Source organism: Camellia sinensis, chromosome 11 (genome assembly GCF_055761805.1).
Source record: "Camellia sinensis isolate YWXY chromosome 11, ASM5576180v1, whole genome shotgun sequence".
Lineage (NCBI taxonomy): Eukaryota > Viridiplantae > Streptophyta > Magnoliopsida > Ericales > Theaceae > Camellia > Camellia sinensis.
Window position 1 is genome coordinate 71,793,417 of NC_138971.1, and position 144,179 is coordinate 71,937,595.

Consider the following 144,179-nt stretch of genomic DNA (forward strand, 5'->3'; position numbering starts at 1 on the left):
TGTGTCAAAGGCTTGTGTTACATGTTCCATGTTTTGGTCATTGTGCATGCTTTTGAATTCAAGTCATTTAGATGCCATCTAAGTGATCTTTTGGGCTTTGTTTTATGTGCTAAAACTCTGTTTTGGGTCATTGAATTCATGCCATGTTTGGTCTTGTTAAGTGTGGTTCAATACCCCTTTAGCTTGCTTTGAATCTTGGACTTTGCTTGCATACCTTGATTGCATTGTTTGGGTGGGTTTGGCACCATGTTCTTGCATGATTTTCAAAGCTTAATTTACATGCTAATTGCCCATGTTGTGCCTCTTTCAAGTGTGCTTGAGAGTTGCCCTTTTGTGCTTAAGTATTAGCCCTTTAACATGTGCATGTGTGTGCGTGTGTTGGCCTCCATGTTTGAGCACTTTGGCCACTGATTTAGGCTTGTTTGAGAATTGCCTAATCATGTTTAAGTCCATCTCTTTGCTTGTTTGCATGCTCACCTCGCATGGTTGCTTGCATACTTGCATGTACACATTGCATTGCCATGTTGCATCCTTAGCTCGCATGCCTAGGTTGCATTGCATTGTGCATGCATTGCCTCACCTCTTGATGTGAGTCATGATAGAGGTAGAAGCCCCTTGGTTTGACTATGTGCATTGCATTACATTTGAAATGAAAAATGCACAACTTGGTCTCTTGGGCTATCACGCATTGAAATGCGCGCTTGATGGTCCGAGAATCGAGGATCATGTCCCTTTGAGTCATAAACATGATAAGGGATATGGTTGGTGCATACATTGCTTGAATTGCATTGCCATGCATAGCTCTGTCTTCTGCTGCTGTCAAAAAGATTCTGCAGGAACTTTTTGCCGATCGACTTCACAGAGTGCCGACCGGCAATCAATCTGTTGCCGATGGATTCATTTTTAGCTGATCGACACCAAATCACTGCCGATGATGATTCTCCTCAGCCGGTGGTGTCGCCCAATGTCCAGGGAAGCAATTCTGAGACTTTGGCAGTTTTCAGAGGGGCAGAGCAGGGAAAACAGAGGCAGCCTACGCATGGCAGTGGATTTCTGAGCAAGACCCGAGCACGTGTGCATTGAGCCCTCTTCCCGAGGCCCTTTTTCTTGCTTTCTTAAATTAATTAATTTGTTCAATTAATTTAGTTGGTCTGTAATAATTAATTAGCTAGGATAGTTAATTCATTATTCGAATTGTATTATTCTTTTGGTCCCTCCGAGCGAGGGCGAATTTGTAATAAGTGTGGGTGAGTGTGTGCATGTCTTCCAACCCCCACTTCTTTCTCCCTTTTACTTACCTGCTTTGATGGTTAGTAATAGGTCATGTTTAATTTAGCATACCTTATGCTATGCATGCGTGCATCATTCATCAGTATTGCATGCATCGGGCTTGGCGCATCATGCTAACTGCATTAGTATTTCAAATCTAACTTGAATACATGCTACTTGTGCATTTTCACATGTCATTCATAGACTAGCCAAGCCTACTCTAGTGACATTCCGTATGCGTTGCATTAGACATTTAAACATGGACTTGGATCATGCATTGATTGCTAACGAGTTCTTTGTTTTGGCACGGAGTACTATGTGAGTATTTATGCTTTAGCATCCTTGCATGCGTGTGAGTGTTGCCATGATAGCATGATTACCATGAGGCTAGCTGCTTATGTGATATAACTGCTTGAATGCCTGTGGGTGAAGGTTGGATTGTCTGAGTTGGAATAGCTCATTGAAATCCGTGTTTTAGCCTACTTGCGAGTAGCAAATTCCAAAACGTTTTTCCAAAACAAAATGGATATGCAATGCTTATTCCCAAATTAGGCAATCTAGTCTATACTTTTGTGCTATGCGCATAACATAGTAATTCTAGGCTAATAATCGGGATAAGAACACATAACGTTTTCAAAACTGGATATCATGGTTAGTAGAGGCCGATCTTCGGATCGGGCGAGAGGGGGTGCTCATAGCTGACCTTCCCCAATCGTACCCAAGTTCCCGAGCCGAGGCAACTTTGGTGATGACGGACACGTGGCCTTTGTCACCGAGTTAGGGTTTCCTAAATTTCTCAAAACAAAATATTTAGGTGGCGACTCTGTATCTGGCAAAGCAGTCCATGTTTGGCACTTCTTTTCTAAAAATCTTTTTTTCTCAAAACGATTTGCCGGATTTGGACTCTTTGGTTCAGATTAAGAACCGTGACGATTTGAGAGTCCGAACTGTAGTGAACCCAATATGAACAGAACGGGACCTCGTCCTCCTGGGGAGTTTAGGGACGTCTACAGAGGCCAGTCGAACAGCGGTGGTCTCTCTGAGTTCTTCAATTAGGTCGAGGTCAGCCCGACGGAGTTCTTCGGTTAGTGCTGGATCCGGATGTGAAACCCTGGGAGTAGGCAAACCGACTTCTACTGGGATAATCGCCTCAACGCCGTATGTTAAGCGGAAAGGGGTTTCCCCAGTGGGAGTCCGAGCTGTAGTTCGACAAGCCCAGAGTACATTCGGTAGCTCCTCAGCCCAAAGTCCCTTAGCATCTTCTAGCTTAGTTTTGATGATCTTTAGGAGAGAGTGGTTGGTGACCACAACTTGGCCATTGGCCTGGGGATGGCCAGGGGATGAGAAACAAGGTTGAATCTGGAGGTCGGCACAGAACTTCCTGTACTTGGCGTTGTCAAATTGTTTACCGTTGTCGGAGATGATGGCCTGAGGAATGCCAAACTTGCAAACGATCGACTGCCAGATGAACTTGGTTGTGTTCCGCTCGGTGATGGTGGCAAGGGGTTCTGCCTCTACCCACTTGGTGAAGTAATCAATGGCGACGATCGCGAACTTGGTCAGGCCTCGGCCAGTAGGGAGTGGACCGACCAAGTCGATCCCTCATTTGGCGAACGGATAAGGGCTGCAAAGTGTGATCAACTCTGTGGGGGTGCATGGGGGATGTTGGCAAAACATTGACACTTATCACATTTGAGCACGAAATCAGTCGCATCACGATTAAGAGTGGGCCAGAAATAACCAGTATGGAGTATCTTGTGGGCCAGGGACTTGTCGCCCGAGTGATTGCCGTAGATCCCCTCATGAATTTCTTGCATCACATAAGTTGCTTGAGTCGGATTGAGGCACCGCAGATAGGGGCGTGAGAAACCATGTTTGTACAAGATGCCGTCGACAAGGATGTAATTGGATGAGCGTGCCCTGACTTTGGCGGCTTGCTGGTGGTCATTTGGAAGTTCCCCCGCTGTCAGAAATCGAAAGATGTCCGACGCCCAAGGGATGGGCTCATTTTGGAGGAATTGTACTTCATGCTGGTCGGGGGAAATGGCGGGATGGGATAGGTATTCGAGGCGGACACCACTGCTGAGGGCGGACTGGTCTGCGGAAGCCAACTGGGCCATCTCATCTACCTTAGAGTTCTCCGCCCGAGGAATGTGCTTGATGTGGAAGGTATTGAAGAGGCGAACAAAGGGAAGTGCAAGATCCCTGTAAGTCCGCATTGTGCCCTCCTTGGCGTCGAATTTGCCTGTGATCTGTCCGACGATGTGCTGAGAGTCGCTGAGCACTCGGATGTGGCTGACACCAATGTCCCTGGCTAGGTGAAGGCCTGCTATCAGTGCCTCATATTTGGCCTCATTGTTACTGGCCTCAAACAAGAAGCGGAGCGCACATTTGAAATAACCACCCTCAGGGCTGGTGAGAATGAGGCCAGCCCCACTACCTTGCCTGCGGGATGATCCGTCGACGTTGAGAGTCCAAGAGTGAGGGTCTTCTGGCTCGATGGGAGCTGGCAGGGGTGGAGAGGCAGTGGTTGGGGTAGGATTAGTGAATTCCAAGATGAAGTCGGCGATAGCATGTCCCTTAATTGCTGTTCGAGGCCGGTAAGAGATGTCAAACTGGCTGAGTTCCACTGATCACTGCATAAGTCTGTTTGAAAGTTCTGGTTGCTGCATGAACTTCTTCAAGGGTTGGTCGGTGAGGACCACTATGGAATGGGCTTGGAAGTAAGAACGGAGTCGTCTAGAGGCAGTGACCAAGGCCAAGGATAATTTTTCTAACATGGGGTAATTCTGCTCTGCTCCCCTGAGAGCCCGACTGATGTAGTAGACCGGTCGTTGGACAGAGTTGTCTTCCCTGATAAGAGCTGCACTGACTGCGGTGCTTGAGACGGCTAAATAGAGGAAGAGGGACTCGCCCGTAATCACTTGTGAAAGGAGGGGTGGATTGGCTATGCACTGCTTTAACTGCTGAAAAGCCTCTTCAGATTCAGTTGTCCATTCAAAAGTTTGCCGAAGAACTTTGAAGAACGGTAGGCACTTATCCGTTGCGCGGGAAATGAAACAGTTGAGGGCTGCAACTCGGCCAGTGAGTCTTTGAACCTCCTTGACCGTCCTGGGAGACTGCATCTCAATCAAGGCCTTGATCTTTTCAGGGTTAGCTTCAATGCCCCGCTAACTGACCATAAAACCCAGAAACTTCCCAGATCCTACTCCGAAGGCGCATTTTTCTAGGTTGAGCTTCATTTGGTACTTGCGTAGCATGGCGAAGGTCTCCCGCAGGTCGATCAGGTGATCAGTGGAGAGTTTGCTCTTGACTAGCATGTCGTCGACGTATACTTCCATATTCCGACCTATTTGGTGGTGGAAGACGGCATTGACCAACCGTTGGTAGGTGGCCCCAACGTTCTTCAATCCGAATGGCATTACTTGGTAATGGTAGGTACCTCGGTCGGTGATGAAGGATGTATGTTCCTGATCGGACGGGTGCATCAGGATTTGGTTGTAGCCAGAGAAAGCATCCATGAAGCTGAGCATTTGATGACCGGCCGTGGCATCGACCAGCAGATCTATGCGGGGCAGAGGATAGCTGTCTTTGGGGCAAGCTCGGTTCAGGTCAAAGTAATCGACACAGAGTCGCCATTTGCCATTGTTCTTGCGGACGAGGACCACGTTTGACAACCATTTAGGGTAGTCAACATTTTTGATGAATTGGCCCTCAAGGAGTTTGTCGACCTCTGCGGCTATAAGAGTATTGCGCTCTGGATGAAAGACGCGTTGCTTCTGGCGGTAAGGTCGGAAATGAGGTTCAATGCTGAGGCGATGAGTTATGAAAGAAGGGTCGATGCCTAGCATATCTGAGTGAGTCCAGGCGAATACATCATTGTGCTCGGTCAGAAGGGCAGTAAGGTTGGCTTTAGCTTGAGGGGATAGCTGGCTGTCGATCTTAGCAGTTTTCATTGGGTTGGTGGGATCGATGGGAATCTCAACGAGGTCCTCCACCGGTTCGCCTCTGACCAGCTCGTCCTCATCTCGGGCGTCAAGTCCTTCAATGATCACGGCCTCCTTCAGCTTGACTTCCTTGAGTGAGGTGACATAACATTCCCTGGCTATGGTCTGCTCCCCCCGTGCTGTCCCGACCCCCTGGTCGGTGGGAAATTTTATGGCGAGGTGGTAGGTTGAAGTGACAGCTTGAAAGGCGTTGAGGGCGGTGCGACCAAGGATGATGTTGTAGGCAGAGGGACAGTCGACCACAAGGAAAGTGAGCAACTTGGTAGTCTGCCGTGGGTATTTGCCGATGGTGATGGGGAGGTCGATGGAGCCGATGGAGGTCACCCGGTCTCCAGTGAAACCGACCAAAGGGGTTTGGAGGGGGGACAGGCTTTCCTCCTCAATTTTGAGCTGGCAGAAGCAGCTGAGGAATATGATGTCTGAAGAACTGCCGTTGTCGATGAGGACCCGTCTGACCTTATAGTTGGAAAGAAGGGCAGAAATGATGAGAGGGTCATCATGAGGATAACGGATGCTAGTACAGTCGGCGTTTATGAAGGTGATGGGTTCTGTCCACTGCTTGGGCAGTTTGGAAGGTCGGTCTACCGTGTCCACTGGTCTGTTCGAGCCTTGCCTTATCTTCTTGAGCTCTGCCCTCTGAGCGGAGCGGGATCGTTCGCCACAAGCAAGGCCACCAGAAATGACTCGGATTTCACCAACTGGCGGAGGGGGATTACCTGGGGGCCGAGGCTGTTGTGGGGGGCAGTTACGGCCTTGGTTAGGTTGGGCTGGCTGCCGGGGTGGGGTACGTCGGCGGTTGTTTCTAAAGAGCTCGGTTCTTTGCCTCTGTTGTGGGCGGGTGTCCGTGAATTGGCTGAGACGCCCTTGGCGAATGAGGGTCTCGACCTGATCCTTGAGGTTGATGCAGTCATCAGTGTTGTGGCCATGATCTTGGTGGAAACGACAATATTTGGACTGGTCTTTTCGGTTGGAAGGGGTTCGTGAGGGTAGGGGCCATTTGAGGGGGTAATCCCGTTGGATCTGGTGGAGGACTTGTTCCATGGGAGAATTAAGGGGCGTATACCGCTCGAACCGACCGGGAGGTCGGGCTGGTGCCGACCTTTCAGTGCGAGGAGGTCGGTCGGTATATTGGAGTGTTCGGCTGTTATACTGGGTGTTTCTGGGTTCCGAGTCTTTTCTCTTTTCTCTGGGGGTCGGGTTTTTGGATATTGGATCCTGCCAAGCGGCTAGTGAATCTTCGACATTCATATACTTCTGGGCCTTGGATAATAGGGCTGCCATGGAGGTCGGGGGTTTTTGGAGAGGGAGAAAAGGAAATCGGACGATCGTAGCCCAGCCATGAAAGCCGCGAGGATGACCTTATCGTTATTCTCCGCTATTTGTAGGGCTTCGGTGTTGAAGCGAGTAACGAAGCTGCGCAGCGACTCCCCCTCGGTCTGACGGATATTGAGGAGTTGGGTTGCAGGGCGGTGTTGGCACTGGGCTCCAATGAAATGGCTGAGGAAGGAGTCGCTGAGATGCTGGAAAGTGGAGACAGAGTCCGCTGGTAACTGACTGAACCACAGTCGAGCTGACCCCTTCAGTGTCATGGGGAAAGCCCGACACATGATCTCGTCAGGGAAGGCATGGAGGATCATGAGGGTACGGGAGGTCTCCAGATGGTCGACTGGGTCCGTCGTACAGTCAAAGGAGTCAATGGTGGGCATCTTAAACTTGGCGGGCAAGGGTTTGTCCCGGATAGAGGCAACAAATGGTGAATTTGCCGTGGTAGAGGGTTTATGCTGAATGTTCTGCATGACCCCTTAGAGTTGGAGCTTCATTGCTCGGAGCTCAGCATCCCATAGGGAAACGTGGTCCCCATGATCAGTCAATAGAGGTTGGACGCTACAGGCCTCCCCTTCAGGGGCTGGTGCTACGACCGACGAGTGTGGGGGTGGTGGTGGTGGATTTATGTGTGGGTGGGGAGGTTGCAAACCTTCCAGGTTGGGTGGATGGAGTTGTGGAGCAGTATGGCTCGGGGTTCTTTCTTGGTTGGGGGGAATATCTGGAGGTAGGGGAGGAGGCATTGGAAGGTTCCTTTGGAGTAAAGCATTTATCAAGGCCTGGTTTTGCTCGGCCATTAATGCTGTTGGTAAGCTCGATAAAATACTGTGGTGGGTTGTTTGGATTGGGGGGGTCGGCTTGATGGTCGGCGGCATTATTGTGAGAAGCCATGGATCTAGTTGTGACCATGCACTTTGACGGGTAGGAGAAAAAGGTTGTTGGAACGGGGCCTCCGGCGACAGTGAACACAACTGGCGCGAGGAGCAAAGCGTTCCCACAGACGGCGCCAACTGTTGATACAGTTTATCCCTAGTGAATGGAGCGAACTGGTCCAAGCTCCTCAAGCCCAAGCCCAAATGATCGAGCCCACCGGGTACCCTGCAAACAAGTTCAACGGGGAACGGGGTAGTCCCCCAAGTGAACCCTCCAACGATCAAGTTAGGAAGAGAAGTAGAGTATATGGGAGAAAATTAGAGATAGAAAGCTTAACCTTTTTCTTGTCTACAACGTTCGTTTATATCCTTTGGCAATCATTTCGCTGTCCCTTCCGACCTGCTCTCCTTGCCGAAAGCCTATGCTGTAGCTTACCTTGCTCAGGGTAAGGGGGTCCTGTTCCGGTGGAGAGGTGTTGTCGTAATAAATGCTGTGATGGGCTGCATTAATGGTGATGTACAGTGGCAATAACTTTGTAGATCTTTGTCTGCTGATGTGGTTCGTCCTTCTCTTGCCGTGTGTCTGAATGTCATTGGCTCTTTATGCCATGTTGGACTCCAGCTGTCCTGGACCTCGTCAGCTGGGTTATGCACTGGGCTTCAAGTGATGGGCCATAGGTGATTCATGGCCTTTATGGGCTTATACATATCACAAAATATTTTTATTTGACTTAATTTTTAGTTGTATTTTGAATTTATTTTTAAAAAAATTATAAACTAATTTGACCAAAAAAAAAAAAATATATAAATAAATATTTGAATTAAAAAATGTTATTTATGTTCCAAAAAAAACATATGAAAATAATTAGTGTTTTTATTTTTATTTTTATTTTTTTTATTATAAAAAACACCAAATTAAATTTTAATTTTTTAGAAAAATATATTCAAAAAACTCAATCAATATATGTATATATACAGTTTGATAAAAATACACTTGATGTATAAGTTAGTACTAATGAGGAACACGTCCAAATTGAAATTAATAAAAAATAATAAATTTAATTGAAAATGAAGAGGTATACAAAAATAAGGGAGGTCAAGGGTGGCAATAACTTTGCAGATCTTTGTCTGCTGATGTGGTTCGTCCTTCTCTTGCCGTGTGTCTGAATGTCATTTGCTCTTTATGCCATGTTGGACTCCAGCTGTCCTGGACCTCGTCAGCTGGGTTATGCACTGGGCTTCAAGTGATGGGCCATAGGTGATTCACGGCCTTTATGGGCTTATACATATCACAAAATATTTTTATTTGACTTAATTTTTAGTTGTATTTTGAATTTATTTTTAAAAAAATTATAAACTAATTTGACCAAAAAAAAAATAAAAATAAATATTTGAATTAAAAAATGTTATTTATGTTCCAAAAAAAAATATGAAAATAATTAGTGTTTTTATTTTTATTTTTATTTTTTTTTATTATAAAAAACACCAAATTAAATTTTAATTTTTTAGAAAAATATATTCAAAAAACTCAATCAATATATGTATATATACAGTTTGATAAAAATACACTTGATGTATAAGTTAGTACTAATGAGGAACACGTCCAAATTGAAATTAATAAAAAATAATAAATTTAATTGAAAATGAAGAGGTATACAAAAATAAGGGAGGTCAAGGGTGCAAAATAAAAAGGACATTTTAATCTTATTATAAATATAAAACAATTTAATAAAGACAATTTTTAAAATTGTGTTTTTTTTTTACAAAAATTAATATAAATATATTTATTTAATATTTCTTATTATATATCTTAGGACAGAAAAAAGAAGAAGAAGGAAACCTAGGAGGAGCTATATCGATACGGGCTTAGACCCGACCCATTTATTGCTTTTAAATTTGGGAAATCATATCCGTAGCGGTCATACTTTCCTCTCTTCTAGTTGGGTTTTGGCTTTGAGAGTTTCACCACTCACGCCTTGTGGTGCACCTTGGAGGCATAAAGATGTATCATGATTTTAGTCACCAGTTTTGATGGAGGGGTAAGAAAAGAGATGTAGCTTTATTCGTTTCGAAGTGCCTTACTTGTCGACAAGTAAAGACTGAACATCAGAGGCCAACGGGTTTGTTACAACCCTTGCCTATATTTGAGTAGAAGTGAGAGCATGTCACTATAGCGACCCTGGTTTTGACCCGTCTCTTGTGGTATTCCGGACTCAGGTTTGTATGGTTTGGATAGTGGTTCATGTCTTGCTTCCCTTGTCTTGCCCTTAATGTTGGTTATTGGGTTGTAGTTGTGTGTTGGGAACAACTTGGTTGCTTGTTTTTCCAAGCCTTTGTTGCCCAGAATTTGGCTTTTCCGCTCAAGCAGGAATTCTTGCGCTCGAGCGGGCTTCTGAAATTTTTCTCTACGTTCGAGCGGGCATTCGGGCACTCGAGCGGGGACTGTGTCTGCAAAAATACTGGGAGAGCATATTTCATGCTCGAGCGCAGGGTTTCACGCTCGAGTGGGAGTCTGTGTCTTATGCTCAAGCGGGGCTTTCCACGCTCGAGCGGACCGCGCTTTATCAGCCTGCGAAAGTTACATTTCAGATCACTTTTTGCAATCCTCTTTCTCTCTCTAAAAGTCTTCAAGAAATAGATCTAGAGCCTCTCTCTCTAGAAACCATCTTCTCTCTTTGATTTCTTCAAATCCATTGGGATTTTGGCCATAGTTCCTTCGTCAAAGTTGTGTAACTCCTCGAGGGCTTCGTTGTGTGTGGTGGAGATCGAGTTTCATCGTCGTTGATTTTGGGGGTTTTAACTCTTTTCTTCTTTAAACTTGAGGTAGGGGTTTTCTACACTTTAATATGGTTTTTAGCTTAGTTATTTGTTATTGTGTATAGATGATGAGATTTAGTTATGGTTTGGACAAATCTAGGATTTGGGTGTGAGATGAAAAGAAAGGTTTTTGATGAAATTGGCATAAGTGGGTTTGAGGTTTGGATACAAGGTTGTGTTGTGCCAAAATAGTTGATTTTGGTGTTTGGGTTGATATTTGGAAAGAGGGAGATTTTGCTCTAATTTTGATTAAATTATTATTTTGTATAAATAATTGCGATTAACATTGAAAATGTGAAATTGGAAGGTTGTGGTTATAATTGGTGATATTGGATATATATTATTTCACCTATGTAAGTTTTGAATAAAATATTTATTTTGAGGTTGAACATCTCTTTAGAAATAATTGTATTGGGCTATCGGTGGAGGATCGCTATGATTGTTGTAGAAATTGCATGAGGATTAGGCAATTTAATGTTAATCCATTGTTGGTGTCATTGAACATGACTATTGTATAAATACATTGTACATGTATATTTATTGGGAGGAGAAAGGGGATGTACTCCATATGTGATTATGTTTATAAATACATTGCATATGTATATTTGTTTGGGAGGAGAAAGGGGATGGACTCCATTTAAAGCAAGTTGGCCAGAGTGTCTTGGGTGAAAGGCCCGAAATTTCATATATAAATGGGTGCCGATTCCTTTGGACGAAATATCTGTAAAATGGCAAGTTTGAAGTGTTTATGTGTATTTTGCATAGTTGGAAAACAATTGAGTTGTAGTCTCATTTTGGTTGTTGAAAGATAATAAATTTAACTCATGAATTGGGTAGCATATATGAACTGGAAATGAATTGAAGGAAAATGGGATGAGGTTAGGTCTTAGTGGCATATGAATATGCGGATGTTTTAGTATTGGTATTGTTTATGCCTGTAATATTTATACCTTTTCTAAACCTCATATATTGTGTTAGATTATCTCTACTAGGCTGTTGGTTCACTCTATATGGGAATATTATTTTCAGGTGCAGGTGAAATGTTTCCTCCAAGGCAATAACGTGGATAGACTTTCGAGAAGCAAGAGCTTCTTAATTATGCCTTATGTGTGTATGTTTGTTATTTGTAAAGCCAAGGACTTAAGTTGTAATGAGCGAGACTCAATTTGTGTAACCAAGTAATGACTTGGAAAGATGTAAGCCTACATGGAATTTAACCGGTTGTTAAATAGTGAACTCTGACATATGAAAGTATGTTGTTTCTCATATTTATTCCGCATATGAGTTATCTTTATTGTATTATTTTAGGGGTGTTACAGTCACGATGGACTTTGTTGTGGTCTTCGTTATCTTTTTATTGAAAAAACTCCATTTACTATCTTTATTCATTTAATTTCATTACATAAAATAAAATGTCAATCAATTTCCTAACTAATTTAAAATGTCAGATTAGCTCGAAAATGTGTCATTTATTGAAACTCGAATAAAATGTCAAAATTAGAGATTTGACGGTCATGTCCCAAATTTAAAAAAATTAATTAGTTAAATTTTAATTAATGTAAACACATTTTAAAAAAATATTCATTTAATACTTAATCATTAATCTCAAAATTTTCATACTTTGTTATTTCCTTAAGTTTGCCAAAATTCTAGTTCGCCTGATAAAACATGTCCAAAATAATTATTTTATTAAACCAAAAAATATGCCCCATTTCCCTTTTATTGACACGTACTACACCATTTTCTTAGTTTAGTGACATTTGAAAGTGTCACAAACCTATTCTTCTAATAACATTTTTTAAACTTGTGGCATTTGGAAAAAGTGTCATTTATACCTGTGCCACGGTAGATACTAGTGCCGTTGGAACTTATTTTAGTGACACTTTGCAAAGCTACTACCACTACTTTGAAATGCCACTTATATGTTCTTTTTAATGACACTTTTAAAAGCCACAACTAAGCATACTTAAATTCTTGTAAAAGTTGTCCCTTATTTTATAAAAAAATAAATATTAATTGCCACATCCTATATTAATTTGGCATGTAGCGATCTGGTTTTGACCCATTGCTTATTGTATTCCGGACTTGGGTTGGTATGGCTTTGGATAGTTTTTCATATCTCTTTCTCCTTGTCTTCTCTTTTATTTTGGTTACCGGGTTGCGATTGTGTGTTTGGAATAGGTTGGTTGCTTGTATTTCAAAACTGGTGTTGCTTAGATTTTTGCTTTTCTGCTTGAGCGGGCATTATCACGCTCGAGCGGGCTTCACAATTTTGCTCCTCCGCTCGAGTGACCATTTTTGCACTTAAGCGGTAATTGTCAACTCTCAGTATTTTTGTAGAGTGCATTGGACGCTCGAGCGTCCAGTCCCACGCTCGAGCGGGGACCTTCGTCTGCAAAACTTCTGGAACTGTGCATTCCATGCTCGAGCGCCACTTTTCACGCTCGAGCGGAATCTTGTGTCTGACGCTCGAGCGGGCTTTCCACTTTCGAGCGGACTGCGTGTATTTTAGTAAGAAAATATGACATTTGGAACCACTTTTTCTTCTCTCTCTCTTTCTCTCTAAAACTTTCCAAAAAGCTTATTCTTGAGCTTCTCTCTCTACATTTCACTTTCTCTCTTCGATTTCATCTAGATCCATTGGGATTTCCACCCTAGTGCCTTTGAGAAAAAGGTAAAACTCGTCAAGATCTTCGTTTTGATCCGATTGAAAGTGGGTTTCGTCGTTCTTGGAGTTTTTCTCTCGTTGGACTCATCTTCTTCCTTTGAGGTAGGGATCTTTTCTACACCTTAATATGTTATTTAGCTTAGTTATTGTCTTTTGTGTAACAATGGTGTAACTTGGAGATGTTTTAAACAAACCTAGGGTTTGGGCATAAAATGGAAAGAGGGGTTTTGAGTGTAGATGAAATTAATGTTTGTGGGGTTTGAAAATGATGATGTGCTATGTCTAATTTGATGATTTTGGCAGTTGACTAATATTTGGGAAAAAGGAGAAATTGTCCTAATTGGGTCAAACTGTTATTTCGTACAAAAATTGGAATTGGCATTGGAAATGTGAAATTGAGAGGGTTTTGATATAAATGGTGGAATTGGTTATGTATTAACTTATTATTTTGGAAGTTTTGAACGAACTATCTGTTGAGATTGAATATCTGTTTAGAGATAACTGTATTGGGCTATCGGTGGAGAATAGCTTTGATTGTTGTAGAAATTGCATGTGGATTAGGTAAATTGAAACTAATTTTTTGATGGTTGTCATTGAATATGACCGTAGTTATATACATTGTATATGTATGTTTGTTTGGAAGTGGAAAGCGGATGTGCTTCACGTTTGATTGTCTGTTTAAATGCATTGCATATGTATGGATATTTGTTTGGGAGGAAAAAGGGGATGGATTCCATTATAATTAAGTTGGCCGGAGTGTCCTGGGTGAAAGTCCCGAAATTATACATGGGTGCTTAGCCCATGGACGAAATATCCATAAAATGGCAATTGTAGTGCTTGTATAGCCTACGTTTACATGGGTCCCGTTTGATGGCTGCCCGAGATGAAATTTTCGTGAAATAGAAATTTGAAGTGTTTATGCATACGTGCCTGTTAATGTGAAATTTATTAAGTTGTAGCCTCAATTCGGTTGTTGACAAATAATGATATTGACTAATGAATGGAGAACAGATAAGTTAACGAAATGTGAATTGAAAGGAAGTGGATTAAAACTTGAAATCGATGTCTTATGAGTATATATTTATAGTTGTGAAACATTTCATCACATGCATTGTTTGTGCACTTGTACTTATATCTTTGCTAAATTTCATATACCGTGTTAGATGATTTCTACTGGGCTATGGCTCATTGTAGACACCTCATTTTTTACCGCCCTTAAGACTTGGGCACTACTGATGGTTTACTTGGTGATGAAAGATATGCAGGCTATGCTATGCAAAGGTTAGATTTCTTCAGCAAGAGGAGAGTCAAATCCTAACCTCACACCCCATTTTGGACCAAAGCTATTTTGGATGATTTTTAGACCTTAAAACCCTCTCTTTCAAAATATTTTTTAAATAAAGTTCCTACGACGTTCCGACGCTCGCATTTTGTTAAATATCACGCTTTTCAGTAAACCAAGCAAGGACAAAGTGGAAATGAATGAAAAAGAGATGAAATATTTGAAAAATCCTTCAAAACACCTTGTTTAGGGGTTTGGAGTTGAAGAAAATTGGAGGAGAGGGAAGAAACTAAGTTGGAGAGGAAGGTGGGTATGAATCGCTAAGAGAGAGTCGAGCAGCCCTTGCTAAATCAAGCCTATTTGTCTATACACTTGGATTTAAGCTATGAGGCTACCACTGTTGGAAAGAAGACTTCTGGGGCTTCATTTTACACTCAAGAATCTCCTAAAGCCGAGTTTGGATGGGGGAGATATGATTGGTTGAAGTTGGGCATCAATCCGGTTAGGATCAAAACTGAGTGGCTTCACCAAAACAGGCATAATTTTTTTCACATTTAGAATTTTGATGCAATGATGCTTCCATTGGAACGCTTACGTCCAGGGCTTCAATTTGGACATAAGAATGACCTGAAAAGGAGTTCATATGAAGGAGTTATGCCCATTTGAAGTTGGACCTACATAGCAAAATTTGCTATCAGCCACAAATGTGTGCAGTCGGCCAAAAAAGTAGCAGATCGGCCATCACAAGTAGCAGATCGGCACAAAAGATGGCCGGTTGGCCAAGAGTGACCCAAAATTCATTTTTTTTGGAGATATTTCTCCTCCAGCTGTTTCCAGCTTCCTCCAGCTGTCCCAATTCAGATATTTTCGACCTTGAGCTCATTTTTGCTATATATGAAAGCCTTATATCTCATATTCAAGGGTTAGAAACTTATTGAACAAGTTTGAGAGCTTCTCTCACTAAACTCCCTCTCTCTCTACAAAACTTCCAGAGCAAGATCTCTGCCTCTCTCTCTAGAGCCTCTCTCTCTTGCCCTTTTGTGCATAGAAGTGCATAGAAGTAGAGAAGTACTTCTAGTTTGCCTAGGCATCCTTCACCAAAGTTGCATATCTATGGGCTGAGGTCCCTTGGAGCTTATTTTTGGGCTGTTGGAAGGTCATTTGAGCCAACACAGAGGCTGTTTTGCAGCTGTGCATCAAGAGTAAGAACTCTCTCCCTTTTAGCTTATTTTGCATGCTTGCTTGGCCATCTTTTCACACTACTTTGGGACTTTTTTTGGGGTGGTGTTGAACTACCAAAAACCTCTGTTTTTCCTCTGTTTTTCAGTCCTAAAAGTGTTAGTTTGTGCCTTGTTTGGCTAGGGGGTGTTTCCTCCTTTTTGCTCCTTGGCTTGCAAGGCCTTTTGAGCTAACTTTCAAGCTTTTCAAACAACTTCTTTTTGGCCTTGAAACCACTAAATTCCAGAGGAATTTTAGTGGTAGAAAACTTGTTTTAAGGCTCAAAATAGGAGGGGGTGGTCCGCCCTCCTCGTCTTGTTAGCATGTCTTGTTGGCCTATCAAATGAGCATGTATTTCTATCCTCTTAAGGCTTAGTTTGAGCAAGTTTTTATGAGTTTTTGGTCCTGATATAACTCTGATTTTGGCTGGTTTGGTCACTTCTTGCTTGCATTTTGTACTTGTAGTGCAAATTGTGTTTACTAGCTTAACATGCTTGATGTTGTAGCCTATTATTTTAGCATGCATTGGCTCCATTCTAGCACATTTTTGGTATTATTTTGACATGCCATAACTCTGTTTTTGGTTGGTGGACTCACCTCTTGCATGCTTTATACACTTGTAGTGCAATTCCACTCACTAGCCTAACATGCATCATGCTTTAGACCATCATTCTAGTGTGATTTTGGCTCAAATCCAAGAAGATTTTACTCATGTTTTACCATGTTTAAGCTCTGATTCATGTTTTTTTTGGCCATGCATGCCTTTCTTTGTATAGCCATAGTTCATTCTTGCTCACTAGCTTTGAGTTTCCAAGTCACTAGCATGCATTGCTTGGGCCATTTGCATGATTTGGCATCATTTAGTATGTGATTTTAGTGTGTGTAGTGTGGTTATGCCCTCATATGTGTCACTCTTTCAATGCCTTTGGAAGGTTGTTCTTTATGCCTTAAACATGAGCCTATATGCATGCCTTTTTGCCTAAGCTTCCGGGCTGCCATATCAGTGCATTTTTGGTGTTATTTTGACATACCATAACTCTAATTTTAGTTGGTGAAGTCATCTCATGCTTGGTTTTGGTGGGTGTAGTGTAATCCTCCTTATTGACCTTGCATGCGTCATGTTTTGTGCCTTCCATTCTAGCATGAGTTAGCCCTATTCAAGCATGTTTCTAGCCTTGTTTTGGCCTGCCTTGGGACTATTTTGAGTCACCTTGGCCCTTTGGGGCTTGCTTGTTATGGCCATGGTGTGAGTCCCTTGGCTAGCTTGAAACTTTGAGCCCACTAGCATGCTTTATTTGTCATATGTGCATGATTTAGCCTCATTTGGAATGTAATTTCAGAGTTCACTTCATTGCTACACTCTCACATTTGTCACTTCTTGATTGTGTTTAAGAGTTGTGCTCTTATGCCTAGTTGATGAGCCATCACATAAGCGTGTGTTCTTGGCCCTTTTGTGCCTAAGTTTTGGTGTGTTGGCCACTGTTTTGGACCCTCTTAGGTCTATCCATATGTGGTTTGGTCCATCGAGTGTTGCATTAAATAGCCCTTGCCATTGCATTGTTGTTCGCATGTTGTTGCATGACATTGTTGTTTGCATATTGTCACATTTGCATGTTGCTAGTATGTTTTTGCATGCTCATGTCATTTGCATATTGCATGTTGCCTTATGTTTGCATGTTTGATTGCATTGCATTGTGTTTGGATCGGATATTGATCCAAATGCAAGGAATGAGGGACATTTCGTACTCAAAGTGATGAAACGTGCCTCATTCCTTAGGTACCGACACCTTTGATCATGCATGATAAGGTGGAGGTTCATGGAGTCATATGTGGTATTTGCGTGCATTCATTGACATTGATTTGTGCAACTCGGCCTCTTTGGCCATCATGCATTGAGATGCGTGATTGATGGCTCGAGAGCCGAACACTGCACTCCTTTGAGCTTTGGACATGATAAGGAGTGTGGTTGCACGCACATTTTCTTGTAGATACACTGCCATGCCTCTATTAGTGCTCTATTGCAGCAAAAGGAGAATTTGCAGGAAGCAGTGGCCGACCGGCCATCAGAGCTTCCAATCGACCACTTAGTCTACCGATCGGCTATCAAAATTGGTCGATAGCCATAGACACTGGCCGATGGCCATTCCTCTTGGCCGACCACCTGTCAGCATGATCCTAAGTTGGGTCAGAATCATCTTGGAAGTTGGAACAATTTTCAGAAGTACAAAAGAGTGCAAATAGAGGCAACACGAGGCACTGTAGTAGATTTCCGAGCGAAGCCGACAGAGCATGCATACATCCCTCCCCGCAAGGCCATTTTTACCGCTTTAGTAGCTAGTTGTAGTTAATTACTTGTCTTGTAATTAATTAGTTTAATCTGTGTTGTAATATTCTAATTAGCTTAGTATAGCTAGTTTCAATTCGGTTTGTAATTAATTAGCTTAGCATAGCTAGTTAGTTGATTCATTCGGACCCTCCGTCGAGAGGGCATAACTGTTGTAATAAGTGTGCGTGTGTGTGATTCATGTCTTCCAACCCCCATTTCTTTCTCCCTTTTATTTACTAGCTTTCGATGGTTAGTTTTAGGGCATGTTTCAATTAGCATCCTTATGCTCGCATGCTTGCATCATTCATCTATCTTGCATGCACCGGGCTCAGCGTATCATACTAACTGCATTGTATTTCAATACCAATTTGAATACATGTTATATAGTTGCATTCACATGACATCTTAGAATAGCCGAGCCTATCTTAGTTACATTTTTGCATGTGTTGCATTAGGCATTGTTAACATAGCTAGGATCATGCATTTGATTACTAACTAGTTTCTATTTTGGCTCGGAGTACTAGGTAAGCTTTTATGCTTTAGCATCCTTGCATGCGTGTAAGTGTTGCCATGTTTAGCATGCTTGCCATAAGGCTATGTGTTTAACTGCTCTAACTGCTTGAATGCCTGTGGGTGGAGGTTTGTTTGCCTAGATTGGAACAACTCGATGATTGTGAGTTTTAAACCCACTTGAAGTGGCAAAATCATGTTTTCTAAGCCCACTTGAGGGTGGCAAATCTGTGTCTTAGCCTACTTGAGAGTAGCACCTTCAAACCACTTTAAAAAACAAACATGAGTTGTTTTGTTCCAATCTGTGTGATTGAGTTTATACTTATATGCTGTGCGCATCACATAGTAAGCTAGCTAATAAACTGGAACAAGAACGAATGTGTTTTCAAAAACAACATATCTTGTTAGTAGAGGCCGATCTTTGATCAGGCGAGCGGGGGTGCTCATTGCATGACCTTCCCCTCTCGTACCCAAGTTCCCGAGCCGAGGTAACTTTGGTGATGACAGACACGTGGCTTTAGGCATAAGTCAGGGTTTCCTAAATTTTTCAAAATAAAATATTTAGGTGGCAACTCTGAAATCTAGTAAAGCAGACCATGTTTGGCACTTTTTGATTCAAAATCGATTTTCTAAAATGATTTGCCGGATTTGGACTCTTTGGTGATTTATCAGTCTTACATTGCACTTTGTGAGATTAGATTCAGAACCGTGACAGGAGTCTGAACTGTAGTAGCTATGAACTACAATTTGTGCCCTCGCGTGTGGAGCGGAGTTTCGGGCGGTCAACAGTTTTTGGCGACTCTGCTGGGGATTTAGAGAACTTGACTCGAACTCATGATATATTGTTTTGTTTACACTTATGTGCTTCTTTGCATTGCATTGCATTGGTGCGCCTAGGACACCGTGTTTGTCGACTACTATTCCTGAACGGTTTGTCGGAGGCTTGCTTGGAAAAGCGTGCCATAAGGCTGACCGGTTACGGGCTCTGTCACAATGGGAACACAAACCTTGATTTTTATCGAGGCACCCTTTGTGACCATTCGACCTAGTGCATATCGGAAGCCATAGTGACTATTCCAAGCTAGGGCAGGTTGCTTACCCGAATATAGGTTGTTTAAAACCACTGTGCGCGTAGTGAAACCCTAGCTCCTGGCAAAATAGGACAGGGAAACCTTACCCCACCATAGGGGTGTTTTGGCTCTTACTTACTTGATACGTGTTATCAGAGTGTGTCTCTACAGGTTGTATGTATCAGTTGCAAGTCTGAGTATCGGCCTGAGGGTATCAGTTTACAGGCAGAATTTTGGGTAGAATTCAGTAAAGAGCGCAATCATTCAGTTGTGATCATGTCCGTTCTAGTGAAATCAGGCTGAGATGCTGTCTGTTTTCTCTTTTGCAAGGTAGTCTGGGAACCATAGCTTTAGAAGGCTCCAATATCCCCTAGGTGCATTGGACTTGGGTTGATAGACTTTGTCAGGTCAGAGATTTAGCGCAAGGGCAACCAGTGTTACCTTCGCCGAAGGCAAGGCAAAGAAAGGCCAGTCAGGGCTCACTGATTCAACTGATCCGACAGTCACCAGCCACATCACCTTTGTTCTAACTCAGTAGACCGTGATGGCACAGAGTCCGGAAGAAGTTATGGCCATGACAACGGTATTAAATCAGGGAATTGCTATGCAGGATGAGACCAATGCTGAAATGCAATGCCTATCTGGGGCATTTGCCTCACATCCAGCTTCGGGACACCAGCCGAACTTTGACCCACTACCACCAGGTAAAGATTTGCAGGGTCCGAATCCCCGAGAAAGGTTGACTCAAGCTCAGGTGTTCAGACCCCTAGTGCAGCCTAATGAGAGGCTTTATCCCCTTGATGTTAATGAGCTCAATCCAATTGTAGTGAAAATTGCGAACCTTGAGAAGCAATTCAAAAAGGCACAAGGCCTTAACTCTATTCCCGACATTGAAGATAGGTACACCGAGGCTGCCGTACAGCTCCCAGACAGATTTAAAATGCCACATATTGACCGTTTCGACGGATCTGGAGATCCTATGGTACGTATCCGGCTTTTCTTGGATGTCCTGAAGCCAATGGGTCTGACTAAGCCACATAAACTCTCTCTGTATGGAAGAACCCTATCGGGTGTAGCAGCCGCTTGGTATGCCAAGTTAGAGAATACAGTGAAGCAGAACTAGGAAGAATTGGCTGAGGCCTTTGTTGATCAGTATTCTTACAATACCCAAGTTGAAATGACCACTCAAGAGCTAGAAGCTACCCACCAGAATCCTACAGAGCCTTTTGTGGAATTTGTTGCAAGGTGGAGAGCAAAGACAGCATAGATGACAGTTCGACCTTCTGAGAGGGACCAAGTGCAGATAATGGTGCGTAACCTTGAGCCTGATATGTTGCAAAAGTTGATAGTCGTTCCGCTATCCACTTTCAAAAGTTTGCATGAACTGCGGGTTCAGATCGAGAATACGTTCAACAGTGGGATCATTCCTAGAACAAGTGAACCGACAAGGAGGGTGTTTGCAGGGAGTACCAATGCTGGTAGTAGCACTATTCTCGAACCCACCGAAATCAATAAAGTCACCACAGCCGACCCTTTTGCCAAACCAAGCCTATAAACAGCCGACCTAACCCGAACTCAGGGTAGAACTTTCACCCCTCTTTATATGAGCCTAACTAGCGCACTAAAAGTCTTGATGGAAAGAGGGTATCTCAAACCCCTTGATCCTTAACCTCTGCCTGACCCACTCCCTGCCAGGCATAACCCCTCCAAATACTGCGTATATCATCAACAGCGCGGTCATGGCACCGATCGTTACTATCGCCTTCGTCATGAGGTCCATAATCTCATCGACAATCGGACGATAGCTCCATCTCTAGACCCCAATGACCAAATATCTCTTGCCTACCTCAACCTCATCCATATATTGCCATCTGCCTATAACCCGAGCATATACATCACCCTGGCCCATCTACCCAAGCCTGAGGTGTTTATCCCGGAAAGCATGGACTTATGCTTGACGAATGCAGTTGAACCCCAATTATCTCAAACTAGTGAACCCACTACTTCTGAGCTGATGAGAATGATTGAAGATCTTCAGAGAACTATGGCAGATCTGGCCTTTGGGATATTGGCTCCATCATCGACCACATCACATGCTAGAAGTTTCACGCCAAAAGGCTCCCCAATCTTGAGACATGTTGCATTGGAAGAAGGCCAATCCCTTGACAAAGTGGAGACGAGTGGTAAGAACAAGGTAGGGGCAGACAGGTCCCCATGAACACCTTCAGCAGGCTGTTGAGGCTTTGAAAGCCGAAGGGCTGAACAAACAACAAGTGCTGGCAGTTGTTGCAAAGACTGTGGATGACACTTTTGCCACTCAGAATGAGAGCCGTTTGAATCAAGGGGCAAGCCGGGAGAAGGGCCGTCGTGCCAGGAATGTTCCTTTCAGCTCTAATCCCGTGCTTAGAAGAGATCAACAAACCCAGTCAACGCCTACCAATCCCTTTGCCGGTGCATCCAGCAAAACTCCACAAATCTCTAAGTACGCACCCCGAGGTCAGAGGGTCTTCCATGCCCTCTACATGACTTTGTTTAAAGCTTTCCAAATCCTCATTGGACAAGGCCATCTCAAATCCCTTGAGCCGTGGCCATTACCGAATAACCTCCCTCCCTCCCATGATCCGGCCAAGTACTGTGCCTTCCATCGACAAGCCAGCCATGACACTGACATGTGTTTTCATCTTCGCCATGAAATACAAGATCTGATTGATAGAGAGGTCATCGTCGCGCTAGGTCCTACAAAGTCTATCAGCACTGGGTCAGTGAACTTGGGGGATAATGTGATTATCTGATCGGGGGATGAACCACCTGCGGGTGGTGCTCAGTTTACTCCAGATTTGGGGATGGCACACACTGTTTTGAGCATGTACAAACGCTGGTTATTGTACTTTCTGACTTGGGTGTTAGGCTAGTCTTGTTGTGTTGCATTGAGTTAGTCTTTTTGTACTGAGTCAGTTGGGTCTGTCTTGTTGTATCGAGTCAGTCTTGTTGTGTTAGAGTCGGGTGATTTCGGGAGTGTTACCTCGGACATCACTGTCTTGTTTTGTGTTTGTCTTTTGCACTCTTTCTTTTGAGTCTGTTTCTTCCTTTGAGCCAGTTATGCCAAACGATTTGAATGAAATAGCAGTGATTTTCGCCCTTTTGTGTCTGTTTCTACCTTGGAGCCAGTTGTGCAAGATGTTCTAAATGAGATGGCAGTATTTGACCAAAATTGTGTCTTTTCTGTGCCCTGAAATTATTGCATTGACCTAAGTTTTTCAAAACTTTTTGAACATTGTGATGAAAACAAAGAGGAAGGAATTCCTTGGGATTTACAAAAATTTGATCAATGGAGAGAAAGAGAGGCATGCTAAGCCCTTAATGAATGAGATCATGCTTGTTAATATGAGTACTGAGAAGGATCCTGGCTTGATCCAGATTGGTTCTACATTGTCTTCGCGAGCGATTAGTTGCTTTCTTAAAAGATTTCAAAAAATGTTTTGCGTGGTCCTACGAAGACCTGTGTAGAATCGCTCTTGAGATTGTGCAGCATAGGATCACTCTCAGCCTCAAGACTCGACCTCTTGTGCTTTCAAACCAAGAACTTGGACTCAGAATGTTCAACGGTCAACCACAATGTGAGGCCTGTATGGCCTGATCAGAAGAAACCCTTGAACTAGGGGCAAGAAAGTCAGATCAAGAAGGTCAAACGTCGTCAAAAAAAGCTTGCGAAGCTAGATCAAAAGCAACCCTTGAACTAGGGGCAACAAAATGTCAGATGTGCTTGAAGAGTAAAAAATTGGGACATTTCTCAAGCTAATGAAGACTGGCAAGAATGCCAAATCCCAGAAGGGAGGAAAGAAGAAAGTATTGCTAAAGGGCAACTGAGTTCCTATCCACAACACTAGGGGCAAATTCAGCCCCCATTGGATGGACTTTTACACCACCAGTGAATAGCAACCATTCTCTTGGATACAGGTGGCTTTGAGATCTCAAACTGATCAACATGGACCAAGTTATAACTTTTACCCTTGAGAGGCTCGCTGGGCCAAAAACCCGGAAGGGCGACCCAGGCAAAAGTTAGAGCATGAAAAAGAAAAAAAAAATGCAAAGAATGAAGAAAAGATGAAAAGAAAAGAAAAGAATTGAAAAGAAATGAAAAGAGAAGAAAAGAAATGAAAAGATAAAAAAAACAGAGCTCGCAAGGTTGAAAACTCGGAAGGGCGGCCTTGGCAAAAGTTAGAGCGTAAAAGGAGAGGTTAATACCCGAGTGTACCTTAACCCGAAACTACGTCAGGCTTGATTCCCATCTTTGAGATACGTAGGCAACTTCAATCTGAAGTTTAGCCGTAAACACTTCAAATTCAACTGTCCTGTCTATGAGCTTGAATGGGGCATCTTTGTCATTTATGTATCCAAGAGTTCAGTTGTGATCTTCATTATGAGAACTGGTTACAGTGTCCTGCGGTGCTATTCAAACAAGGGGCAACTTTATGTTGCCATACAGTGCGTTGTGGTGCCATTCAGACAATGGGCAACTTTCCGTTGCTGTGCAGTGCCCTTTAGACAAGGGGTAATTTTCCATTGTTTTAGATCTGAGGTTGTGCATCTCAAGAGTAAAGTCTGTGTTGGTCGAGCCGTGGCCATTTGCAAAAACATTTTTTGAGAATTTTTACTGAAGTTGACTAATTTTCTCAAAAATTTATTCCATTTTTCCAAAACTGGACCATTTCTTGGACCCGAAAAAGGAAATTTTTCAGTGCTCATAGCCTAGCTTGCATGATTTCAAATCAAAAAGTTGAACAAGTATGTTAATCTAACTCTCATATTGGTCAAAATTGTTTTAGTAGAAAGCCAAAACAAAAATGGTCAAAATGATGAATTAAGCGGCACAATTGAGTCAAGTGTTCTGTCTTTTCCCCATTGTCAACATACTTGCCAGAAATGACACTCTATTTGCTAGAAAGGACACTCTACCTGCCAGAAAAGGGCATAACTGAAGCTAACAACAAAGGGCTAAAAGCTTTCTCATCCTCCAAGCAGCGAGGTATCAAGCCAAGTGCGAAGCACGAACTAGAATGGATCAAGATATTCCACTCCCTCATCTGGACAGGTCTGATCACATCCGAGCTGGCCAAGCGCATTGTTAATTGATGTCAGTTGCTAAAAAATACAGGGACCAAATTGACACATTGTTTGACTTTCCGTTAAATTAACTTAGCAACCGTCATTTATTGGACTAAAATGACACAATCCGTTATATTAAGGGGCAAAATCGAGCAAATTGAAATTACAGGGACCAAATTCACACATCGTGTAAACTACAGGGACTATTTGCATAATTTTCCCAATTGTTAATGAAATTAGAATTTATGGAAGAAATATACCACAAATGGAGCAGGCCAAGCAACATGAGCTTCAATAGCTTATCCAATTGTTTTGACAAGTCCATATGTTCGGATCAAGGTCTCATTAGGTTTGAATGGCACTTGAACATGTACCTCCCAATAGTCAAGTCCTAGGTCTTGATCCATTTCTACTTCTTTAGATGGATTGGTGTTTTTAAGTGCTCAAATTGCAACTGTTTCTGTTGGCCTAATGATACTTTTTAAAACAACTATATCTTCAACCTGTAAACACTACAAGAAATTGCACTTTTGGCGACTAAATTTTTAGTCGCCAAAAGTAAGGTTTTTAGTCCCCGAAATATTTTCCTGACTAAATATTTTGGTCGCTGGATTTTTCGCGGGAAGATTGTCGGGGAAGGTATTGGCGACTAAAAAATGTTTAGTCGCCAAAAGTCCTATAAATGGAGACTAATGTTTTAGTAGGCAAACAAGTAAAAGGTATTGGTGACAAAATAACCTTTAGTTGCTGATGAGGCTAAATTGGCGACTAATCTGTTAGTCGCCCAAAGCTACTAATTTAATTTAAATCACATTTTCAGCTACTAAAATTTTTGTCGCCAAAACTTCAAGTATCTAGGGCGACCAAAGTTTTAGTCGCCAATATTTTTTCTTGTGCATCTACATTGTTTTAGCTACTAAATGTTTAGTTGCCTAAAGTTCGATTTGTTGTTTAGCTACTACACAGGTTAGTCGGCTAAAGTCTAAATTTTTTTAGCTACCAAATGTTTTGTCGCCTATAATATAATTGTTATGTTTCGGCGACTAAATATTTAGTTGCCAAAAGTGTTTTTCTTTTTTTGGCTACTAAATAATTAGTTGCCTAAACTGTTTTTAATTCTTTTTGGGCTACTAAATATTTAGTCGCCAAAAGAATTAATTATTTTTTCGCTACTAACTATTTAGTCACTAAAAATATTTAACTCCATTTTTGGCTACCAATTGTTTAGTCGCCAAAAACATCATTTTATGTTTTTATTTTATTTTTTCATTTTAATTAATTTGTCCACAACATGTATGCATCCACCGCAACCTGTAATAGGTATACAAACAAAACAATATGTATATATTATCACCCATTCCATAACGCATATTTCACTTACAACCATCAAACAAAAAAGAATACCTTTTAATGTAAACTTATATACAAACCGACTATATATATTCCAATTAGAAATAAAAATGTCATACATAACAAATAAGCTTACCAAAACAATGTCCTCTGTACAAAAAAATATTTTTAATGCTATGCATTGTAATGACCATGACAATAAATACAAGTTCCATGTCAAAAGTATTATGTACCTCGCCAAAAATTATATGTACGATGCATCCAAATTCCACACAAAAAGCAGAGGACGACAAAAAAACGGGAATGTTCAAATGTTTAAATTATCCTCCATTCACAAAAATGGAAGATCCATATGTCAATGCCAAAAGCCATCTACAAAACAAAAATTACACCCATTAGTTCCATATAGCAATTGAACATAAGACCACAAAAAAAAAAGTTATTAGATCTGTAAAGGGATTTTTTTCGTTTTATTTTTTGGTTGAGTTGGTTTCATCCCTCAATCATACTATTTTAAAAATGAAATTAACATTATTGAAATGTTAGGAACCAAAACAACGCAAGTGCACATGATTAAAAGTCCATTGGCATCTAAAAAATGAAAATCAATGTAAGGTTGTGTAGCATATATATTCAACAGTTATAAGAAAAAATGTAGCCGTAAAAAATGTCAATTAATTTAAGGTTGTGCAGCATATTCAGCAGTGATGAGAAAACATGTAGCCCCTAAAAAATGACAATTAATGTAAGGTTGTGCAACATATTCAGCCCCGAAACGCCTTTTTCAGCTAAGTTTATGGCGTTTTTCACGCCAACTCCCAACCTACGTGTGCTAATTACATCCCGTCTGTCCCCACAGGTCCTATTTGTTATGAGGAAGCTACCCGTGGCATCTATAGAGTGGTTCGGGGGCTGCTTTGAATTTTTGGCTCCGAAAGGCCTTTTTTGGCTATGTTTATGGCATTTTTCACGCCAACTCCCAACCTACATGTGATAATTACATCCCATCTGTCCCCACAGGTCCTATTTGACACGAGAAAGCTACCCATGGCATCCATAGAGTGGTTCGGGGGATGCTTTGAATTTTTGGCCCTGAAAGGCCTTTTTCGGCAAAGTTTATGTCGTTTTTCACGCCAACTCCCAACCTATGTGTGCTAATTACATCCCGTCTGTCCCCATAGGTCCCATTTGTCATGAGAAAGCTACTCGTGACATCTATAGAGTGGTTCAGGGGTTGCGTTGAATTTTCAGCCCCGAAAGGCCTTTTTTTGCTAAGTTTATGACGTTTTTCATGCCAACTCCCAACCTACGTGTGCTAATAACATCCAGTCTATCCCCACAAGTCCTTGTAGACACCCCATTTTTGACCGACCTTATGACTCAGACGTCACCGATTGAGCGCTTGGTGATGTTGCATAATGTGCTCGTTCAGAAGTTTTAGAGTCGCGGCCGTGAGCCCTGCCTCTGGACTTCCGAACCCTCTTCTGTGCCTTGACTCGGTTTGCAAACCAGACTTGGTTTTCTCTATCTCTTTTCCTGAGGGAAGGGAGAGGTCCCGTAGACCATCTCTCAATGTCCGTAGGCTACATTTGGTGGCCGTAGGCCATTTTGCCCATTTCGGAGTCCGGTTCCCGGTTTTCGGGACCGCAGGCCATGTGCCTCAGTTCGGGACCGCTTAATCATCTCCTATTGCTCTAATTTTTGGCATACATCTTATTTAATCCCTTTTGAGGGACACTGGGGTCTGAGAAACCCACTTCGTGGCCGAACGCCACTTTCGGTGCTTAACAGCCCATTTTCGGGACCTCGAACTGCGTGTTTTGGTCCCCGAGCATTCGTTTTGCAACGGTTTTCGTTCATTTTTGGCAGGTGCCTCTATTTTATCACTGGAGAGGTCACTAAAGGGTGGGAAGCCAGCAATTGTTGCAGCAGCCAGTTATACATCCTCCGACGCCCTCTGGCGCCCGTTTTTCCAACTCCCGGGCTAATGTTGAACACCCTAGGGTTAGTGTTGCCAACTTTCAACCACATATTCGTGATGTACACACATGAGAGGCCCCTAAAAGTTGGTGGCCGGCCATTAAGGTTACCTGACCCTTTTGACCCCTTTCTTCCGGGCTAATGTTGAACCCCTTGGACCTTTTTTCTTGAACTTTGAACCACATATCTGTGATCTACACACATGAGAGGCCCCTAAAAGTTCATGGCCGGCCAGTAATTCAAATTGACCCTTTTGAACCCCTCTTTCCGAGCTAAAGTTGAACCCCTTGGACCCACTTTCTTGGACTTTTAACCACATGGTTGTGTTGTACACACATAGGAGTACCTCCCCAGTTGCTGGCCGGCCAGAAAATATGATTGAACCTTTTGACCCCTAGCCGGCCGGCTAGGGGGTGTGGCCGGCCGGCCACCTGCAACAAAAGTGATAGGCCGGCCGTGTTCCTTGCACTGTGCACTTTACAGCTGTGGGGCAATATCCCCCAGACAAGATATTTATCCGGGGGATATTTTGTGGGGGAATTTTGCTCTCCTTTTCCCCCACCTTTACACCCCCTTTTGAACCCTTATAACCAGCTGGTGGCCTCCTTTGTTGGGGTTGGAAAAACTCTTCTTCAAGCTCCCATATAGAACTCCATCTCCATAGCTCTCATTTCTTCAAAAAACCCTAAGTCCCTAACCATCATTCCTTCTACACCACCAAGCTCTACCACCACCATCTCATTTCCAGCAACAAGGAAGGTTTCTCAAAGGTCAAAGAAGCTTCAAATCCATCCAAGAAGCAACAAAAGCTTGAGTCTTCAAGGGTTAGTAATACTTTTACCCTTTTGACCCTTTTTCTTAATCTATTTCTAAGCCCCACTTTATTTTTGTTTCAAGCTCCGGCCCTAACTGAAAAGGGCCATCGTTTGAGCTCATCTTCACTTTTCATCAAGGGCTCAACCCTGTTTGAGCCCTCCATGACATACTTGCTTCTTTGATCTTCTTATATGTCATGATTTTGCATGCTATTTTTGGCCCATGAGAAATCTGTTTTTGAGCATGTTGTAAACTGATATAAGGCTTATTTTGAGCTCCTCTTCAACATTGGAGAAGGGCTCAACATTTTTTGGTGCTTCCATGTGTCACTTGTAGTTATATCCCTTATTTGGCCCCATTTTTGCATAAATTGGCAGCCCTCTTTGCTTCTGTTTTTGGACCTTGGTCCGAACTGAAAGTGGCCTTATTTTTGCCTATACTTCATGTTTCATTAACATTTTTTTTCTGTTTGGTGATTATTTTGTATACTTCATGTTATAGCACCTTTTGAGCCTTGTTTTGCATCACATTTTTAACATATTTGTATACTGATTTTGAGGCTGCCATATACTGTAAATGTTCATATTTTTGGTCCATCTTCAGTGTTGTAGAAGGAAAATTTTCATTTTGGGTTTTGCTTATGCCACTTGCTTCATTACCCCTCTTTTGGCCCCTATTCTTGCATGCCATTTTTACCATACCTATGCTTGTTGTTTGGCCATGTTTATAACTGTGAAAGTGCATCTTTTGGGACTGTCTAGCTTCTGTCTTTGCATTGCATGTCCATATTGTGCATGTTTGGCATAGCTATAGGCCATTTCGGGTGCCTAATGTTGCATTTCGGGACATTTCCTTGCATTTCATGTCATTTCGCTTCATTTCGGGACTGTTTTCCCCCATATTTTAGTGCTGAAATTCCATTAGCATGCTTGCATATCATTTTTGCCACATTTCATCATATTTTGTCATCGCCTCGGTTTGCGTGCCCGTGTGCACGCATTTCGAGGCACTCCATTTTTATCCGCCGGCATCCTATGTGAGTGTGGCTGAGGCTCACTCATGTTGGTATAAGCCCATTTTGTCATTTCCATGTCATTTCATCATATTTTGTCATCGCCTCGGTTTGCGTGCCCGTGTGCATGTATTTCGAGGCACTCCATTTTTATCCGCCGGCATCCTATGTGAGTGTGGCTGAGGCTCACTCATGTTGGTATAAGCCCATTTTGTCATTTCCATGTCATTTCATCATATTTTGTCATCGCCTCGGTTTGCGTGCCATGTGCACGCATTTCGAGGCACTCCATTTTTATCCGCCGGCATCCTATGTGAGTGTGGCTGAGGCTCACTCATGTTGGTATAAGCCCATTTTGTCATTTCCATGTCATTTCATCATATTTTGTCATCGCCTCGGTTTGCGTGCCCGTGTGCACGTATTTCGAGGCACTTCATTTTTATCCGCCGGCATCCTATGTGAGTGTGGCTGAGGCTCACTCATGTTGGTATAAGCCCATTTTGTCATTTCCATGTCATTTCATCATATTTTGTCATCGCCTCGGTTTGCGTGCCTATGTGCACGCATTTCGAGGCACCTCATTTTCATAGCATTTTACCATCGCCTCAGTTTGCGTGCCCGTGTGCACGCATTTCGAGGCATCTCATTTTCATAGCATTTTACCATCGCCTCGGTATGCGTGCCCGTGTGCACGCATTTCGAGGCACCTCATTTTCATAATTTTCTGCCATTTTCTCGGTTTGCACGCCCGTATGCACGTATTTCGAGGCATGTCATTCCATAGCATTGAGCATGTTAGGATTTTATCTTAGTTGCATTTCATGCATATCATGCATACTGCATCATGTTCGGAATAGGAGTTAGCCCGGGCACGGGAAACGAGGTACATTTCGTACTCCGAGTGACGGAATGTGTCTCGGTTCCCCCAGTCGCCGACACTCCGGATTATCCATGATGGAGTTAGGTTTTAGCTGTAGCTTCATGTGCATTCATCCTATATTGAGTTGTGCATTTCGACTCCTCGGCCATCATGCCTCGGTATGCGTGATTGGTGGCACGAGGATGAGACATGCATATATCTGTGCAAATACATTGCTATGCCCCTTTCCTGCTCTCTGTTGCAGCAAAACGAAGAATCAGCAACTTTTTGGGGCTTGGCACGCATTTCGAGAACAGGTGTAAACAGAGGCTAATTGGGGCATTCCGGTGGATTTCCGCGCAAGACAATCCGGACATGCATCATCCATCAGAAGCAAGGCAGTCCCTGGCTTGCACGCCAGTTTTATTTGCTTTCTTAGTTAATTTGTTAATTAATTAGGATTCTGTAATATTTTGGACTGTAACATTCTTTTATTCGGGACTGTAATATTGGGACTGTATATTTATTCGGATCCTCTGCGCGAGGGCACAACTGTAATAAGTGTGCGTGAGTGTGATGTATGTCTTCCAACCCCACGTCTTTCTCCCTTTTATTTATCCGCTTATGATGGTTAGATTAGGGCATATTTAAATTAGCATACAGTATGACAGCATGTTTGCATTCATTCATCTGTATTACATGCACCGGGCTCGGCGCATCATACTAACTGCATTGTACTTTCAATTTCAAAGTTGAATACATGATAGTTGTAACATTTCATATGCCATCTTAGAATAGCCGAGCCTGCTATAATTGCATTTTGCATGTGTTGCATTAGGCATTTCTGTATAGTTAGGATCATACATAATTTCTAATGAATTTCTATTTTGGCTTGGAGTACTCGGTGAGTTTTATGCTTTAGCATCCTTGCATGCGTGTGAGTGCTGCCATGAATAGCATGCTTACCATGAGGCTATGTGCTTATCTGATATAACTGCCTGAATGCCTGTGGGTGAAGGTTGGGTTATCTGAATTGGAATAAATCATCAAGTGTTTCAAGCTTACCTGCGGGTAGCAAACCATTTTCAAAAACAAGCATGAAATGTTTTGTTCCAAATCAGGCGATCCAGTCTATACTTGTATGCTGTGCGCATCACATAGTAACCTAGGCTAATAACCGGAATAAGAACTCACAATGTTTTCAAAAATTGATATCATGGTTAGTAGAGGCCGGTCTATGACCGGGCGAGCGGGGGTGCTCACGAAGTGACCTTCCCCAATCGTACCCAAGCTCCCGAGCCGAGGCAACTTTGGTGACGACGGACACGTGGCCTTCTGGCACCGAGTCAGGGTTTCCTAAATTTCCCAAAATAAAATATTTAGGTGGCGACTCTGTATCTGGCAAAGCAGTCCATATTTGGCACTACTTTTTTCAAAAATCAGTTTCTCAAAACAATTTGCCGGATTTGGACTCTTTGGTTCAGATTAGGAACCGTGACATTTCAAGAGTCCGAGCTGTAGTGACCCCAAATGAACAGAACGGGAGCTAACCCTCCCGGGGCGTTCGGGGGACGTCTACAGTTTCTGGCGACTCTGCTGGGGATTTAGAGAGCTTGACTCGAACTCATGATATCTGTTTTTAACTACACTTGTGTGTTTCTTTGCATTGCATTTGCATTGGTGCGCCTAGGACACCGTGTTTGCCATCTGCTATTCCTGAACGGTTTGCCGGAGGCTTGTCTTGTCAAGGCATGACCATAAGGCTGACCGGTTGTGGGCTCTGCCAGTATGGGAACACAAACCCCGGTTTTACCGGGGCACCCTCTTTGACCATTCGACCTAGTGCATATTCGGATCCATAGTGACCATTCCAAACTAGGACAGGTTGCTTACCCGTTTATAGGTTGTTTGAAACCGCTGTGTGCGTAATGAAACCCTAGCTCCTGACACAATAGGACAGGGAAATCCTACCCCAACATAGGGGTGTTTTGGCTCTCACTTATCTGTTATGTGCTTTAGAGTGCGTCTCTACAGGAATGCATGTATCAGTATATGAGTTCAGTATCAAGCCTGCGGGCATCAGTTCAGTATTGTCAGTATCAAGCCTGCGGGCATCAGATCAGTATATGAGTTTGAACATCAAGCCTGCGGGCATCAGTTCGGTATTGTCAGCATCAGGCCTGCGGGCATCAGTTCAGTATTATGGGTATCAGGCCTGCGGGCATCAGCCAGTATTTGAGAATCAGCTATCTGCGGGTATCAGATTCTGTTTTAGGGGACAGTGATACAGGGATAATAATCAGTGTTTGAGGACAGTGTGTTATTCAGCTTATTGACTGTGTGTTAATTATGCCCGACTGTGTGTCTTGCATTTTATTTTAAGCTGTTATGCTGTCCGTTTATCTGTTTATTTATTTCCTTTTCGCTTTATTTATCTTTTGCTAGGTCAGTTTTAGCACAATTGCTTCCAACCCAGCAGGCATTCCCCAAGCACCTTGGACACAAGGTCGTCGACTCCATCGATCTGAGGATCTAATCGACGGACAGCCAGTGTTCCATTCTCTACCCCCTGTTACAAGAAGGAAACAAAAAAAGCGCAGTGCATCTGAACAGAGAGCACCGGAACAGTGGTATCCCCCATCAGTGGACAATTGGATTGAGATCCCCATTGAGACAGATCTGCCAGTAGTTCAGACAAATCAAAACAGTATGACGGCACCAACAGGAGTTGAGGAAATGATGCGCCAAATGCAGGAAACCATGTGGGCCATGCAACAGGATGCCGTTCGTCGGGATGAACTCGCTAAGCAACAAGCTGAGATTATGACCCAGCAGGCTGAGCTGATTACCAGACTGCAACAACAGAATACAGCGTCTGCTTCACACCAAATTCCTCCTCCGGCAGGAGCCCCATTACCTGAGCAGGCACCTGCTGTTCAGAACGCTCCTCCAAACACCCAGAATACTGTACCGACTATCCAAAATCTGCAAGAAGACACAAATCTTCCAACGGGGCCAGCTCCGCCCCCGCTTCCACCACAACTGTCCAAGGTCCATACATCCAATCACCCGGACTCTCCATTCGAGGTCGAGGTTGATCATACAGCTCTGAAATTGAGCAAACTGGAGAAACTCTTCAAGAAATCCCAATGGGTCAAGGCTATGCCGGATATCGGAGATGGATATACCGAGGAGGCCGTAACACTCCCCGATAGGTTCAAAATGCCACAAATCGACCGCTTTGACGGAACCGGCGACCCCATGGTCCATATCCGACTGTTTGCAGATGTCTTGCGGCCAATGGGCCTAACACGACCACAGAAGCTCTCACTATTCGGCCGAACCCTGTCGGGTGTGGCCTCCCATTGGTACGCAAGATTACAAGATGAAGTGAAGAAGAATTGGGACAAAATGGCTGAGGCCTTTGTCACGCAATATTCGTACAACACTCAGATCGAGATCACAACCCGTGATCTTGAAACGACAAGGCAAGAGCCCAAGGAATCTTTCTCGGACTTTGTGATCCGATGGAGGGCAAAGGCATCAACAATGACTTTAAGGCCCACAGACAAAGATCAAATCCGGATGATTGTGCGCAATCTCCACCCAAAACTGATGCTGAGAATGATTGTAGTCCCCTTCCCTACTTTCGCAGATTTACATGATATGGGGGTGCAAATCGAAGACGCAATGAAACAAGGTCTATTTGACCACGACAGAGAACAACCGAGGAGGACCTTTAACCGTAACAACAATGCGGGCCCGAGTGGCGCTGCAAATACGAGAGCCTCGGAAGTTGGTATGGTCACCACCACTCCCCCTCCCCCTCCAAGGCCCATGACTGCCACACCCTTCTCCGGCGCGTCCGGAAGCAACACACAAGCCACCAACAGATTTCAACCACGAGGCCAAAGAACCTTTACCCCACTATATATGCCTCTGACCAAGGTTCTGGGAATATTGATCAGAAAAAATCATTTAAAACCCCTGGAACCAAAGCCATTACCGAATCCACTCCCCCCCTCTTACGACCCGTCAAAATACTGTGCATACCACCAACAACACGGTCATGACACCGACCGTTGTTACAGATTGCGTCATGAGATCCAAGATCTTATTGACAAACAGGTGATCGCACCTCCTGATAAACCCAATGTCACAACCAACCCTCTCCCATCACATAACCAAGCTCCTCCTCCCAAAAGAATTAACTTTATCCAGACTGGGGTCGCATCTTACGATCCTAGCATCTATATTACACCCACCCACCTACCCAAGCTGGAGGTGTTCCTCCCCGATTGCACTGATTTCTTGTGCATGGTGGACATCTCCAAAACCCGACCAGAACCGGTGGTGGTGACCGTCGAAGACAGAGCAGGGCAGATTTTGGGAGAGAACGAGATTGTTGAATCAGGGACTGGGCAGAATTTTGCTGAGGGAGCCTATGATCCAAGCAAGTACATCCTATCAACGAGCCGAATTGGGCTAAGTGTAGAATTGCCAGAGACAGGAGAACTATGCATGATCCGGGGGGATGGACCTGGGCTATGGGCAGATGATTTGACAGCCGCATGGGAGGACTTTGCCAACCTGCAACTTCTTGATGACCAGGAACTGGGGGAGGCGTCAATTAATTGGTACGATTATGAGGGATCAGAAGAGGCCACCGGATGGCTCGAAGATCAACCGGATGCAGTGGGGGAAGCCCAATCAGAACAGAGCCCGGCAGGGGCAGAAATATCAGTTGTGGCCGGAACGGCCGAAAGTCAAGCTGTACCGCCGGAGAGCGCCGGTGTTAAGAATTCCGCTCGGGATATGGGCATTATGGATATGGGAACTGTTGAACAAACAGCTGTACTGACGCAGCTGGAACAAGGAAAGTTTGAGGAGGCTGAGAGAATTAGAAAAGCTAAAGGCCCTGAGGGAACCGAAAGTGCTGCGTGCACGAAAACAGACAATGCTGCGAGCATATGGACAGAGAGCACTGAGAGTGCGAGTGGACCAGAGCCAGACAGGTGTCTGTTGGCTGCCAGCGGAATGTGGTGGGAAGATGACGACTTGTGTCTTGCCCACACCGATGAAGACTGGGGAAGTGGCCAGCCGGATGATACTTGGTACCTCGATGAGGTTGACCATATGACAAGAAGTGGGCGGCACTTCAAGCCCCCACACCTGGACCAACCCGAGGCATCCGGGAAGGATAGAGAAGCGGAGAGACAGAAGGAGAAGCAGATTGAAGATGAGGCTGTGCTGAAACAGTTAAAAAAGATACAAGCAGACATCTCCATCTGGGGACTGCTAATGGCATCATGAGTACACAGAGAAGCTGTTCTATCTGCTATGGACAAGTCCAAACTCTCCATAGACACCACGCCTGAACAGTTGGTTGGGCTGGTTTTTCCGGGGGGAGGTTCCCCGGCATTAACCTTTTCGGACAAGGAGCTACCGCCTGAAGGCACAAACCATAACAAACCTCTCTATATTTCTGTCGAATGTAGAGATAAGTGGATACCGGTGGTACTTGTTGATACCGGGTCTGCAATTAATGTCTGCCCGACCAGAACGGCATATGCGATCGGGTTAAAACCCGCGGACTTCGTCCCAACTACCCAAGTGATCAGAGCATACGACAATACCAGCAGAGAAGTGATGGGGACTGTTAAAATTCAAACCAAGGTTGGTCCAGGACAACACAGCATTGAATTTCATATCTTGGACGTTCCCGCAACCTTTAACCTACTTTTGGGGCGACCGTGGTTGCACCAGGTCAAAGCAGTCTCTTCCACTCTACATCAGATGCTAAAGTACCCCCACGGGAAAGGGGTAGCGATAGTTTTTGGGAATTCATCAATCCATCCGCCGCCGGAGGTGTCTACACCTGTCTTGGAGATTGAGCACGGCACGGAGGATGTGTTTTTGTCGGGGTTCACTTTGGCCGAGGCTCAAGTGGTTCAGAATGTCATGGCTGTGAATGAGGGCATGTATGTTAGTGCACAATCCATATACCTCATGAACAAGCTAAAGCATACCCCTGGGATGGGATTAGGGAGAAGCGGCCGGAAGGGCGTCTCAGTGTTGGCCGAAGTGCCACACAACCCTCACGCCTTTGGACTGGGTTATCTGCCCACCAAAGAAGACTGGGTAAGGAAAGGAAAGGAAATGGCCGGCAGGGCCAGAGCGAAGAAGGCCGGGAAGCCATTTGATTTAATGCACAGGCCCATCTGGGGTACCCTAAACGGACGTTTCGTCCGGGAGGGGGAAGATTTTCCATTCTGCGGCTTCCCGGAGCCATGGCTAAACGCGGAGGGGACGCGCGTGCCTGGTTTTGAAATATTCTTCGACATACAATTATCTGGGGATGACGTCGCCGAAGCGCAGACAGACCCACCAACTGAGGTTGAGCAATGTGAAGCAGTAGATCCTGAGAGCACAGAGCTTGAAATGGGGGTAGCACTGGCGAGTCTACTATCAGATCCTCCGATCGGCCAAGAGTGCTTGAGGGATAACTCTTCGGTTTCTGTGATTGGAGATGAAATAGCTGCAGGCTTTCCAGCGCCGATCTTGGATGCATCTATTGCACCTTCTCTCATCTGGCAGTACGAAGAAGGCTTTTTATCTAGTAGTTCCGGGTCAGGTAGTGAGCCGGAATCTGATTTTACCGAATCTTGTACGTCGGAATCAGATTCCAGCTCGACTGAGTCTGAGTCCGGTATTCCTGGGGGTGATAACCCGGATGCCACAGTCCTGTCTTGGTCGTCTTTTTCATTTTCTTTTGAGTCTGTTGTAACAGAGGAATCTGACGGCTTGGAAGTATTTAATGAGAATGATGTGGATGTGGTTTCCGAGTATTTTTCTGTGCCTTTGATTTATTGCTTAAATCAGGATTTTCAAAATTTTGATGAAAACAGCGAGGAAGAAATTCCCCCAGTTTTGCAACGATTAATTGATCAAGAGCAGGAAAGATTTGTTAAACCTTTAATGGATGAAATCGCTACTGTGAATGTTGGTACTGAGAAGGACCCGCGGCTGGTCCAGATCGGGTCCACGTTGTCTTCAGAGGAGCGCGAGCGCTTAGTCGCTTTATTAAAAGATTTCAAAGATGTTTTCGCGTGGTCCTACGAAGACATGCCTGGAATCGATCCTGAGATTGTACAGCACCGGATCCCTCTTGACCCCGAGGCCCGTCCTGTCAAGCAGAAACTCAGAAGGATTCGCCCGGACTGGGCTCTCAAAATTAAGGAAGAGGTCACCAAGCAAATTGACGCAGGGTTCCTGTTGGTATCTGAATATCCAACTTGGTTGGCCAACATAGTTCCGGTGCCAAAGAAGGACGGCAGAATTCGGGTCTGTGTAGACTTCAGAGATTTGAACAGGGCCAGTCTGAAGGACGACTTCCCCTTGCCGCACATCGATGAATTGGTGGATTTCACGGCAGGACACGCCTTGCTTTCATTTATGGATGGTTTCTCAGGCTATAACCAGATAGTAATGGCGCCCGAAGACCGGGAGAAGACTGCGTTCACTACCCCGTGGGGTACATATTGTTATAGAGTGATGCCATTCGGGTTGAAAAATGCTGGAGCTACGTATCAACGGGCAGCAACTACAATATTGCATGATATGATCCATAAAGAGGTCGAGGTGTACGTGGACGACATGATTGTCAAGTCCAAAGATAGAGAGGGCCACTACACCGCCTTACAAAAATTCTTTCAGAGGATCAAAGAGTTTCGGCTGCGACTGAATCCCCAGAAATGCACGTTTGGTGTTACAGCAGGGAAGATGCTAGGGTTTCTGATTACACAAAGGGGCATCGAGGTCGACCCTTCCAAAATCAAGGCCATCTTAGAAATGCCACCACCAAGGACTGAAAAGGAGGTGCGAGGCTTTCTGGGTAAAGTGCAATTCATAAGACGGTTTATTTCTAAATTAACCTTGACTTGTGAACCACTTTTTGGTCTCCTGAAGAAAGGAATGAAATTCCAGTGGGACGGCCGATGTCAAGCAGCTTTTGAGCAGATCAAAGAGTATCTACAGAACCCACCCGTGTTGTCACCGCCAGAGCCGGGGAGGCCGTTGATATTGTACCTTTCGGTGATTGAGACTACCATGGGCTGCATGCTCGCGCAGGAGTTAGGAGACAAAGTGGAAAGGGCCATATACTATCTGAGCAAAAAGATGCTGGATTACGAGACCCGCTATACACCGCTGGAGAAGGCTTGTTTGGCCTTGGTATGGGCGACCAGGAAGCTGCAGCACTACCTGTTAGCCCACTCTGTAATGTTGGTTTCGCGTTTGGATCCCATCAAATATCTCTTCGAGAAACCAGCACTTACGGGTAGGCTAGCTCGATGGCTGCTGTTGCTCTCCGAATTTGATTTGAAGTATATAACGCGCAAGTCAGTAAAAGGGAGAGCGGTAGCGGAGTTCCTTGCCGACCACCCGGTTGAGGGGGATGAAGCGATTGAGTATCTATTCCCAGATGAAGCCATTCTGCATGTCGAAGATGAAACCTGGACAATGTACTTTGACGGAGCGTCAAACCAGTATGGGTATGGGATAGGGGTGTTGCTGATAACGCCTGATGATTCCCGTATTCCTTTAGCATTCAAGCTCCGGTTCAAAGTTTCCAACAATGAAGCAGAGTATGAGGCATGTATTGCTGGCCTGGAAGCAGCCCTGGAACTAGGGGCGAGACGAGTGGACGTCATTGGGGACTCGAACCTTGTTGTGTCTCAAGCAAAAGGAGATTGGAAAGTCAAGGAGGAAAGGATGATAATCTACCACCAAACCTTGGATCTGCTAATTCCTCGGTTTGAGAAGCTAAATTTCACCCACCTCGTAAGAGAGAACAACAGGTTTGCAGATTCATTAGCAACTCTATCTTCTATGATAGACATTCCGTCCGGAGTCCGGATGCGTCCAGTCATTATTGATCAAACGTTTACGCCAGCATACGAGTCAATTTCCGCCATAGACGAGGTTCAAGACGGTAACCCCTGGTACTACGACATCTGGAACTTCTTGGAAAAGGAGACATATCCACTAGGGGCAAATGCCAAAGATAAGAGGGCTGTCAGGAGAATGGCTGCTCAGTTTATCATCTGCGGGGGTAAGCTGTACAAAAGGGGTCATCTGGGAATACATAAGCTCTGTGTAGAAGCTGAAGAGTCAAGACGCCTGATGGAAGCCATCCATGGGGGGGAGTGCGGTGCACACATGAATGGAGTAATGCTGGCCAGAAAAATCCTCAGACAGGGCTACTACTGGTCAACCATGGAGGAGGATTGTATTAGCTTTGTTCGGCGATGCCACAAGTGTCAAATTCATGCAAACCGCATGAACATCCTGCCGTCAAAACTGTACAACATGACTTCACCATGGCCTTTTTCGGTCTGGGGAATTGATGTGATCGGAGCTGTTACCCCGAAGGGGTCAAACGGGCATGAGTTTATCCTGGTAGCGATAGATTATTTCACAAAGTGGGTCGAGGCCCAATCATACGCGGTGTTGAAAGCGTCGCATGTCGCAAAGTTCATCAGGAACAACATCATCTGTCGCTACGGGGTGCCACACGAGATAATTTCAGATAATGGTTCCCACTTCAAGAAAGAAGTGATAGACTTGTTGGAGAAATACAATGTGACTTTCCATAAGTCATCTACATATCAGCCGCAGACCAATGGAGCAGTTGAGGCCGCCAACAAGAATATCAAGCATATACTACAGAAGATGGTGGAAACCTATCGAGATTGGCCAGACAAGCTGCCATTTGCTCTGTGGGGCTACAGGACGTCAATCAGAACTTCTACTGGAGCAACTCCATATTCATTGGTCTATGGAATGGAGGCTGTTCTACCCATTGAGATTGAGGTTCCGTCGTTACGAGTATTGGCTGAATGCCAGATAGCCGAAGCAGATTGGCAGCAAAGCAGATTCGAAGAACTCATGCTCTTTGATGAAAGAAGACTGAAAGCACTGTACCACATCCAAGGCTATCAACGCAGAATTGCCCGGGCTTTCAACAAGAAGGTTAAGTCCCGGAATCTGAAAGAAGGAGATTTGGTGCTCAAAGACAACCGAGCTCCCATCCACGACCCAAGGGGCAAGTTCAAACCAAATTGGACTGGTCCTTACATCATCAAAGCTATCTGGTCAGGTGGGGCTGTGGTTCTGATGGATCTAGATGGCTTGGAGTTCTCATAACCAATCAATATGGTAAAGTTGAAGAAATACTATCCTTGAGAGGCTCGCTAGGCCGAAAACCCGAAAGGGCGACCTAGGCAAAATTCAAAGCACAAAAAAATAGAAAATATAAAAACTGAGCTCGCAAGGTTGAAAACCCGCAAAGGGCGGCCTTGGCAAAAGTTAGAGCGCAAAAGGAGAGTGAAAATACTCGAGTGAACCTTAGCCTGAACTACGTAAGGCTTGATTCCCATCTTTGGGATACGTAGGCAACTTCATCTTGAAGTTCAGCCATAAACTTTTCCCCGATCAGCTCTGCCCATTTTTATCATCTCAGTCATCTTTATCCATCAGCATTTATCGTGATCTCCGGTATAGTGCTGTTCAGACTAGGGGCAACTTTCCGTTGCCACGACGGTGCAAAGTTACTCAGACAAGGGACAACTTTCCGTTGCTTTGCAGTGCCGCATTGTTCTTCAGACTTGGGGCAACTTTCCAGTTGCAGGGATCTGGGGTTGCGCATTTCAGTGACAGATCTCCGGTATGTCCAATTTTGATCCACATCGAAAATAGTTTTGAAAAGTTTTAATAGAAGTTGACTTTGCTCAAATTAATCTTTTTACGACTAAGACCATTTTTGGACCAAAAACGGAAAATTTTCAGTACCATAACTTTCAATTTCATTGATTTCAAAACTGAGTTCTCCTGCTCTTGCTTTACAATCGAGGTTGCTTTTTAGTACATTCATAAAGAAAACTTGAAAATGCTAAATAAGCAATAAATTTGGGGCATAGTTGAATCAAGTATCTCTGCGTCCCCTCCCAGAGCTGGACGGAGCATCTGATGCCAAGCTGGGCCCAATCTGTGCCTCCTCATTGAGCCAATCCACGCACTCATCGGACAAAGTACAACTGAAAGTGGAAGTAGGGGCCAGGAGCTCTCTAGTCCTCCATGCCGTGGCATATCGGGCAAGCTGTGCCCCCCGGATCGGGAAAGCGGCTGGGTACTCAATCCCCTCCGGTGGACAAGTCTGATCATGACCAAACTGACGCAAGAACCGGAACGGAAAATAGAATACGCAGTGGGTCAGACCAACCAATTGGATCCCAATCAGCCGGGACATACTATAGCTCATTGCCGGGAGGTTGAGCCAAGGACAACGCCAAGCAATGCCGTCTGCGGGCAAATTGCACATCCAATCAAACCACCACCTTTCGTCAAGAGCATTGACTAGGCGCTGCCGGAAGAAGTAGCCTCGAGCTGAATAGGCCGGGCAAGAGTCCACAACCTGCAACTTGTCCATTAACCATACCTAGGGGAGGGATGGAAAATGAGAGAATAAAGAACAGAGAGATGTACGATGAGAGAAAAGTAAGACAAGGGTTTTGTGAGAAAAACCGAGCCTGAGGGTCGAGTGATGTGAGCAAATATATATGTGAGGTCGGGTGGGAAACATTACCTGCAGCAGCAGTGGACTCCCAGCAAACCTAGTCGCCTCCCGGCGATAGACAGAATCTAAGCCCATCAGTGTCTCGGCCAAGGTCATGGCAATACAGCTCTTTCCTTCTCTCAAACCTTGGGCGACTTCAATCAGGCGAATGCTAGCCCCGCCGAAGCCCGAGGAAAGCAGAAAGTGAGACAACAAACACAAAAGAGGGCGTGTTGCCGGAAACCCTGCCAATAATGGTTGCTGCGGTCACCGGCGTCGGAAAAACGATGGATCAAGCCGAGGATGTCCAGTTCCCCACTGCAGATCAAAGACCGAGCGTCATGCGCCGTGAGCCCACACATCCGCCCTAAAGCCTGAGCGTGACCAAAACGGAGCTGGGGCAAGATCGCTTCAGAGCATTCAGACTCCATCAAAACCTGAAAATCTTCGAAAGTGGGACATACCTCTTGGCCGCCAAAGCTAAAAACGTGTGTCACTGGATTCCAGAACCTTGCCGCGGCATGGAGAAAAGGAAGTTGTAGCGGAGTACGGCTCAGCGTGAATAGCGCATTCAAACTGAAACCCCAGAAATTCAGCTTTTCCGAGCCATCTAGAGAAGAGATCCAAGATGTGACATTTTCTGCGAGAAACGCCTCCATCTTTGTCTAAAACTAAGATGAAATGAATGTTCCCGAAGTTGAGGCTTTTATAGAAGGAAAAACACTATTCACGGGGACACGTGTCAAAAATCTGGTGGCTGCAGGACTGAATGGCCGGCCAGCCACTTTTTCTGGCTGGCCAGCCATTTACTTTTTCAGAAATGGCCGGCCAGCTGTCTCTCTCCACCAAAAATGGCCGGCCGGCTCCCAGGAATGGTTGGCAACGCTGCAGTGTATCTCTTTGGCCCTGTTTTACTCTTCGAAGGAAAGTTCCAAGCATTTCCATGCAACGGGAAAGTCAAAGGCCTTTGTCTCCCTCCGTTTCGGATGCGTTCTGATGCCCAGATCGTCAGAAGTACACTTTGTTGTTGTTGAGTTTTGTTTATCGAGTTGTTGTTTTGCTTATCGAGTTGTTTGTCGAGCGGACGTGTTTTGTGTTTTTGAGTCATTGCTCTCTGTTTAAGCAATCTTTGTTAAAGTCTTGTTTATTTGCGTTGTTGCATTTTGCTTGTCGAGTTGTAAACTTGCTAAAGATTCTGTTATATCTTAATAGGTTGAGTCGTTTAGTTTGTTGCGTCGGTTCACTAACTGACTTGGTGATTACACAATACGCATTACCATTCAATTTCATTTTTGTGCAAAATAAAATGATGCGATACGATGCTAAAGTTTAAAATACAAACATCTCTTCAAAAGCTATTTCATTCCATCATGCTTTACAACAAACAAAGGTACAAGTTTTACAAAAAATAAAACTACCTAACAATGTGCAAAGTGCTATAAACTACTAGCAAAAAGAAAAATAAAGCAGGAAATAGCAGCATTAAAGTCCTCGGGAGCGGGAACGAGAAGAACTCCTCATCCTCTTCTGCGGGACAATCTCCGCAACATCATCATCATCTGAGTCGGAGCCTCCCTCCTCAGCAGATGTCTCTAACTGACGATCGGTAGCCTCCTCCTCCTCAGCATCCTCCTCCTCCTCATCAGGCTCCACCTCCACAACGTGAGCCCTGCGCCTGCGGACGGGCCCTCCTCGAGCTCCTCGAAAAGGCCTAGATGGCCCGGCTCCTCGGGAAGGCCGAGATGGCCCCGCCCCCTGAAAAGGCCCAGATGGCCCATCTCCCTAATGAGGCCCAGGTGGCCTGGTTGCGGCTGACCGGACCATGAACGCATCTGAAAACAAAGAGTTCAATTCAAATACATCAGTCCAAATATATACATCAGATGCAGATACAAGCAAAGGATACGTAAAGTGGGTGCATGTTAATACAGTGTACAAGTGGGGTGTGTGTCAGATGTGCTCTACACAAATAGTCTATCGATGCAGTAGAAATCAGCATGTCATCAGAAGTATGATAAATGCCAGAAAACTGAAGGGTACCTGAATGCCCGCGATAGACAACTGTGCCTCCCTCCGTAGGACCATGCCCTCGAGTGTGGCCACCAGTCCAACCACCTCCTCCACGTACCCTCGCGATGGCTGCAAAATGAGCTCATAATCATCAGTGAACAGAAAAGTGTCTAAACATCTGAATGATGAATGAAAACAAGTGGAGCATACCGGCGGTGAGTCCGGATCAATGGCGTATCGATCACTGGGCATCGGAGGCTCTAGTGGAATCGGAGTCGGAGAGCTAGCCCCATACTGCCACGCCATCAACTCAGTAGGCATATCTGGCCATCCGGGATGGGGATGAACCGACGGAGCCGGAGGAACCGGTCTACTCCCACCTCTAGAGGTACCAGCCCTGCTAGTGGAAGGGGCATCTGTAGCCCGAGCCCGAGCCTGGTCCGAGGATGACATACCGGCAGGCCTCATCATCGGAATACGAGCTTCCGTCAATGGAGGCATCAAATATATGTGACGGTAAGTGGCGTAGTCCCCCTCCTCAATGTATAGTAAAGCATCAGTACCCAGCATGGCGCCGACTACCTCTGAGTACGAGAGCCTGTCAGCGGTCCGCATACTGGCTGGAGGTACTGCGGGAATATCCTGAGAAAGATACCCCCATACCTGGCGCAGAAAGCGCTCCCCCAGGAACCATACCCTGCCAACCGGCCCTTCGAGCAGGACCTTATACTGGGAGATGTCCGATGCTCCGGTATACTAAAGTCGGAGACCATCACCCAGGGACACCCAGGGCTGCCATGTAATCTGCGGATGATGAATGCATAAACCAATCAGAAATCGAGAATATACAGAGCAAATCAAAGATGAGAATGAAAGGAACTGAAAGTCTTGAGGTACCTCTGAATGTCGCACAGTGTCGAAATATTGTCGCAGGCGAAGGAGGGTCTCTCGAGGTCTCGGTCGGTGCGGGCCCTCGAATATCAATGAATATGGGGTCACGGGAATCCCTACCACCTCCAGCTCTGGGGCTAATGATGGGAAGTATACATAGACCCATAACTGAGAAAAGCAATGCAGAATGCAAGTACGAAATGCTGAGAGCAAAATACAGACTGTAAAAGTGCGCTGTCTGTGCAATGTACAAGTAATGAGAAGCAGAAATGTAAATCAAGGGGACAGAAAGTACCTCCCAGGCTCTCCAGTAGCCGCCAAGCAAATCGCCCCGCCCGCGGGAGGTCGCGCTCATATAAAAGTAAAGGGTAGCCAGGCCGGCGCCACCCCAGTCATATCGATGGACCTGTGATAGGTTGACTAGAGCGCTCAGCAAATAAAGCCCAACTGTGTTCCCTCTGTCGGCAAACAGGGTAGTCCCGAAGAGGAACATCAAGAAACCACGGGCGTACTGCTCCGTCTCCTCGGGACTCTCAGGCACCATCTCCGCCCGCCGGAAATGGGAGGAGAACCAAGTGTATCGGACTCTCCCAGAGACCCTGTCAACAGGCGGGTGAGCCCCCAATAAATACATCCAGGCGGCCTCCCACTCGCCCATATCCTCATCGTAAGGGATGGACCAACCTCCGACGTCTAAACCGGTCAATACAGCGAAGTCAAAAGGGGTCATGGTCATATCCCCGGTAGTAGAGAAATGAAAAGAGTTGGTGGTGTCCCACCATCTCTCTACCAAGGCTGCCATCAGCGTCCTCCTGGCAGGACAACGTGACAACCCGACGCAGAAGGGTCCAAATCCTGCCAAGTCCACTAAGTCTCGAACACCCTCCGGGAGCTCGGCATACCAGTCCCGTGCAATGGTGGAACCATACCCCCGCACACTGCGGGAGCAAACCTGCATTCAAAATGAATACATGTATCAATAATGAAATGAAATGGGCTGTGTGCCAATGAAATAAAATGGGCTGTGTGCCAATGAGATGAAATGGGCTGTGTGCCAATGAAATAAAATGGGCTGTGTGCCAATGAGATGAAATGGGCTGTGTGCCAATGAGATGAAATGGGCTGTGTGCCAATGAGATGAAATGGGCTGTGTGCCAATGAGATGAAATGGGCTGTGTGCCAATGACATAAAATGGGCTGTGTGCCAATGAGATGAAATGGGCTGTGTGCCAATGAGATGAAATGGGCTGTGTGCCAATGAAATAAAATGGGCTGTGTGCCAATGAGATGAAATGGGCTGTGTGCCAATGAAATAAAATGGGCTGTGTGCCAATGAGATGAAATGGGCTGTGTGCCAATGAAATAAAATGGGCTGTGTGCCAATGAGATGAAATGGGCTGTGTGCCAATCAGATGAAATGGGCTGTGTGCCAATGAAATAAAATGGGCTGTGTGCCAATGAAATAAAATAGGCTGTGTGCCAATGAGATGAAATGGGCTGTGTGCCAATGAAATAAAATGGGCTGTGTGCCAATGAAATAAAATGGGCTGTGTGCCAATGAGATGAAATGGGCTGTGTGCCAATGAGATGAAATGGGCTGTGTGCCAATGAGATGAAATGGGCTGTGTGCCAATGAAATAACATGGGCTGTGTGCCAATGAGATGAAATGGGCTGTGTGCCAATGAGATGAAATGGGCTGTGTGCCAATGAGATGAAATGGGCTGTGTGCCAATGAAATGAAATGGGCTGTGTGCCGATGAAATGAAATGGGCTGTATGCCGATGAAGTGGAATAAGCTACATGCAAATTCAGTTAAATTGTGGGCTGCGTGTTCACTGTCTATCTGGGCTGCGTGTTCAGAAAATTTGAAATTTGGGCTGCGTGTTCAACTTTCAGTTAAATTGTGGGCTGCGTGTTCACTATCTACCTGGGCTGCGTGTTCAGAAAATTTGAAATTTGGGCTGCGTGTTCAACTTTCAGTTAAATTGTGGGCTGCGTGTTCACTGTCTATCTGGGCTGCGTGTTCAGAAAATTTGAAATTTGGGCTGTGTGTTTAACTTTCAGTTAAATTGTGGGCTGCGTGTTCACTGTCTATCTGGGCTGCGTGTTTAGAAAATTTGAAATTTGGGCTGCGTGTTCAACTTTCAGTTAAATTGTGGGCTGCGTGTTCACTATCTACCTGGGCTGCGTGTTCAGAAAATTTGAAATTTGGGCTGCGTGTTCAACTTTCAGTTAAATTGTGGGCTGCGTGTTCACTATCTACCTGGGCTGCGTGTTCAGAAAATTTGAAATTTGGGCTGCGTGTTCAACTTTCAGTTAAATTGTGGGCTGCGTGTTCACTGTCTATCTGGGCTGCGTGTTCAGAAAATTTAAAATTTGGGCTGCGTGTTCAACCTTCAGTTAAATTGTGGGCTGCGTGTTCACTATCTACCTGGGCTGCGTGTTCAGAAAATTTGAAATTTGGGCTGCGTGTTCAACTTTCAATTAAATTGTGGGCTGCGTGTTCACTATCTACCTGGGCTGCGTGTTCAAAAAATTTGAAATTTGGGCTGCGTGTTCAACTTTCAGTTAAATTGTGGGCTGCGTGTTCAGAAAATTTGAAATTTGGGCTGCGTGTTCAACTTTCAGTTAAATTGTGGGCTGCGTGTTCACTATCTACCTGGGCTGCGTGTTCAGAAAATTTGAAATTTGGGCTGCGTGTTCAACTTTCAGTTAAATTGTGGGCTGCGTGTTCACTGTCTATCTGGGATGCGTGTTCAGAAAATTTAAAATTTGGGCTGCGTGTTCAACTTTCAGTTAAATTGTGGGCTGCGTGTTCACTATCTACCTGGGCTGCGTGTTCAGAAAATTTGAAATTTGGGCTGCGTGTTCAACTTTCAGTTAAATTGTGGGCTGCATGTTCACTGTCTATCTGGGCTGCGTGTTCAGAAAATTTGAAATTTGGGCTGCGTGTTCAACTTTCAGTTAAATTGTGGGCTGCGTGTTCACTATCTACCTGGGCTGCGTGTTCAGAAAATTTGAAGTTCGGGCTGCGTGTTCAACTTTCAGTTAAATTGTGGGCTGCGTGTTCACTATTTATCTGGGCTGCGTATTCAGAGGATTTGAAGCTTGGGCTGCGTGTTCAAATTTCAACTAGTGTGGGCTGCGTGTTCACTATCTACCTGGGCTGCGTGTTCAGAAAATTTGAAGTGTGGGCTGTGTGTTCACTTTCAAACCCGGGCTTTGTGTTCGACAAATCAGTGATTGGGCCGTGTGTTCGCCTCTTAACTAATGTGTACTGTGTGTTCGCAATTAATTAATGAGCCGAGTGTTCAGAAATTTGAATGTTAAAGTTACATGTTCAAGATGCAAGCAAAGTACTATGTCATAAGCTAAACTGCATGTTCAAGCATGACAAAGGTGCGAAATGTAAAATACAGAAGATGAGGTAAATACCTCTCGGGCCTCGTGAGAGAGATGCTGCTCCGGCTCTCTGAGAAGCAGATCCCCGGGTGCTCGCTCGTCAAAACTGGTAAAGTGACGGAAGACAGCGCGCGGAAGAACGTGTGCTGGCGGACGGTACCTCCCGGGAATGAAAGGTCGGGTCCTCGGAGGTAGAGTCATGGGATCGAAATCATCGCCGGCACCTGGAAAACCTCCGCCGTGAGGAGAATTGCCCGCCATTTCCAAAGAATCTGCAAAAGGGAGCAAAAATGAGCAAAATGAGCCAAAATTGGAAAAAGTCAACAAAAGTCAACTCTCGGGAAATAAAAAGTTAACAAAAGTCAACTCCCGAGAAAATATTCCAAATATTGAGACAAACTTATCTCGAGTGGCGAAAATGCAAAAAGAAGCTCCGAAGCCGGAATTTAATCACTTCAAAGTGCTTGAAACTGAGTGTTTTTGCGGAAATAATTTGCGCGGGGCGTTGGAAAACGCGCGTGAAACTCAGATCTGGAGAGGAAAGTGTTGTAGAAGGCAAGAAAAAGGGGAGGTCTCGGCTGCCTTATATAGGCCTCAAGGCCTTGGATTGAAAGAGCATCAAAAAGGAGGTGAAAGACCAAAATGCCCCTGAATTTGGACATATGGCCGGCCGGCCCCTATTCCTAGCCGGCCAACTATTTGCTTTTTGCAGAAATGGCCGGCCAGCCATTAGCTTTATTGGAAACCGGTTGGCCACCTCCCCTTGGGAAGATAAATGGCCGGCCATGTTCCTCACATGCTCACCTAGCTCTCTGCAAATTTTGAGGAAGATCGGAGTTCCCGGGACCTGAAAAAGTGCAAGAAAAGTACACTTCCGGTCGCGAAATGATCCGTCGGGACTTCGGCTTCAAGTTTTGACATATGTCTCATCATCACTCATCGAAATCAAAGTGTATCCTTTTTGAATGAGTTGTAACCTTTCAGGGAAGCGGATCGGAGGCCGTGATTGAGTTACCTTCGCCGAAACACGCATTTCCGTAATCGTTGTTTTATGACAAATGAACACCTCAATTTATGCTCGTTTTGTACTATCGTGCGCATAACTTGCATTCTCATGAGCATACTCACATTGTCATGTACATTTCTTGATATTGGCATACCTCTGTGATTTGAGCATGCGTTGTCACGCATGTTCCATTCTTGCATTGCGATGCATTCACTCACCGACACTGCGTGTGTCGAACTTTCGGAATCACATTAAATATATGTTGTTAGCATATTGTACTTGTTTCAATTTCTCTCTTTTGCAGGCACGATATTGTATGTACGGTTCAATTGAGGCTGGTACGACCAGACGAATCGCGCAGGTATCGTATCTTCTCCGTGTGAGACGTGGCGGGGATTGAATAATCCTCCGCATTCTTAACTGCATGAAATATAGTTGTTGCTTTGCATTCTTGCTTAAAACTGTTGCATCTATTTGCGAATACTTGCTTCATTACAGCTTGCTGCGTTCACATGATCATGAGTGATAACCGGCTTCGCGTAGCGTATAAGTCCAACTTTCAAAATCGGCTTCGCGTAGCGTATAAGTCCAACTTTCAAAACCGGCTTCGCGTAGCGTATAAGTCCAACTTTCAAAACCGGCTTTGCGCAGCGTATAAGTCCGATCTTCAAGATCTTCTTGCATTTTTATTTGCATTTTGCCCCCTGCCTGCGGGCATGCCTGCGGGCTCATCTCTGTCTATTCCGTATGTTTGTCTAAGTCTTCGGCCTTGTCAAAAATGGGTCGTCTCTGGGCTTTGACATTCACTCCCGTCACTTGTGACTTTCGAGTTCTGTCAAAGAGGGGCAACTGTAGACACCCCATTTTTGACCGACCTTAAGACTCAGACGTCACCGATTGAGCGCTTGGTGATGTTGCATAATGTGCTCGTTCAGAAGTTTTAGAGTCGCGGCCGTGAGCCTGCCTCTGGACTTCCGAACCCTCTTCTGTGCCTTGTCTCGGTTTGCGAACCAGACTCGGTTTTCTCTGTCTCTTTTCCTGAGGGGAGGGAGAGGTCCCGTAGACCATCTCTCAATGTCCGTAGGCTACATTTGGTGGCCGTAGGCCATTTTGCCCATTTCGGAGTCCGGTTCCCGGTTTTCGGGACCGCAGGCCGTGTGCCTCGGTTCGGGACCGCTTAATCATCTCCTATTGCTCTAATTTTTGGCATACATCTTATTTAATCCCTTTTGAGGGACACTGGGGTCTGAGAAACCCACTTCGTGGCCGAACGCCACTTTCGGTGCTTAACAGCCCATTTTCGGGACCTCGAACTGCGTGTTTTGGTCCCCGAGCATTCGTTTTGCAACGGTTTTCGTTCATTTTTGGCAGGTACCTCTGTTTTATCACTGGAGAGGTCATTGAAGGGTGGGAGGCCAGCAATTGTTGCAGCAGCCAGTTATACATCCTCCGACGCCCTCCGGCGCCCGTTTTTCCAACTTCCGAGCTAATGTTGAACACCCTAGGGTTAGTGTTGCCAACTTTCAACCACATATTCGTGATGTACACACATGAGAGGCCCCTAAAAGTTGGTGGCCGGCCATTAAGGTTACCTGACCCTTTTGACCCCTTTCTTCCGGGCTAATGTTGAACCCCTTGGACCTTTTTTCTTGAACTTTGAACCACATATCTGTGATCTACACACATGAGAGGCCCCTAAAAGTTCATGGCCGGCCAGTAATTCAAATTGACCCTTTTGAACCCCTCTTTCCGAGCTAAAGTTGAACTCCTTGGACCCACTTTCTTGGACTTTTAACCACATGGTTGTGTTGTACACACATAGGAGTACCTCCCCAGTTGCTGGCCGGCCAGAAAATATGATTGAACCTTTTGACCCCTAGCCGGCCGGCTAGGGGGTGTGGCCGGCCGGCCACCTGCAACAAAAGTGATAGGCCGGCCGTGTTCCTTGCACTGTGCACTTTACAGCTGTGGGGCAATATCCCCCAGACAAGATATTTATCCGGGGGATATTTTGTGGGGGAATTTTGCTCTCCTTTTACCCCACCTTTACACCCCCTTTTGAACCCTTATAACCAGCTGGTGGCCTCCTTTGTTGGGGTTGGAAAAACTCTTCTTCAAGCTCCCATATAGAACTCCATCTCCATAGCTCTCATTTCTTCAAAAAACCCTAAGTCCCTAACCATCATTCCTTCTACACCACCAAGCTCTACCACCACCATCTCATTTCCAGCAACAAGGAAGGTTTCTCAAAGGTCAAAGAAGCTGCAAATCCATCCAAGAAGCCACAAAAGCTTGAGTCTTCAAGGGTAAGTAATACTTTTACCCTTTTGACCCTTTTTCTTGATCTATTTCTAAGCCCCACTTGGTTTTTGTTTCAAGCTCCGGCCCTAACTGAAAAGGGCCATCTTTTGAGCTCATCTTCACTTTTCATTAAGGGCTCAACCCTGTTTGAGCCCTCCATGACATACTTGCTTCTTTGATCTTCTTATATGTCATGATTTTGCATGCTATTTTTGGCCCATGATAAATCTGTTTTTGAGCATATTGTAAACTGATATAAGGCTTATTTTGAGCTCCTCTTCAACATTGGAGAAGGGCTTAACATTGTTTGGTGCTTCCATGTGTCACTTGTAGTTATATCCCTTATTTGGCCCCATTTTTGCATAAATTGGAAGCCCTCTTTTCTTCTGTTTTTGGACCTTGGTCCGAACTGAAAGTGGCCTTATTTTGGCCTATACTTCATGTTTCATTAACATTGGTTTTATGTTTGGTGATTATTTTGTATACTTCATGTTATAGCACCTTTTGAGCCTTGTTTTGCATCACATTTTTAACATATTTGTATACTGATTTTGAGGCTGCCATATACTGTAAATGTTCATATTTTTGGTCCATCTTCAGTGTTGTAGAATGAAATTTTTCAGTTTGGGTTTTGCTTATGCCACTTGCTTCATTACCCCTCTTTTGGCCCCTATTCTTGCATGCCATTTTCACCATACCTATGCTTGTTGTTTGGCCATATTTATAACTGTGAAAGTGCATCTTTTGGGACTGTCTAGCTTCTGTCTTTGCATTGCATGTCCATATTGTGCATGTTTGGCATAGCTATAGGCCATTTCGGGTGCCTAATGTTGCATTTCGGGACATTTCCTTGCATTTCATGTCATTTCGCTTCATTTCGGGACTGTTTTCCCCCATATTTTAGTGCTGAAATTCCATTAGCATGCTTGCATATCATTTTTGCCACATTTCATCATATTTTGTCATCGCCTCGGTTTGCGTGCCCGTGTGCACACATTTCGAGGCACTCCATTTTTATCCGCCGGCATCCTATGTGAGTGTGGCTGAGGCTCACTCATGTTGGTATAAGCCCATTTTGTCATTTCCATGTCATTTCATCATATTTTGTCATCGCCTCGGTTTGCGTGCCCGTGTGCACGTATTTCGAGGCACTTCATTTTTATCCGCCGGCATCCTATGTGAGTGTGGCTGAGGCTCACTCATGTTGGTATAAGCCCATTTTGTCATTTCCATGTCATTTCATCATATTTTGTCATCGCCTCGGTTTGCGTGCCTGTGTGCACGCATTTCGAGGCACCTCATTTTCATAGCATTTTACCATCGCCTCAGTTTGCGTGCCCGTGTGCACGCATTTCGAGGCACCTCATTTTCATAGCATTTTACCATCGCCTCGGTATGCGTGCCCGTGTGCACGCATTTAGAGGCACCTCATTTTCATAATTTTCTACCGTTTTCTCGGTTTGCACGCCCGTATGCACGTATTTCGAGGCATGTCATTCCATAGCATTGAGCATGTTAGGATTTTATCTTAGTTGCATTTCATGCATATCATGCATACTGCATCATGTTCGGAATAGGAGTTAGCCCGGGCACGGGAAACGAGGTACATTTCGTACTCCGAGTGACGGAATGTGTCTCGGTTCCCCCAGTCGCCGACACTCCGGATTATCCATGATGGAGTTAGGTTTTAGCTGTAGCTTCATGTGCATTCATCCTATATTGAGTTGTGCATTTCGACTCCTCGGCCATCATGCCTCGGTATGCGTGATTGGTGGCACGAGGATGAGACATGCATATATCTGTGCAAATACATTGCTATGCCCCTTTCCTGCTCTCTGTTGCAGCAAAACGAAGAATCAGCAACTTTTTGGGGCTTGGCACGCATTTCGAGAACAGGTGTAAACAGAGGCTAATTGGGGCATTCCGGTGGATTTCCGCGCAAGACAATCCGGACATGCATCATCCATCAGAAGCAAGGCAGTCCCTGGCTTGCACGCCAGTTTTATTTGCTTTCTTAGTTAATTTGTTAATTAATTAGGATTCTGTAATATTTTGGACTGTAACATTCTTTTATTCGGGACTGTAATATTGGGACTGTATATTTATTCGGATCCTCTGCGCGAGGGCACAACTGTAATAAGTGTGCGTGAGTGTGATGTATGTCTTCCAACCCCACGTCTTTCTCCCTTTTATTTATCCGCTTATGATGGTTAGATTAGGGCATATTTAAATTAGCATACAGTATGACAGCATGTTTGCATTCATTCATCTGTATTACATGCACCGGGCTCGGCGCATCATACTAACTGCATTGTACTTTCAATTTCAAAGTTGAATACATGATAGTTGTAACATTTCATATGCCATCTTAGAATAGCCGAGCCTGCTATAATTGCATTTTGCATGTGTTGCATTAGGCATTTCTGTATAGTTAGGATCATACATAATTTCTAATGAATTTCTATTTTGGCTTGGAGTACTCGGTGAGTTTTATGCTTTAGCATCCTTGCATGCGTGTGAGTGCTGCCATGAATAGCATGCTTACCATGAGGCTATGTGCTTATCTGATATAACTGCCTGAATGCCTGTGGGTGAAGGTTGGGTTATCTGAATTGGAATAAATCATCAAGTGTTTCAAGCTTACCTGCGAGTAGCAAACCATTTTCAAAAACAAGCATGAAATGTTTTGTTCCAAATCAGGCGATCCAGTCTATACTTGTATGCTGTGAGCATCACATAGTAACCTAGGCTAATAACCGGAATAAGAACTCACAATGTTTTCAAAAATTGATATCATGGTTAGTAGAGGCCGGTCTATGACCGGGCGAGCGGGGGTGCTCACGAAGTGACCTTCCCCAATCGTACCCAAGCTCCCGAGCCGAGGCAACTTTGGTGACGACGGACACGTGGCCTTCTGGCACCGAGTCAGGGTTTCCTAAATTTCCCAAAATAAAATATTTAGGTGGCGACTCTGTATCTGGCAAAAGCAGTCCATATTTGGCACTACTTTTTTCAAAAATCAGTTTCTCAAAACAATTTGCCGGATTTGGACTCTTTGGTTCAGATTAGGAACCGTGACATTTCAAGAGTCCGAGCTGAAGTGACCCCAAATGAACAGAACGGGAGCTAACCCTCCCGGGGCGTTCGGGGGACGTCTACAGTCCTATTTGACATGAGGAAGCTACCCGTGGCATCCATAGAGTGGTTCAGGGGTTGCTTTGAATTTTCGGCCCTAAAAGGCCTTTTTTGACTAAGTTTATGTTGTTTTTCCCGCCAACTCCCAACCTACGTGTGCTAATTACATCCCGTCTGTCCCCACAGGTCCTATTTGTCACGAGGAAGCTACCTGTGGAATCCATTGAGTGGTTCAGGGGCTGCTTTGAATTTTCTGCCTTGAAAGGCCTTTTTCGGCTAAGTTTATGGCCTTTTTCATGCCAACTCCTAACCTACGTGTGCTAATTACATCCTATTTGTCCCCACAGGTCCTATTTGACACAAGGAAGCTTCGCATGTCATCCATAGAATGGTTTGGGGGTTGCTTTGAAGTTTTGGCCTCGAAAGGCCTTTTTCGGCTAAGTTTATGTCATTTTTCATGCCAACTCTCAGCCTACGTGTGCTAATTACATCCCGTCTATCTCCACAGGTCCTATTTGTCATGAGGAAGCTACCCGTGGCATCCATAGAGTGGTTCGGGGGCTGCTTTCAATTTTTAGCCCCAAAAGGCCTTTTTCGGCTAAGACTACCCGTCTCTTCACCAACCTCATCATTGACCTAAGACTATCACACTTCCATAAATTTACTTAATTCTATATCTAGAATCTGACTTGAGACTGGTTTGATCACTACATCTATAACGGTTGAAGTGATCAATTAAGCAAAATTACATGACGTGAGGATCACATGCATATTTTTCCTGTACATGCAATGCTAGCGTTGAACCAAAGTCCAAATAGAGTTTTAGAAGCTAGAAAGTGTCATTTCATCAACTCCAAGCACTAGAAATGCAAATAGACTTGAACCTTGACAGCCAAAGTAATTTGTCCACAATTTTTTTTAGTAATTTCCAAATAATGTTTGACAACAAAGAGTAGAGTCACAAATTGCAACATTTTCCAAATGCAAAAGGTAAGATAGGACATGGGCACATCTCAGATCTCATGTATATCACATTGAAATATTGAGTACATAAACCAAATTTGTGAGGTCTGCTTTTATAAAAACAAGGAGAAATTGGAAAGAGAAACAACAAAATAGAAGAGTTTACAATTGTTTTGACTAGTTCATAAATTGGTCAGACTAATATAACAAAAACACTTGGGCCTATCTTGTATTGCTTTTGAAGACTACTTTTTGTTGTTGAAAATCAATACCAAAATAAAAATAGCACAGGAAATGAAATGGAATAGTGCTTTTTACAATTATTTTTGAGATTTTCTTGCAAAGGGGACTCTTTTGGGAAACATAAAAAACAATCATTTTGCATTATATTTCATTGTCTTCATTTTCAAACCTTCAAAAACTTCAAATGAAAAGGTTTCTTAAAACAGTTCAAGATGGGCCCGAAATTACATTGTAATCTTCTAAAAAGAAGTCTATTGTTTAAGGAGTGTAAGAAATTCAGTCTTTAACAACAGTAGTGACAATGCACACTTCTTTACTAGAATTGTTGAGAATACTGAGTGAGATCTGAATGATCAACCTGGAGAAACGTAACCAATACAATGAACAAGGGAATGCCATACCACACTTGCTTTTGTACCATGATAATCTCACTCGGCATAAATTTGATGCTTGCAAAGAAAGTCAATCTTGTTCCAATGATTATGAACTTAGCCTCTCCATAAAGCCAATCTCCACCCCTGGGTCCCTCAGCTAGGAGAGGATAGGGTGCTCTCAGATTTTCTAAGAGAATATCTTCCTTGCACTACTGATACCTGATCCACTAATGGCAGGCTACTCTTGATCCTTCTCTATAGACATAGTGAACCAGGCATACTACTTCACAACCTTCTGTCAACCTTTGATTCTCTTATGAGTTTTTGCTAATTCTCATTCCTTATTTTTCTAAGAAGCCCTCCATAGGACAACCCACATGCACTCACTTTGTCACGACCCAAACCCGCCCCTAAAAGTTTGGTCCATGACCGGCCTGTAGATAGGCCTCAAAACAGAATTTTAAAATAATATTTAACCATATATGGGGCCTTAGGCGGAAGCAATATAAAAAAAAAAGACAACATCCATTGAGCTTGTGCATACATGATGGTTTAATTGGATTTAAGCATTTAAATACATTCCAAATATACCTATACAATCACAGATTTTATATAGATCTCACACACTCTTACATAAGACGTAATAATTTATAAGACTCCCAACAATAAATTAAGGCCTCCACGTGGAGACATACCCCAGGTGACTTGGCAGACAAGCGAACCTCAGTACAACTCTACTGTCAATCCCCGATGGCTCACCTATAGAAATATACATAAAACAGAATGAGCAAGGCTCAGTGAATAATAGCAACTTAAGAAGGTTAATTGAATAAGCAAAACCTTGGATAAAATAAATAGACAGATACCAACCATATACAGGTCTTATCTGTAACTATATTTCAATACGGTCTCAGGTTCACGTATAATACAGAACGGCCTCAGGCCCATATATAATACAGAACGACTTTAAGCCCACAGACATGATACAGATCAACTTTAAGCCCAGATGTGATACAGAACGGCTTTAAGCTCACAAATCTTACAGAACGGCCTCTAGCCCACAGATAATACAGAACGACCATAGGCCTAACAGATACAGAACGGCCATAGGGCTAACAGATACAGAACGGCCATAGGCCTAGATGTCACAAATTGGCCATAGGCCCAGTTCATATATGTATGGACTCAAGAGGTGACTCGCACTACAGCACTTAGTTCCGTACAGCACTTTGTTCCATACCAGAAATCATTAGGTCTTAAAGACCGAACAATTCATATCATGTCATAGCATAAACGGAATGAATAATCAGGACAGAATGACTCCAGATTCATCAGAATACCATTACACAATAGTGCACACACATTTCCCCATGGTTTATTACAGACATAGTGGTCTTGCAAATAACAGAACATTAATAATAACTATTGCCAGAAGGCACATGTATCACTATAGTACTGTTGATAGAGACAGAACCATTCACATCATAAGCCCTATTTGGTAGAGCTGTGGGAAAGTGCTTATAGCTTATACCTTAACAGCTTATAGCTTATAACTATGAACATAAGCTGATTTCTGACTTATAAATTAAGCATCTCCTGCCCCACTCAAAGAATAAGTTGATTTCTGACTTACAAAAAGATATAAGCTAAACCAAACAAATCAAAATAGCTTAAATTAAGCTAAAAGCCGAAATAAGCAGCTTTTAAGCTGCACCAAACAGGCACATAATGGCCTTGGGCCCACTTCTATTAATAGGGACAGAATGACCTTTGGTCCATATCAATGCCATTACTAAAACATATCTATTAATTTAATCAAAGCACAATATTGATGGAATAGGCCATTCACAACAACAATACATAAATCATAATCATAGAAGTAAGTGAAACGTACTATTACTCACAGTGGTAGGTCTCTGATAGTGGTGGAACAATGTCCTCGTCTTGATCTACAAACATAATGCACATAGCAGATTATGAGAATAAAACCAATCTCTTTTTATTCCTTACTCAATAGATATGGTGGTTCTAGACTCATTAGTCCTCCATAGGTTATAATCCATGCCTCATAAAATAGGAGGAATCGATAGGAGAAAGGTTCAGGCGAAAAAACGGTACAAACTCAGTAAATAGAAAGTGAATAGTCGTCACTAAGTTGGGCATAACTATTTCTGTACTTAGAATTTGGGAGTGAGATTTCTACCATCAGAAACTAGACTTCCGGGGCTTAATTTTAGGCTCAAGAATCACTCAAAACGGAGTCCGGATGGAAAAGATATGCTTGTTCGAAGTTACAAGGTATAAGCTGAAACAGGGTTGGCCGCTCGTGCGCCCACTTTGGCCTCTCGTGTAGCCCAATTCCGCTCGAGCGGAAGAACCCGGCTGCTCGAGCACCCAAAAGCAGAATGAAAACCTCTTTTTTTTTTCTTCATGTGTTCTCATGCGATGCCTGTGGCCGCTCGTACGGTCTGGGCAAAAAACAACAGTCCAAAAATAGCTCTTTTGCTCCAACACTTGGTTCTTTCCATTTTTAAGCTTGGTTCTAAACATAAATCACTCAAAAACAAGTAAAATTGACCCACAAGGTGATAAACTATCAACATTCAAGTGTAACCCCATCTCAAACAAATCAATCTTTGCCTCAAATTAAAAAGTCAAGTCCCATTTTTCTATATAATCAAACTTCCAAAATATATACTCCAAAATCATAAAAATACATCTTACATATGGTTGATTTTCACACCAAAGCTTGTTATTCTATGAATTATTCTTAAGATTGGACCCAAATCAAACAAATTTAAGGAAAGCAAAGTTCAATTCCTTGAATTCAATCCATTTCATCCAAACTCCCAAAACACTAGTTCATTTACATTTTAAACTTCCAAGTTAATCTTTGATTTCATGTAGTAATTGAATTATTTACATAGATAATAGTTAGAACCACATACCTTAACCCAAATCCTTGATTTCCCCTTTAAAGCTCTTCAATCTCCAAGCTTTCCTTCCTTTTTTCTTTGAGTTTTCTCAAGAACTCTCTCTCTCACGTGGCTTCCCCTTTCTCTAGATATTTTTGGTTCAAAGAGATGAGTTCAATAACTCATAAGGTTTCTATTTATATAAATATACACACATAAGATTAACACAAGGGAGAGCCAAACGTGGCCTTATGAATCGTACGAAATTAAATTTCAATTAAACTTTTCAGATGACTCTAAAAATTACGCTGATCATGAATATGACCTCTGTTTCGGTTTCTGAAGCCTCTAAGGCCTTTAATTTGCAGTATGAAATTAACCACCCAAACGTGCATTAACGAATCAGACAAATTAGAATTACAATTAATGTTCCCAAATAGTTCTAAAAATTCCCATTAACATACCCAAGTACTCAATTTTAATTTTTGAACCCATAAAGGTCGGTAATTTCAATTTTAAATCCGTAACTCAACAGATAATGCTTCAATTCCAATAGATATAATTAAATTAAAACACATCATCTCATAGTTAAATAAAGATGACTTCTTATACGCATTTTGGGGTCATTACACACTTTCTAGGTAGCATTTGTTATTTATCATTTTTCTTGGTAAACTATAACTACAATCTAATTAGTAGTTTATCATTGAATTGCAATCCTCCCTGTACCCATAAATCTCTAAACCATAACCCTCTAAGGGTTTTGAATTCTACCTCTTCTCCAAACTGGAGAAATAGGAGACATATCTTAATAGGATGGCTAGCCCCAAGTAATTCATATAATTAATATTATATAAACATTCAAGTATTGAGAAAAATGAAGGAAATGAGGACATGTTTACCATGAGTACAAACTAAAGGCACTACAACTTGCCAAGGAAAAGATCAAGACAACTAGGAAAACAAGTCAAGGCTGTGAGAAAGCATAGGATACTTACCTGTTGAACAATATGAACATATAAGGATGAATGAATGAATCCAAACTTCAATAAAGAATCCCAAAAATTCTATAGAAATCTAAATAACTAAAAACTAAATCACTTTACAAGGAATAATGACAAGAAGCATACTTACATACAAATCTAAGTACAAACCTCCCAAGTGAGAGCAAATTGCCGAAGGTAAAGGATATTCCAAACTTGATTGGATTCAAGAAAACAAGCATAGACTGCAAAATATCGAGGAAAATATTAGATTAGTTTCCATCGTAGGCATACAATAACATAACCATGTGAGACCTCTTTTATCATGAAACAGGACATGTTAAATGCTACAAGCCCAGAAAATTGAAATAAAGAACTATAGTTTCAAGCATGGTTTTAAAAACCGGACCAGACCGGCCGGTTCAACCGGTTGAACCGGTGACCGGATGGGGTTCCGGTCCGGTCAGCCCCCTTAAACCGGTCAAATGTAAAAACCGGCCTATTTATGGAAAACCGGTGAACGGATGGGGTTCCGGTCCGGTTTCAATTTTTTTTTTTTTAAATTTTTTCTTTGTTTTTTTTATTTTCTTTCTTTCTTTTCTCTTTCTTTCTTATTTTATATATATATATATATATATAATATAAGAATATAAGAAAATTTTAATTTGAAACTCTTTTTCAAGGGTCTCCTCTTATGAGGAATCCCATTAAGAGTTTGATGAAATTATTGTGAAAGTCTTCACCTATTTATAAGAAAAAAACTCTTTCAAAAAAACTCAAGAAATCCATGTGGGATTCAATCAAATGTATTGGAGGGAATATTGAAATTTTGATATCCCTCCAAAATTTTTGCTTTCCTTTCAATCAAATTATTTGAATTAAAATCATATGGAGGGAATATTAAATATTTGATTTCATCTTCCAAAATTGAAATTAATAATATTTTAAAATATATTATTATATTTTTCAGTAAAAAAACTATTATGACAAATATTTAAGATAATTTAATATTTTTAATATTTTTAATTTATAATTTTATTACTCATATTTTTATTTAAATATAATTTTAATATATTTATTACGTCACGGTTCGATTCCGGTTCAACCCGACGGTTGAACCGGTGACCCGTCCACCCGATGCCTTTTCCGGTTCGTTCACCGGTCCGATTTTTAAAACATTGGTTTCAAGTAAATCACATACCAAAAATAAATAAATATTCAAGTATATCACAAAAGAAAAGAAGTTACAAGTGTAACAGACCCAAAAGCAAGAACGACATATTTGAAAGCGTCCATGAGGGTGGGTAAATAAGACAACTTAAAATTTTGAAATTTCTTGTACTAAAATGGCCCTTGTTTCCAACCTTGGCCTTTATCAAATTATCAAGTGTCATTTCAACTACTTATCTAATTCACTTAGCTCAATTTATTTTTTTGATAAATTTTTGAAGTACTGTTATTTATATTGCGAATGTTGTAAGATACGACATCAAATATTTTTGTAACATCATGTGTGTTGCACTTTATATTATGAAGATTGCATAGTTCAAACCAGGATGCAGAGCTCTTCTCATCTCTTCTTCTGCGCTTAGCTCAATTTATTGAACTATGATACTTCGGGTAAATTCAATATTTAGTTAAATACCTTAATAAACTTAACCAATATCCTATTTGTAATTAAGTGCTAATTTTATTTATTATGCAATTGTGGGCCTGTTTCTCCCTAAAGTCTTTTTGGTGTTATGAACTATAACTAAAAACATTATTTGAAATGCATTCGGTTGATTTTTAAATAGATATAATTAGTTTTGCACATGATTGATGCATAAAAAATTACTTGATAAATGTCTCTACTTATATATGTATATTGACGCTTTTATGGGACTCTTGCTCTCAAGATATTTTTACAAATGGGCGCTTAAACTCCCACTTTACTAATTGATCACTTGATGTTCAGATCTGTCTATTCTTTGATTTAGCAGTGTAAGTGACTGGTTAGCAGTGGTTGAGTTTAATATCATCACTAGTTACACTAGGGTCAACTCAAGCTGTAAAAATAAGAATGGACATTCAAACAACAAAACCCTTATCCACTTCTAAGCTATAATATTGGGGTTTCAAGTGCTCAACAAAAAGAGATTTTCTATACTACCAAAGAGATAATTCAATATTCAATCTAGGAACCCAAGGTAACTCCTGTGCAGCATTTAGGCAGAGCACAAAGAGAATTGCAGAGAAAAAATTCATGCTAACTACAATTAACATAAAAGAATGATTCAAGTATTCAACCTTTGAACATACCAAGAGTGTAAAAGTTAAACCAGGAACGAAGCATATGGCAAACCCTTGAAGCCTCTGTTAACATGTGTGAGTGAGAGAGAGGTCAATTAATCAAAACCCATCAAGGATCTTAGAGTGAAATCTGTCCTAACAGTATAAACAAAGTATAACTATATCTTAAGTGAAACTTATAATTCACCACAAGCACAACAGTTTAACAAATAATGAAAACTAAATGCAGTTCCAAGTCATTGCTAGCTGAAGTTGAGCCTAGAACCCAATTTCCATGCAATTAGTCAACCAATTGAGCTATACTATGGCACTGGCACATAAATCTTCATTTTCAAATTGAGTGAAAAACTTCAAGTAACAACGTTACATAGAGTAACAAATTTTTATATCTTTTACATTGCTAATGACAATAGTCCTTCAAAACTACTTGTTTCCCAGCATACAACAACAATAATTTTTTTCCCTGAATTAAAACTGCAGATTTAGCCCCTTTAAATGACTTTGTTCAAACATTAAACATCTTCTACATCCTACTACTAATAAACAAATAAAGTTTCAGTTTCCCTCTCCTTAATAGCTCATTCTTCAAATGAATCTACCAAATTAGAGAGAGGTTGAGAAATAGAGTCTTCATTTGACTAGCAAGGCAGTGGACATGAAAGAAGTCATTGGAACTGTAAAAGAGTGAGAGAGAGAGAGAGAGAGTGTGTGTGTAGTCACAACATCGTACCCACAAAAAAAACCCAATAAACCCATAAAACTAAAACCCATAACTTCAATTCAAACACAATAAGCCCATAATTTCATAAGAACGAAATCAAACCCACAAAACTAAAATCAAACCCATTTTGGACATGAAGATTGAATTAATTTCGTACAAATCAAACACTTCAACCAAGCCCATTTACGAAATCAACATAAAAATAAACCCTAGATGAAGTGTGAAAGATGGGGAAATATGGGCAGAGAAGGAGAGAGAGAGAAATAGAGAGAAGACTCGAGAGGGAGAAGACCGAGATTGACAGAGAGGGAGAAGACCGAGAGTGATAGATAGAGAGAGAGAGACAAAAACCTATGATTTACAGCAGTGGCGGTGGTGATTTTGCAACGGTGGCGGTGGCGACCTGCGATAGTAGGAAGCAACGGTGGCCAACGACATACGACGGTGGAGCCAGCGTCAGGTTTGGTGCTTAGTGGTCTGTGAGTGGTCTATGTTTGTAAGTGGTGTGTGTGTGTGTGTTAAACAAAAGGGAGGGCGCCAATATTTACACTTCCCTCCAAAACAAATTTCCTGCCTTTAGTGACTAAATATTTCTTTTGTCGGCAAAAACTAATTAATCAACGACTAAATTATTTAGTCGGCAAAGAGTTCCCAAAAAAATAACCGTTTTTTAGTGACGAAAATTTTTTGGTCGGCAAAAGGCAGCGTATGCCAACTAAAAGCGGAATTAGTAGCCTAAAATTTTGACAAACGCTGACAAAAAATTTTTTAGTCGCCAATAGCTATTATATGGCTACTAAAATACTTTTTGGTCTCCTATTTTGAATATTTTTAGTGACTAAATTTTGTTTTAGTCCCCAATAGCTATTATATGGCTACTAAAAAATTTTAGTAGCTAAAATTCACAACATTGCCGACCAATAAGGAAAATTAGTCGCCAAATGTCTAACTTTTGGCGACCAAAAATGTTTTAAATTTGGTCACCAAAGGTGTATTATGTCATAGTGAAATCAAGATTTAACTACTTGAGTAAATATGTATTTAGAATTAATAAATAATATTAAAAAAAAACTAGTGCAAAGTGCTAATGATCACAATTGAAAGTGATATGCATTTCTCTAATAGATAAGCAAGCCATATGCTACTTGTCTACTTTTATACATTTTGAATACACACACACACACACATATATATAAATATCTATTAGTGAAAGGAAACAAAAATATTTTGGGAATCAATACCATGATTTAATCACTTAATTGGTCCACCACACTACAATAAATTATATGAAAGCGACAACCATAAGTCTTTAGACCCTATCAAACAATACCTTAAAAAATCAGCAACAACAAAAGGCACCAATCAACAACAATCAAAACCATGCCCATCACCAATGTTAGGATCCCCTTCACTACTTCTGACTTCTTATAAGTTAGAAATGAAAATGCCAAGGTTTAATGGCATTCTTGTACCTTTATAAGTTAAAAATGTCTTTATTTATGATTGTTACAAGCCTTAACCAATAAAAAAGTGCTCACACAGTTTCTCACAAACGGAAACAAAATGAGAAGAAATTTTATAGAATTACACTTCCTTAAAAGAGTACTGATTACAATTTATTTTTTTGTTTTGTTTTGTTTTGTTTTTTTTTGTTTTTGTTTTTGTTTTTGTTTTTGTTTTTTTTTTGGACCATATTTATACAAAAGTCTTCGTAAATAGATTTGCAACTCGATTACAATTGTTTTAGTTGCCCCAAAATAGGGTCGAATAGAGCATTAATCCAAAACTTACTGCTAACTAAAATTTGCCACCAAAATATGGAGATATATTTTGGAACACTCTCTTATCATTCTACAATCCTAAAACAAGTTTTGGATGCTATTCTAAAACAAAGCTGGAAGTAATGTCGTACATATGATTAGCTCTTAGTGGGTACCTAAGTAAGACAGACATCTTGTATCGATGACGAGGACCATACTTGATGTCGAGCTGCTATGTCAAGAGGACTAGAAATTGTTGTACCTTAACCAAATTTGAACTAATTATTTTTACACACACACAGAGATATACGTAGGAAAACAATTAATAACTTATAAATTCTATCTTGGGACATGATTGCCGGCTAGAGTTAAGGGATAGTTAAAGTTTCTAGTTTAGCCATCTCAAGGTGACCCTACTTTGGCTAGATATGATAGAGAGACCTCTGTAAGAAGATCAAATAGACCAAGTCATGTGATACCACAAGAAGTGTATCACACCTACCCACTATGGTATCTAATAAGGTGTATCACACCTACTAAGCATAACTCTGAAGAGTGAGTCGGTCCCCATGATCCAATTATGCTATAAAATGAGGTCATATCCTGTTCCAAGTGGTCTCATGCCATCATAATGCCTACCATGATTCCTAGAAGTCCCATGGTCTACCAACATTACCAACGATTATCAACAAGGTGCAACCATATTCATGTATATATGAAGGCCCATGATTTATAGGAATGAGCCTAAGTATATCTCATTAAATTAACTTATGAAATAATCCACAAGACTGTTTTCAAGTTCTATAAGCAAATCTCACTTTTTGTAACTTAAAATTAAACTATTTAGAAACAAGCAAATGCCAAAACAATTATGAAAGCATATACCATAAAATGCTATATTTTAAAACAAATATTGTGCTTAAAAAACTGATTTTGAGTATCTCTGTTGATGAGGAAACTTAACTACATACCATAAAACAAGTTGAATGATCCCAAAGCAAGTGCATAGGCAACTGGGCAAGCAACATACCAATGATGTTTGGCCTTTACATTCATAAAAGGGTGGGTCTTTGACCACCTTCATATATCCTCAATACATTGCAAACATAGTTGACTTTTCCAAACCAATTATTTAATGAACAAAATTCATAATGTAGTATGCCACTGCACCTATGAAGTCAAGCCGTAAAAATAATTTCATTTGCATATTTTAAATAAAGTAAATAATCAAATCTTCCCTTTAACCTTCAACAAACATAAGATGCCAAACACTATCACAATTGCAAGTAATATACATACTATTTATATAAACATATATACACACAAATAGAGGGCACTAGAACTCCCCATAATATAGTTCAAGTGAAATCAATAAAGAAGGAACAAGGGGATATAAAAAGGGAGAATCGTATTTCTTCCAATCTTATTTTTCTCACCTCTCTTAAAAATTCTAGAAAGAAGAAAAGAACCACTAGTTTGCACTGACCCATCAGAGCTGCATACAATGAAAGCTGCATGGTATTTTCATTAGTATTTTCATTATCATTATTATTTTTAATCCAAACCATTGCATGCTATGAAAGAAATAATTAGAACTTTGTTATCAAGTATGGCCCCCTCTACTTATAATTTTTTGCATCCGCCATTGATATGCTTCAGTTAAAGGCAAAGAATGGCTTAAAAACATGTACAATGTGATACAACATCACATGTTACAAATTGTCACCCTATTGTCAATCGATTATGCCTCTTGGCCGTAGAATTGCAATATAAAAAAACATATCTATAATTTTTCCTTAAAAAAAAAGAAGAAGAAAAAACTACATAATATTATGACAAATGAGAAATATAATGATTGGATCACATTTTCCAAAACCCTCACTTGCCAATGTCCTTGGAAGAAACCAAACTTGGCAAGTAAACCTCTAGTGAATCTAAAATATTTAGTATAAAGAACACAACTATTATATTACAAAAGAGTTAGAAAGACCAAAAACTAGTAGTATGTCCAAATAGATTTATTGTTGGTAAACAAACCTTGGACTCCAATAGAGAAATTTCAGAACAAAGATGATCACCCTCCCTCCATAATGACTTTATTCTTCTTGCTTCATTATTTAATCTCTCAGTAAGCAACTTTATTTCATTGTGCTGACGCGTATTGATTTCTTTTTGTTCACATAAATTACTTTCCAATTCCTTGAGACAGTATTATTTTGAATCATTTTGTTCATTTGATTAATTTGGTATATATCGTTGCTTGCATATCTATTTTTTAGTCTCTATTTGATTAATTTGGTGTTTGCATATCTATTTGGAGTTTGGGAATATGAGAGCCTTGAATTACATCCCTTATTCGATTAACTTATTCAAATATGCATGAAAAAACAGAGCAACACTTTATTGAATTTATTCGATTAATTCAGTTTCTTCTCTCTCATCTCTTTGATTTTGATTTTGATTTCTAGGGTTTCCACTTTTGTGATTGCTTGTTTTGTTTGAAGCTCATACACCTCTCTAGCGCTCCGTCTCCGCCAAATCCCAACGTGATCCCTGGAAAAGGTCTCAGTTCTATTTCTCTCTCTCAATCAACCTTTTTTATTCGATCTGTATGTTATTTGTTAGATTACCCAAACATATTGTTTGTCTTGTTCTTTACTTAGTTTAGCAATATCGATCTTCAATTCAACAATTCTGTTTTCTTGTTTTTTATTTTTTTGAGTTGTTTTCTTCAAAGGGTAATGGAGCTAATGGTGTTTAAGAGATAGTGTTGGATTTTTTTCTGTTTAATTTTTTGTTATTGACATATGTGGTCAATCCAACTACTGCTCTTAAGTTCTTTGTCTGTTTAATCTTATGTTATTGCCATTTGTGGTCAATCCAATAACTTATGCATTGCTTATTTTAAAGTTTGTGTATTTTATCACATCACATCTATGCATTACTTATGCATTGCTTATTTTAAAGATAGTGTTGCTCCCTACCTTTTATTTATTATTTATTTACTTGTTTATATCAATCAATAAAATTCTTAAAACTGGTCTAATTTGGGATCTAATTAATAGTTCAAAACTTTTTTTTTATTTAAAAAATGCTTGTTAGATTTATTTATTTTTCTCTTCATGACATACTTCTCTTCATGTACCAAACTAACTCTTTTTTTTTTTTTTTTTTATGTACATACCTTGCAACCTAGACTTATTTCACCCCTACCTACGTCGTTAATCTTTATTTGTTCATTTTTTTTCCTTCTATGTTTTGATTTTATGTGATATGTAGAATTGTGAACGCATTACTTGGTTGATGAGGAGATGTAGGGATTTAAGTACTTGGATTTAAGTATTTTTTTATTTTTTTTTTGGGAGGGGGTACTGTTTGGGAATTTAAATGTGGCCTCCTTGGGTATGTTGGTTGCTGAAAAAAAGTTATTGAAAACTTTAGTATTACTTGGGAGAAATTAATTTTTTCACTCGTTGAAGATTAATGAAGATTCTTTTGAGTAAAATTTATTCGGTTTCATATTCCTCTGCTTTCTTAGCAATTCCCATGGGGATTTGAAACCTTAAAGTTTGAAGTTGTATGAAAGGATTTGTTTTCCAAAAAGATTGTTTTCCAAAAGGATTTAATTTCCAAGATTTAATTTCCAAGATTTAACAACAAATTGTTTTCCAAAAAGATTTAATTTCCAAGATTTAATGTTATTTCTCATATTCTGACCTCCGAGCTTATAATTGTGTGATTAACTTGTAGGCGTGTGTTATAAAAAATTCTAGATTTGGGTTATCTAATTTGAGCTACTTTGTTTTGCAAGAATGGTTAAGTTCACCCATTGAATTTATTTATTAAGAGGATGGTTTGACTGAATTTGACCCAAACAGGGAAAATCAAATTTTCTATTTTGGCTATTTAAATTATGATGTATCCTCTGTCTTTTATCTTTTGTTTGTTTGCTTCCTAAACTTCGAAGTTCACCCATTAACTTAGTAGTATGCTTATATACTCCTAATTTTTGTAGGATCAAAGTAATGTCAAATGCAAGTTGTTGCATTAGGAGGGGACAAACTTGGTGATTTACGATTTGTAGTTATGCTTTTTGGATGTTTAAAGTCGTATTTTAGAGATTAATGAATCTTATGATTTGGATACTTTTCTTGGTTTGTATGTTTGAAGTTGTTATCAACTTGATATGATAGAAGTTGATGGTGGAAGTTAGTATGCAGGTTGTTTGGTGTATGGATATTAGATTTTTTAGCTTACTTCATAGTTGCTGCTTCCGCTTGGTTTGTTCACAGGTTACATTTTATAAGCTACTATCTACATATTATTGGGCAAGGTTATATTCCTGTATCTATATTATATTTTAAAAATAACCTTCTACAGCATATAAAATTATGTCACGAAATTAGCACGTGTACGTTAGGAGTTAGAGCCGAAAATGCCTTAAACTTAATCGGAAAAGGGCGTTACGGGCGAAAATGCAAAATAGCCCCCGAACCACCGTACGGATGTCACAACCAGCTTCCTCATGGAAAGTAGGACTTGTGACAACAGACAGAATATAGCGATCCCAGTTGTCCCTTTACTGTTCTGTTGTATTCCGGACTCGGTTCCGTGTTGTTGGTGGTGGTATACCTTGTTGTCATCCTTTAATTCCACTTGATTGAGTTTTAGGATGTATTGGGCAGAGTTGTTACAGGTTGATTAGGCTTTGGTTTCAATTCTTTGTTGCCCAGTTTTTAGGAGGTCCGCTCGAGCGAGTCTTCTTGCGCTCGAGCGGAGATTGCATGCTCCCAGTATTTTGGCTGCTCTGCAGAACTTCTACAGGCATGTTTTTCACGCTCGAGCGGATTTCTTTACGCTCGAGCGATGGCGCTCGAGCGGGTAGTACTTTTTGGTGTAAGTTCTGGGAGGGGAAAATCTACGCTCGAGCGGACTGGTTTTCACGCTCGAGCGGATGTACTTTATTCTTGTGTCTTGGCGCTCGAGCAGGCCTTATTGCACTCGAGCGGACCTAGTTTTTTGTTCTTGACGTTCGAGCGTTGTGTTCTCCGCTCGAGCGGGAATGCCGTATATCAATTGACAACTGGGCATTTTAAAATCACTTTTTACATTCTCTCTCTCTCTCTCTTACTTTCTAAAAAGACATTTTGAGAGTTCCTCTCTCTAGAAACTCCCTTCTCTCTAGGGTTTGATCTAGTTAGAGTGTTTCCTTTTCCTTCGGCCTTTGTAAAAGTTGGGTTGATCGTCGAGGGCTACACATTGATCCGAGAATATTGAGTTTTGGAGCACGTTGAGTTTCTTCACCTTCTTTCCTTGAGCTTCGAATTTGAGGTAGGGATTCCTACTCACTCTTATGGGTTTTAACCTAGATTTTGAGCTTATTGTTTAAATGGTTGATTTTGGGACTTAGGGTTTCAAAATGTGTTAAAGAGGGTTTTGTGATTTTGGGCTCATAATATGTATTTTGGGTTTCAAAATGGTGTTATTGATGTTGATTGTTGATATTTAGACCATTGGGTCAATATTGGGAAATGGGGTAGAAAACCCTAATTGGTTGTATAAATTAATTGGTATGATTAATTTGGGAAAATTGTGGTTATATGGAATTGAGTTGAAAATAATGAAATTGGTTCATTATATGGTTGAATAGTGGAGTTAGATTTATTAATCGCTCACTTTTGAAAACATTGATATTTTATCTGTTGGAGCTTTTATTATTTGTTTAGAAATAATTGCTTGGGCTACCGGTGGAGGGTAGTTTTGATTGTTGTAGACAATGCATGATGATTAGGCAAACTAAAACTAATCAATTGGATATGTCATAGAGTATGACGGTTGATAGAATACATTAACGTTATGTATTGATTGATTGTGTATATGACCTTTGTGTATATACGTTGTGTGTGTGGGAGGAGATAGTGGATGTACTCCACGGTTTAGGGGAAGATAGGGGATGGACCTCTAAACCGGATGTTGTTTGGGAGGAGATAGGGGATGGACTCCACTGATACAACTCATATGCTTGTCAGATGTTGTGTTGATGTAGCTCATATGCTTATCTTTGGAAGTGTTGATATAGCTCATATGCTTATCTTTGGAAGTGTTGATGTAGCTCATATGCTTATCTTTGGAAGTGTTGATATAGCTATTATGCATATCTGTTGAAATGTGGATACAGCTTGTGTGCTTATCTGTTGAGATGTTGATACAACTAGTATGTTTATCTATTGTAAAAATGGGAAATGTTTAATATGAGTCACTGTCTCATATAAGTGGTTGGCCAGGTTTTGAGCCATTGATGTAAATTGTGAAATTGATAAGAAATGGAAATTGAAATGAAACATGAACATGGTGGTCATGAAAATGGAAATGGGTTATGAATTGGTTTATGGAAATTGAACATTTATCAATTGTTAATGTCTTAGTCATTGCTCATACTGTGTTTAGCATATCTCTACTGGGCGTTGGCTCACCCTTTATGGGACATTATTTTCAGGTATAGGTAGTATGCCACCTCCAACGACATAGCTTGGAAGATGATGAGAGTTGAAGACTCTTTTGTTATTTTGTTTGTATTACATGTATATCAAGCCAAAGGCTTATTTTGTATAGAGTTAGTACTCTTTTTTTGTGTAACCAGGTGTTGACTTGGAAAGCTGTAAGCCCATAGGGCATTTGCTTTTGTTGTTAACATGTAATACAGTTATAAGAATTACTCTGATGAATAGAAATGTTTAGTTTATTCTATATCAATGCATGTCTAAAGTGATGGGTTTTATGTATTATTTTGAGGGCGTTACAACTTGGTATCAGAGCGTACCCGGTTCGAATACTTTGGGTACGTGGGAAGTGATTAGGATCACAATGGGTTTGTCTCGCTTGATAGAGACTTAGATGTAGTGTCATATGCTATGTGCCTAATTGATAACATGCTTATGTGACTATGTGGGTATGGAATGTAGTTTCTAGGATGTTGATTGGATCCTTGGGTTTCTGGGAGTCTTGTTGGAAAAGCAGTTGTTCAATGCTGTTTCTAACTGGAACTCTAGTAGCGCCTCGGGACTATCATTATCCGGAAATGAAATTCATAAGTGCTCATGTGTTTATGTGCTTACGTGGAGTGAATTACAGTTGTCCATGTATTAGGACGCGAGTGTTTAGTTTTGGCACATTTATGAATGTGCTAACGTTCTTCGTTACCTTTATTAGGATGTCAGGACGAGGACGTGGTAGACGAGGCAGACGTGGTAGGCAGGAGATGCCTTTACCGGATGATATTCCGGCACAGCAGGAGGGGGTTGGCCAGGCCAATGTGGCCGATCCAGCAAGTCAGGAGGCTATGGGCGCTTTAGCCCGAGGGATAGCCGATGCTTTGAGGGAGTCTGTGGTTATTTTCCGAGCTGAGAATCCAGTTCAAGCTCCAGTTCAGGCCCAGGTTGTTGAGGCAGGGCCTTTCTTCTTGAAGAGGGAATTCTTCCGGTCCAATCCGGACGAGTTTGTTGGGGACCCGAAGGAGCCACTTAAGGCTGACGAGTGGTTGGAACAGATAGAGAAGACGTTCGAGATGCTTGGCATCGAGGACGGAGCTTTGAAGGTGACCTTGGCATCCTTCCAGCTGAAGGGAGATGCGGGTCAATGGTGGAAGTACGAGAAGGGCAGTGTTGGTGGTGCATGGGAGGCGTTTGTGAATGCTTTCCAGGAGAAGTTTTTATCTTTAACTGCTAGGGAGAAGCTGAGAGAGCAGTTTTGCCAGCTTAGACATCAGGGCTTGTCAGTGGCCGAGTTTGAGGCTACTTTTACTAGTCTGTCCAGGTTTGCACCTGAACTGGTGGCGTCTGAGGAATGCCGTTGTTTTGAGTTTGAGCGAAAGTTGAGGCGTGGACTCAAGTTGAGGGTTGGAGGGTCCTTTATCCGAGAGTACAGACGTTTGGTTGATGCTGCTGCTCATATGGAGATTATGATGCAGGAGGAAGACGAGGGGCAGAGAGGCTCCAAGAGGAGCCAAGATGGTCAGGGTGATGGCAGGAGACAGAGGGGTTCTAACCCTCAGCAGTCTCAGGGTGGTTTGGCTAGATCGACCTTTCCAGTACCGAGCGCAGGCTCTGGGAGAGGTAGTCAGGGAGGCTTGACTTGTTTTGCATGTGGCCAGCTGGGTCACAAATCTTCGGTTTGCCCGCAGAAGGGAGGGGGTCAGCGAGCTGCTTCTTCTTCAGCTAGACCTCAGGGCCAGAGTCAAGGCAGGGGCCAGCCTTTGTCTTGCTATCAGTGTGGTCAGCCTGGGCACCTGAAGAGGTATTGTCCACAGTTGAGTGCCACTTCAGGAGCGTCTGGTTCTAGGCAGACACAGAGTTATCAGCCAGCTCAGTCTATGTAGGCCTCGAGGGCCAATCCGAGAGCTTCGTCATCCCAGTCAGTGCAGCAGTCTTTTGCTCCTAGAGGTGAGCAGGTAGATCAGAGGCCTACAGGGCGCGTGTATGCTGTTACCGCACAAGATCTAGTACCGGCCCCATCAGTTGTGAAAGGTACCTTCTTGTTTTGCAACTCGGTTACTAATGTATTGATTGACACGGGTGCATCTCATTCTTTTGTGTCTACTGCATTTGCATCTGTTTTGGAATTGGAGTTGGCACAGTTAGCATCTCCTATATGTGTAGTATCGCCTGTTGGTGGTGAGTTGATCTTGAAACAAGGTGTTAGAGGTTGTGATATAGAGGTCGCCGACCATAGGCTTCCTTTTCCTTTTGTTGTCATGCCCATGAAGGGTTTTGATGTTATTTTGGGTATGGACTGGCTATCGTCATACCGAGCTGTTATTGATTGCTACCACCAGAGGGTCACAGTTTGTACCTTGAGCGGGGAGTGTTTCCATTTCTTGGGGGATCGGGTTGGTAGTGTGTTGCCACCGATGTATGATCCGCGAGGGCGGAGTGAACTTAGTGGTCTACTTGCTAGCTTTTTGAGTGGTGAGTGTGATGAGACCTAGATTGTATTGTCGAGGGTGGTTTGTGAGTATTCGGATGTTTTTTCCGAGGATCTCGTTAGTTTGCCACCTCACCGAGAGATAGAATTCTCTATTGATTTAGTGCCCGGCACAGCGCCAATTTCTATGGCACCTTATCATTTTGCCCCAGCCGAGTTGAGTGAGTTGAAGATTCAGCTCCAGGAATTGCTAGATAAGGGTTTTGTTCTCCCTAGTGTTTCGCCGTGGGGAGTACCAACCCTCTTTGCTAAAAAGAAATATGGTGCCTTAAGATTGTGTATAGACTACCGGAAGTTGAATCAGGCTACGATCAAGAATAAGTACCCTATGCCCCGTATAGATGATCTGTTTGACCAGTTGAAGGGTTCCCGTTGTTTCTCTAAGATAGACTTGAGATCGGGTTACCACCAGTTGAGGGTCAGGGAGGAGGATATTCCTAAGACGGCATTCCGTACGCGGTATGGCCATTATGAGTTTCTGGTGGTGTCATTCGGGCTTACCAATGCACTGGCAGTCTTTATGGACTTGATGAACCGGATCTTCTGGGAATTCTTGGATCGATTTGTAGTCGTTTTCGTGGACGACATTCTTATCTATTCGCCTTTTGAGGAGGAGCACGAGGAACACTTGAGAGTGGTGCTCAAGTTGCTTAGAGCCCATAGGCTGTATGCCAAGTTTGGGAAGTGTGAGTTCTGGCTAGGAGAGGTCAAATTCTTAGGCCATGTGGTATCCGGGGAAGGGGTGTCTGTTGATACATCCAAGGTAGAGGCAGTGCAAGATTGGGCACAGCCTAAGAGTGTGTTTGAGATCCGCAGTTTTCTGGGATTAGCTGGGTATTACTGTCGGTTTGTGAAAGATTTCTCCAGGCTAGCTTCGCCGTTGACTAGATTGACGCGAAAAGGGGTCAAGTTTGTGTGGAGTGAGACTTGCGAAAATTCGTTCCAAGAATTGAAGGTTAGATTGACCACCGCTCCGGTTTTGATTATTCTGGAGAGAGGGTTGGGTTATGCGGTTTATTGTGATGCCTCACGAGAGGGTTTGGGTTGTGTATTGATGCAAGAGGGGAAAGTGGTAGCTTATGGCTCACGTCAGTTGAAAATACACGAGAAGAATTACCCTACACACGACCTAGAGTTAGCAGCAGTGATATTTGCCTTGAAGATTTGGAGGCATTACCTTTATGGTGAGAGGTTCGAGGTGTTCTCGGACCACAAGAGTTTGAGGTACCTGTTTACACAGAGGGACTTGAATTTGAGGCAGAGGAGATGGATGAAGTTCATTGAGGACTATGATTTTGAGTTGCACTATCACCCGGGAAAGGCCAATGTTGTGGCCGATGCCCTTAGTAGGAAACCCATTAGTGATGTAGCTTGTATAGCCATCCGGGAATGGGAAATGTTGGGTGCACTTGGCGAGTTTGACTTGCTTCTGAGTGAATCAGCTGAGGCTGCAGCCTTGTTTTCTGTTGTTGCGCAGCCTACACTTGTGACCCGAGTATTAGAGGCATAGAGAGGTGACCTTGAGGTAGAATCCCTCCGAGAGAAGATCTCAAATGGGAAGGTTGAGAAGGGTTTGACGGTGTATCCCGACCTGAGTGTGAGATACCGAGACCGTTTGTTTGTGCCGAAGTCTTGCCGAGAGGAAGTACTCCGAGAGTTCCATCATTCACATCTTGCGGTGCATCCGGGAGGCACTAAGATGTATCGGGATTTGGGTCGCCAGTTTTGGTGGCAGGGTATGAAGAGAGATGTGGCTGTTTTCGTATCGAAGTGCCTTACTTGCCAGCAAGTGAAGGCCGAGCATCAGAGGCCAGCGGGTTTGTTGCAACCCTTGCCTATTGCCGAGTGGAAGTGGGAGCATGTCACTATGGACTTCGTTGTAGGTCTTCCGAGGACTCAACGGGGTAGTGATGCCATTTGGGTGGTTGTAGACCGGTTGACTAAGTCGGCGCACTTCATTCCTATGCGCGTGCGAGATTCGGTAGATCATCTCGCCGACTTGTATATTCAGGACATAGTGAGATTGCACAGGGTCCCAGTGACGATCGTCTCAGATAGAGATCCTCGTTTTACTGCTAGGTTGTGGCAGAGTTTGCAGAGTGCCTTGGGCACTAGGTTGACCTTTAGTACGGTTTATCATCCTCAGATTGACGGGCAGTCCGAGTGTACTATTCAGATCCTTGAGGATATGCTTCGAGGTTGTGTCCTTGACTTTAGTGGGACGTGGGAGAGGCACTTGCCCTTGGTGGAGTTTGCCTACAATAACAGTTTTCAGTCTAGCATCGGTATGGCACCGTTTGAGGCCTTATATGGCCGACCGTGTAGGTCTCCAGTGTGTTGGGCCGAGGTGGGTGATGCATCTTTGTTGGGTCCCGAGTTGGTTAGGGAGATGACGGAGAAAGTTGAGCTTATCCGCAGGAGGCTTGTTACAGCCTAGAGTCGCCAAAAGAGTTATGTCGACCGTAGGAGGAGGCCTTTGGCGTTTGAGGTAGGTGATCATGTCTTCTTGAAAATATCACCTAGGCGAAGTTTGATGAGGTTTGGGAAGAGTGGGAAGTTATCCCCTTGGTTTATTGGTCCCTTTGAGATCCTTGAGAGGATTGGCGAGGTTGTTTATCGTTTAGCTTTACCGCCGCAGTTGTCCGGAGTGCATGACGTGTTTCATGTGAGTATGCTTCGGAAGTATGAGCCAGATCCGTCCCATGTGTTAGATTGGACCGACTTGGAGGTAGATGAGGATGCCTCGTATGAGGAGAGACCGGTTCGGGTCTTGGATAGGCGGGATCAAGTCCTGCGTGGCAAGACCATTCCTTTGGTGAAGGCTTAGTGGAAACATCACGAAATGGAGGAAGCCACTTGGGAACGTGAGTTGAAAGTCCGCGAGAAATATCCGGACTTGTTTGTTGATGTGTAACCATGTATTGGTAATTTTGTAATATCGTTGAACTTTAAGAACATCATATGTGTCTTAAGTTGTAAAACATTGTGAATGTTTTGGGTTAATGGAAATTTGTTATAACATTGCATATGTTCAATGTATTGTGGAAATGCAGGCATGATGTTAATGTTGCATGTGTTATGGAATTGTGGAAAATGAGTTGAAATTGCTAAATTTCAAAGGAATGCATGTTGATAATGCAGGTTGTTATGAATAATGTGTTATGCCCACTACAGGAAATATATGATTTAACGGCGTTAATTTAACGGCGTTTTTTTAAACGTCACTATTTCTTACATTTAACGACGTTTTATAAACGTCACATTTTATTTTAATTAAAACGGTACCGTTTAAGAAATCCAAGTCGTTTGAAAAGCGCCTTCAAATGTGTTTCTCTCTCTCTCTTCAAACCCTCAAATCTCTCACCAACGTATTTGAATCTGAGAAACCCTAGAGTTGCCAGGAAAGCGATCCCTCAAATATCTCACTCGCTCGCTCTCTCTCTCTCTCTCTCTCTCTCTCTCTCTCTCTCTCTCTCTCTAAACCCTTCAGCTCCTTCAACTCAATTCAACTTTCTTCACTCGGTGATTCATCATTCGGTCGATCCAATCTCAGAATGATTTTGATTTCGAAGCTCCACCGCCACCGCCGCCGCCACCGCCATCTACATCTGCATCGTCTACTAACCATCTGCACGATTTTGATTTCAATCTAATCTCAGTTTCTTCGATTCTTCTCTCTCTCTCTCTCTCTCTCTCTCTCGATCTCTGCGTCTCTCTGTCTCCCTCTCTCTCGATCTCTCAATCTCTCTCTCGATCTCATTTTCTCTCGCACAATCTCGTTTCTGCGTACACATTATCTGTACTTTTTTTTGGATAATTTTTTTCTCCTAAAAATCTCTCTATACAAGTATATATATGAATTTTTATATGTATCTCTATGTATTAATTAAATAATCATCCTTATTTTGTTTTCAGGCTCTCGAATGATCCAATCGTTGATCGGCAGTGACGGAAAAAATTAACTCCTGTGAGAAAAGAAACCCTAACTTTCTCATTGGAGGTAAGTTCTAATATATTTGTTTACATGTTTGTTCTGCTTTTGATCTTGTTTAGATTTGTATTGAACAACTCTGTTTAGATTTGTTTACTCAATATACTGATGAGAATCTACTTGAATTTGGTTTCTCTTACTTTTCTGGAGCTATATTCTTTTGTTTATAATGCTTCTAAATATGAGGATACATTCACCATTATGTCAATTTCTATGTATCAAAATATATTTTGGTTTATTTAGATGATAAACATTAATTGGAGAACTCAGTAGTGATTCGCAGTCTGTCTATTGGTTAATTTGGGTATTGACTTAAATTTGATTTTTTTTTTCCATTTATCTTTCGTTATATTTAGAAATTGGAACTAAAAATAATTTAGAAATTGGAAGGAAATAATCAAAACAAAACAAAAAACAAAACTTATCCACAAACACACACACACAAAAAAAAGGAAAAAAAGAAAAAAAAAAATTGACAGATGTAGGAACTTGTTTAATAGGGATTATTATTCTTCTCTGTTGCATTTCATTTATGAAGTTTGATTTCAAAATTGTATGTTCTGTGCATAGTAGCCAGTAGTAACTACTTGACGTCATATATGGCCAATAATTCTATTGGTACAAATTCTTAAGAAACCTAAGGTTTAGGCCGCATTCCCCCTAACAAAGAGTCTCAAGTTTGAATCTCCTTAAGACGAAAACAGCTATATTCTCTTTCAATTATCATATTCTGATATTATAATCTACTTCTCCCAAACCCCCATCTAACAGAGACTAACTGGGCATACTTTTTTATATTATATTTCAACCCAAATAGCCAGTAGTCAACAGAAATTGCATTATAATTGGGAAATTCTCAATAATAAATTAACAATGCTAAAGAAAGAAGGATAATGTAAAATGCTAAGCTAGTAATCAGGGGCCAAAGTTTCTTATTAATGTTTATGCCTAACATCTCAATGTCAAGGCATGTATTGCATGCTTTGACTGCCCCCCTTTGAAGCTGTGAGAATTAGAAATAAGTGTCTACAGTTGAACCTCGCCTCAAGAGCAGACTCATGTGATGAAACAACGCCCCAAAAGAGTCACTACCAAAATGCCGCATTTATAAGCTCATTTATTATCAAGACATATGGCTCACTTGTAATTTGATAGTTGCACTGAAATTATAGTTTGTCTAGTGAACTAGAGAACTCCAATGGTCTACAATGGAAGATGATGAAGCTGTAATATACGTATGTATATTGTACCTACCCACTCTACGACTTCATGTTAATGGACTAAAACATGATATCCTCTCTTACATACAGAGCTAAAATATTTGATCATCATTTTTTCTTCGGATCTAATTCGAAAATACGGAGAGAAAAAAAATAGTGCTTGCATATATTATAATTATTGTATATAATATATATACGTTATAAAAAAATAATTGTAGTATTGTTTAGTGTCTTGATACAAAAAACAGACAAGCAACAACTGCAGAGGTTTTCCAATGCATGCAAAGGAATTCCACAGGTACAAAAAACATTCAGAGTGAATGTTGTTGTTTCATGTTGTGCATAGAGCAGTGACAAATTGATGCATAGTAATCACAGAGAAAATTATGTTGGCGTAAAGTACTAAGAAAGTTTTTTTAAAAATAAAAATAAACCATAACGGCATAAATGAATTCTTGCACACACACACACACACACAAAAAGTGAGTCCGAAGTTGTCGGATCCAAATAATGTATACGCAGTTTAAGTTCACTGTCTACTGACTTGTGCCCTGGCTGTGATAACTATAAATTTACAGTGCTTTGGTTTTTTTTCTGAAGTTTCAATTCCCTTCAAAGTCTTTTGTACTTTTCTTGATTTTTTTACTAGAGAATATTGAGTTTGACTTTTCAGTTTTTCCATGTACATCAGAAAACCTGCAAATTATGAATTTGATTAACCATTTGATTTTCATGAGATACTTATTACTTGCTCATCCAAAATAAATATAAAAATGAAATACTTATTTTCATTATTTTCAGTCAGCTATATTCATTATTTTCAAAGATTATCGCAATTCCTTTTTAACATGCAGAAGTATGAGGGTTATCCATCTGGTTCAATGGTTGACTTCGCTTGTGATGCCTATGGATCTCCAATATTAGCAATCAGCAGCTTGGCAGTTCATACCAAGGTTGGCAAAATTTTGAATTTTGTTATCATATGTGTACTAATTGGATAATATATATATATATATATATATATATATATCTTGAAAATTGTTCTAAATGGCAGCATCCAAAGAGAGGCCTTGATGTGCACGAATGTGAATTGTCTCTCTCTTTGGTTCACAAGGACAGGTAGAATGACAATCGAAGTTTAGCTGTACAGTTACAGGAGCTTGTAAATTTTATATTCCTACTCAATTCCTGTTTAGCTGTTTGTTAAGAGACAGCAAAAGTAATGCTGAATGCTCTTTGGAATAGAAAATTCTTAAATTTTGGTTATTAGGATTAGTTTTTCTGGTGATGCTTGGGAGGTAAATTTATTTTTGAATTTATTATTTTTAAATGCACCTTCTTATATTTTAGTGATAAACTTGATATGCATTTATTTAATTTAAGTTGTTTTATTGAGCATATAGTCCTTAAAAAGGCGAAATGGCGAAAAAGGATTCATGTAGCCGACCATTACTTGATTAAGATACATGGTTTAGTTTGGTTTGGTTTGGAGTCTTTTTGAATGTGCCTTCTTATATGTTAGTGATAAGCTCGATAAGTTGAAATTCAGAATATTGTAATCACTTAATTTTTCGTTAGCACAGGTGTCCTGTCTGTATTCTTTTTCCTTATTAGCATAGGACTTCAAAACTTTGCTATGAAATACTTGCAGCATTTTTTATATTTAAATTTTTTTTTAGGATCTTCTAGTTTATGGAAAGTTACTTAATTAGTTGATACTCGCTGTTTTTTGCAGGACCTTGTAGCTAATCCAAAATGCTCTTTGCTTGTAGCAAAAGATCCTGAGGATAGGACTGATTTAATTATAACCCTGCACGGTGATGTTGTTTCTGTATGTTAATGACTTCTGATTTTTGGATGATGTGTCATTCTGATCTTGATTGCTGCTTCTGTTAGTCTATTCTCAATGCATTCTATCCCCCTTTGAACTCAATTAGAGCACTTAAATTCAAATATTTTTTTTGTTTTGATAAACAATGCAGGTCTCTGAAAATGATAGAGAAGCTATCAATATTGCATACTTGGCAAGGCATCCAATGCATTCTGGGTAACTTTTTTGGCCACTTGTTTTTTAGCATGCATGCCTAAGTCTAATTCTTTACTCTTTAAAATTTCAACAAAATATATGATGATTGAACATTAACATATGGTTAGATCAGATTCAGTAGTAAAATCTCATATTGTATCCTGAATTTTCGTTGCCTCTTCTCCCCCACAATTTTGCAGATCATGGAGGTTCTTATTCAGATAGCAAATCTCATATCTCCTTGGAGTTGATGGCAGGTATGACAGTATGTCAAGTTTCCAGAAAAAACCAAAGGAAGTGAATGTCAGGTTGATTAATTTTTTCTAATTAATGGCAAGTATGCAGTGTTTTTTATTAATTTTCCTTGGAGTTGATGGCAAGTATGCAGTGTTTTTTATTAATTTTTTCTGTAGAATGTCAGGTTGATTTTTTTCCTTTGGTTTATGCTCTCAGATGTTTCTAGTTCAGAAAAAACATTGCAGTTTCGATGTCGATGTAATTGAATAAAAAATAGAGAGAAGCAAATGTAGTTTCATTTGTTTCCTCACCCATTTCATGCATGAGAGATTAAATTTAAATGCTATGTTGCCATCTTTCTGATGTGTGATTTTTGGTGAGAGAGTCTGTGGAAAGAGGTACCTTCCTGTGGGTTCTCACTGCAGGAGCAGAGGTTATCCGTTACGTTTTTTTGTTCTGTTACCAATTATGAGTCCTTCAAGTCTGATTGTTCTTCCTCATGTCTTTCACGCATTATTCTGATCTTGGTGGCTTGGATTGTGTAATGTGTCTCATTAAGTTGTTATAAATGTTGATTACATGTCCTAATGTCTCAAGAGAGATTTTATAATGTTTCAAGATACAAAAAGCAATGTTAGTTTTACTTTATTACGGAAATCTTCTTCTTCCCATCAATGAACCTAATTACGGAAATATTCTTCTTGCCATCAAAAAATTTAATTTCCTAAAAAGTGAACCTAATTTTCTAAAATCAAATATGATAATTTATTTAAATTCTCAAAACTTTTTTTGGAACAAATTTTTTTCTTTGGCAGTTAGGAAGTGGTGGTGTTATAGAAGCTGACAAATTTCCTTTTTGCCTGTATAAATGAGGTGTTATTATATTCTTTTCACTATCTAACTTGTTGATGGCAACATTCTTATAATTTTTGTGCTTTTTTTTGTTTAACCCTTTTTTTAATCATAGGAGCAAATTAAGCATGCTGACAAGCAACTCATGTATCAATGCCGCTGTTCTTTTCTTGAGGTTAAGTAATTGGATTTATTACTTGACATAAATATGAAGATTTTAGGTTAATTTCTAGATTTACTTAATCCTTTAAAATTGGTATGTACAGATTTACAATGAACAAATCACTGATTTGTTGGATCCAAGCCAAAGAAACCTCCAAGTAAAGTTGTTATGTCAATTATGTTGTTTGAATTTTTGTGAAATGGTTATGTGGTTTGCTTAAGTTTTTTGTGTGGTTTTTCTTTCTAGATAAGAGAAGATGCTGCTTTTGGTTAGGGTATGATCAAGCTGCTTTTGGTTTTATTTTTTTGGGCTTTTTCCTTACGTTTCTTCATCTTCTTCCCCAACATGATCTTTATATCTAATAAATAATAGGTCACCATTGTGAGAAATGAAGAAAGTGGAAACTTTGTATGCACTGTGGTCCTATGAGGAAGTATCGATAGTATATTAGATGACCTTGAAAGAGCAGTTGATGATGGTGTGAATACATACAAGGTAATTTTGTCCAACACATCTACGATACTTATTTTAGGTAGGTCATCTTTTATAAAAAGTATTGCATCAGTTTCTACTGGACCTTAAGAAGCTAATCTGAATGTGGCTTTATGCATCTTTGTGCTAGGCAATGTGCAGGGACAGTTGTATAGTACCTGGAGCTGCAGCTACTGAAATTGAGTTGGCTCGAAAACTGAAGGAGTTTTCTTTTAAGGAAACAGGGTACGTAGTTTCCTCTCTCTCCATAAATAGATAGATATGATGCATGGGTATATTATGAGATATGCCATGTTGAGATATGTTATCAACCATGAAATGATTAATATTGTAAGAACGCCTCAAGATACTCCAACATATATTTCAATTCCCCGATTAAATGATGTAATTGTTGTGTGTGGGGAAACCTTGGAGGTGGAGATGGGGGTTTGTTACTTTGTTTTTTTGTTTATGTATAGGGTCCTGAATTAGTTAAAGAGGCAATGACTCTTGTAATCTTCCTCTATTGAGAGAAGTTTTACCTTATGGCACTTTTTGTTGTCAAAATTATCTTTTGATCATTTTTTTGCAGATGTTTACACCACAAAGATGTTTCAGCTACTGCTAGCTGCTTATTCAACAATAAGCATTCAAGATGCTTCTCTCTTCTTGGGAATGAATGAGGATGATGCTACAAACTGTAAGTTTCTAGTCTTTCTTGTGTTTTGCCTTGCAACAGCAGTACTTATCTGAATCAGAATTGTATTTTATGGGGTACACGGTGAAATTTAGGCCTTGTTTGGTTTGTGTTTTAAGATATTATTCTAAAAATAATTTTCTGGAGGGAGTTAGAAAATTTAAAAAATTGTTTGGTTGTATATTTTGAAAGGAAAATGAGTGGGAGCACTAATTAGTGCCACCACTAATGATGTGGCAGTGGGTATAGTGTTGTTGTGTCTTTTTTTTTTTTTAAATGGATGCCACATCATTAGTGGTTGCTTTAGAGCACCACTTTTAGTGGTCTCTATCATTGCCCATTTTGAAAATAGTTATAGAGTTCGGGATAATTTAGAAAATTTAATAATTTGTTTTCTTTAGGCATGTTTGTTCCAATTTGCTCATAGTAGCTTTAGGCATCTTTTTCTTTTCCTTTTATGTTATTTTGTATAATTTTTACTTTCTATAATTTATTTCTTTTTAATCAAAGTATAGGAATTTAGTTGGATTTGCATCTTTTATTGAATTGGGCTTGTACACTTGTTTAAATGGGTATTTCAAGCTTCAATGATCTTGTATTCTCTTTCCTGTTTTTTTATGAGTTTTGTAGCCTCTTGCCTGGATTTGAGTTCATGAATACTCTCTCGTGTGAAATTGATCATACGTTGAAGAAATTGTTGGCAATTTTTGCAATTTTTTTAGAAAGAATGGTGTTTTGCTGAATTGGAGAGCATCAGGTGGTGACATCAATTATTTTTTTTATTGTCAATTAAAGTTCTAGATTTGTTCATCATAGACCTGTTCAACATTGGCCCAGATTTTTGGTTGGATTCAAATTTGAATAGCATTTTTATTTTTATTTTTATTTTTTCTTTATATGTATTTAGTGCTTCTTGGTATGTGATAAAATCTTCTTGTTAGTACTTCTTCAAGTTTTAAGTACTATTTATAAGTATTGGGTACGAATTCTTCAATTTGTGTTTATTTTGGTGAATCTCATTACAGTTTATGTTATGATGCAGGCATGTAGACCAGTGAAGACTACAACTTTAATGCTAAGACATGATTTTTGGATATGTTAGTTTGTGGTTAATGTTAAGACATGATTTTTGGATATATGTTAGTTTGTGGTTAACGTTTTGGATTTTGGATATGTTAATTTTGTGGGTAATGGTGATTGGATATTAATTGAATGAGAAAGTGAATTAATGCTTCATTACAACTATTTGAATGGGAGTTGTTATTTTATATTAGTGCTATTATAGATATTTTTTTAGTTCAATCAAATAAAATTAGTACAATTTCCAAAAAAAAAAAAAAAGGATATGACGGCGTTTTTACAAACGCCTCTTAAACCTTACATATTAACGGTCATATTTGTTTAAAAAGATAGGACGGCGTTTTTCAAAAAACGTCGCTAAATATTGTCAGTGACGTTAGCGTGTGTTTAGGAGGACATTTGGCGGCGTTTTTAAAAATGCCGCCTATACTAATATCACGACGTTTTTAAAACGTCATAAAGCTATAGCGACGGCCGCGTCCTCGGCGTTTGGTGCTAAGCGTCACAAAAAGAATTGGTGGCGTTTTTGGCACTTTTAGCGGCGTTTTTTAAACGCCACTAAAAGCTGAATTTCCTGCAGTGGCCTCTTGAAAAGAGATGGGATTGACCGGTAATGGATCGGGTTGTTTAATATTATGTTGTAACATTGTTGAAAATGGAGAAAACCTGTTTTTGAAAAACTTGTGTTTAATTTCGGGGACGAAATTCTTTAAGGGGGGGAGGTTATAGCGATCCCGGTTGTCCCTTTACTGTTCTGTTGTATTCCAGACTCGGTTCCGTGATGTTGGTGGTGGTATACCTTGTTGTCATCCTTTAATTCCACTTGATTGAGTTTTAGGATGTATTGGGCAGAGTTGTTACAGGTTGGTTAGGATTTGGTTTCAATTCTTCGTTGCCCAGTTTTTAGGAGGTCCGCTCGAGCGGGTCTTCTTGCGCTCGAGCGGAGATTGCACGCTCCCAGTATTTTGGATGCTCTACAGAACTTCTGCAGGCATGTTTTTTACGCTCAAGTGGATTTCTTTATGCTCAAGTGATGGCGCTCGAGCGGGTATTCTGGCGCTCGAGCGGGTAGTACTTTTTGGTGTAAGTTCTAGGAGGGGGAAATCTACGCTCGAGCGGACTGGTTTTCGTGCTCGAGCGGGCCTTATTTCGCTCGAGCGGACCTAGTTTTTTGCTCTTGACACTCGAGCGTTATGTTCTCCGCTCAAGCGGGAATGTCGTATATCAGTTGGCAGCTGGGCATTTTAAAATCACTTTTTACATTCTCTCTCTCTCTCTCTTACTTTCTAAAAAGACATTTTGAGAGTTCCTCTCTCTAGAAACTCCCTTCTCTCTAGGGTTTGATCTAGTTAGAGTGTTTCCTTTTCCTTCGGCCTTTGTAAAAGTTGGGTTGATCGTCGAGGGCTACACATTGATCCGAGAATATTGAGTTTTGGAGCACGTTGAGTTTCTTCACCTTCTTTCCTTGAGCTTCGAATTTGAGGTAGGGATTCCTACTCACTCTTATGGGTTTTAACCTAGATTTTGAGCTTATTGTTTAAATGGTTGATTTTGGGACTTAGGGTTTCAAAATGTGTTAAAGAGGGTTTTGTGATTTTGGGCTCATAATATGTATTTTGGGTTTCAAAATGGTGTTATTGATGTTGGTTGTTGATATTTAGACCATTGGGTCAATATTGGGAAATAGGGTAGAAAACCCTAATTGGTTGTATAAATTAATTGGTATGATTAATTTGGGAAAATTGTGGTTATATGGAATTGAGTTGAAAATAATGAAATTGGTTCATTATATGGTTGAATAGTGGAGTTAGATTTATTAATCGCTCACTTTTGAAAACATTGATATTTTATCTGTTGGAGCTTTTATTATCTATTTAGAAATAATTGCTTGGGCTATTGGTGGAGGGTAGTTTTGATTGTTGTAGACAATGCATAATGATTAGGCAAACTAAAACTAATCAATTGGATATGTCATAGAGTATGACGGCTGATAGAATACATTAACGTTATGTATTGATTGATTGTGTATATGACCTTTGTGTATATACGTTGTGTGTGTGGGAGGAGATAGTGGATGTACTCCACGGTTTAGGGGAAGATAGGGGATGTACCTCTAAACCGGATGTTGTTTGGGAGGAGATAGGGGATGGACTCCACTGATACCGCTCATATGCTTGTCAGATATTGTGTTGATATAGCTCATATGCTTATCTTTGGAAGTGTTGATATAGCTCATGTGCTTATCTTTAGAAGCGTTGATATAGCTATTATGCATATCTGTTGAAATGTGGATACAGCTTGTGTGCTTATCTGTTGAGATGTTGATACAACTAGTATGTTTATCTATTGTAAAAATGGGAAATGTTTAATATGAGTCACTGTCTCATATAAGTGGTTGGCCAGGTTCTGAGCCATTGATGTAAATTGTGAAATTGATAAGAAATGGAAATTGAAATGAAACATGAACATGGTGATCATGAAAATGGAAATGGGTTATGAATTGGTTTATGGAAATTGAACATTTATCAATTGCTAATGTCTTAGTCATTGCTCATACTGTGTTTAGCATATCTGTACTGGGCGTTGGCTCACCCTTTATGGGACATTATTTTCAGGTACAGGTAGTATGCCACCTCCAAGGACATAGCTTGGATGATGATGAGAGTTGAAGACTCTTTTGTTATTTTGTTTGTATTACATGTATATCAAGCCAAGGGCTTATTTTGTATAGAGTTAGTACTCTTCTTTTGTGTAACCAGGTGTTGACTTGGAAAGCTGTAAGCCCATAGGGCATTTGCTTTTGTTGTTAACATGTAATACAGTTGTAAGAATTACTCTGATGAATAGAAATGTTTAGTTTATTCTATATCAATGCATGTCTAAAGTGATGGGTTTTATGTATTATTTTGAGGGCGTTACACAGAATGTAATTAGCATGTGTAGGTTGGGAGTTCAAGCAGAAAATGCCTTAAACCTAACCGAAAAAAGGCGTTAAGGGGGCGAAAATGTGAATCGGCCCTCGAACCACTGCACGGATGTGACAACCAGCTTCCCCACAACAAATAGGACCTGTGACAACAGACGGGATGTAATTATCACGTGTAGGTTGGGAGTTAGAGCCAAAACTACCTTAAACTTAACCGAAAAAGGGCGTTAAGGGGCTGAAAATGCGAATCGACCCTCGAACCACTATACGGATGTCACAACCAGCTTCCACATGGCAAGTAGGACTTGTGACAACATATTGGATGTAATTAGCATGTGTAGGTTGGGAGTTAGAGCCGAAAACGCCTTAAACTTAACCGAAAAAAAGCATTAAGGGGGCAAAAATACAAAACAGGCACCGAACCACCGTACGGATGTCACAACCAACTTCCTCATGGCAAGTAGGACCTGTGACAATAGACGAAATGTAATTAGCACATGTAGGTTGGGAGTTAGAGCAGAAAACACCTTAAACTTAATCGAAAAAAGGCGTTAAGGGAGTGAAAATACAAAACAGCCCCCAAACCACCGTACGAATGTCACAACCAGCTTCCTCATGGCAAGTAGGACCTGTGACAACAGACAGAATGCAATTAGCACGTGTAGCTTGGGAGTTAGAGCCGAAAACGCCTTAAATTTAATCGAAAAAAGGTGTTAAGGGGACGAAAATGCAAATCAGCCCCTGAACCACTGTACGGATGTGACAACCAGCTTTCCCACAGCATATAGGATCTGTGAGAATAGATGGAATGTAATTAGCACGTGTACGTTGGGAGTTAGAGCCGAAAATGCCTTAAACTTAACTGAAAAAGGGTGTTAAGGGGGCGAAAATGGAAAACGGCCCTCGATCCACTGTATGAATGTCACAACCAGCTTCCTCATGGCAAGTAGGACCTGTGACAATAGACGAAATGTAATTAGCAGGTGTAGGTTGGAAGTTAGAGCCGAAAACACCTTAAACTTAATCGAAAAGGGCATTAAGGAGGCGAAAATGCAAAACAGCCCCCGAACCACTGTACGGATGTCACAACCTGCTTTCTCATGGCAAGTAGGACTCATGACAATAGAATAAAGGAAATTAGCACGTGTAGCTTGGGAGTTAGAGCCGAAAACATTGTAAACTTAACCGAAAAAGGGCGTTAAAAGAGCAAAAATGTGAATCAGCCCCCGAACCACCGTATGGATGTGACAACCAGCTTCCCCATGATAAATAGGACCTGTGACAATAGAAGTGATGTAATTATCACGTGTAGGTTGGGAGTTAGCGTCGAAAACGCCATAAACTTAACTGAAAAAGGGCGTTAAGGCGGCGAAAGTGTGAAACAGCCCCCGAAGCACCGTACGGATGTCACAACTTGTTTCCCCATGACAAATAGGACCTGTGAAAATAGATGGAATGTAATTAGCACATGTATTTTGGGAGTTAGAGCTGAAAATGCCTTAAATTTATTCGAAAAAGAGAGTTTGACATCCAATAAATCTTCAACATTTTGATTGTAATTTGTGTCATTGTTTCATCATGAGGCAAAAAATTGTTAAACCAATATGAAATTACGAATGTTCGGATAAAGTTACATTACAATTACAAGAGGTGTGACATTATGCTCAAATGCTATATATGGAACTAATTGGTGTATTTTTTTTTTTCTCGATGGCTTTTGGCATGGAGTTGTGGATATTCCATTTTTGTGGACAGATGACAATTTACACTTTTGTAAACTTCTACATTTTTGTCGTCCTCTGCTTTTTGTGTAGGTTTGTGTTAATTATACAGAATACTTTTGGCAGGGTACATAATATTTTTGCCTTCGAACAGATAATTGCTGCCGTGATCTTTTGATTACCTTTTGTCGTGGTACATATTACCATAGTATTTTGTACCATGCCAAATGGTCATTTGGCATAGTAGTAAATATATTTTTGTATACGAAGGATGAAATTTCCCTATGATCGTTTATGTTATGTACGGAATTATTATTTTAAATTGGAATTAATGTATTTGATTTGTATGGAATTATTGACGTTTGAAGGTATTAATTTTTAGATGGTTGGAAGTGAAATGGATGTAGATTGTTGAATGGGTGATAATATATGTATAAACCAGTTTGTATATATCGTACAAATTGCATGGAATATATACAAGTTGTAACGCCCTCAAAATAAACCCATTATATGTATATCATTGACATGCATTATTTAAAGAAAACAATTTATTCATTCATTCATCAGAGTATTACTAAATAAAAACATTACATGTAACATCAAATTAAATGCCCTATGGGCTTACATCTTTCCAAGCCATCACTTGGACACAAAATATGAGTTCTAACTCAAATACAAATAAAGCCCTAGGCTTGATTATTCATCAAATGAAAGCAAACAACTAAAGCTAGTCTTCAAAATCCAAATCCTTCCAAGCTAAGTCCTGGGAGGTAGCTTATCACCTGGACCTGAAAATGATGTTCCCATAAGGGTGAGCCACAGCCCAGTAGAGAAATACTAAACCAAATATAAGCATTGAATAAAGCTATAGCATTCAATAGATGGTTAACCAAGATAATCAATTTTATCATTAAACAGTCTCATGACACTAATGTCTAAGACACATTTCACTTTCCATTATTATCAACATGGCTCAGAACCTGGCCAAACTTACAACAGTGAATTATATATCATATTCACATTACTTCCAATATCAACAAAACAAATGAGACTCATGCTCATATCAAAACACTTCATACTTCCCATTTGATACACATTTTAGTGCTGTATCAATAATCATGTAAAAACACTTCAATATAATAAGCACACATAAAAATGGTGCTAATGGAGTCCATCCCCTATCTCCTCCCAAACAAATTTCGGTTTAGAGGTCCATCCCCTATCTTCCCCTAAACCGTGGAGTACATCCCCTATCTCCTCCCAAACAATATGCATATGCAATGCTCAATCAATACATGTAATTTCTGTATTAATTCAATAGTCTAAATTTATGACTTAACAAATTGATTAGTTTCAATTTTCCCTAATCTGCATGCAATGTCTACAACAAGCACGACTATCCTCCACCGATAGCCCAAACAGTTATCTCTATACTCAAAAAAAATAAATATACTAACAATTTAATAGGCGAGTGATTTATATTATCCAACTACACCATTTAATCAATAAATTCCCCAATTTCATGGATTTAACCAAATTTCCCAATTTCATTAAATTAATTACTCAAATCAATTTAGCAATTCAACTAGGGTTTTTTTCCCAAAATTTTCAAAGTGTCCCCAACCTATCAAGACACCAAACTTAGAACAAAGCATATAAAATGGAGTAGGAAAATCCCTACCTCAAAGAAAATAACCCGTATGGAGAAGATGGAGATGAAGACCAAAGACCAACGTGCTCCAAATCCTAAGTTTCTCAGATTAAAACGAAGCCCTCAACTCACTCTAACTTTTTAATAAAGGATCTAAGGTAGAAACTCACTCTAAGTAGATCAATCGAAAGAGAGAAGGTGTGTAGAGGGAGAGAGAGAGATAAAAACACTCCAGGGGCGGTTTTTAAAAGTTATGAAGGAAAAGTAGGTCAAAAAGTGATCCAAAAAGTGAAATCACGGACTGATATAATCGACTCTACGCTCGAGCGTAGAAAGCCCCGCTCGAGCGTAAGACACAGAATCATGCTCGAGCGTGAAGAAAGCCGCTCGAGCGTCGATTGCACCCTTCCAGAAGTTTTGCAGGCGCTGACACCCGCTCGAGCGTCAAACTCCCCGCTCGAGCGGAGGAGCAAAAACAAGGGATCACGCTCGAGCGTAAAAACTACCGCTCGAGCGGAAGAACTGCAGAGCAAAATACTGGGAGATGGAAAATCACGCTCGAGCGTCAAAATTCCCGCTCGAGCGTAGAAGCAACAACGAAGGGACCGCTCGAGCGTTAAAACTTCCGCTCGAGCGTAAAGGCCAAAATCTGGGCATCACCTATTGGCATCTAAAATCAACCAACCTGTAACAGACCCGCCCAACACAACCTATACTTCAAATACGAAGAGATTAAAGGACAACAACAACCAATAAGTAATGACAGGATCCACGGAACCTAAGTCCGGATACAATAATTTAAAGAGAAAAGACCGGGGTCGCTATAACCTCCCCTCCTTAAAAGAATTTCGTCCCCGAAATTAAGCACAAGGTTTCGAAAACAAGTTTTTCTCAAATTCCAACAATATGATAACTCACTAATAAACAACTTGACCCAACACCGGCCATTCCATCTCTTAACAAAGAGGCATGCCACAATATGAAAAACAACCATATATTTCAACCTGCATTAACACTATGCAATTTTCTTTCAATTTCAACAATTTTCAATATATTCAATATATACAATGTTCCCTTAAACTTCCATTTCGAGGCAAGTTCCAAAATATTTCCATTAACCAAAACATTCTAAATGTTTTACAGCTTAAGACATATATAAAAAGCTTTAAAGTTCGACAATATTACAAAATCTAACTACAAGATTACAAATCAATAAACATGTCCGGATATTTCTCGCGGACTTCCAACTCACGCTCCCAAGTGGCTTCCTCCACTCCATGATGTTTCCACAAAACTTTTACCAAAGGGATGGTCTTGCCTCGCAAAACTTGATCCCGCCTATCCAAGACCCGAACCGGTCTCTCTTCATACGAAACATCTTCATCAACCACTAAATCGGTCCAATCCAGCACATGTGATGGATCCGGCTCATACTTCCGAAGCATACTCACATGAAACACGTCATGTACTCCGGACAACTGCGGTGGCAAAGCTAAACGATAAGCAGCCTCGCCAATCCTCTCAAGGATCTCAAATCTATTGGCATCTAAAATCAACCAACCTGTAACAGACCCGCCCAACACAACCTATACTTCAAATACGAAGAGATTAAAGGACAACAACAACCAATAAGTAATGACAGGATCCACGGAACCTAAGTCCGGATACAATAATTTAAAGAGAAAAGACCGGGGTCGCTATACAAGTTGTGGGTGTAGACAAATTAAAAAAAAAAAAAAAAAAAAAAAAAAAAAAAAAAAAAAACATAAAATGATGTTTTGGCAACTAAAAAATTGGCAACCAAAAATAAAGTCAATATTTTTTCCAACTAAATAGTTAGTAGCTAAAAAAAAGAATTAAATGAAAACAAATCTTTTGGCGATTAAATATTTAGTAGCCATAACAAATCAGACTTTAGGCGACTAATAATTTAGTAGCCAAAAAAAAAAAAGGAAAAACACTTTTGGTGACCAAACTATTAGTAGCCAAAACAGAAAATATTCGACCTTAGGTGACGAAAGTGTTAGTAGCTTTAAGCAATTTAAGCTTTGGCGACAAAAATATTAGTCATTGAAAAGTGCTTTAGGCGACTAAAATATTAGTAGCCAAACATAAAATGTTAGACCTTAGGCAATTAAAGTTTTAGTAGCTAAACAGTTTAGGTTGTGGTGACCAAAAATATTAGTTGTTGAAAATGTCATGTTAAATTTAGTTGAAACACTTTTGGTGACTAAATTATTGGTCGTAAATTTTGTGCTTTTAGCGACTAAAATTTTTTTAGTCGCCAATTACTTTCCCTGACTATCTTTCAACGACAAAGGTGGCAACCAAAAATATTAGTCGGCAAAAGGTTTTGGCGACCAAAATTGGACCTTTAGCGACTAAAAAGTTAGTCACCAAATCTGTCTTTTGTTGTAGTGATATAGGGACTGCTAGTGTAATTCGCTTGATTAATTTATATAGTATAGGATTCATGTGAGATCCATGTGAAGTGTGGTGGAGATTAATTTATGAGTAATTTCTAGATTAATAAGGGTAAGTTTGTAATATTACTCATAATTTCATGTCCTAAACATATATATCTATCTAGTGCACTTGGGTTTGACCTAGTGGTTTTGTAGTCACATTTTAAGGTGTGGTGGTGAAGGGAAGATGTCACACCCCAAACCCGGGTATGACCGGCCATGGCCCACAGGGCTTTAGCCCAAGGCACACGTAAGCCAAAACACAAATCCAAAAACACATTGAATAACCATACAGTAGTCCAGTAATAAATAACAAAAACTCAACCCAGTGATATGCCACAATTATAAACGGCAAAACTAACCGTAATCAATACCATCCAAACTTATAGAATATAAATAGCCCACATATCAAAATAATCCTAAATGAACCCCAATAAAAATAAAAAGAAATATGGACAAACTTGACATAATAATCTAAAAAAAAATAAATGAATGTCCTAGAGGTCCATGCAATTGAGTTCTCACTATGCCATGAGTCCACTCTAAGTCCTTCTAACACCTGGAAGTGATAAACAACTAAGTCAGCTGATAGCTCAGTGAGTAGCAACATGGGTAGAATATACAGTTTTGAAAACAGTGATCAATTCCAAAATAAGATATATGTCACAGAAACCAGATTGACATACACTTTTGATAAAGATAATCTGTTTCAAAAAGAAAGTTTCACAGTTCAACATTTAAAATACTCATGTCTCTTAAGAACATGATAAATGACATTTTTCACTTAAAATAGATTACAACATGAATACCAAGAATTTTATGGGTACCAAGAATAACAAGTAACATGCCACATAGTTCTCAAGGCAATAAGCCCGTTGGATCCAATATTGAACCAGGAGTCATCCTCAGGGTGGCAACCCGGGCCTTTTCTCTAAGACGATCCGATTGAAGGTCCCCTAGCCTAGCCTAGGTCTTTTCCTCACAATCGTTGAACACTAGAGTCATCGCGGCCCAACCTGGATCTATTCCCTATTGGCCAGAGTCACCATACATAGTGGAATAATTTCCCTGGACTAAAATATACAGATGGTTTCGATAATCAATACAATTCAGTTTCGCAAAACATGGTAGTTCACCATTATAAACATGAAACCATAATAAATAGTTTACAATATGCCAAGTTTACACATGTTTCAGAAATAATTTAATTCCATAGATAATATAATAATTTATTGAAACAGTTTAGTCCTGAAACAACAATTTAATTTTCCAACAATTCAGAGTGGGTGAACATTTATAAAAATATATAGCATGCAACTACTCACCTGAAAACGAAATAATATAATTCTCGAATAGAGTATGAGAGTCTAACTAGTGCCCTGAACCAAGTATGAAAACTACAAGTCACTACTAATTTAAAAATACTAAAGAATAAGAACTAAGTAACCCCAAACTAAAGCGCATTAACACGGCTCGACCCAACTCACCGTTACTCTTAAATATTACCTAAGCTCATGTTCTTCAAGGTCTAAAATCACCCAAGACATGGGTTTAGATCGAAACTTAATTAAAAGTAACTTTAAGATAAAATAGAGTTTTAAACAAAATTTCCCAATCTATTCGCTAACTTTAAAAATTACAAAACCCACCCCACGCTGTTCGAAAAATTCCAAAACCCTCTAGATATCAACTAATATATACTAAGTTTCAAACCCAATTGGTTTTACTTGATTTGCTCATCAAGATAATTATTTACAATTAATTATATCCAAATAGGTTGTTTTCTACAGCACTTTAAATAAATTAATGGTTCTCTTAGTATACATGAGAAATCAATGTAAGGATAAAAATGTAAGAAACTAGACTCGTAACCGGTTCTAATGACGCTGATTTGATAAATTTCGGATTTATACCCAAAGAGAACGACACTTCCGAAGTTACTGTTTTACACCAGTTTTCTGGACAGATTTGAACGCACCAGTTAATATAGATTTTGACTCCCAAAACTGAAAAGAAAATTTTGATATGCAATTCAATATGTAATTAATCTACTGTAAAAATTTCAGTTCAAAATTCCTCCATTTGATATGGTTTCTTGATTTTTAAAGTTTGTGATTCTATGCAGAATTTTTAGACTAAAAATTACACCATTCTTTATACATGAATTTTACTCCCTCACAACCTATCCAATCCACCAATTAAATATAAATAAATAAGAAAACCCCACCTGCATACCTTTATATTTTTAGTTACATACATAGATATCTAAATAATATCCCTACATATCTAATCATCAAAACACACAACAGCCCTATTACTTCACACCTACCGTACCCAACAATTCCTTTGCCACAGGTGCACTACTCTCACGCAAACCAACCGAGATACACATGTAATATATATGACTAACCAATTAACTTTATTGTTTATAGTAGTATAAGTATGTATGTAGGTACATCTGTATAAATAATTCCAAAACTCACCAACCATGCAACACTTACAACGGCAACAAGGAAATAAATAAAGAAAATAAGAACAAAAAGGAAAAATAGTGAGGAAAATTACCTTGCTAATGGACACCAAAAAACAGAAACAATCTTAGGCACCCTTCACCCAATCACCTTGTCGTCTCTTTCCCTCTCTCCTTTTTTTTCTCTCACGGCTGCTATATGTGGTTAACCAATAATATAGTAGGGTTTGTTTTTATTTTATTTTATACTAGAGGTGGGTACACATAGGTCAAATAAATAGATAAATATACAAGTTATATGCAACTCAAATGGTAAGAGCCTTATTTATTAACTTTGCGGTCTAGAGTTTAAGTCACACCCTCCTCTCTCTATAAATATGTATATTTTTTTAATAATAAAACTTACCTCTAAATTAAAGACTTTCACCATGAATTTATTTTAGGTTTAAAATTAATTAAAAGACCCCCTAATAATATTTAGTTTTCACTTAAAGATTCACAAGCAAAATATTTGAGGTTTGTAAAATAATTATTATTTAATTATTTATTTGATTTATATATTCGGGTTCTCACGGAAGATCAGTGGTTCAAGTTGATGGAGCAGTGGTGACCTCTTTAGTTGTAATCTAACTTTATTAACAATTTTACATCCTACAATACAATCTTGGCAAAAAAAAAATAATAATAAAAATAATTAAAAGAAAACACTCTATAAACAGAGGATTTTGGGCAATCGATCATTTATAAGGTTAGATTAAAAAGTAGAATAATGTTACATGTATCAATTATGTAGTAACTAATATACTAACAAATAGTGTGACATAATTTTAAAGGTTTTGGATATTTTTAATTTGTATAATTGGTAGCGTTAGTAATAATGGCACAACACTAATCGGTACACTAATGTGTACATTAATTGATGCTTGTACTACCACCATAAAAAATAGCGTACAAATAGTACAAATTAATGTGTGTTTGGGATAACTGAATACTCGTAAAAAATGTATTGATCGAGATAATTGAATTTTTTTTTTTTTTTGTGTGTGTGTTTAGTTAGTAGTTGCCTTCATTCCATTCCATATGTTGCATATTATTTATATCAATAAATTGTCAATGCAATATAAAAAATAAAAATAAAAAATTTGTGGTCGTTCAACAATAGAAACTCTCAAAAGGTGATAGAGTATATATAAGTTATAATATTTGAGTTGTTGATATTATTTTGTATCATAATCCACTACAAGAAAACACACCGCCAAAAGTCCTTTTTTAGTCGCCAAAAGTTGAATTTTCACTTTCCCTGACTAAATATTTTAGTCGCCGGTTTTGTCGCGAATAAACGGTCGCGAATACCTTTACGACTAAAAAAATGTTAGTCGGCAATATACAGGTCTTCAGCGACTAAAGAATTTGTCGCCAATAGTCAATTCCATTTTTGAAAATTATACATTTAGCGACTAAACTTTTAGTCGCCAATAGTGAATTTTTTTTTGTATTTATACATTTGCTGACTATTTTTTTCGTCGCCAATAGTCAATCTTTTGGCGACTAAAGAGTTTAGTTGCCAAAAGCATATTTGGAAAAAAAAAAAATTACCCTCTGTTGTTCCCAGGTTTCAAACTTGAGACCTCTCACATTCCAAACATTTACTAGCACACTCTCCCCACTATGCCACTACAACATCACATGAATATAAATGCAACATATATTATTTATATATTACTTTGACCGTTATTAATACAAAACTATATATATAAATATAATTATATATATTCAATACAATTTATGTAAAAAAATAAATCATTTAGTAAAAAAAAATTTAGATCACTTTTGGCGACTAAAAAAATTATTTAGTCGCCAATTCTATAATTTTTGGGCTACTAATTAATTTTCAGTCGCTAAAAAAATATGTTCCACCTACAAACGTCCCCTTTTGGCGACTAAACCTGTTTTTAGTCGCAAAAAAAGTCCTCTTTTGGCTACTAAAGTGAGTTTTAGTCGCCAATTGACTGTTTTTAGCTACTAATTTTTTTTAGTAGCCAAAAAGCTTGACTTTCAGCGACCAAACTGTTTTTTAGTCACCAAAAGCTATACTTTTGGCTACTAAATGTTTTTAGTCGCCAAAAACCTTAACCTTTGGCTACTAAAATTTTTTTAGTCACTAAAACCCCTATATTCGGCAACTAAACTGCCTTTTAGTCGCTAAAACCTTTATATTCGGCGACTAAGCTCTTTTAGTCGGCAAAAGTGACCAATTTTGGCGACTAATTCCATTTTAGTCGCCAATTCTACTTCTTTCAGTGATGAAAAATCCAGTTTTAGTCGCCAAATCTGCTTTTTGTTGTAGTGATCAGACTATTTTTAGTCATAATCAAATAAATATAACAAAATTCCACACGAGTCATAACCAAAATAACATCAACAATAACCAAATTATAGCAAACATTATAATGGATTATAATCAAATATTTCTTCAATCATAATCAAAATAACAATCTTAATAGATTATAGTTAAGTTATAAATAATGTTATAATAGATTATAATCATGTCATAATCAATATCACAGTGGATCATAATCAAATACTACAAAATATCATAATATGAAAATATGATAGAATTTTTCAAAATTTTGTAGCTTGAACCAAAAGAGAAGTGTTGATTTCAAGAAAATATATCATTTGATTCAATAGTTAGGACTCATTAAATAGAATATTTATATAAAAATTTGAGATGATTGGATATCAATAGTTATATGTTTGAATTACATTTGTCTTAGAAAAATGGACAACATATCAAGGTTGACTCAAAAATGGGCCCACCAAACCCAACTTATCCTCTTAATTTTAATGACCAACCTTGTTTGGGGACTAAATATTTTAGCAGAAAAGGTAAAAAGTCACTATAAGTTGTCACACTATACGCTATCTACTTTTCTGCATATTTTTTCATAAAAAGTTAAAAAATTACCAAAATAACAAATTTGCAAATGAGGTTAAGATATATAGCGATCCCGAGTTTACCCTTGTTGCACAGCGATCCGGACATGTGTCCGTGGATGATAGTAGTTGATTATTACCTGGTGTACATCCTTTCTTACTTTGTATTTGAGTTATAAGATGTGTTGGGCAGGTTTGTTACAGGTTGGTTGAGATTAGAAACCAAAACTAGTTGCCCAGATTTTGACCCGTCCGCTCGAGCGGGGGTTTTGGCGCTCGAGCGAGAGTTTCACCCATCCAGTATTTCCTGTGCAGTTTTCGACGCTCGAGCGTGGGATTGGCCGCTCGAGCGGGATTGTGTGAGTGCCGTTCGAGCGGGGAGTTGGACGCTCGAGCGGGAGACCTGTCTGCAAAAGTGCTGGGAGTGTGCATCCGGAGCTCGAGCGGGGGATTGGCCGCTCGAGCGGGAGTCTGTGAGTGCCGCTCGAGCGGGGAGTTTGACGCTCGAGCGGGGCGACTCTTATTTAAAAGCGAGATTCGACTTTTGTATCACTTTTTCAAGATCTTTTCTCTCTCTTACTTTTCCAAAAAGCCATTTTCAGAGCTTCTCACTCTAAAACCGGCCCTTCTCTCTTAGATTTGATCTAGTAGGAGTTGTTTTCTCACTTTTGGTCTTTACGAAAGTTGTGTTGATCGTCGAGGGCTACATTTTAATCTGAAAATTTCAGAATTTGAAGCTTTTTGGTTTTGGTCTTCATCTCCATTGGAGCTCAAACTTTGAGGTAGGAATATCCTACTCCTCTTTATGAGCCTTGTCTTTAAATTTTAGTATTTTGAGATGTTGGGGTTGGTTTAGTAATTTGTGAAAGTTTGGGGGCTTTTGTGTAAATTTACAAGAGTTGGGGTTTTAACTATATAAAACCTAGATGCATGTTTGGCATGGAAAATGTGAAATTAATGTTAAGACATTAATGAAAATGGAACCTAAGGGTTGTAATGTAAATTATGGAAAATACCCTAATTACATTGGTTAATTAATTTGCATAATTAATTATGAGAAATGAGGAATTGATTTGGGAAGTCATGGGATAAAAGGGTGTAGTTGGATTATTTATCACTCACCTAGTTGGAATGTTGATTATATATCCATTGTTGCATTTATTTTCTGTATAGAAATAACTGCTTTGGGCTATCGGTGGATGATAGTCTTGATTGTTGTAGACAATGCATGATGATTAAGCAAACGGAAACTAATCACTGGAATGTGTCATTGAGATTGACGATTGAAAGAGTACATTAAATTTATGTATTGTGTGATGATGTGTATAATTGTTGTTTATATGCATTGTGTTGTGTTGGAGGAGATAGGGGATGTACCCCGCGGTTTAGGGGAAGATAGGGGATGGACCTCTAAACCAGATGTTGTTGGGAGGAGATAGGGGATGGACTCCGTAGATAGAGCTCATATGCTTATCTAGTGATGTATTGACAGAGCTCATATGCTTGTCATTGGAAGTGTGATAGTGCTCATATGCATATCTATTATGAAATGGGAAATGTTTGATATGAGTTACTGTCTCATATGAGTTGTTTGGCCAGGCTCTGAGCCGTGGTTATAAATTGAGAATTGAAAAGAAATGGAAAATGGACTGTAATATGGACTTGTATGTCATGAAACCGTAAAGTGTGATAAGGAAAAGTATCTGTGTTGGCCATCTATCAACTGCTAATCTTTTAGTCATTGTTCATATTTGGTTTAGTGTATTTCTACTGGGCTGTGGCTCACCCTATATGGAAATATCATTTTTAGGTACAGGTAGCATGCCACCTCCGAGGACATAGCTTGGGAGGCTAGAGGCGGACACACTTCTGTTGTCATATTTCTTTTGATGTATTACATGTATATCCAAGCCAAGGGCTTAATGTGTAAATGAGTTAGTACTCTTTTGTTATAACCAAGTGTTAACTTGGAAAGCTGTAAGCCTTTAGGGCATTTGCTTTTGTCGTTAACATGTAATACTTTTTGTAATGAAACTCTGATGAATAGAAGAATGTGGAACTTTTATATATCAATGCATGTCTATATTGATGGGTTAATGTTATTATTTTGAGGGCGTTACAACTTGGTATCAGAGCGTACCGGGTTCGAATACTTTGGGTACGTGGGAAGTGATTAGGATCACAATGGGTTTGTCTCACTTGATAGAGACTTAGATGTAGTGTCATATACTATGTGCTTAATTGATAACATGCTTATGTGACTATGTGGGTATGGAATGTAGTTTCTAGGATGTTGATTGGACCCTTGGGTTTCTGGGAGTCTTGTTGGAAAAGCACTTGATCAATGCTGTTTCTAACCGGAACTCTAGTAACGCCTCGGGACTATGATTATCCGGAAATGAAATTCGTAAGTGCTTATGTGTTTATGTGCTTACGTGGAGTGAATTACAGTTGTCCATGCATTAGGACGTGAGTGTTTAGTTTTGGCACATTTGTGAATGTGCTAACGTTCTGTATTACCTTCATTAGGATGTCAGGACGAGGAAGAGGTGCTAGGCGTGGTAGGCCTGCGAGGCAGGAAGTACCTTTACCGGATGATATTCCGGCAGTGCAGGAGGGAGTTGGTTAGGCCAATATGGCCGAGCCAGCGGGTCAGCAGGGTATGAGTGCCTTGGCACGAGAGATAGCAGGGGCTTTGGGTATTCTCAGAGCAGGGAATCAGGTAACTGAGGCAGGGCCTTCTTTCTTGAAGAGAGAGTTCTTCCGGTCTAACCCGGACGAGTTTGTTGGAGATCCGAAGGAACCACTGAAGGCTGACGAGTGGTTAGAACAAATGAGTAAGATGTTCGAGATGCTTGGCATCGAGGACGGAGTATTGAAAGTGACCTTGGCATCCTTCCAGCTGAAGGGAGATGCGGGTCAATGGTGGAAGTACGAGAAGGCTCGTGTTGGTGGTACATGGGAGGCGTTTGTAAATGCTTTCCAGGAGAAGTTCTTATCTGCAGTGGCTAGGGAGAAGCTGAGGGATCAGTTTAGCCGGCTTAATCAGCAGGGCATGTCTGTGGCAGAGTTTGAGGCCACTTTTACTAGTTTGTCCAGGTTTGCACCTGAGTTGGTGGCGTCCGAAGAACGCCGTTACTATGAGTTTGAGCGGAAGTTGAGGCGGGGCCTCAAGTTGAGAGTTGGTGGGTCTTACATCCGAGAGTATAGACATTTAGTGGATACTGTAGCTCATATGGAGCTCATGATGCAGGAGGAGGATGAGGGACAGAGAGGTTCTAAGAGGAGCCAAGATGGCCAGGGTGATGGCAGGAGGCAGAGGGGTTCTAACCCTCAGCAGTCGCAGGGTAGTGTTGCTAGATCGACCTTTCCAGTGCCGAGTGCAGGCTCCAGGAGAGGTAGTCAGGGGGATTTTACCTGTTACAAGTGTGGCCAGCTGGGTCACAAAGTTTCGGTTTGCCCGCAGAAGGGAGGGGGTCAGCGAGCTGCTTCTTCTTCAGCTAGATCTCAGGGCCAGAGTCAAGGCAGGGGCCAGCCTTTATCTTGTTATCAGTGTGGTCATCCTGGGCACCTGAAGAGGTATTGCCCACAGTTGGGTGCCACATCGGGAGCGTCTGGTTCTAGGCAGACGCAGAGTTATCAGCCAGCTCAGTCTGTGCAGGCCTCGAGGGCCAATCCGGGAGCTTCGTCATCCCAGTCTGTGCAGCAGTCTTTTGCTCCGAGGGGTGAGCAGGTAGATCAGGGGCCTACAGGGCGCGTGTATGCTGTTACCGCGTCGGATTTAGTACCGGCTCCATCAGTAGTGAGAGGTACTTTTCTGTTTTACAACTCGGTTGCCAGTGTGTTGATTGACACGGGTGCATCTCATTCTTTTGTATCTGCTGCATTTGCATCTGTTTTGGAATTGGAGTTAGCACAGTTAGCATCTCCTATTTGTGTAGTGTCACCTCTTGGGGGTGAACTGATCTTGAAACAAGGTGTTAGAGGTTGTGATATAGAGGTCGCCGACCATAGGCTTCCTTTTCCGTTTGTTGTCATGCCCATGAAGGGCTTTGATGTTATTTTGGGTATGGACTGGCTATCGTCATACCGGGCTGTTATCGATTGCTACCACCAGAGGGTCACGTTATGTACCTTGAGCGGGGAGTGGTTCCATTTCTTAGGAGACTGGGTTGGTAGTGTTTTGCCACCGGGGTATGATTCGCGAGGGCGAAGTGAGCTTAGTGGTTTACTTGCTAGCTTTGAGAGTGGTGAGAGTGGTGAGACCCAGCTTGTATTGCCGAGGGTGGTTTGTGAGTATTCGGATGTCTTTCCCGAAGACCTTGTTAGTTTTCTGCCTCACCGAGAGATAGAGTTCTCTATTGATTTAGTGCCCGGCACGGCGCCGATTTCTATGGCACCTTACCGTTTTGCTCCAGCAGAGTTGATTGAGTTGAAAGTTCAGCTCCAGGAATTGCTAGATAAGGGTTTTGTTCGCCCTAGTGTTTCACCGTGGGGAGCACCGGCCCTCTTTGATAAAAAGAAAGATGGTGCCTTGAGATTGTGTATAGACTACCGGAAGTTGAATCAGGCTACGGTCAAGAATAAGTACCCTATGCCCCGTATAGATGACCTGTTTGACCAGTTGAAGGGTTCCCGTTGTTTCTCTAAGATAGACTTGAGATCGGGTTACCACCAGTTGAGGGTCAGGGAGGAAGATATTCCTAAGACGGCGTTCCGTACGCGGTATGGCCATTATGAGTTTCTGGTGATGCCATTTGGGCTTACCAATGCACCGGCAGTCTTTATGGACTTGATGAACCGGATTTTCCGAGAATTCTTGGATCGATTTGTAGTCGTTTTCGTGGACGACATCCTTATCTATTCGCCTTCAGAGGAGGAGCACGAGGAACACTTGAGAGTGGTGCTTGAATTGCTTAGAGCCCATAGGCTGTATGCCAAGTTTGGGAAGTGTGAGTTCTGGCTAGGAGAAGTCAAATTCTTGGGCCACGTGGTATCCGGGGAAGGGGTGTCTGTTGATGCATCCAAGGTTGAGGTAGTGCAAGATTGGGCACAGCCTAAGAGTGTGTTTGAGATCCGCAGTTTTCTGGGATTAGCTGGGTATTACCTTCGGTTTGTGAAAGATTTCTCCAGGCTAGCTTCGCCGTTGACTAGGTTGACGCGGAAAGGGGTCAAGTTTGTGTGGAGTGAGACTTGTGAAAAGTCGTTCCAAGAGCTGAAAGTTAGATTGACCACCGCTTCGGTGTTAATTATCTCGGAGAGAGGGTTGGGTTATGCGGTTTATTGTGATGCCTCACGAGAGGGTTTGGGTTGTGTGTTGATGCAAGGGGGGAAAGTGGTAGCTTATGGCTCACGTCAGTTGAAAATACACGAGAAGAATTACCCTACACACGATCTAGAGTTAGCGGCTGTGATCTTTGCCTTGAAAATCTGGAGGCATTACCTTTACGGTGAGAAGTTCGAGGTGTTCTCAGACCACAAGAGTTTGAAGTATCTTTTTACATAGAGGGACTTAAATTTGAGGCAAAGGAGATGGATGGAGTTCATTGAGGACTATGACTTTGAGTTGCACTATCACCCGGGAAAGGCCAATGCTGTGGTCGATGCCCTTAGTAGGAAATCCATTAGTGATGTAGCTTGTATTGCCATCCGAGAATGGGAGATGTTGGGAGCACTTGGCGAGTTTGATTTGCTACTGGGCGAATCTGTTGAGACTGAGGCCTTGTTTTCCGTTGTCGCGCAGCCTACACTTGTGACTAAAGTGTTAGAGGCACAGAGAGGTGACCTTGAGGTAGAATCCCTCCAAGAGAAGATCTCAGGTGGGAAAGTTGAGAAGGGTTTGACGGTGTATCCCGACCTGAGTGTGAGATACCGAGACCGTTTGTTTGTGTCGGAGTCTTGCCAAGAGGAAGTACTCCGAGAGTTTCACCATTCACGTCTTGCGGTGCATCCGGGAGGCACTAACATGTATCGGGATTTGAGTCGCCAGTTTTGGTGGCGAGGTATGAAGAGAGATGTGGCTGTTTTCGTATCGAAGTGCCTTACTTGCCAGCAAGTGAAGGCCGAGCATCAGAGGCCAGCGGGTTTGTTGCAACCCCTGCCTATTGCCGAGTGGAAGTGGGAGCATATCACTATGGACTTCGTTGTAGGTCTTCCGAGGACTCAGCGGGGTAGTGATGCCATTTGGGTGGTTGTAGACCGGTTGACTAAGTCGGCGCACTTCATTCCTATGCGCGTGAGAGATTCGGTAGATCATCTTGCCGACTTGTATATTCGGGACATAGTGAGACTGCACGGGGTCCCAGTGACGATCGTCTCAGATAGAGATCCTCGTTTTACTGCTAGGTTGTGGCGGAGTTTGCAGAGTGCCTTGGGCACTAAGTTGACCTTTAGTACGGCCTATCATCCTTAGACTGACGGGCAGTCCGAGCGTACTATTCAGATCCTTGAGGATATGCTTCGGGGTTGTGTCCTTGACTTTAGTGGGACGTGGGAGAGGCACTTACCATTGGTGGAGTTTGCCTACAACAACAGCTTTCAGTCTAGTATCGGTATGGCACCGTTTGAGGCCTTGTATGGCCGGCCGTGTAGGTCTCCAGTTTGTTGGGCCGAGGTGGGTGATGCACCTTTGTTGGGCCCGGGGTTGGTGAGAGAAACGACGGAGAAAGTTGAACTTATCCGTAGGAGGCTTGTTACAGCCCAGAGTCGTCAGAAATCTTATGCTGACCATAGGAGGAGGCCTTTGACGTTTGAGGTTGGCGATCATGTCTTCCTGAAGATATCACCTAGACGGGGGTTGATGAGGTTTGGGAAGAGTGGGAAGTTGTCCCCTCGATTTATTGGGCCTTTTGAGATCCTTGAGAGGATTGGCGAGGTTGCTTATCGTTTAGCATTGCCGCCACAGTTGTCCAGAGTCCATGGCGTGTTTCATGTGAGTATGCTTCGGAAGTATGAGCCGGATCCATCGCATGTGTTAGATTGGACCGACTTAGAGGTAGATGAGGATGCCTCGTATGAGGAGAGACCGGTTCGGGTCTTGGATAGGCGGGATCAAGTCTTGCGTGGCAAGACCATCCATTTGGTAAAGGTTTTGTGGAAACATCACGGAGTGGAGGAAGCCACTTGAGAACGTGAGTTGGAGGTCTGCGAGAAATATCCAGACATGTTTATTGATGTGTAATCTTGTATTTAGACTTTGTAGTATTGTTGGACTTAAGAGCTTTATATATGTCTTAAGTTGTAAAACATTGATAATGTTTTGGTTTAATGGAAATATGTTGTACAACTTACCCTGATATGGGAGTTGATTATAATATTGCATATGTTGGCTATATTGTAGAAATGGAGTTGTATCATGTATATTGATTATGATATGAATTGTGAACCATGTATGCTAGAAATGGTTGGAAATGGAAGGGTGATGCATGCTGATAATGCACTTGTAAATTATGTTGTGAAATGCCTCTTGATAAGAGATGGAATGACCGGTAATGGGTCGAGTTATTGAATGTTAAAAATGTAACACTGTTTAAAATGGAGGAAAACCTGTTTTTTTTAAAACTGTGCCAAATTTCGGGGACGAAATTCTTTAAGGGGGGGAGGTTATAGCGATCCCGGGTTTACCCTTGTTGTACAGTGATCCGGACATGTGTCCGTGGATGATAGTAGTTGATTATTACCTGGTGTACATCCTTTCTTACTTTGTATTTGAGTTATAGGATGTGTTGGGCAAGTTTGTTACGGGTTGGTTGAGATTAGAAACCAAAACTAGTTGCCCAGATTTTGACCCGTCCGCTCGAGCGGGGGTTTTGGCGCTCGAACGGGAGTTTCACCCATCCAGTATTTCCTGTGCAGTGTTCGACGCTCGAGCGTGGGATTGGCCGCTCGAGCGGGATTGTGTGAATGCCGCTCAAGCGGGGAGTTGGATGCTCGAGCGGGAGACCTGTCTGCAAAAGTGCTAGGAGTGTGCATCCGGAGCTCGAGCGGGGGATTGGCCGCTCGAGCGGGAGTCTGTGAGTGCCGCTCGAGCGAGGAGTTTGACGATCGAGCGGGGCGACTCTTATTTAAAAGCGAGATTCGACTTTTGTATCACTTTTTCAAGATCTTTTCTCTCTCTTACTTTTCCAAAAAGCCATTTTCAGAGCTTCTCACTCTAAAACCGGCCCTTCTCTCTTAGATTTGATCTAGTAGGAGTTGTTTTCTCACTTTTGGTCTTTACGAAAGTTGTGTTGATCGTCGAGGGCTACATTTTAATCTGAAAATTTCAGAATTTGAAGCTTTTTGGTTTTGGTCTTCATCTCCATTGGAGCTCAAACTTTGAGGTAGGGATATCCTACTCCTCTTTATGAGCCTTGTCTTTAAATTTTAGTATTTTGAGATGTTGGGGTTGGTTTAGTAATTTGTGAAAGTTTGGGGGCTTTTGTGTAAATTTACAAGAGTTGGGGTTTTAACTATATAAAACCTAGATGCATGTTTGGCATGGAAAATGTGAAATTAATGTTAAGACATTAATGAAAATGGAACCTAAGGGTTGTAATGTAAATTATGGAAAATACCCTAATTACATTGGTTAATTAATTTGCATAATTAATTATGAGAAATGAGGAATTGATTTGGGAAGTCATGGGATAAAAGGGTGTAGTTGGATTATTTATCACTCACCTAGTTGGAATGTTGATTATATATCCATTGTTGCATTTATTTTCTGTATAGAAATAACTGCTTTGGGCTATCGGTGGATGATAGTCTTGATTGTTGTAGACAATGCATGATGATTAGGCAAACGGAAACTAATCACTGGAATGTGTCATTGAGATTGACGATTGAAAGAGTACATTAAATTTATGTATTGTGTGATGATGTGTATAATTGTTGTTTATATGCATTGTGTTGTGTTGGAGGAGATAGGGGATGTACTCCGCGGTTTAGGGGAAGATAGGGGATGGACCTCTAAACCGGATGTTGTTGGGAGGAGATAGGGGATGGACTCCGTAGATAGAGCTCATATGCTTATCTAGTGATGTATTGACAGAGCTCATATGCTTGTCATTGGAAGTGTGATAGTGCTCATATGCATATCTATTATGAAATGGGAAATGTTTGATATGAGTTACTGTCTCATATGAGTTGTTTGGCCAGGTTCTGAGCCGTGGTTATAAATTGAGAATTGAAAAGAAATGGAAAATGGACTGTAATATGGACTTGTATGTCATGAAACCGTAAAGTGTGATAAGGAAAAGTATCTGTGTTAGCCATCTATCAACTGCTAATCTTTTAGTCATTGTTCATATTTGGTTTAGTGTATTTCTACTGGGCTGTGGCTCACCCTATATGGGAATATCATTTTCAGGTACAAGTAGCATACCACCTCCGAGGACATAGCTTGGGAGGCTAGAGGCAGACACACTTCTGTTGTCATATTTCTTTTGATGTATTACATGTATATCCAAGCCAAGGGCTTAATGTGTAAATGAGTTAGTACTCTTTTATTATAACCAAGTGTTAACTTGGAAAGCTGTAAGCCTTTAGGGCATTTGCTTTTGTCGTTAACATGTAATACTTTTTGTAATGAAACTCTGATGAATAGAAGAATGTGGAACTTTTATATATCAATGCATGTCTATATTGATGGGTTAATGTTATTATTTTGAGGGCGTTACAAGATAATTCAAATAAATAATTTAATGAACTGACATACAAGCTGGTATAAAAACAAATAAATTAATGAAAAATAGAGAAACCAAATACACCATCTTAAATAATAACTGTGATAAAAAGATCATGATTCTCTCTATTTCATGTCTATTTCACTCCATTGAATGTTACCATCTCAAAAGGTAGCAAACGAATCGTCCCAATGAAAAATCACATAGATCATTTAATGAGTCCTTATAATATTATTTTAGTTTCAATTTTCTTTATAAAATATTGATCTTGTTAACATGTAATTTAAGAGTACATGTTAAGAAAGCAATAAATGATATTTAACTTCCTCCACTTGCACGAAAAATATATATATATAGAAGAAAAATTAATTATAATATTTTTAAATAGTTATTTTTTTTTTTCATAGGGACACTAGTGCCCCTATATTCATGCGACAAAATTTCTTTAATTGTTATTGAATAAAAATATTAAAAAAAGTATCCTATATATATATATATATATATTTGTAGGTGGTTCAATGTAGTGAGAATCCTAACAACATTTTATGAAGGTACTGTTGGAAAAATTTTAGATGCAAAATATTTTTATTTGACTTTATTTTTAGAATTTTTATTTTAAATTTATTTTTAAAAAATTATAAACTAATTTGACAAAAATAAATATTAATAAATATTTGACTTTTAAAATGTTATTTATGTTCTAAAAAATAAAAATCATATGAAAAAAATTAGTGTTTAATTTTTTATTTAAAAAAAAATCACCAAATTAAATTTCCACTCCTGAATTTTTTGTGGAAGGTGTAACAAATGGCAATCCCAAGAAGGGAAGCCAAAGAGAGCATGATGATCTAGGTGAGAAGAACATGAAGCAAACCCAATAAGAGCTAGCTTTGGTATTGCCTCTTATTGTATTTATTTTGTGCTTGTATATATATAACGATCCAATGTTGTGGTACCAGTTAAAGTGGTTGTATGTATTTAAGACCAATAAATTGTGCAATTATTATGCTATAGAGTCTATAGACTACAATTGAAAGTAGGTAATTAGTATTTGTGTGCAGTGCTTCACATTTTAGAAAGGCATTCTGAGTAAGAGAAATCCAAAGCACAATTATTAAAAATAAAAATGGGAGCACAGGAAGTGCAGAGCAAGTCATTTATGTAGCATATAATTTTCTTGCTCAGAATTTTTGGGTCGATGATTGTGTGTTGGTGATTAATTTGAGCGAATCACAGAAACAATCCTTGTAGTTTAGGATTTGTGTCACTTTGATTTTTGACTTTTCAATTGTGATACATTTGATCTTGAATTTTGAATCTCTTTCCAAATAAGGTCAATAGAAGACCTTGTTGGTCCGTTTCAAAGGCAAAGTCGTCAATTTGACAAAATATAAATTAATTTGAAAAAAATAAATGTCAAAAAATTATTTTTAAATTGTTATTTCTACTCAACAAAGATAAAATTATATAAAAAATAATAATATTTTATTTTTTATTGTTTTACCAAATTAATTTTTAGTATGTGTTTGGATGATGATCATGTAATGAGTGGTTGTTTTTGTTGATATTTTCAGATGGTTATCATTTTGCATTATAAGTTGTCACATCATTCTCTCTACTTTTCTACAGGTTTTTTTTTTGTTAAAAATTTAAAAATTAATAAGATAACCTATTCTATTAAGATAATTCAAACTTGACATATGGAATGTGACGCCCCAAAATAATTCGACAAGACCTACCCACATCCAACTAAAATGTTAACCAATTCCCACTACATAAGATCAAATGTTTTACAAAATAATCTCACATGCGGTTATACATTCATTGATAAATTAGTACATGAATCTATAGCATGTAAAATCATCAAATCAAAACGAATAAGGCCCTCAAGGGCTTACAAGTTCCAAGGTAATAGCCAGGCTACACAAAATGGTCTCTCGGACCCATACACATTAGCCCTTGGCTTTACAAAATTTTACACAAAAACGTAAGAGCAAGCACTCTTCACAATCACGTCCACGCCATCAACTCGGCGGGATCACCATATCTTTACCTGCACCAAAACCCATAGGGGTGAGCATAAGCCCAGTAGAGAAATTCTCACAAAGTACATACAGTTATGCGACTTCAATTAAAATGCAAATGTCAATGCCATGCCATGCACTTTTAAAACAATTCCATTTCCTGCTCTTTTAAAGATTACCACCTTTCAACAAAAGTTGCAATCTCAATTTATTTCAAAACTTCCAATTCTTAATCAATAAGGGCAGTAAATACGACACTGGTAATCCCTAGGCTGGTGTCTGCAAGTAGAATCTACAAGTACTACCCAACTGTCATTTTTACCGGTATTAATCGGAAGGCTCGACATGTATCCTCACGGTTTCTGGTCTTTCACCAAGGACACTCAGGCCAACTTAACAAATTCATCTACACCTCCTATCTAGACTTACGAACGTATTTACCCCTTACACAATTTCATAGTTCTCATTACAATAATACTTTTCCTTATGGTGTAAATCTCTTTGATTTAAGTTCACAATGCACAATGATAAATGAAGTAACAATGCAATGCAAAGATCCTTTCCATATCTCATAACATTTCTTCATTTTGAATATCTCTACAACAATGTCAACATTCACATTCTCATATTCCCCTTTCCAATATCCGTCCACAAAATTAACATGTGTCATCAACATGTTGCCACAATTCTCATTTCACATGCCATAACAAATTAGTCTCTCCATGGCTATAAGTGCCATATTTCAAATATAAATCCCCAATGTTTACAATTTTCCCGCCATTTATGACGTCTAACAATTTATCATACACAAGCTTGCTTATTCAAGTATTAACATTAATATTTAAATAACACCTCCTTCTCATACATCAAGTAAGTTTGTCATCTTGTTAAATATTGATGAAACCCCTCTTATTCATCTTTTAACACAAGAAGATAAGAGATTTCAAAGATATTTTCCATCTTACCAAAAATCCCTAATTTCTAGGGTTTTCATCAATAACAAACTTTCATCAATTTCTAAGAGAAACTCCATCACACCATTTTTCAAGAGTTTAATAGAGGAAAACCCTCAAAATAATAGTAAAAGGCTGAGGCACAAACCCACATTCAAAGCCCTCTTCATTTTGAATCAAAATCAAAGAAATCAGCACAAAACTTCAAGAACCCTTTTAAAACAACATCAATCTAGCAAAACTTCTATATATGACTCAAGAAAACCCTACCTCAAAGGCTTGAGAAGTTGGAGAGAAAGAAGCCCTAGCTTTTAAATGGAGAATCCTTCAACCTCTTCCACACCAAGTGAAACCCTAGCTTGGACCTTCAAGATTTGCGAGAAATGGTGATGATCTTGACCCAAGAATCACAAGAATCAAAGAGTTTTTGGATGTTTGAGGTGTTTTCTAGAGAGAAGGAGGAGGGAAATTTGGTTTTAGAGTGAGAGAAAAGAGCCCCAAATGTGATACACTTCAGCCAAAAAAGAAATAAAAACAGAGATCTGGACTGCCCATCTGCCGCGCGTGCGGCGCCCTTCCCTGCACATGCGGAGTGCCCCTCCCGCACGTGCGGCCCTCATCCCCGGAAGTGCAGGGCTCCTCTCCCGCACCACTCTCCTCACCTGTAATTTAAGTAGAAAGCCAGCCAAACAATCCCCTGAATTCCACACATGCGGCTTGACTCCCCGCATGTGCGGCCCCTCTCCCGCACGTACGACCCAAGGCCCCACACGTGTGGCCCCTGGCCTCCAGCCCAGAATTTTTCGGCTTCACTCCCGGGCATTCTAGACTTGGCCACGCACCCACCGAAACAAGAGAGATTTAAGTTCCTTAATCAAAATGAAAACAAGGATCGGGATCCTATTAAAAAGGAAACAATCTTCGAACATTTCAAGCCCAAGGAAAATAAAAATAAGAAAGGACGGGGCGAAGAGGGAGAAAAGAGGAGAGAAGGGAGAAAGAAAGACCCGGTCGTCACAACCTCCCCACCATAGGAAATTTCGTCCCCGAAATTTGAACAAACTTCCCCCCAAACTTAAATAGACTCACTAAACAAGAGTGCTCCAACACAAAATCACCCCTTTTAAAAATATTATCAAGTGTCAACAACATCGTCAAATCACGGCCTCTATATTCAACCAGCATTTATCATCCTCGTCATTTCATCAAACACAATTATTCAAGCTAGAAATAAAATGAAACATCTATAGCAAAATATTATCTTTCCATAACATCATGCTCAAATCAACAATACATACCACAACATGTGATCAACAATTCAACCCCATTTTCCCTCTAACACAAGGAAGCATTACAATCAAATAAAACAATTAAGCATGCCCAAATAAGTCTGGGTAGTTGGAGCGGACTTCCGCCTCCCTTTCCCACGTTGCTTCCTCAACTCCGTGGTGTCTCCACAACACCTTCACTAACGGTATGGTCTTACCCCGTAACACTTGCTCCCGGGTATCTAGGATTTGAACTGGCCACTCTTCGTAGGAGGCGTCCTCATCTACCTCCAAATCGACCCAATCTAGCACATGAGAAGAGTCAAGTTCGTACTTCCTAAGCATAGATACGTGAAACACATTGTGAACCCCCAAAAGTTGTGGCGGTAAGGCTAACCGATATGCCACTTCTCCAATCCTCTCCAATATCTCGAAAGGCCCAATGAACCTCGGAGACAACTTACCACTCTTACCGAACGTCATCAAACCTCGCCTAGGTGAGATCTTAAGGAACACGTGATCACCTACTTCAAAAGATAATGGTTGCCTCCTCTTATCGGCAAAACTTTTCTGTCAGCTTTGGGCCGTAGCTAACCTCTTTCGAATGATAGCAACTTTCTCGGTAGTCTCCCTAACAATCTCCGGGCCCAACAACGGTGCATCCCCCACCTTGGCCCAACAAACTGGTGACCTACAAGGTCGGCCATACAAGGCCTCAAACGGTGCCATCTCGACACTAGCCTGATAACTATTGTTGTAGGCAAATTCAATCAACGGTAAGTGCCTCTCCCAAGACCCCTTGAAATCTAGGACACATGCTCTAAGCATATCCTCCAAATTTTGAATGGTGTGCTCCGACTGCCCATCGGTTTGAGGGTGGTAAGCGGTGCTAAAGGTCAACTTGGTTCCCAATGCCTCTTGAAGGCTTTGCCACAATCGGGACGTAAAGCGAGGGTCCCTATCCGACAAAATAGTTACCGGAACCCCATGAAGTCGAACTATCTCCCTAACATACAACTCTACCAAGTGCTCAACTGAGTCGCTAGTACGCATAGGAATGAAATGTGCGGACTTGGTTAACCTATCAACAACCACCCAAATGGCATCATTGCCCCGCTGTGTTCTAGGAAGCCCAACTACGAAGTCCATGGTAACGTGCTCCCAATTCCACTCGGCTATAGACAAGGGTTGTAACAAACCCGCTGGTCGTTGGTGTTCAGCCTTCACTTGTTGACAAGTAAGGCACTTAGACACAAAAGATGCAACATCCCGCTTCATACACCTACACCAAAACTGGCGGCTAAGGTCTCGATACATTTTGGTGCCTCTCAGATGTACCGCAAGGCGTGAATGATGGAACTCTCGAAGCACTTCCTCTCTACAAGATTCGGGCACGAACAGACAATCTAGGTAGCGCACACTCTGGTCTGAGTGAATGTTCAAACCCTTCTCTTCCTTCCCATTGGAGATCCTATCTCGAATCAACTCTGCTTCATGGTCTCCCTGTTGTGCCTTTACGACTTTGCTAATCATGGTGGGTTGTGCACTCAATGTAAATAGTGTTGCACCTCTCTCGGACTCACCCAATTGCAATTCAAATCTGCAGACTTCACCTAACATAACCCACTCTCGAATGGCCACACTCGCCAAGCTACTCACGATTTTTCGGCTTAAGGCGTCGGCCACTACATTGGCCTTCCTGGGATGATAGTGCAATTCAAAATCATAATCTTCTAAAAATTCCATCCATCTCCATTGACGTAGATTCAAATCTTTTTGGGAAAACAAATATTTCAAGCTCTTGTGAGCGGAGAAAACCTCAAACTTCTCACCATATAAGTAATGCCTCCAAATTTTCAAGGCAAACACTACCGCCGCTAGCTCAAGGTCATGGGTGGGGAAATTCTGCTCATGAGTTTTCAACTGCTGTGAACCGTATGCTATAACCTTTCCCTCCTGCATCAAGACACAACCAAGCCCATCTCGAGACGCATCACAATAGATAGTGTAACCCAAACCTCTCTCCGAAATGATCAACACCAGTGCCGTAGATCTAGTTTTCAGTTCTTGGAAGGACCTTTCACAAGCTTCGTTCCATACAAATTTAAACCCCTTTCTAGTCAACCTAGTCAAAGGTGTGGCTAGTCTAGAGAAATTTTTTACAAAGCGTCGATAGTACCCCGCCAATCCCAAGAGACTCCGAATCTCAAAGACATTCTTAGGTTGCTCCCAATCTTGTACATAATCTATCTTCGAAGAATCTACGGTTACCCCTTCACTTGATACCATATGACCCGAAAACTTTACCTCGGTGAGCCAAAACTTGCACTTCTCAAATTTGGCATACAACTGATGCTCCCTAAGCAAGTCAAGCACTATCCTCAAATGAGCCTTGTGTTCCTCCTCAGAGGTTGAATAGATTAGGATGTCGTCCACGAAGACGACCACAAAATGGTCCAAATACTCCCTAAAAATTCAGTTCATTAAATCCATGAAAGAAGCCAGTGCGTTAGTCAACCCAAATGGCATTACAAGGAACTCGTAGTGGCCATAACGCGTACGAAAGGCCGTTTTTTGGATGTCCTCTTCCCGGACTCTCAACTGATGGTACCCCGACCTCAAGTCTATCTTCGAAAAGCAACAAGACCCTCTAAGTTGATCAAACAAGTCATCTATTTTGGGTAAAGGGTATTTGTTCTTAACGGTAACTCGGCTCAACTTGCGGTAATCAATGCATAACCGCAACAACCCATCCTTCTTCTTCGCAAAGAGGGTCGGCGCTCCCCAAGGTGATGTACTAGGGCGAATGAAGCCCTTGTCTAAAAGTTCTTGGAGTTGAATCTTCAACTCATGCAACTCTGCGGGTGCAAATCTATACGGCGCCATAGAAATTGGTGTCGTTCCAGGCACTAAGTCGATGGTGAACTCAATCTCTCGGTGGGGTGGCAAACTAGTAAGGTCCTCGGGAAATACGTCCGGATATTTACACACTACCCTTGGCAACTCAACTTGAGTCCCGCCACTCTCACTATCTAGAAGTGTAGCAAGAAAACCACTAAGTTCATCCCTATTACGAGGATCAAATACTGGAGAGAAGACCCGATCAACCCGGTCCCCCAAAAAATAAAAACAATCACCATTCGGGGTGCATACGGTGACCCTTCGTCGAAAACAATCAATCACTGCCCGATACGAAGACAACCAATCCATGCCCAGAATAACATCAAAACTTGACATGCCTAACAACACGAAGGCAAATGGGAGTCTACGCTTGGCAACCTCTATCTCACAACCACGACACTCCCGATCTAAGTCAACTGTACCCCCAACTGGAGACTCTACTCTGAGTGAAGAAGCTAACTGTGCCACCTCTAACCCCAACACAGATGCGAATGCAGCAGATATGAATGAATGAGACACACCCGTGTCTATCAACACACTGGCCAAAGAATTACACACAATAAAAATACCTCTCACAACCGAGGGCCTCGGCAACTGCTCTGGCGCTGTAACAACATACACGCGCCCCTGTGGCCTCTGATCAACCTGCTCATCCCTCGGAGCATAGGCCTGCTGTAATGACTGAGCTGAAGTGGCTCCCTGATGAACTCTCGAAGCTTGAGCTGAGTGAGCCTGCTGGTGGCTCTGTGTCTGCCTAGACCCTAAAGCGCCAGACGCGCCTCCCAACTGAGGACAAGCTCTCCTCATATGCCCTAACTGACCGCACTAAAAGCAAGTAGGCCCCTGCCCTCTACTCTGAGACTAAGACTGGCTCTGGGATCGATTAGGCAATGGTGGTGACAACATTTGCTGTCCCCCTCCCTTCTGTGGACATGCAAAGGCCTTGTGACCAGGCTGGCCACACTTGAATCAAGAAAACCCACTTGGTGCACCTCTTCCCGAGCCCGCACTAGGCAAGGAAAAGGTGGATCTAGACTGTTGCTGTTGGGGCTAGGATTGGGATGAGAAGGTGCTCTTACTCTTCTTATTAGGCCTAATATCTCCTTGCGATCCACGGCCCCTAGACCTCGAATTTTGAAACCTTTCCTCTTTAGCTTCCACCGTAATCTCCACATGTGCGGCCGCCTCCACAAGACGGTCATAATTTCGGATCATGTTCCCGGCAACCTTGAATAAAATCTTTGTCCTCAATCTCTGCTCAAATTCAATACAACGGCGTTCCTTCATGGCGACTAATTCTGGTGCAAACCGGGACAAACTGGAGAAGGCCGCTTTGAACTCGGCCACAAATATAGTAAGTTGCTTAAGGTCCTTGAATTCCTGCCTCAACCTCTCCTTCGCCGTGGGAGGTAGATACTTGTCTTGGAAGGCCACCTCAAACGCCTCCCATGTTGGTGCTACTCGGCCTTTGGCATCCTTCCACCATTGGCCTACGTCCCCTTTGAGGTAGTAACTCGCAAGAGTCATCCTCAACTCACTATCTTCTATATGGAGCATCTCGAAAGACTTTGCTGTTTGTTCCACCCATTCATCTACCTTCTTTGGATCGGGGTCGCCATGGAACTCATTCGGCTTGGCCCGTAAGAACTCCCTCGTGAGGAAGCTTGCCCTTGTCTCCGCAACATTCTCCCTTGCTTGGGTCTCCACCCTAAGTATATTCATGGACTCCCTCAATGTTCCCGCCATCTCCCGGGCTAGAGCCGCCATTGCAGCTTGGCCGGCTTACCCCGGCACCTCCGATTACGCCTGTAGACACCCCATTTTTGACCGACCTTAAGACTCAGATGTCACTGATTGAGCGCTTGGTGATGTTGCATAATGTGCTCGTTCAGAAGTTTCAGAGTCGCGGCCGTGAGCCCTGCCTCCGGGCTTCCGAACCCTCTTCTGTGCCTTGTCTCGGTTTGCGAACCAGACTCGGTTTTCTCTGTTTCTTTCCCTGAGGGAAGAGAGAGGTCCCGTAGACCATCTCTCAATGTCCGTAGGCTACGTTTGGTGGCCGTAGGCCATTTTGCCCATTTCGGAGCCCGGTTTCCGGTTTTCCGGGACCGTCAGGCTGTGTGCCTCGGTTCGGGACCGCCTAACCATCTCCGTTTGCTCTGATTTTTGGCATACTTCCTATTTGCTCCCTTTTGAGGGACACTGGGGTCCCGGAAACCCACTTCGTGGCTGAACGCCACTTTCGGTGCTTAACAGCCCATTTTCGGGATCCCGAACTGCGTGTTTTGGCCCCCGAACATTCGTTTTGCATCGGTTTTTGCTCATTTTTGGCAGGTACCTCTGTTTTATCACTAGGAAGGTCATGGAAGGGTGGAAGGCTAGTAATTGTTGCAGCAACCAGTTATATCTCCTCCGGAGCCTCCCGGCGCCCGTTTTTCCAACTTCCGGGCTAATGTTGAACACCCTAGGGTTAGTGTTGCCAACTTTCAACCACATACCTGTGATCTACACACCTTGGAGAACCCAAAAAAGTCATGGCCGGCCACTAATTGTTCTTTCCATTTTTGCCCCTCCTCTTTGAGGCTAATGTTGAATACCTTGGGGCTATTTTCTCCAACTTTGAACCACATATTTGTGATGTACACACATGGGAGGCCCCTAAAAGTTGGTGGTCGGCTACTAATGTTGCTTGACCCTTTTGAACCCCTCCTTCCGGGCTAATGTTGAACATCCTGGGGCCATTTTCTTGAACTTTTAACCACATATTTGTGATGTACACACATGGGGGAACCCTAAAAATTGGTGGTCGGCTACTAATTCTCATTGACCCTTTTGACCCTTGGCCGGCCGGCCATAATAGGTGGCCGGCCGGCCACCTGAAGCTCCAAAACTGGCCGGCCATGATCCTCATGATTGGTACTTTACAACTGTGCACTTTTTTCCCCCAAAATATCTGTATCCGAAGGAAATATCTTGTGGGGGAAAGATTACCTCCTTTTTGCCCCACCTTTACACCCTCTTTTTTGTCCATATAACCAGCTGCAAGCATGCATTTTAGGGGTTAGAAAAATTACTCTTCAAGTCTCCATAGCCAACTCCATCTTCTTCCTTCTCAATTCTTCAAAAAACCCTAACTCCCTAACCATCATTCCTTCTACACCACCAAGCTCCACCACCACCATCTCATTTCCAGCAACAAGGAAGGATTCTTGAAGGCTAGAGAAGCTGCAAATCCATCCAAAAAGCAACAAAAGTTTGAATCTTCAAGGGTAAGTAACACTTTTACCCTTTTGAACCTTTTTCTTGATCTATTTCTAAACCCCACTTCTTTTTGGTTTCAAGCTCCGGCCCTAACTTAAAAGGGCCATCTTTTGAGCTCATCTTCACTTCTCATTAAGGGCTCAACCCTGTTTGAGCCCTCCATAATACACTTGCTTCATTGATCATCTTGTATGTCATAGTTTTGCATGCTATTTTTGACCCATGAGCAATTTATTTTCGAGCATGTTGTAAACTGATATTAGGCTTATTTTGAGCCCCTCTTCAACATTGAGGAAGGGCTCAACCTTGTTTGGTGTCTCCATGTGTCACTTGTAGTTCAATCCCTTATTTGGCCCCATTTTTGCATAAATTAGTAGCCCTCTTTGCTTCTGTTTTTGGACCTTGGTCCGAACTAAAAGTGGTATTTTTTTGGCCTATACTTCATGTTTCATTCACACTTTTTTTCTGTTTGGTGATTATTTTATATACTTCATGTTATAGCACCTTTTCAGCCTTGTTTTGCATCACATTTTTAGCATATTTGTATACTGATTTTGAGGCTGACATTTACTGTAAATGTTCATATTTTTGGTCCATCTTCAGTGTTGTAGAAGGAAATGTTTCAGTTTGGGTTTAGCTTATACCACTTGCTTCATTACCCCTCTTTTGGCCCCTATTCTTGCATGCTATTTTTCCTTTATCTATGCTTGCTGTTTGGTCTTGTTTATAACTGTAAAAGTGCATCTTTTGGGACTGTCTAGCTTCTGTCTTTGCATTGCATGTCCATATTGTGCATATTTGGCATGGCTGTAGGCCATTTCGGATGCCTAATGTTGCATTTCGGGACATTTCCTTGCATTTCATGTCATTTCGCTTCATTTCGGGACTGTTTTCCCCCTTATTTTGTTGCTGAAATCCCATTGGCATGCTTGCATATCATTTTTGCCATGTTTCATCACTTTTTCACATCGCCTCGGTTTGCGTGCCCGTGTGCACGCATTTCGAGGCACTCCGTTTTATCCGCTGGCATCCCATGTGAGTGTGGCTGAGGCTCACTCATGTCGGTATAAGCCCATTTGTCATTTCCATGCCATTTCATCACTTTTTTGCATCGCCTCGGTTCGCGTGCCCGTGTGCACGCATTTCGAGGCACTCCGTTTTATCCGCTGGCATCCCATGTGAGTGTGGCTGAGGCTCACTCATGTTGGTATAAGCCCATTTGTCATTTCCATGCCATTTCATCACTTTTTTGCATCGCCTCGGTTTGCGTGCCCGTGTGCACGCATTTCGAGGCACTCCGTTTTTATCCGCTGGCATCCCATGTGAGTGTGGCTGAGGCTCACTCATGTTGGTATAAGCCCATTTGTCATTTCCATGCCATTTCATCACTTTTTTTGCATCGCCTCGGTTTGCGTGCCCGTGTGCACGCATTTCGAGGCACTCCTTTTTTTATCCGCCGGCATCCTATGTGAGTGTGGCTGAGGCTCACTCATGTTGGTATAAGCCCATTCGTCATTTCCATGTCATTTCATCATATCTTGCCATTGCCTCGGTTTGCGTGCCCGTGTGCACGCATTTCGAGGCACCTTCTTTTTATCCGCCGGCATCCTATGTGAGTGTGGCTGAGGCTCACTCATGTTGGTATAAGCCCATATCATGTTTCCATGTCATTTGCATTGCGTATGCCATCGCCTCGGTTTGCGTGCCCGTGTGCACGCATTTCGAGGCACTTCATTTTCATCAACCAGCTTCTTATGTGAGTCTGGCTGAGGCTCTCTCATGTTAGTTTAAGTCCATGTTACATTTTCCATGCCATTTTAGCTATATTGCATTGCGTATATCATCGCCTCGGTTTGCGTGCCCGTGTGCACGCACTTCGAGGCATCTCATTTTCATTGCACTTATCGTCGCCTCGGTTTGCGTGCCCGTGTGCACGCACTTCGAGGCACCTCATTTTCATTGTTTCTGCCATCACCTCGGTTTGCGTGCCCGTGTGCACGCACTTCGAGGCATCTCATTTTCATAGCATTCTGTCATTTTCTCGGTTTGCGTGCCCGCGTGCACGCATTTCGAGGCATCTCATTTCATAGCATTCTGTATGTTAGGATTATATCTTAGTTACATTTCATGCATATCATGCATATTGCATTGTGTCCGGAGTAGGAGTTAGCCCGGGCACGGGAAACGAGATACATTTCGTACTCCGAGTGACGGAATGTGTCTCAATTCCCCAGTCACCGACACTCCGGATTATCCATGATGGAGTTAGGTTTTAGCTGTAGTTTCATGTGCATTCATCCTATATTGAGTTGTGCATTTCGATTCCTCGGCCATCATGCCTCGGTATGCGTGATTGGTGGCACGAGGATCGAGACATGCATATATCTGTGCAAATACATTACTATGCCCCTTTCCTGCTCTCTGTTGCAGCAAAATGAAGAATCAGCAACCTTTTGGGACTCGGCATGCATTTCAAGGACAGGTGTAAACAGAGGCTAATTGGGGCATTCCGGTGGATTTCCACGCAAGACAACCCGGACATGCATCATCCATCAGAAGCAAGGCGGTCCCTGGCTTGCACGCCAGTTTTATTTGCTTTCATAGTTAATTCATTAATTAATCAGAGTTCTGTAATATTTTGGACTGTAATATTCTTTTATTTTGGGGACTGTAATATTTGGACTGTATATTTATTCGGACCCTCCGAGCGAGGGCACAACTGTAATAAGTGTGCGTGAGTGTGTTGTATGTCTTCCAACCCCACGTCTTTCTCCCTTTTATTTATCCGCTTACGATGGTTAGATTAGGGCATATTTAAATTAGCATGCAGTATGACAGCATGTTTGCATTCATTCATCTGTATTGCATGCACCGGGCTCGGCGCATCATACTAACTGCATTTGTACTTTCAATTCCAAATTGAATACATGTTAGCTGTAGCATTCCATATGCCATTTTAGAATAGCCGAGCCTGCTATAGTTGCATTTTGCATGTGTGGCATTAGGCATTTCTGTATATTTAGGATTCATGCATGATTTCTAATGTAAATTCTGTTTTGGCTTGGAGTACTCGGTGAGTTTTATGCTTTAGCATCCTTGCATGCGTGTGAGTGACTGCCATGAATAGCATGCTTACCATGAGGCTATATGCTTATCTGATATACCTGCCTGAATGCCTGTGGGTGGAGGTCGGGTTATCTGAATTGGAATAAATCATCAAATGTTTCAAACCTACCTGCGGGTAGCAAACCCTTTTCAAAAGCAAGCATGAAATGTTTTGTTCCAATTTGGGCGACTCGGTCTATACTTATATGCTGTGCGCATCACATAGTAACCTAGGCTAATAAACCGGAATAAGAACTCACAATGTTTTCAAAAATTGATATCATGGTTAGTAGAGGCCGGTCTATGACCGGGCGAGCGGGGGTGCTCACGAAGTGACCTTCCCCAATCGTACCCAAGTTCCCGAGCCGAGGCAACTTTGGTGATGACGGACACGTGGCCTTTTGGCACCGAGTCAGGGTTTCCTAAATTTCCCAAAATAAAATATTTAGGTGGCGACTCTGTATCTGGCAAAGTAGTCCATGTTTGGCACTTCTTTCAAAAATCTGTTTTCTCAAAAACGATTTGCCGGATTTGGACTCTTTGGTTCAGACTTAGAACCGTGACTACGAAAAGTCGAGTCCGAGCTGTGGCGAGGTCCCCCGCGGGCTTGTTACAACGCCCCCATTGCAGCTTGGCCGGCTTACCCCGACACCTCCGATTGCCTTACTTGTTCAGCCATGTCAGCTTGGCCTAAACCCTCTTCTTGTATCGGGACCTCTTGGACTGGTACCTCATATACACCTCGGCGACCTCAGCCTCGCCTTCCACCCCTACCTCCTTGAGTTCAAACTCTTCCTGAAATCCTAATAGAGGGACAAGATAAATAATTTAGCACATAATTCCAAATGTGCTCGCCACTCGCTTCACACATTAGGCTAAAGAAACTACATGCATCCTACTACACAAACAATTTAATTCACTCCACATAAGCACTTTAGTCACATAAACACTTACGAATTATCCTTTAGCGATAAGATCCATCCCATGAGAAACCAAGAATTCTTAGTAGAATGAGTATTGATCAAGTACCCTTCTAATAAGACTTCAAGGAAACTAATAGGCACAAATAACATCCCAAAAGTCTAATCTCATACCCATATAGTCACATAAGCATACTATCGCATAGTCACAAATAAACAAGACATTTCCTAATCATACGAGATGAACCCATTGTGGTATAGCAACCACTTCCCGTGAGCCCCAAGTATTCAAACCTGGTAGCTCTGATACCAAGTTGTAACGCCCCGAAATAATTCGATAAGAACTACCCACTTCTAACTAAGATGTTAACCAATTCCCACTACATAAGATCAAATGTTTTAAAAAATAATCTCACATGCTGTTATACATTCGTTGATAAACTAGTACATGAATCTATAGCATGTAAAATCATCAAAACAAAACGAATAAGGCCCTTAAGGGCTTACAAGTTCCAAGGCAATAGCCCGGCTACACAAAACGGTCTCTCGGACCCATACACATTAGCCCTTGGCTTTACAAAATTTTACACAAAAATGTAAGAGCAAGCACTCTTCACAATCACGTCAACGCCATCAACTCGGCGGGATCACCACATCTTTACCTGCACCAAAACCCATAGGGGTGAGCATAGGCCCAGTAGAGAAATTCTCACAAAGTATATACAGTTATGCGACTTCAATTAAAATGCAAACGTCAATGCCATGCCATGCACTTTTAAAACAATTCCATTTCCTGCTCTTTTAAAGATTACCACCTTTCAACAAAAGTTGCAATCTCAATTTATTTCAAGACTTCCAATTCTTAATCAATAAGGGCGGTAAATACGACACTGGTAATCCCTAGGCTGGTGTCTGCAAATAGACTCTACAAGTACTACCCAACTGTCATTTTTACCAGTATTAACCGGAAGGCTCAACACCTATCTGCGTGATTTCTGGTCTTTCACTAAGGACACTCAGGCCAACTTAACAAATTCATTTACACCTCCTATCTGGACTTACCAACATATTTACCCCTTACACAATTTCATAGTTCTCATTACAATAATACTTCTCCTCATGGTGTAAATCTCTTTGATTTAAGTTCACAATGCGCAATGATAAATGAAGTAACAATGCAATGCAAAGATCTTTTCCATATCTCATAACATTTCTTCATTTTGAATATCTCTACAACAATGTCAACATTCACATTCTCATATTCCCCTTTCCAATATCCGTCCACAAAATTAACTTGTGTCATCAACATGTTGCTACAATTCTCATTTCACATGCCACAACAAATTAGTCTCTCCATGGCTATAAGTGCCATATTTCAAATATAAATCCCCAATGTTTACAATTTTCCCACCATTTATGACATCTAACAATTTATCATACACAAGCTTGCTTATTCAAGTATTAACATTAATATTTAAATAACACCTCCTTCTCATACATCAAGTAAGTTTGTCATCTTGTTAAATATTGATAAAACCCCTCTTATTCATCTTTTAACACAAGAAGATAAGAAATTTCAAAGATATTTTCCATCTTACCAAAAATCCCTAATTTCTAGGGTTTTCATCAACAACAAACTTTCATCAATTTCTAAGAGAAACTCCATTACACCATTTTTTAAGAGTTTAATAGAAATAATAGTAAAAGGTTGAGGCACAAACCCACATTCAAAGCCCTCTTCATTTTGAATCAAAATCAAAGAAATCAACACAAAACTTCAAGAACCCTTTTAAAACAATATCAATCTAGCAAAACTTCTATATATGACTCAAGAAAACCCTACCTCAAAGGCTTGAGAAGTTGGAGAGAAAGAAGCCCTAGCTTTTAAATGGAGAATCCTTCAACTTCTTCCACCCCAAGTGAAACCCTAGCTTGGACCTTCAAGATTTGTGAGAAATGGTGATGATCTTGACCCAAGAATCACAAGAATCAAAGAGTTTTTGAATGTTTGAGGTGCTTTCTAGAGAGAAGGAGGAGGGAAATTTGGTTTTAGAGTGAGAGAAAAGAGCCCCAAATGTGATACACTTCGGCTAAAAAAGAAATAAAAACAGAGATCTGGACTGCCCGTCTGCCGCACATGCGGCGCCCTTCCCCGCACGTGCGGAGTACCCCTCCCGCACGTGCGGCCCTCATCCCTACAAGTGCAGGGTTCCTCTCCCGCACCACTCTCTGCACCTGCAATTTAAGCAGAAAGCCAGCCAAACAATCCCCTGAATTCCACACGTGCGGCTTGACTCCCTGCACATGCGGCCCCTGGCCTCCAGCCCAGAATTTTCAGGCTTCACTCCCGGGCATTCCGGACTCGACCACGCACCCACCGAAACAAGAGAGATTTAAGTTCCCGAATCAAAATGAAAACAAGGATCGGGATCCTATTAAAAAGGAAACAATCTTCGAACATTTCAAGCCCAAGGAAAATAAAAACAAGGAAGGACGGGGCGAAGAGGGAGAAAAGAGGGGAGAAGGAAGAAAGAAAGACCCAGTCGTCACATGGAAGATGGGATAAAGTAAATAATTTAATGAGCTGACCTACGACCTGGTATAAAAAAAATTAATTAATGAGAAATGGAGAAACAATTACACCATCTTAAATAATTATTGTGATAAAATGGTCGTGATGCTCTCTATTTCATGTCTATTTCCCTCCATTGAATGTTACCATCTCAAAAGGTAGCAAACGAATGGTCCCAATGAAAAATCACATAAATTATTTAATGAGTTCATATAATATTCATTTAGTTTCAATTTTTTATTTATTTATTTTTATTTTTATTTTTTTAAAATATTAGTCTTGTTAAGAAAGTAATAAATGATATTTAATTTTCTCCACTTGCATGAAAAATATAAATATAGGACAGAATTAACTATGATGTGTTTAAATAGTTAATTTTTTTTTTCATATGGACACAAGTACCCCTATATTCATAAGAGAAAAAGTTTTGAACTATTATTGAATAAAAAATATCCTATATATATTTTTTGTAGAGGGTTCTAATATAGTGAGAATCCCAACAACATTTTTTAAAGGTACTGTTGGAAAAATTTTAGTTGCAAAATATTTTTATTTGATTTAATTTTTAGAATACGTATTTTGAATTTATTTTTAAAAAATTTTAAACTAATTTGACAAAAATAAATATTAACAAATATTTGACTTTTAAAATGTTATTTATGTTCTAAAAAATAAAAATCATATGAAAAAAATTAGTGTTTAATTTTATTTTTTTTATAAAAAAAAAATCACCAAATTAAATTTCCACTCCTGAATTTTTTGTGGAAGGTGTAACAAATGGCAATCCCAAGAAGGGAAGCCAAAGAAAGCATGATGTTCTAGGTGAGAAGAACATGAAGGAAACCCAATAAGAGCTAGCACTGGTATTGCCTCTTGTTGTATTTATTCTGTGCTTGTATATATATAATGATCCAATGTTGTAGTACCAGTTAAAGTGGCTGCATGTTTTTAAGACAAATAAATGGTGCAATGATTATGCTATAGAGTCTATAGGCTGCAATTGGAAGTGAGTAATTAGTATTTGTGTGGAGAGTTTCACATTTTACAAAGGCATTCCGAGTAAAGGAAATCCAAAGCATAATTACTAGCAATAAAAATTGGAGCACAAGAAGTGCAGAGCAAATCATTTATGTGGTATATAATTTTCGTGCTCAAAATTTTTGGGTCGATGATTGTGTGTTGGTGATTAATTTGAGCGAATCACACAAACAATCCTTGTAGTTTAGGATTTGTGTCGCTTTGGTTTCTGACTTTTCAATTGTGATACATTTGATCTTGGATTTTGAATCTCTTTCCAAATAAGGTCAACAGAAGACCTTGTTGGTCCATTTCAAAGGCAAAGTCGTCAATTTGATAAACCATAAATTAGTTTGACAAAATTAAATGTTAAAAAATTATTTTTAAATTGTTATTTCTACTCAACAAAGATAAAATTATATAAAAAATAATAAAAATTTTATTTTTTATTGTTTTCCCAAATTAATTTTTAGTATGTGTTTGGATGATGATCATGTAACGAGTGATTGTTTTTGTTGATATTTTTGGATGGTTATCATTTTGCACTATAAGTTGTCACATCATTCTCTCTACTTATCTGCATGTTCTTTTGTAAAAAATTTAAAAATTAATAAAATAACTTGTTCCGTTAGGATAATTCAAACTTCACATATGGAAGATGGGATAAAGAAAATAATTTAATGAGCTGACCTACGACCTGGTATAAAAACAAATAAATTAATGAGAAATGGAGAAATAATTACACCATCTTAAATAATTATTGCAATAAAATGATCATGATTCTCTCTATTTCATGTCTATTTCACTCCATTGAATGTTACCATCTCAAAAGGTAACAAACGAATGGTCCCAATGAAGAATCACATAAATTATTTAATGAGTCCATATAATATTCTTTTAGTTTCTGTTTTTTATTTTTTTATTATTATTATTTTTTAAACATTAGTCTTGTTAAGAAAGTAATAAATGATATTTAATTTTCTCCATTTGCATGGAAAATATAAATACAGGACAGAAATTAATAATGATGTTTTTAAATAGTTAATTTTTTTTTTTCATACGGACACAAGTACTCCTATATTCATAAGACAAAATTTTCTGAACTATTATTGAATAAAAAATATCCTATATATATAATTTTTTGTAGACGGTTCTAATATAGTGAGAATCCCAACAACATTTTTTGAAGGTACTGTTGGAAAATTTTTTGTTGCAAAATATTTTTATTTGATTTAATTTTTAGAATATGTATTTTGAATTTATTTTTAAAAAATTTTAAACTAATTTGACAAAAATAAATATTAATAAATATTTGACTTTTAAAATGTTATTTATGTTCTAAAAAATAAAAATCATATGAAAAAAATTAGTGTTTAATTTTATTTTATTTTTTAAAAAAAATCACCAAATTAAATTTCCACTCCTGAATTTTTTGTGGAAGGTGTAACAAATGACAATCCCAAGAAGGGAAGCCAAAGAAAGCATGATGTTCTAGGTGAGAAGAACATGAAGCAAACCCAACAAGAGCTAGCTCTGGTATTGCCTCTTGTTGTATTTATTCTGTGCTTGTATATATCTAATGATCCAATGTTGTGGTACCAGTTAAAGTAGCGGTATGTTTTTAAGACCAATAAATAGTGCAATTATTGTGCTATAGAGCCTATAGACTACAATTGGAAGTGAGTAATTAGTCTTTGTGTGGAGAGCTTCACATTTTACAAAGGCATTCTGAGTAAAAGAAATCCAAAGCATAATTACTAGCAATAAAAATTGGAGCACAGGAAGTGCAGAGTAAGTCATTTATGTGGTATATAATTTTCGTGCTCAAAATTTTTGGGTGGATGATTGTGTGTTGGTGATTAATTTGAGCGAATCACACAAACAATCCTTATAGTTTAGGATTTGTGTCACTTTGGTTTCTGACTTTTTAATTGTGATACATTTGATCTTGAATTTTGAATCTCTTTCCAAATAAGGTCAATAGAAGACCTTGTTGGTCCATTTCAATGGCAAAGTCGTCAATTTGATAAACTCTAAATTAGTTTGACAAAATTAAATGTCAAAAAATTATTTTTAAATTGGTATTTCTACTCAACAAAGATAAAATTATATAAAAAATAATAAATATTTTATTTTTTATTGTTTTCCCAAATTAATTTTTAGTATGTATTTGGATGATGATCAGGTAACGAGTGGTTTTTTTTGTTGATATTTTTGGATGGTTATCATCTTGCACTATAAGTTGTCACATCATTCTCTCTACTTATCTGCATGTTCTTTTGTAAAAAAATTTAAAAATAAATAAAATAACTTGTTCCGTTAGGATAATTCAAACTTCACATATGGAAGATGGGATAAAGTAAAATAATTTAATGAGCTGACCTACGACCTGGTATAAAAACAAATAAATTAATGAGAAATGGAGAAACAATTACACCATCTTAAATAATTATTGTGATAAAATGATCATGATTCTCTCAATTTCATGTCTATTTCACTCCATTGAATGTTACCATCTCAAAAGGTAGCAAGCGAATCCAATGAAGAATCACATAAATTATTTAATGAGTCCATATAATATTCTTTTAGTTTCAGTTTTTATTTTTTTTTTATTATTATTTTTTAAACATTAGTCTTGTTAAGAAAGTAATAAATGATATTTAATTTTCTCCACTTGCATGGAAAATATAAATATAGGACATAAATTAATTATGATGTTTTGAAATAGTTAATTTTTTTTTTTTTTCATACGGACACAAGTACCCCTATATTTAGAAGACAAAATTTTTTGAACTATTATTTAATAAAAGATATTTTTAAAAAATATCCTATATATATAATTTTTTGTTGACGGTTCTAATATAGTGAGAGTCCCAACAACATTTTTTAAAGGTACTGTTGGAAAAATTTAGTTGCAAAATATTTTTATTTGATTTAATTTTTAGAATATGTATTTTGAATTTATTTTTAAAAATTTTTAAACTAATTTGACAAAAATAAATATTAATAAATATTTTACTTTTAAAATGTTATTTATGTTCTAAAAAATAAAAATCATATGAAAAAAATTAGTGTTTAATTTTATTTTTTTTTAAAAAAAACTCCAAATTAAATTTTCACTCCTGAATTTTTTGTGGAAGGTGTAACAAATGGCAATCTCAAGAAGGGAAGCCAAAGAAAGCATGATCTTCTAGGTGAGAAGAACATGAAGCAAACCCAATAAGAGCTAGCTCTGGTATTGCCTCTTATTGTATTTATTTTGTGCTTGTATATATATAATGATCCAATGTTGTGGTACCACTTAAAGTGGCTGTATGTTTTTAAGACCAATAAATGGTGCAATTATTATACTATAGAATCTATAGACTACAATTGGAAGTAGGTAATTAGTATTTGTGTAGAGAGCTTCACATTTTTAAAAGGCATTCCGAGTAAAGGAAATCCAAAGCATAATTATTAGCAATAAAAATTGGAGCACGGGAAGTGTAGAGCAAATCATTTATGTGGTATATAATTTTCGTGCTCAAAATTTTTGGGTCGATGATTGTGTGTTGGTGATTAATTTGAGCGAATCACACAAACAATCGTTGTAGTTTAGGATTTGTGTCACTTTGGTTTCTGACTTTTCAACTGTGATACATTTGATCTTGAATTTTGAATCTCTTTCCAAATAAGGTCAATAGAAGACCTTGTTGGTCCATTTCAAAGGCAAATTTGTCAGTTTGATAAACTATAAATTAGTTTGACAATAATAAATGTCAAAAAATTATTTTTAAATTGTTATTTCTACTCAACAAAGATAAAATTATATAAAAAATAACAAATATTTTATTTTTAATTGTTTTACCAAATTAATTTTTAGTATGTGTTTGGATGATAATCATGTAACGAGTGGTTGTTTTTGTTGATAGTTTTGGATGATTATCATTTTGCACTATAAGTTGTCACATCATTCTCTCTACTTATCTGCATGTTCTTTTGTAAAAAAATTTAAAAATTAATAAAATAACTTGTTCCGTTAGGATAATTCAAACTTCACATATGAAGATGGGATAAAGTAAATAATTTAATGAGCTGACCTACGACCTGGTATAAAAACAAATAAATTAATGAGAAATGGAGAAACAATTACACCATCTTAAACAATTATTGTGATAAAATGATCATGATTCTCTCTATTTCATGTCTATTTCACTCCATTGAATGTTACCATCTCAAAAGGTAGCAAACGAATGGTCCCAATGAAGAATCACATAAATTATTTAATAAGTCCATATAATATTCTTTTAGTTTTAGTTTTTTATTTTTTTATTACTATTATTTTTTTTTAAACATTAGTCTTGTTAAGATAGTAATAAATGATATTTAATTTTCTCCACTTGCATGCAAAATATAAATATAGGACAGAAATTAATTATGATGTTTTTAAATAGTGAATTTTTTTTTTCATACGGACACAAGTACCCCTATATTCATAAGACAAAATTTTTTGAACTATTATTGAATAAAAAATATTTTTAAAAAATATCCTATATATATAATTTTTTGTAGACGGTTCTAATATAGTGAGAATCCCAACATTTTTTAAAGGTACTGTTGGAAAAATTTTAGTTGCAAAATATTTTTATTTGATTTAATTTTCAGAATTTTTATTTTGAATTTATTTTTTAAAAATTAAAAAATAATTTGACAAAAATAAATATTAATAAATATTTGATCTTTAAAATGTTATTTATGTTCTAAAAAAGAAAAATCGTATGAAAAAAATTTGTGTTTAATTTTATTTTTTTTAAAAAAATGTCACGCCCTCAAAATAAACCCATAACATCATACATTCACGATAAAGAAAATAGATTTCGTACTGCAATCATCAGAGTATTCTTACAAAAGGTATTACATGTTGACAACAAAAGTAAATGCCCTATAGGCTTACAACTTTGCAAGTCAACACTTGGTTACAAAAGGAGCGTACTAACTCTACACAAAATAAGCCCTTGGCTTGATATACTTGTAATACAACAAAACAACAAAAAGGTTTTAACAGCCTCAAGCATCCCAAGCTACATCCTTGGAGGTAGCATAACATCTGTACCTGAAATGATGTCCCATATAGGGTGGGCCAACGCCAAGTAGAGGTATGCTAAACATAGTATGAGCAATAACTAAAACATGAACATTTGATAAATGTTTAACTCACATAAATCAATTCATAATTCCTTTCAATTACAGGACCAAGATGTCCATGTTTCATTCTATTTCCCATTAGTTATCCAGTTCTCAATTTATGAATAAGGCTCGGAACCAGGCGAATAATTTAATGAGACTATAGCTCATTTCAACAATACTTCCATAATTCACAATAGATACACATATTTACTGTATTAATAACACATTTAAATACTTCCATACCTCACAATAGATACACATATTCGCCGTATTAACACTTCAATAGATACACATGTTTGTTGTATCAATGGAGTTCATCCCCTATCTCCTCCCAAATAATATCTGGTTTAAGCGTCCATCCCCTATCTCTTCCTAAATCGTGGAGTACATCTCCTATCTTCTCCCACACAACACAATGTATATAAATACATATCATATACATAATCAATCAATACATAAATTTGATGTATTATTCCAACCGTCATATTCAATGACATATTCAATTGATTAGTTTTAATTCACCTAATCATCATGCAATGTCTACAACAATCAAGACTATCCTCCACCGATAGCCCAAAACAATTATTTCTAAACAGATAATAATTATATCAACAGATAATTTGTCAACAATTTCCAAGGTGAGTGATTGATAATTCTAACTCCACCATTCTATCTCATAATGAGCCAATTACATTATTTCCAATTCAATTTCATATTTCCATAATAAATGTCATTAATTACACTAATGACCCAAATATACACAAACATGACATTTTCCCCTTTTTCTCAATATTGACCCAAAGGTCCAAATATTATCAACAACATCAATAAATTCTATTTTAGACCCAAAACACATATGTTTGAGTCAAATGAACAAAACCCCCCTTTTCAACATTATACATCTCAAGCCGTAACTTCCTAAATCAAACCATTTATACAAAAAACTCAACATCTATGTTAAAGCTCATAAAGATGAGTAGGAATCCCTACCTCAAGAGATAAAACTTAAAGGAGATGATGAAGAAATCTCGAAATGCTCTAAAACCCAAGATTTTCGGATTGATAGGAAGCCCAAGCCGAGCTCTACACTCTTTGCAAAGACACTAAGGGAGTAGATCACTCAAGCTAGATCAATCCCTAGAGAGAAGGTATATTCTAGAGAGAGGAGCTCTCAAAAGAGGGTTTAGAAAAGTAAGAGAGAGAAAGGAAATGTGAAAAGTAATTCAAAATCACCCAGCTGCCATCTGATATACGACTATCCCGCTCGAGCAGAGAATAGGACGCTCAAGCGTCAAACACAAAAAATTGGACCCGCTCAAGCGCAAAAAGACCCGCTCGAGCGCCAAGACACAAAATCAAAAAGCACCCGCTCGAGCACAAAGGATAACCCGCTCGAGCATAGATTACCCTCTTCCAGTATTTTTATAGACATTGAACACCCGCTCGAGCGCCAAGAGGCCCGCTCGAGCGCGACCCGCTCGAGTGTGAAAAACGCACCTGCAGTAGTTTTGCAGAGGCACAAAATGCTAAAAGTGTGTAAACTCCGCTCGAACGCAAAGGGACCTGCTCGAGCGGACCACCAAAAATCTGGGCAACAAGGAATGGGACTAAAGCTCAACCAACCTGTTCGAAACACGCCAAATGCATCCTAAAACTCAAATATATGAAATTAAAGGATGGCAACAAGACATATACAACAGCCAACTCCACGGAACCTAAGTCCGGATACAACAAATAAGGAAGGGAAAATCGAGATCGCTATAACCTCCCCTCCTTAAGGAATTTCGCCCCCGAAATTAAGTACAAGTTTTCAAAAAAACAAGTTTTTCTCAATTCTCAATAACATTACCAACCAACATTCCAAAACCTGACCCATTACCGGTCATCCCATGTCTTTTCAAGAGGCAAATCACAATATATAACCCAATATGCATTTTTAACATGCTTTCCTTGAAATTCAACAAATTTCAATACATAATCCACAATTCAATTTCACATTCAATGCCAATAATATATTTGCATTTCTAAACAAAATTAACATATGCGATGTTAAAATAAACTTCTATTTCAAGGCAAGTTCCAAAATACTTCCATAAATCAAAACATATACAATATTTTACAACTTAAGACATATCCCATGCTCTTAAAGTTCATCAATATTACAAAATTCCCAATACAAGATTACACATCAACAAACATATCCGGATATTTTTCACGGACCTCCAACTCACGTTCCCAAGTGGCTTCTTCCACTTTGTGATGTTTCCACAAAACCTTTACCAAGGGAATGGTCTTGCCTGGCAAGACTTGCTCCCGTCTATCCAAGACCCGAACCGGTCTCTCCTCATACGAGATATCCTCGCCAACCTCCAAGTCGGTCCAATCCAACACATGGGACGGATCCGGCTCGTACTTCCGAAGCATACTAACATAAAACACGTCATGCACTCCGGACAACTGCAGCGGCAAAGCCAAGCGATAGGCAACCTCGTCAATCCTCTCAAGGATCTCAAAAGGGCCAATAAACCGAGGGGACAACTTCCCACTCTTACCAAACCTCATCAAACCCCGCCTAGGTGATATTTTCAGAAAAACATGGTCACCCGCCTCAAATGCCAAAGGCCTCCTCCTACGGTCGGCATAACTCTTTTGGCGACTCTGGGCTGTAACAAGCCTTCTACGGATAAGCTCAACTTTCTCCGTCGTTTCCCTCACCAACTCCGGGCCCAACAAAGGTGCATCACCCACCTCGACCCAACAAACTGGAGACCTACACAGTCAGCCATACAAGGCCTCAAACGGTGCCATACCGATACTCGACTGAAAACTGTTGTTGTAGGCAAACTCCACCAAGGGCAAGTGCCTCTCCCACAACCCACTAAAGTCAAGGACATAATCTCGAAGCATATCCTCAAGGATCTGAATAGTATGCTCGAACTGCCCGTCAGTCTGAGGATGATAAGCCGTGCTAAATGTCAATCTAGTGCCCAAGGCACTCTGCAAACTCTGCCACAACCTAGTAGTAAAACGTGGATCTCTATCTGAGACGATCGACATTGGGACCCCGTACAACCTCACTATGTCCCGAATATACAAGTCGGCAAGATGATCTACCGAATCTCTCACGCGCATAGGGATAAAGTGCGCTGACTTAGTCAACCAGTCTACAACCACCCAAATAGCATCGCTACCCCGCTGAGTCCTCGGAAGACCTACAATGAGGTCCATAGTGACATGCTCCCACTTCCACTCGCCAATAGGCAAGGGTTATAACAAACCCATTGGCCTCTGATGCTTGGCCTTCACTTGCTGACAAGTAAGGCACTTCGATACGAAGATTGCCACATCCTTCTTCATACCCCGCCACCAAAACTAGCGACCCAAATCACGACACATCTTGGTGCCTCTCGGATGCACCGCAAGGCGTGGATGGTGAAACTCTCGGAGTACCTCCTCTCGGCAAGACTCCGGCACGAACAAACGGTCTCGGTATCTCACACTCCGGTCGGAATACACAGACAAACCCTTCTCAACCTTCCCACTGGAGATCTTCTCTCGGAGGGATTCTACCTCAAGGTCACCTCCCTGTGCCTTTAACACTCGGGTCACCAGTGTAGGCTGCGCAATAACAGAAAACAAGGCCGTAGCCTCAACGGATTCACCCAGAAACAAATCAAACTCGCCAAGTGCGCCCAACATCTCCCACTCCCAGATGACTATACAAGCTACATCACTAATGGATTTTTTACTAAGGGCATCGACCACAACATTAGCCTTTCCCGGGTGATAGTGTAACTCGAAGTCGTAGTACTCAATGAACTCCATCCACCTCCTCTGCCTCAAATTCAAGTCTCTCTGTGTAAACAGGTACTTCAAACTCTTATGATCCGAGAACACCTCGAATCTCTCACCATAAAGGTAGTGCCTCCAAATCTTCAAGGCAAAAATTACTACTAGTAGTTCTAGGTCGTGAGTAGGGTAATTCCTCTCATGAATCTTTAACTGACGTGAGCCATAGGCTACCACTTTCCTCTCTTGCATCAACACACAACCCAAACCCTCTCGTGAGGCATCACAATAAACCGCATATCCGAACCCTCTCTCCAGAATAATCAAAATCGGAACGGTGGTCAATCTAATTTTCAACTCTTGGAACGACTTTTCACAAGTCTCACTCCATACAAATTTGACCCATTTCCGCATCAATCTAGTCAACGGTGAAGCTAGCCTGGAGAAATCTTTCACAAACTGACGGTAATACCTAGCTAATCCCAGAAAACTGCGGATCTCAAAAACACTCTTAGGCTGTGCCCAATCTTGCACTGCCTTAATCTTGAATGTATCAACAGACACCCCTTCCCCGGAAAATCACATGGCCTAAGAACTTGACCTCTTCTAGCCAGAATTCGCACTTCCCAAACTTGGCATACAGTCTATGGGCTCTAAGCAACTCAAGCACCACTCTCAAGTGTTCCTCGTGCTCCTCCTCAGACGGTGAATAAATCAGAATGTCGTCCACGAAAACGACTACAAAACGATCTAAGAATTCCCGAAAGATCCGGTTCATCAAATCCATAAACACTGCTGGTGCATTGGTGAGCCCAAATGGCATCACCAGAAACTCATAGTGGCCATACCGCGTACGAAATGCCGTCTTTGGAATATCTTCCTCCCTGACCCTCAACTGATGGTAACCCGATCTCAAATCTATCTTAGAGAAACAATGGGACCCCTTCAACTGGTCAAACAGATCATCTATACGGGGCATAGGGTACTTATTCTTAACTGTAGCCCGATTCAACTTTTGGTAATCGATACAAAGTCTCAAGGCACCATCTTTCTTTTTAGCAAAGAGGGTCGGTGCTCCCCACGGTGAAACACTAAGGCGTATGAAGCCCTTATCCAACAATTCCTGGAGTTGAATCTTCAACTCACTTAACTCGGCTGGGGAAAAATGATAAGGTGCCATGGAAATCGGCGCCGTGCCGGGCACTAAATCAATGGAGAATTTGATCTCTCGATGTGGTGGCAAACTCACAAGATCCTCGGAAAAAACGTCTGAGTACTCACAAACCACTCTCGGCAATACAGTCTGGATCTCATCACACTCACCACTCATAAAGCTAGCGAGAAGATCATTAAGCTTACTCTGCCCTCGCGGATCATACACCGGTGGCAACACACTACCAACCCGATCCCCCAAGAAATGGAAACAATCTCTGCTCAAGGTACATACTGTGACCCGCTGGCGGTAACAATCAATAACTGCCCGGTATGACGATAGACAGTCCATACCCAAAATAACATCAAAACCCGACATAGCCATAACTACAAATGAAAATGGAAGTCGGCGGTTGGCAACCTCTATATCGCACCTTCTACACCCTTGTTTCAAAATCAATTCACCCCCAACAGGTGATACTACACAAATAGGAGATGCTAACTGTGCCAACTCCTGCCCCAAAACAGATGCAAATGCAGCAGATATAAAGGTATGAGATGTACCCGTATCAATCAACACATTTGCAACCGAGTTGCAAAACAAAAAGGTACCTCTCACAACAGATAGAGCCGGTACTAGATCTTGCGCGGTAACAGCATACACACCTGTAGGCCCCTGATCTACCTGCTCTCCTCTTGGAGCAAAAGACTGCTGCACAGACTGGGACGATGAAACCCCTGATTGGCCCTCGAGGCCTGAACTGACTGAGCTGGCTGAAAACTCTGCCTCGACCCAGATGCACCAGGTGGGCCACTCAACTGCTGGCAAAACCTCTTCAGGTGTCCCACCTGACCACACTAGTAGCAAGAAAGCGGCTGGCCTCTGCCCTGACTCTGGCTCTAAGGTCGAGCCGAAGATGAAGCCGCTCTCTGCCCTTCTCCCCTCTGCGGGCAAGCAGGAGACTTGTGGCCCAGCTGACCACATTTGTAACAGGTGATGTCTCCCTGACTGCCTCTCCCAGAGCCTGCACTTGGCACTGGAAAGGTCGATCTAACAAAAGCACCCTGGGACTGCTGAGGGTTAGGACCCCTCTGCCTCCTACTGTCCCCCTGACCATCCTGACTCCTCTTGGAGCCCCTCTGTCTCTCCTCCTCCTCCTGCATCATAATCTCCATATGGGCTGCAGCATCTACAAGGCGCCCATAGTCCCGGGTCATAGAACCCCCAACTCTCATCTTGAGGCCATGCCTCAACTTCCTCTCAAATTCAATATAACGGCGTTCCTCAGACGCCACAAGCTCAAGTGCGAACCTGGATAAGCTAGTAAATGCGGCCTCAAACTCGGCCACTGATAAACTCAGCTGCTTAAATAGACAAAACTAGTCCCTCAGCTTCTCCCTGATAGTTGGAGATAAGAACTTCTCCTGGAAAGCATCTACAAAAGCCTCCCATGTACCACCAACACGACCTCTCATGAACTTCTACCACTGACCCGCAATCCCCTTAAGCTGGAAAAATGCCAAGGTCACCTTCAATGCCCCGTCTTCGATGCCAAGCATCTCAAACATCTTCGTCATCTGCTCCAGCCAGTCATCAACCTTAAGTGGCTCCTTAGGATCCCCAACAAACTCATCCGAATTAGACCGGAAGAACTCCCTCTTCAGAAAGGAAGGCCCTACATCAACAACCTGGGCCTGAATTGGATTCTCAGCTCTGAGAATGCCTATGGATTCCCTCATAGCTCCTGGTATCTCGCGGTCTAAGGCACCCATGGCTTGCTGACCCACTGGCTCAGCCATATTGGCCTGACCAACACCCTCCTGCTGCGCCGGAACCTCATCCTGTATAGGCATCTCCTGCCTCCTAGGCCTACCTCACCTACCACCACGTCCTCGTCCTGACATCCTAATAAAGGTAATGAAGAACATTAGCACATTCACAAATGTGCCGAAGCTATAACACTCGCGTCCTAAAACATTGGACAACTATAATTCATTCCACGTAAGCACATAATCACATAAGCACCTACGAATTTCTTTTCTGGATAATGATAGTCCCGAGGCGTTACTAGAGTTCCGGTTAGAAACAGCATTGATCAAGTGCTTTTCCAACAAGACTCACAGAAACCCAAGGATCCAATCAACATCCTAGAAACTAAATCTCATACCCAAATAGTCACATAAACATGTTATCACATAAGCATATAACACTACATCTAAGTCTCTATCAAGCGAGACGAACCCATTGTCGTACTAACCACTTCCCGCATACCCAAAGTATTCGAACCCGGTACACTCTGATACCAAGTTGTCACGCCCTCAAAATAAACCCATAACATCATACATTCATGATAAAGAAAAGAGATTTCATATTGCAATCATCAGAGTATTCTTACAAAAGGTATTACATGCTGACAACAAAAGTAAATGGCCTATAAGTTTACAACTTTCCAAGTCAACACTTGGTTACAAAAGGAGAGTACTAACTCTACACAAAATAAGCCCTTGGCTTGATATACATGTAATACAACAAAACAACAAAAAGGTTTTAACAGCCTCAAGCCTCCCAAGCTACGTCCTTGGAGGTGGCATAACACCTGTACCTAAAATGATGTCCCACATAGGGTGGGCCAACGCCCAGTAAAGGTATGCTAAACATAGTATGAGCAATAACTAAAACATGAACATTTGATAAATGTTTAACTCACATAAATCAATTCATAATTCCTTTCAATTACATGACCAATATGTCCATGTCTCATTCCATTTACCATTACTTATCTAGTTCTCAATTTATGAATAAGCCTCAGAACCTGGCCAATAATTTAATGAGACTATAGCCCATATCAACAATACTTCCATAATTCACAATAGATACACATATTTGTTGTATCAATAACACATTTAAACACTTCCACACTTCACAATAGATACACATATTCGCTGTATCAACACTTCAATAGATACACATGTTTGTTGTATCAATGGAGCCCATCCCCTATCTCCTCTCAAATAATATCCGGTTTAGGAGTCCATCCTCTATCTCCTTCTAAACCGTGGCGTACATCTCCTATCTCCTCCCACACAACACAATGTATATAAATACATATTATATACATAATCAATCAATACATAAATTTGATGCATTATTCCAACCGTCATATTCAATGACATGTTCAATTGATTAGTTTTAATTCACCTAATCATCGTGCAATGTTTACAACAATCAAGACTATCCTCCACCGATAGCCCAAATCAATTATTTCTAAACAAATAATAATTATATCAACAGATAATTTGTCAACAATTTCCAAGGTGAGTGATTAATAATTCCAACTCCACCATTCTATCTCACAATGAGCCAATTACATTATTTCCAACTCAATTTCATATTTCCATAATAAATGTCATTAATTACACTAATGACCCAAATATATCCAAACATGACATTTTTTCCTTTTTCTCAATATTGACCCAAAGGTCCAAATATTATCAACAACATCAATAAATTCTATTTCAGACCCAAAACACATATGTATGAGTCAAATGAAAAAAAAAAAACCCATTTTCAACATTATACATCTCAAGCCGTAACTTCCCAAATCAAACAATTTATACAAAAAGCTCAACATCTATATTAAAGCTCATAAAGATGAGTAGGAATCCCTACCTCAAGAGATGAAACTCAAAGGAGATGATGAAGAAATCTCGAAATGCTCCAAAACTCAAGATTTTCGGATTGATAGGAAGCCCAAGCCAAGCTCTACACTCTTTGCAAAGACACTAAGGGAGTAGATCACTCAAGCTAGATCAATCCCTAGAGAGAAGGTATATTCTAGAGAGAGGAGCTCTCAAAAGAGGGTTTAGAAAAGTAAGAGAGAGAAAGGAAATGTGAAAAGTGATTCAAAATCACCTAGCTGCCATCTGATATACGACTATCCCGCTCGAGCGGAGAATAGGACGCTCGAGCGTCAAACACAAAAAACTGGACCCGCTCGAGCGCCAAGGCACAAAATCAAAAAGCACCCGCTCAAGCGCAAAGGGAAACCCGCTCGAGCGTAGATTACCCTCTTCCAATATTTTTACAGACATTAAACACCCGCTTGAGCGCCAAGAGGCACGCTCGAGCGCGACCCGCTCGAGTGTAGGGAAATCCGCTCGAGCGTGAAAAACGCACTTGCAATAGTTTTGTAGAGGCACAAAATGCTGAAAGTGTGTAAACTCCACTCGAGCGCAAAGGGACCCCCTCGAGCGGACCACCAAAAATCTAGGCAACAACGAATGGGACTAAAGCTCAACCAACTTGTTCGAAACACGCCCAACGCATCCTAAAACTCAAATATATGGAATTAAAGGATGACAACAAGACATATACAACAACCAACTCCACGGAACCTAAGTCCGGATACAACAAATAAAGAAGGAAAAACCGGGATCACTACAAAAAAATCACCAAATTAAATTTCCACTCCTGAATTTTTTGTGGAAAGTGTAACAAATGGCAATCCCAAGAAGGGAAGCCAAAGAAAGCATGATGATCTAGGTGAGAAGAACATGTAGCAAACCTACTAAGAGCTAGCTCTGGTATTGCCTCTTGTTGTAATTATTTTGTTCTTGTATATATATAACGATCCAATGTTGTGGTACCAGTTAAAGTGGTTGTACATTTTTAAGACCAATAAATTGTGCAATTATTATGCTATAGAGTCTACAGACTACAATTGGAAGTAGGTAATTAGTATTTGTGTGGAGAGCTTCACATTTTACAAAGGCATTCCGAGTAAAGGAAATCCAAATCATAATTATTAGAAATAAAAATTGGAGCATAGGAAGTGCAGAGCAAGTCATTTATGTGGTATATAATTTTCATGCTCAAAATTTTTGGGTCGATGATTGTGTGTTGGTGATTAATTTGAGCGAATCACAAAAACAATCCTTGTAGTTTATGATTTGAGTCACTTTGGTTTCCGACTTTTCAATTGTGATACATTTGATCTTGAATTTTAAATCTCTTTCCAAATAAGGTCAACAAAAGACCTTGTTGGCCCATTTCAAAGGCAAAGTCGTCAATTTGATAAACTATACATTAGTTTGACAAAAATAAATGTCAAAAAATTATTTTAAAATTGTTATTTCTACTCAACAAAGATAAAATTATATAAAAAATAATAAATATTTTATTTTTTATTGTTTTCTCAAATTAATTTTTAGTATGTGTCTGGACGATGATCATGTAACGAGTGGTTGTTTTCGTTGATATGTTTTGATGATTATCATTTTGCACTATAAGTTATCACATCATTCTCTCTACTTATCTGCATGTTCTTTTGTAAAAAATTTAAAAATTAATAAAATAACTTGTTCCATTAGGATAATTCATACTTCACATATGGAAGATGGGATAAAGTAAATAATTTAATGAGCTGACCTACGACCTGGTATAAAAACAAATAAATTAATGAGAAATGGAGAAAAAATTACACCATCTTAAATAATTATTGTGATAAAATGATCATGATTCTCTCTATTTCATGTCTATTTCACTCCATTGAATGTTACCATCTCAAAAGGTAGCAAATGAATGGTCCCAATGAAGAATCACATAAATTATTTAAAGAGTCCATACAATATTCTTTTAGTTTCAGTTTTTTATTTTTATTTTTTATTTTTTAAATATTAGTCTTGTTAAGAAAGTAATAAATGATATTTAATTTTCTCCACTTCCATGGAAAATATAAATATAGGACAGAAATAAATTATGATGTTTTTAAATAGTTAATTTTTTTTTTCATACCGACACAAGTACCCCTATATTCATAAGAAAAAAAAATTTCAACTATCATTGAATAAAAAATATTTTTAAAAAATATCCTATATATATAATTTTTTTGTAGACGGTTCTAATATAGTGAGAATCCCAACAACATTTGTTAAAGGTACTGTTGGAAAAAATTTAGTTGCAAAATATTTTTATTTGATTTAATTTTTAGAATTTGTATTTTGAATTTATTTTAGAAAAATAAAAAACTAATTTGACAAAAATAAATATTAATAAATATTTGACTTTTAAAATGTTATTTATGTTGTAAAAAATAAAAATCATATGAAAAAAAATATTGTTTAATTTTATTTTTTTTAGAAAAAGAAATCACCAAATTAAATTTCCACTCCTGAATTTTTTGGGGAAGGTGTAACAAATGGCAATCCCAAGAAGGGAAGCCAAAGAAAGCATGATGATCTAGGTGAGAAGAACATGAAGCTAACCCACTAACAGCTAGCTCGTGTATTGCCTCTTGTTGTATTTAATTTGTGCTTGTATATATATAATGATCCAATGTTGTGGTACCAGTTAAAGTGGCTGTATGTTTTTAAGACCAATAAATAGAGCAATTATTATGATATAGAGTCTATAGACTACAATTGGAAGTAGGTAATTAGTATTGGTGTGGAGAGGTTCACATTTTACAAAGGCATTCCTAGTAAAGGAAATCCAAAGCATAATTATTAGAAATAAAAATTGGAGCACAGGAAGTGCAAAGCAAGTAATTTATGTGGTATATAATTTTCGTGCTCAAAATTTTTGGGTCGATGATTGTGTGTTGGTGATGAATTTGAGCGAATCACACAAACAATCCTTGTAGTTTAGGATTTGTGTCACTTTGGTTTCTGACTTTTCAATTGTGATACATTTGATCTTGAATTTTGAATTTCTTTCCAAATAAGGTCAATAGAAGACCTTGTTGATCCATTTCAAAAGCAAAGTCGTCAATTTGGTAAACTATAAATTAGTTTGACAAAAATAAATGTCAAAAAATTATTTTTAAATTGTTATTTCTACTCCACAAGATAAAATTATATAAAAAATAATAAATTTTTTATCTTTTATTGTTTTCCCAAATTAATTGAAAATTAATTTTTAGTATGTGTTTGGATGATGATCATGTAACGAGTGGTTGTTTTTGTTGATATTTTTTGGATGATTATCATTTTGCACTATAAGTAAATTGTCACATCATTCTCTCTACTTATCTGCATGTTCTTTTGTAAAAAATTTAAAAATTAATAAAATAACATGTTCCACTAGGATAATTCAAACTTCACATATGGAAGATGGGATAAAGTAAATAATTTAATGAGCTGACCTACGACCTGGTATAAAAACAAATAAATTAATGAGAAATGGAGAAACAATTACACCATCTTAAATAATTATTGTGAGAAAATGATCATGATTCTCTCTATTTCATGTCTATTTCACTCCATTGAATGTTACCATCTCAAAAGGTAGCAAACGAATGGTCGCAATAAAGAATCACATAAATTATTTAATGAGTCCATCTAATGTTATTTTAGTTCAGTTTTTTTTTTATTATTATTTTTAAATATTAGTCTCGTTAAGAAAGTAAT

The 144,179-nt window shown here is 40.5% G+C and overlaps 1 long non-coding RNA gene across 1 annotated transcript; it reads left to right on the forward strand.

Moving 5' to 3' along the window:
- Positions 1-77,767: 77,767 nt before the first annotated feature.
- LOC114303679 (uncharacterized) lies at positions 77,768-81,241 on the forward strand. The gene is made up of 3 exons (XR_003643821.2): positions 77,768-78,075; positions 80,141-80,239; positions 81,022-81,241. It is a non-coding gene; the product is annotated as an uncharacterized LOC114303679 (long non-coding RNA).
- Positions 81,242-144,179: the final 62,938 nt, after the last annotated feature.